General features: G+C 40.6%; 1 long non-coding RNA gene across 2 annotated transcripts; it reads left to right on the plus strand.

Moving 5' to 3' along the window:
* The first annotated feature begins 10145 nt into the window (after nt 1-10145).
* On the plus strand, nt 10146-71591 carry LOC118895916. 2 transcript variants are annotated; one of them, XR_005020052.1, is made up of 3 exons: nt 10146-10219; nt 62990-63127; nt 71466-71591. It is a non-coding gene; the product is annotated as an uncharacterized LOC118895916 (long non-coding RNA). The 2 variants fall into 2 exon arrangements; XR_005020051.1 differs by lacking the exon at nt 10146-10219 and adding an exon at nt 17263-17373.
* The last annotated feature ends 72588 nt before the right edge of the window (nt 71592-144179 follow it).

Below are 144179 nucleotides of genomic sequence, written 5' to 3' on the forward strand. Positions count from 1 at the left end.
CATTGCTGGCTTTGAAGTTGGAAGAGGGTCATGAGCCAAACTCTAGGGCAGCCTCTAAAAGCTAGAAAAGGCAAGAAAATGGATTCTCCCTTAGAGCCTCCAGAAAGGAATGCAGCCTTTGTCTGGTAAGACCTATTTCTGACTTCCAGAACTGTAAGATAATAGATTTGTGTTATTTTAAGCCACCAAGTTTGTTGTAATTTGTTACAGTAGCAATAGGAAACTAATATACAAAGTCTCATTCATGTCCCTGTAAGACCCTCCCACACAAAATTCTCATTCACATTCCTATAAGACCCACCACCAGACCTATCCAACTTTATCTGCCTCTCCTATAGCATTTCTGCTTTTCTGCTCCTTCTCACACCCTAGCTGTTAACCCATATGTGGGTTTTTATGATTGAGAAAGCATTTCTCCCTCTTGCTGGAATGAATCTGTGTGAACAGGGCTTATTCTTCCCATGAACTACTAGATCAACCTTGATGGCTCCGAATCTTCAGGTGCCCAGATGTTAAAAGATTTTAACCAAGATGAATTGCATTTTTGCCATGTGCCAGTACTGATGTCATGAAGATGAGGAAGATTAAAAAGCTTATTTTTACGGACACACATGTTGACTAGTTGAAGAGAGATACACAGAAGCATTTACAAAACAACATGGCATATTCTATAACTGAAATATGTTTAGAGTACTGAAAGAATGGAGGGAAAGGAATGACTGACTGCTTAATGGGATAGACACGAGGATCACAGATTGGATTTCGGTGAAACTTCTCAGATAAGGGATGTGTGTGGGCTCAGTCATGAACGATGAGGCAGCAAAAATATCCAAGGCCTCTGCTTCCTTTATGGAATAGGCATATTCCATAAACATCAGAAAAATTTTAAGATTATTTTGCTTTACCTTTGGAAATAATAGTTGGCAAGATGTAACAAAAGTACAGAATAAAGATGGCAACAGGACACACAGAGACAGATCTGGAGTCTGGTAATGCTCTCAGTGGTCACCAGTATAGACTGGCCAATACAGCAGTCCCTGAAACATTGTGTATGCAGGCAGATCAAGATTAGCGTGGGCAAATGAAGTGATTCCAACGACATTAACACACTGATAGCAGTTAAGTGCACTGCTTGTTCAACAATTCTTCAGTAGACTAAAAAATATTTGTTTAAAGTAATGGGAAACCGAAAACATTTTTTTTCATTGAAAATGATGTTTTATTTGAATAAAGCATAAAATAAATTTATACTATTATAATTTATGTCAATCCCTACATTATGCTTACGTTTTATTTATTTATTTATTTTTCTTTACTACAAACTTTTACTATGCTAATATGTGTTGTGAATGATCATAAGATACATTTAACATATAGCGTTTCCCATACGTAGTTTTCCCCAGGGCTCTTCCTTTGGGAAGCATCTCCTGGAAGTGTGGTTGCTCACAACACACTTTTGGAAGAGTGAAATTAATCTCACTGTCAGGGGAGGTGTTTCAATTGATTGTTTTTACCCAAATGAAGGCTGTAGATTTTCCCCTGATGAGGTTATTTGGTTAGCCTTTACCAGCCGGCCATAATGATTTTTTTTTATATGTATATATGTCAATCCCAATCTCCCAATTCATATCCCCCCCACCTTCCCCCCTTGGTGCCCATAGGTCTGTTCTCTACATCTGTGTCTCTATTTCTCCCTTGCAAACTGGTTCATTTGTACCATTTATCTAGATTCCACATATATGTGTTAAAATATGATATTTTTCTCTTTCTGACTTACTTCACTCTGTATGACAGTCTCTATGTCCATCCACATCTCTACAAATGACCCAGTTTCATTCCTTTTTATGGCTCAGTAATATTCCATTGTATATATGTACCACATCTTCTTTATCCATTCGTCTGTTGATGGGCATTTAGGTTGCTTCCATGACCTGGCTATTGTAAATAGTGCTGCAATGAACATTGGGGTGCATGTGTCTTTTTGAATTATGGTTTTCTCTGGGTATATGCCCAGTAGTGGGATTGCTGGGTCATATGGTAATTCTATTTTTAGTTTTTTAAGGATCCTCCATACTATTCTCCATAGTGGCTGTATCAGTTTACATGCCCACCAACAGTGCAAGAGGGTTCTCTTTTTTCCACACCCTCTCCAGCATTTGTTGTTTGTAGAGTTTCTGATGATGCCCATTCTAACTGGTGTGAGGTGATACCTCATTGTAGTTTTGATTTGCATTTCTCTAGTAATTAGTGATGTTGAGCAGCTTTTCATGTGCGTCTTGACCATCTGTATGTCTTCTTTGTAAAGATGTCTATTTAGGTCTTCTGCTCATTTTTTTTTTTTAACAAATTATTTGTACTGTTTTTTTGTTTGTTTTAAATTTATTTATTATTTATTTATTATTTATTTTTGGCTGTGTTGGGTCTTCGTTTCTGTGCGAGGGCTTTCTCTAGTTGCGGCAAGCGGGGGCCACTCTTCATCGCGATGCGCAGGCCTCTCACTGTCGTGGCCTCTCTTGTTGCGGAGCACAGGCTCCAGACGCGCAGGCTCAGTAATTGTGGCCTACGGGCCCAGTTGCTCCGCGGCATGTGGGATCCTCCCAGACCAGGGCTCGAACCTGTGTCCCCTGCACCGGCAGGCAAACTCTCAACCACTGCGCCACCAGGGAAGCCCTTCTGCTCATTTTTTGATTGGGTTGTTTGTTTTTTTAATATTGAGCTGCATGAGCTATTTATATATTTTGGAGATTAATCCTTTGTCAGTTGCTTCGTTTGCAAATATTTTCTCCCATTCTGAGGGTTGGCTTTTCGTCTTGTTTATAGTTTCCTTCTCTGTGCAAAAGCTTTTAGGTTTCATTAGGTCCCATTTGTTTATTTTTGTTTTTATTTCCATTTCTCTAGGAGGTGGGTCAAAAAAGATCTTGCTGTGATTTATGTCAAAGAGTGTCTTCTTCTGTTTTCCTCTAAGAATTTTATAGTGTGCGGTCTTACATTTAGGTCTTTAATCCATTTTGAGTTTATTTTTGTGTATGGAGTTAAGGAGTGTTCTAATTTCATTCTTTTACATGTAGCTGTCCAGTTTTCCCAGCACCACCTGTTGAAGAGACTGTCTTTTCTCCATTGTGTATCCTTGCCTCCTTTGTCTTAGATTAGTTGACAAAGGAGTGTGTGGGTTTATCTCTGGGCTTTCTAACCTGTTCCATTGATCTATATTTCTGTTTTTGTGACAGTACTATATTGTCTTGATTACTGTAGCTTTGAAGTATAGTCTGAAGTCAGGGAATCTGATTCCTCCAGCTCCGTTTTTTTCCCCTCAAGATTGCTTTGGTTATTCGGGGTCTTTTGTGTCTCCATACAAATTTTAAGATTCTTTGTTCTAGTTCTGTAAACAATGTCATTGGTAATTTGATGGAGATTGCATTGAATCTGTAGATTGCTTTGGGTAGTATAGTTATTCTCACATGATATATCTTCCAATCCAAGAACATGGTATATCTCTCCATCTGTGTGTGTCATCTTTGACTTCTTTCATCAGTGTCATACAGTTTTCTGAGTACAGGTCTTTTACCTCCTTAGGTAGGTTTATTTCCAGGTATTGTATTCTTTTTGTTGCAATTGTATATGGGAGTGTTTCCTTAATTTCCTTTTCAGATTTTTCATCTTTAGTGTATAGGAATGCAAGAGATTTCTGTGCATTAATTTTGTATCCTGCTACTTTGCCAAATTCACTGATTAGCTCTAGTAGTTTTCTGGTGGCATCTTTAGGATTATCTATGTATAGTATCATGTCACCTGTGAACAGTGCCAGTTTTACTTCTTCTTTTCCAATTTGTATTCCTTTTATTTCTTTTTCTTCTCTGATTGCATGGCTAGGACTTCCAAAACTATGTTGAATAATAGTCATGAGAGTGGACATCTTTGTCTTATTCCTGATCTTACAGGAAATGCTTTCACTTTTTTACCATTGAGAATGATGTTTGCTGTGGGTTTGTCATATATGGCCTTTATCATGTTAAGGCAGGTTCCCTCTGTGCCCACTTTCTGGAGAATTTTTATCATAAATTGGTGTTGAATTTTGTCAAAAGCTTTTTCTGCATCCATTGAGATGATCATATGGTTTTTATTGTTCAATTTGTTAATATGGTGTATCACATTGATTGATTTGCATTATTGAAGAATCCTTGCATCCCTGGGATAAATCCCACTTGATCATGGTGTATGATCCTTTTAATGTGCTGTTGGATTCTGTTTGCTAGTATTTTGTTGAGGACTTTTGCATCTATATTCATCAGTGATATTTGTCTGTAATTTTCTTTTTTTTTGTAGTATCTTTGCCTGGTTTGGTATCAGGGTGATGGTGGCCATGTAGAATGAGTTTCGGAGTGTTCCTTCCTCTGCAATTTTTTGGAAGAGTTTGAGAAGGATAGGTGTTAGTTCTTCTCTAAATGTTTGATAGACATCACCTGTGAAGCCATCTGGTTCTGGACTACTGTTTGTTGGAAGATTTTTAATCACAGTTTCAATTTCATTACTTGTGATTGATTGGTCTATTCATATTTTCTATTTCTTCCTGGTTCAGTCTTGGAAGGTAATACCTTTCTAAGAATTTGTCCATTTCTTCCAGGTTGTCCATTTTATTGGCATAGAGTTGCTTGCAGTAGTCTCTTATGAGGCTTTGTATTTCTGTGGTGTCTGTTGTAACTTCTCCTTTTTCATTTCTAACTTTACTGATTTGAGTCCTCTCCCTCTTTTTCTTGATGAGTCTGGCTAAAGGTTTATCAATTTTGTTTATCTTCTCAAAGAACCAGGTCTTAGTTTTATTGATCTTTGCTATTGTTTTCTTTGTTTCTATTTCATTTATTTCTGCTTTGACCTTTATGATTTCTTTCCTTCTACTAAATTTGGTTTTGTTTGTTCTTCTTTCTGTAATTCCTTTAGGTGTAAGGTTAGATTGTTTACTTTAGATTTTTCTTGTTTCTTGAGGTAGGATGGTATTGCTATAAACTTCCCTCTTAGAACTGCTTTTGCTGTATCCCATAGGTTTTGGATCATCGTGTTTTCATTGTCATTTGTCTCTAGGTATTTTTTTATTTCCTCTTTGATTTTTTCAGTGATCTCTTGGTTATTTAGTAACGTATTGTTTAGCCTCCATGTGTTTGTGTTTTTTACTTTTTTTTTCCCCCTGTAATTTATTTCTAACCTCATAGCATTGTGGTCGGAAAAGATGCTTGATATGATTTCAATTTTCTTAAATTTACCAAGGCTTGATTTGTGACCCAAGATGTGATCTATCCTGGAGAATGTTCTGTGTGCACTTGAGAAGAAAATGTAATCTGCTGTTACCGGATGGAATATCCTAAAAATATCAATTAAATCTATCTGGTCTATTGTGTCATTTAAAGCTTGTGTTTCCTTATTAATTTTCTTTCTGGATGATCTGTCCATTGGTGTAAGTGAGGTGTAGAAGTCCCCTACTATTATTATCTTACTGCTGATCTCTTCTTTTATAGCTGTTAGCATTTGCCTTATGTATTGAGGTGCTCCTATGTTGGGTGCATATATATTTATAATTGTTATATCTTCTTCTTGGATTGATCCCTTGATCATTATGTAGTGTCCTTCCTTGTCTCTTGTAACATTCTTTATTTTAAAGTCTATTTTGTCTGATATGGGTATTGCTACTCCAGCTTTCTTTTGATTTCTATTTGCATGGAATATCTTTTTCCATCCCCTCGCTTTCAGTCTTTATGTGTCCCTAGGTCTGAAGTGGGTCTCTTGTAGACAGCATATATATGGGTCTTGTGTTTGTATCCATTCAGCAAGCCTATGTCTTTTGGTTGGAGCATTTAATCCATTCACATTTAAGGTAATTATCGATATGTATGTTCCTATGACCATTTTCTTAATTGTTTTGGGTTTTTTTTTGTAGGTCCTTTTCTTCTCTTGTGTTTCCCACTTAGAGAAGTTCCTTTAGCATTTGTTGTAGAGCTGGTTTGGTGGTGCTGAATTCTCTTAGTTTTTGCTTGTCTGTAAAGCTTTTGATTTCTCCATCAAATCTGAATGAGATCCTTGTTGGGTAGAGTAATCTTGGTTGTAGGTTCTTCCCTTTCATCACTTTAAATATATCGTGGCACTCCCTTCTGGCTTGTAGAGTTTCTGCTGAGAAATCAGCTGTTAACCTTATGGGAGTTCCCTTGTATGTTATTTATCATTTTTCCCTTGTTACTTTTAATAATATTTCTTTGTCTTTAATTTTTGTCAGTTTGATTACTATGTGTCTTGGATTGTTTCTCCTTGGGTTTATCCTGTATGGGACTCTCTGTGCTTCCTGGACTTGGGTGGCTATTTCCTTTCCCATGTTAGGGAAGTTTTTGACTATAATCTCTTCAAATGTTTTCTCGGGTCCTTTCTCTCTTCTCCTTCTGGGACCCCTATAATGTGAATGTTGTTGGTTTAATGTTGTCCCAAAGGTGTCTTGGGCTGTCTTCATTTCTTTTCATTCTTTTTTCTTTATTCTGTTCCATGACAGTGAATTCCACCATTCTGTCTTCCAGGTCACTTATCTATTCTTCTGCCTCAGGTATTCTGCTATTGATCCCTTCTAGTGTATTTTTCATTTCAATTATTGTATTGTTCATCTCTGTTTGTTTGTTCTTTAATTCTTCTAGATCTTTGTTGAACATTTCTTGCATCATCTTGATCTTTCCCTCCCATTTTTTTCCCGAGGTCCTGGATCATCTTCACTATCATTATTCTGAATTCTTTTTCTGGAAGGTTGCCTATCTCCACTTTATTTAGTTGTTTTTCTAGGGTTTTATCTTGTTCCTTCATCTGGTACATAGTTCTCTGCCTTTTCATTTTGTCTATCTTTCTGTGAATGTGGTTTTCGTTCCACAGGCTGCAGGATTGTAGTTCTTCTTCTTTCTGCTGTCTGCCCTCTGGTGGATGAGGCTATCTAAGAGGGTTGTGCAAGCTTCCTGATGGGAGGGACTGGTGGTAGGTGGAGCTGGGTGTTGCTCTGGCAGGCAGAGTTCAGTAAAACTTTAATCTGCTTGTCTGATGATGGGTGGGACTGGGTTCCCTCCGTGTTGGTTGTTTGGCCTGAGGCGACCCAGCACTGGAGCCTACAGGCTCTTTGGTTGCACTAATGGCAGACTCCGTGAGGACTCACACTAAGGAGTACTTCCCAGAACTTCTACTGCCAGTCTCCTTGTCCCAGCAGTGAGCCACAGATGCCCGCCCCCCCTGCAGGAGAGCCTTCAACACTAGCAGGTAAGTCTGGTTCAGTCTCCTATGGGGTCACTGATCCTTTCCCTGGGTCCTGATGTGCACACTACTTTGTGTGTGCCCTCCAAGAGTGGAGTCTCTGTTTCCCCCCGTCCTGTTGAATTCCTGCAATCAAATCCCGCTAACCTTCAAAGTCTGATTCTCTGGGGATTCCTCCTCCCATTGCTGGATGCCCAGGTTGGGAAGCCTGACTTGGGGCTCAGAACCTTCACTCCAGTGGGTGGACTTCTGTGGTATAATTGTTCTCCAGTTTGTGAGTCACCCACCCAGTGGTTATGGGATTTGATTTTATTGTAATTGTGCCCCTCCTACCGTCTCATTGTGGCTTCTCCTTTGGCTTTGGATGTGGGGTATCTTTTTTGGTGAGCTCCAGTGTCTTCCTGTTGATGATTGTTCAGCAGTTATTTGTGATTCTGGGGCTCTCGCAAGAGGGAGTGAATGCACGTCCTTCTACTCTGCCATCTTCTCGAAAACATTTCTTATTCATATTATAAAAATATGTTTCTCGTGCCTTCAACTAATAGTTCTGTGTTTATGATTCTCAAATATATCTATCTCTAGTTATTAGTTCTCACTTTTACTCTAGTCCCTGATTGAAAACCCTTACAGGACATTTCTAATTAGAAGTTCTCTCATTACATCAGTGTTTACATATCTAAAACCAAATTAATATTATCCAAGAGCCCCAGTAATCTTTCCCCAAATCTCAATTTCTGTTATGGATATCACTAATATTATAGTCCCCAGGATTTTCTAAATCAAGAATAAGTTATAGCAGAAAAAATTCTGGAATAGTTGTTCAAGATTTGGGGGTTTAGTTTAGATTCTGCTGCTCACACATACATACTTTGGTTAATTCACATAACCTTCAGGATCTTTCCTCATGGGCAAAATGAAGGATCTGGGCTGGAAGCTAGGTGGTTCACTTATTTATTTAACAAACATATTTTCAACATCTACAATGTGTCGGTCAGTCATTAAGAGACTGGTGTGGGGGTATGACAGTAACAGAGCTGGGCCCAGATCCCGACATCACAGACCTATTCTCCAAAAAACTCTTGCATCAATCTTTCACTAAGTCCATTGATTCCATCCTCAGGGTATCTCTGGTTGGGCTCTTGCTTCTGTCTCCTGCTGCTGTCATTTTAGTCAAGGCAGGCCCTCTCTGCCTTGTGCTGGGGTGCCTTCCAGAGACTCCTCCATGTCTCTCTCCATTCTCCCCATACTAAGCCATGCTGCACAGTGCACTCTTAACAGGTGACTCTCCTCCTCAAGAATCTAATGCTTCCTATTGCCTCTTATAAACAATGTCTCATTTTTTAGACGATTGTCAAGGGTTTTCCTGTAGTTTGTCCTTACTTCACGTCTAACTTTATTGTCCAACATGAAACCCATCTTTTGTCAGGCCAGTGTCCTCATTCTTCCCCAGACAAGACTCAGATCTACATCTCTGCACTTGGTGAGTCTCCCTCCTGAGACACTTCCTTCTCCTATCTCACCTCCTGACTAACCACACTCCCTCAAGGCTCAGTGAAAGCTGCAAGTTGTCTCAGAAGCCTTCCCCAGAACCCACAGGCCACCATCCCCACTCTCTCATTTATTTTCCAAGACCCTTAGAGTATATTTTTTGTACTTTGGACATTTGGCTACAGAATATTATAGCATCCTTATTTGTTAAATGTGTAGGTCTTATAACTTGAATATGTTTGGGAGCTCTTTAAGCACAGGGACAGTCAGATGGTTTTTTTGTGGCCCAGCCCAGTTCAGGAACATAAGAGTCAAGGTTAAGATTGTGAACTCATAAATGTGGCTGCCTGAGTTCTTAACTTGGCTTCATGTTTTCCTGGCTGTGTGACCACAGGTGATTTACTTATCCTCTCTGAGCTTTCTGTTTTCTTATTTGCAAAATTGGGACAACCATATTACCTGCCCAAGTTACTCAGCAGTTAATGTGAGTAAAGGGTTTAGAACAGATCTTGGAATATATTGAATGCTCAAGAAGTGTTAGCTTAGTTTCATTGGATTTTTGTTAGAATGAAACAGAATAATTCATGTAAAATCCTTAGCATAGTGCCCGGCTTGTAGTAAATATTCAGTAAATATTAACTATTGTTATCATTATTCTACTTAGTGGGAGAGGAGGCTTTATGGAAAAAAAAAATGGCCAAAGTCATAATTGTTGTCAAATATTTAAAATTTATGAGGTAGCATGATAATGATCTCTGTTTTTTAAAGATGAGGAAACTGAGGTTTAGAGAGGTTAAGTAATTTGACGAGGTCACACACCTGGCAAGTGATGGAGCAGATTAAACAACCAGGAAGGCCAACTGCAGAATCTGCACCTTTTAAACCATTATTCTTATGCCTCTGATTCTGGACTAGGCAGCGTAGGGGAAATTTTGATCTGGTAGTGAAAATAAACATAGAATTTGGGTTTTCACAGTCCTGTTTCCCATCCTGGCTTTACCACTTACCTGGGCAAGATATTTAATCCTTCAGAGGTTATGTTTCCTTATCTGTAAGATGAGGACAGTAATACCTCCTTCATATGATTGTAGTGGGAATTAAAGAGGTAACATAAGTAAAGCTTCCAGCACAAGGCCTGGCCTTTAGTAGGTATTCAGTACATTTTGGACTCCTTTCTCTCCCTTTTGAAAATTTGAGCTAAAGGTTATACTATTTACTGCCTTTAATTAGTCTGCGATGTGAACTAAAATGCAGCATAGCAACCAGATACGCAGTCTGTAAGACTCAGCACTCTGTTGCCCTGACTTTGTGTTATAAATAACCAGACATGGCTGGTATTCATGACATGTGAACACCTGGCACAACTTATTCATGACCACTGTCCATGCAGCATTCCTAACTAGATGGAGTTCTTTCCACAAGTTGTGGCACGTTCCAGCAGGGAAAGCCTTTTGCCAAGCAGGTGGGGGTGAGTAAAGAATTTGAGATTGCAAATATATTCTGAGTTGGGAATGCTCGATTGTGCATGTGAAGAGCAGAGAATGCCGGGACTTTGAACAAGCATTTCAGTGAGTCTTTTGAAGGGCATATCCCTCTTTGATGAGTATGCCACGGGAATTTTCCAAGGATTGTTTTACTTTAGTCTTTGGACTCAGTTGGTGGTGACACAATCTGTGGTTGAAAATAGCATGAATAATTAGGTTAGAGAGAACATTAATGTCCCAAAATGTTAATAAAGCCAGCTACTAGGAATTCATAGGTAGGAATTCCCTTCCCAAACTTGATTCCTAAGTAGGCACAAGTTATATGATATGTTTCAACAGCCAGTAAGAGAAAACATCAGCCTCTTGCATATGTTGTAACCTTCAGGTAGGCAGTACAGAGGCTACACTTTCCTTTTCTTCCTTTTAAAAATTTAATGAAGACGTGTTATCTTACACAGTGTGGATGATCCCCTGTGACTTCACTGCTCCCTCTAAGGGACAACTGCTGGCTGGTACAGTCAGCAAAGACAATCAGCACCTTGGGTTTCCATGTGCTTTCCTGTTCTGTTTCCCATCTGAGCTCTCATTTTAAAGGTCCTTCATAATAGAAGTCTATCCCATTTCATGGGATTAATTTAGGCATTAAATTATTTCCTAAATATATCCTGCATAATAATTTGCATCAACATATTTGAAATATTTCACATCTGTGATAGAATGAAAGCAGTTGATCATTAAGAATAAAACACTCAAAATATCTACATACAAAAAATGTGGTGATTTTGTCAGAGAGACTAGCTTAAGCAAGTAGTGCTCTGAATGTAGATTGTCTGAGTTCAAATTCTGGCTCTGCCACTTATTAGTTGTGTTGTCTTAAGCAGGCACTTAACCTGTCTGAGCCTCATAGGGCTGTCATGAGGATAAAATGAGACAATATATGTAAAGCCGTAACACAGTGCCTCTCAATAAATGTCAGCTATTTTTGTTATTGTTAATATCAGTATTACAATGGTCTACAAGGTTGGACTCTCCAAGAGGGAAATGAGATGGTACTTAAGAAGCCCCTGGGACTTCCCTGGTGGCACAGTGGTTAAGAATCCGCCTGCCAATGCAGGGGACATGGGTTTGAGCCCTGGTTCGGGAAGATCCCACATGCTGCAGAGCAAATAAGCCTGTGCACCACAACTACTGAGCCTGCACTGTAGAGCCCGTGAGACACAACTACTGAGCCTGCACACCACAACTACTGAAGCCCACATGCCTAGAGCCCATGCTCTGCAGCAAGAGAAGCCACCGCAATGAGAAGCCTGCGCACCGCAACGAAGAGTAGCCCTCACTTGAATGAAGACCCAACGCAGCCAAAAATAAAATATAAGTAAATAAATAAATTTATTTTAAAAAAAAAAGCTCTATACTTGAAACTGACTAAGCATATCCTTCTGAAGAAACTTGCTTATCTGTAAAGAAAATGGTTGGATGAAGAAGACTGGGATTCTTTTTCTGCCCTTTGAATGGCTAGGAGAATGACAAGGGGGAAAAGGAGTAGAAGTTGGTTGATGGTATTGTCATCTCTATTAGTCTCTCAACTTATCCAGTAAAAAGATGACATCATAAAAGAGAAATTCAGGTTAGATTTGCTCAAGCACCTGCTTCTTCACAAAGTCTCTGAGGATTCCATCTATCTGTCCATCCATGCATGCATCCATCCATCTAAATATTTGTTGATCATCTACTATATTTCAGGGACCTAGCATTTTGCTGAGGCTACAAAGATAAACAGAACCAAGTTCCATCCCTTAAGACATTTACAGACTGGTAGGGGAGACAGATATGAAAACAAATGGTTTTAAGGCATTTACAGACTAATAGGGGAGAGGGATATGAAAACAGCAAATGACTTAAAAGAAAATAATAATAGAGGAACATACAAAATACCAAGGAAACTCAGAGGAAGGTATTGTCTTTATTTGGCTTTTACTGAATTCTAAGCAGTTTGCAAATGTGAGTGCATCATTGCAGTAATAACAATGTTTGAGAAAAAAAAAGAGATACTTCCACCTGAAATGTACATATCTATTGTATGACACATTCTGACTTCAGAAATAAGAATGGGGGCTTCCCTGGTGGCGCAGTGGTTAAGAATCCGCCTGCCAATGCAGGGGACACAGGTTCGAGCCCTGGTCTGGGAAGATCCCACATTCCGCGGAGCAACTAAGCCCGTGTGCCACAACTACTGAACCCGTGTGCCGCAACTACTGAAGCCCACGTGCCTAGAGCCTGTGCTCCACAACAAGAGAAGCCACCGCAATGAGAAGCCTGCACGCCGCAACAAAGAGTAGCCCCCGCTCTCCACAACCAGAGAAAAGTCTGCGCGCAGCAAAAAAGTCCCAACTCAGCCGAAAATAAAATTAAATAAATTTATTAAAAAAAAGAAAGAAGAATGGGTAAAAACTCTGCACCTTGCCCTTAAGAGAATACAGAAATTGGAAGACAGGATTCTTAAGGAGTCTCTCAGAGCACCCCTCCAATGTGCCTGTCTGTGGAGAGGTGTGTAAAGATTTAGGAACGGTCTTGCTGGGATTTAGCCTCCTGAAGTATCAAAGATGGCACCTCCTGATGGCTGAGGACTCAAAAGGTATCACAGAGGAGGGTGTAATTGAGCACAGAGCTGAGAGTAGGTAGAATCTTGAGTGATGGGCCGGAATTCTCCAACATTCCTAGCTGTAGTGAGTGTTCCATGCCAGAAGCTGAAAGGAGCAGCTTAGACCTCGTCGTAGGCCCTTCCCTCTCTTCTCCAAACAAGGGTCCCCCAACCCCAGTTCAGGAAGTTAGTGTCTCAGAAGGGATTAATTGATTTAGAGCCTTTCCTTGCGAAGAGGCTTGGAAGAGCCATGGGTCCAAAGTCTTTGAGATAAACCAACTGCTGGGCTCCTGCTAGGAGTTCATCGATGCCTGAAGGTCATGTCTGATTACTTTTGTAAAAACACATCCTTGTTGACTTCAAAATAAATAAAAATTTCAAAGGTGGTAATCCAACAGTTGTGTAGTTGGCTGTGTCCTTATGAACCGTGGACAGACACTGAAACAGGCAGGTGTCAGGCAACTTTCTGGACCACAGATTAAACCTATGAGTGTGCTGCTAATTTCAGTGTGATTATGGTACCAGTAAAAAGCTCTCAAGTCTTCTGAAGCATGAGAGGCACCATGACTTACTGGATAAAATAGGAGCTTTGCACAGCTACTGGCTAGTCTTTTATATAGACAAATTAACTTTCGGTAAATAAATTCTATGAGCCTATAAAAACAGTGAGAACATTTACTTTAGTGGTTGTTGTGAATATTAAACTATTTGATATGGCCCAGAATAATGCCTGGCCAAAAAAAAAAAAAAAAAGGATTTACTTTTAGATTTCCCTTGCTGGATGTGGCAGCCAGTCATTAAATAATTCTCCAGTGATTCATTCTCAAGGTATAACAATAGTGAATGTTTATTGAGTGTTTACCATGTGCCAGATATTATACTGGCTGCTTTACAATGTTATCTCATTCACTCCTTATTATAAGGCTTTTTGAGATAACAGTATTATCCCTATTTTATAGATAAGGAAACTGAGGCTTAGACAGGTTTAATAGTTTACCCAAGTTCACAGAGGTACCTAAGTATTAGAGCTAGGATTCTCTCCTAGGAGGTCTGACTCTGGAGCACATGTGCCTAGCCACAGTATTATGACATACATGGACTTGGTAAGTGAGGACACGTAGAGCTGTGGCATTCTCTCCTGCACTGTGAACACCACTGTGGTCTGTGATCAAGAGAGCCCTGAAAGGGGGCTTCCCTGGTGGCGCAGTGGTTGAGAATCTGCCTGCCAATGCAGGGGACACGGGTTCGAGCCCTGGTCTGGGAAGATCCCACATGTCGCGGAGCAACTAGGCCTGTGAGCCACAACTACTGAGCCTGTGCGTCTGGAGTCTGTGCTCCGCAACAAGAGAGGCTGCGATAGTGAAAGGCCCGCGCACCGCGATGAAGAGTGGTCCCCACTTGCCGCAACTAGAGAAAGCCCTCGCACAGAAACGACGATCCAACACAGCTAAAAATAAATAAATTAATTAATTAATTAAAAAAAAAAAAAAAAAAAAAAAGAGAGCCCTGAAGGAAACATGCTACCATTCTGGGGTCTGGTGGGTTACAGGTTTGTGAACATTAGGCCCAGAATCCTAGACAAAAACATAGGATTTCCATAGACTGGCAAGGAAGGGACTGTATTCTGTGGTTTGAAGTATAGAGTAAGGGTCATAGGAGGACTGTCCATGATCACACAAGTGGCAGCTACCCTGTAACTATAATAGAAAGGCTGGGGGAGGGTGGTGGCGTTGAGGTCCTTCACTATTTAAATCCATGAGGGAACGGGGAGATACTATCATCAACGATATCTCATGTGTACCCACAGGCTGATGAAATTTAGATTGTATGGTTTTTATTACTCTAATTGTTTTTAACAGTATGAAGGTTCTCTCCTTCTGGCTATATAGATGGACTGGTGAGAATGTTGGGTCTGGGAACTCAAGGAGGCTATTTCACTCTCTCTGTGTAGTCTCAAGTTGCCACAGTGGCCTCAAAGCGGTAGCTTTGGTTGAAACAACTTTCTCAAAATTTTCTTATGACTTTGTAGTCCTAGTCTTTAGTTTGAGAAAGAGACTCAGTTTGTTTCTTTTCCTGAACTAGAGGCTATTATAGCTGTGTTCAGTGATACCAAGGATGTACCTGATCAGACAGATATTAATATTGCCCAATATTGGGTAGGATATGAAGGAAGTGGGAGCCACAATCCTGTCCTCAAGGATATTTTAATTTTCATTAAAGGGAAAACCAGAACACCACTAGCAAAGATTAATTGCTGTTTTAAGGATTAAGATCGCAAAGTGGAGTTAGTTGAAATACTTTATGAGGAAACTCATGAAATTTTACTGGCAAAATTATTTCAACATTTACAGGTCTGAACACTTGACATTTGGTTGTGAGCCTAACTGAATGTTTATGAACAGAGAATGATGATTAATAACTATTTCTCCAAAGAGGTTGAAATGTTTGGGAGGGATGAAACAAGGGCTCTTTCAAAATTTAGCACATTTACTAATAGACTAGGTGAGGGAATAAATAATATTTACAAGTAGTAATTGAAACCCATTCATGATAATGAAGAGCAAATGGTGCTGGGTTGCCTCTGTGTCACTTCAGGGAAGTCATTTGGTATCTTTGGACTCAGGTAAGAAAATTTTTAAAAATTATTGAAAGATTATTATTTTCTATGCATTTGCTAAGAGATTTACATATGTCATGTCATTTGGTTCTTACTATAATCCTATGAGGTAGATACTATTATAATCTGCATTTTGAAATGAAAGTTCAGAGAGGTAAGAAAACTTGCCCAAGTTTGCACAGCTACTAATTGACAAACCCAGAGTTCAAACCCTTGAGTCTGTGACTCCAAAGCTATTTTTGACCGTTCCTCCCATATATTTTATGAGGATGTTGGTTGGGAGTAATATAGGATTATCGTATGCAGCAAACCTCAGTGATAGGGTTCCAAAATCATGAATATTGAGGATTTGATGTGACTTACCTGGAAGTGACTAAGCTGTCTCTCTGGTCATCATTAGCTCCCTTGCAAACAGTTCACAGGTGCAAGTGTTAAAGCTGATGCCCTGGGTTTAGCCAGATGTGGTGGACAGAGGAGACTCTCAGCTCCAAAAGTGGGATCCGGTGAGAGACTATGGCAGTGCAGTGATGGACTATTTAGCCAACCGTCTTTTCTCCTGTGTGCTGTGGTCTCTTCAACACAGATGGATTAACTCTTTGGCCAGAAGTACTTTTTAGCCTCTGGCATTTCTTAACTCAATAGAGTATTTCATGAGCTTCAGGGTTAGAGGCATAATCAACATGTCTCAAAATCAATTCCCTCCTTCAGAGGCTACGGACTGGTTTGTTTACTTCTGGATTCTGTGGATTAAGTACTGTAACAAATAATTCTAAAAACAAATTTGTTTTTTATTCTGTGCTTTTCTCTCTCTCTTTGCCCTTCTAATTCTTCTGTCATACCCTCTAATGTACTCCTTTCTCCTCCTTGTTCTGGCCTTCTTTCCTGGTGACCTCTGAGAAATGGTGTTGAGTGATTTTGTCAGCACCATCTCGTAACCCAGAGCCCTGTACTGAGCTGATTTCCTCACAGCTTCTTGAGTGGAGACGTGCTGGAAATGCTAAATATACTGTGCTGGTGTTTGACCAGGCTTCTGATCTACATACTTGAAACCAGCAGTCCCTGGGCACTTGTGGTTCACGCTGGTATTCAGGCCTGAATACAAATCAGACCTCCATGTTCTTCAAGAAGTGTCGGCATTCATGAAAGTTGAATATAAGTGAGCGACTCTTATTTTTATAATTCATTTAAATAATATAATTTATTATCATAAATTTACATGTTGCTCTACTGCAAATTAAGCCATACCAGGCTTAGCTCCAAGCACAAAGTATATCCCTTGTGACTATTATCCTTTTCATAGAGACTCTTAGGAGGGACATAGATTGTATTTTATATTTTAAGAAGTCATTTATTTTCAGAGAATTCAAGGACTCAACCACTGTGATTATTTGTCCAGTCTTCCCAAGATCCCACAAAGCAGGCAATGTTGGGCTGGATGGAATAATGCACTTCATTTATTTATTCACTGCATATTTATTGAATGCCTCCCTGTTCCAGACCCTGCTGTGTGTTAGAGCTGTGGGGAGAGTGGAAATGGACTGGGATTACTGCCTTGAATGTAGAATGTGTCACTTGACTCCACACCAGAGAACCCAGGTGGTCAGAAGTAAAACCGCTTAGCAGTGGACACAAGGGAAAACGTCTTCTCATAAAGTGGCTGATTTGACATCGAAGAGAGATTTATGACTGAAGCAAAACAGAGCCTGCTGACACTCCTGGCTGCTTTAGGGCTGCTTACGTAGGTTGCCTGCCCAGGGCAACCTCCTACCTCTTAGAACTGGGGGTTCTTTCAGGTACCACCACCTCCAGGGCCACAAGAGGGTGCTTTCCTCCTTTCAGGTTATGCCTTTTTGAAATGCAGCTCTTCAGACTTCTTAGAGGTAAGTTTCCTGGGTCTTGGGAAATTCAGTATATTCAGCTGTGGGTCAATAGACTTGATTCGAGGGGAGAGAAGTGTAGGTTTGGAAGTATATGTTTGTTTGTCTAATGTCTGTTTCCTCCATTGAGCTGTAAGCTCTGAGGACCGGGTCTTGTCTTTTTGCTCATCCCTCTTTTCCTGTGTCTGGCTTAAATTCTGGCACATACAAGGCCCTTAATAAATATTTGTGAGTTTAAAAACCTGATCTTCACTTCAAGTCCTAGCTCAAAGGTTCTTAACTTTTCTGCCTATTAGAATCACCCATGGTCAGCTGGCCCTGGGATTCTCATTCAGTAGTCCGGGGTAGGGCTGGGAATGTGATTCCAGAAAACTCTTGTGTTATTCTGATTTGAGGGCTGCTGTCCAGTTGTTCCTGCCCTGTACATAGCTATTTCATCTTCTTGCTCTGGACTTTGGGGCCTGTGGGTCCTCAGCTGCTTGAGTCTGGGCAACACATTCCTTTTTCTTGAGCATGCCGCCGAGACCCCTTCAATATGACCAAGCCTCCCTCTCACTCTCCTCTTCCTGTTCCTCTTCTCATGAGCATCTCTTGCTGTCATCCCATCCTATAGGAGAAGGAAATGTTCCCAGAGATGCCTTCATCTGCTTGTCCAGGGAGGACACCTGGGAAGACACAACATAACAAGATCTTGGTTACCACCCACAGGGGGTCAGTCTCTTCTGAAGTCTGGTGTTCAGGGCCATCATTGATGGATGCCACCTACTTCAGTTACACTTAAACGGATACTTACATACACACTGATGCTGGAATAGAGACCACTCTAAAGTTAATGAGAGCCCTTTGCTTAGAACAGAGGCTTCTAACATGGTCTCCTGAGAAAATCTGTTTTCTATGTTTTTGAGAAGGAAATACATATGTATCACGTCGACTTTGGAGGAGAATAACTTTTTTTTTTAAACTGGAAAAATTTATTTGAAAAATATATGGCAGAAAAACAATTAACCTTCTTAATATAAAATAAGAAATTATGCATCAATTAAAAAACCAATTTTTATACATATTTAATAATGTTGAACCTCATTCATAATTAATGAAACAGTTAAATGAGATGTTATTTTCACCCACTGGGTTGACGAAGATTAATAGTAATAATAATTGTAAAAAATTATGCTTCCTATGTCCTATTATGGAGGAAAATAACTTTTGATAAAGATGAGTCCTTTGGTCATATGGTTTGGCATTGCTAGAGTAGTACAGGTAGTACAAAGAGCTTGGGCCTTGGAGGCAGATGGCCCTGAACAAACCCCCTAACCTTAGTGTGTACCTCATTTGGTGTGTTTGTGACCAAATCAGTTAACCTCTCTGAGTCTTAATTTCCTCATCTACAAGGCTGGAGAGTAATGTTGACTTTGTAAGGGTTCAGAACAAGCATCCTCCGGGATTTCCCTGGTGGTCCAGTGATTAGGAATCCATCTTGCAATGCAGGGGATGCAGGTTCCATCCCTGCTCGGGGAACTAAGATCCCACATACCGCAGGGCAACTAAGCCTGCAGGCCACAACTAAAGAGCCCGAGTGCTGCAACTACAGAGCCCATGTGCTCTGAAGCCCGCGCACCACAACTAGAAAGAAGCCTGTGCACCGCAATGAAAGATCCCACGTGCTGCAACTAAGACCTGACACAGCCAATAAATAAATAAATAAATAAAAACAAGCCTCCCCCAAATGTTCCACTTTTGCATGAGGATTATTTTGAGTTAAGGGCAATTGAGGCTGTAGGTTCAAGAGAAACTACTGCCCCTCCCTTAACTACCTAGAAGAATTTAAATTGGGGATTTATCCCAGAAAAGAGTTATTACTGAATATAAATTTTTTCTAAGTGGACCCATCTATAGGCAGAACGAACATCTAATTACCAAATTCAGGCCCCTATCCCATTCTTTAGCTCAGGATGGCATGTATACCTCATTTAACCTTTCTGTCTCTGACCCTCTTATGTACATGGGATTCCTGTACATACAAAATTAAATTTGATTTTCTCCTGTTAATTGGTCTCTTGTCAATTTAATTATTAGACCAGCCAAAAGAACCTAGAAGGGTAGAGAAAAATTTTCTACTTTCCCAACAACTTCAGAGAGTTATGAAATAACACAGCTCTGTGCACACTTTCTTTTAGTTAGTTATAAAGTCCTCAGCTTATATTCAAATGTCACTATAAGAAATAGAGTTTGACACTTGTATTTGAAATTCTATTTTAAGGATGTTGTAGAGGAAGTTGTTTTGTCCATCATGCAGTGTTCCTCTCCATTGAAGAAATTCTCATTTGGTCTTAATACCAAGAACAGTTTCACTTCTCCTGCTGTGCTTTAATCTTATGGATTTGATGATTTGTTTAACTGAATGGTTTTGCTTCTTTGAACTAGCTGCTAGAAAGCCTAGAGCCAAGTGTGTGGTCCATCAGTTTCAAGTGTGGACACATCATTATGGTGTGCAGTTTTGGCCTCATACCTGGCTCCATTTTTACACTGTCATTGTTTCGTTCTGTTTTTCAGATTTGCTCTCACTTTTCATTTATGTTATTGTGTTGTTTTTGTTTTTTACTGTACTGCTCTTGAGAATGGTTTTATAGAAAATGCTTATTGACACAGCAATATATCCAAAATACATTAAGTACAAAAATCAAGTTTAACATGGTATATGAGATATGATACTTCTTAAAATGGAATTTAAATATATGTGTATTATATTCTGGAAGGATATTGGCATAATTTTAACAAGGGTTAGAGTTAAGGGAAGAATTATTAATGAGTTTTTTTCATTATGATTACCTATAATTTCTTTTTTTTTAACATCTTTATTGGAGTATAATTGCTTTACAATGGTGTGTTAGTTTCTGCTTTATAACAAAGTGACTCAGCTATACATATACATATATCCCCATATCTCCTCCCTCTTGCATCTCCCTCCCACCCTCCCTATCCCACCCCTCTAGGTGGTCACAAAGCACCAAGCTGATCTCCCTGTGCTATGCAGCTGTTTCCCACTAGTTATCTGTTTTACATTTGGTAGTGTATATATGTCCATGCCACTCTCTCACTTCATCCCCGCTTACCCTTCCCCCTCCCTGTTTCCTCAAGTCCATTCTCTACATCTGCGTCTTTATTCCTGTCCTGCCCCTAGGTTGTTCAGACGATTTTTTTTTTTTTTTTAGATTCCATATATATGTGTTAGCATATGGTATTTGTTTTTCTCTTTCTGACTTACTTCACTCTGTATGACAAACTCTAGGTCCATCCAGGTCACTACAAATAACTCAATTTCGTTTCTTCTTATGGCTGAGTAATATTCCATTGTATATATGTGCCACATCTTCTTTATCCATTCAACTGTCGATGGACACTTAGGTTGCTTCCATGTTCTGGCTATTGTAAATAGAGCTACAATGAACATTGTGGTACATGACTCTTTTTGAATTATGGTTTTCTCAGGGTATATGCCCAGTAGTGGGATTGCTGGGTCGTATGGTAGTTCTATTTTTAGTTTTTAAGGATCCTCCATACTGTTCTCCGTAATGGCTGTATCAGTTTCAACAGTGCAAGAGGGTTCCCTTTTCTCCACACCCTCTCCACCATTTATTGTTTGTAGATTTTTGATGATGGCCATTCTGACCGGTGTGAGGTGATACCTCATTGTAGTTTTGATTTGCATTTCTCTAATGATTAGTGATGTTGAACATCCTTTCATGTGTTTGTTGACAATCTGTATATCTTCTTTGGAGGAATGTCTATTTAGGTCTTCTGCACATTTTTGGATTGGGTTGTTTGTGTTTTTGATATTGAGCTGCATGAGCTGCTTGTAAATTTTGGAGATTAATCCTTTTTCAGTTGCTTCATTTGCAAATATTTTCTCCCATTCTGAGGGTTGTCTTTTCATCTTGTTTATGTTTTCCTTTGCTGTGCAAAAAGCTATTAAGTTTCATTAGGTCCCATTTGTTTATTTTTGTTTTTATTTCCATTTCTCTAGGAGGTGGGTCAAAACGGATCTTGCTGTGATTTATGTCATAGAGTGTTCTATGTCTAGAACATAGAACATAAAACCTATGTTTTCCTCTAAGAGTTTTATAGTGTCTGGCCTTATATTTAGGTATTTAATCCATTTGGAGTTTATTTTTTTGTATGGTATTAGGGAGTGTTCTAATTTTATTCTTTTACATGTAGCTGTCCAGTTTTCCCAGCACCATTTATTGAAGAGGCTGTCTTTTCTCCATTGTATATTCTTGCCTCCTTTATCAAAAATAAGGTGTCCGTATGTGCGTGGGTTTATCTCTGGGCTTTCTATCCTGTTCCATTGATTTGTATTTCTGTTTTTGTGCCAGTACCATAATGTCTTGATTACTGTAGCTTTATAGTGTAGTCTGAAGTCCGGGAGCCTGATTCCTCCAGCTCTGATTTTCTTTCTCAAGATTGCTTTGGCTATTTGGGGTCTTTTGTGTTTCCATACAAATTGTGAAAGTTTTTCTTCTGGTTCTGTGAAAAATGCCATTGGTAGCTTGATAGCGATTGCATTGAATCTGTAGATTGCTTTGGGTAGTATAGTCATTTTCACAATGTTGATTCTTCCAATCCAAGAACATGGTATATCTCTCCGTCGGTTTGTATCATCTTTAATTTCTTTCATAAGTGTCTAATAGTTTTCTGCATACAGATCTTTTGTCTCCTTAGGTAGGTTTATACCTAGGTATTTTATTCTTTTTGTTGCAGTGGTAAATGGGAGTGTTTCCTTAATTTCTCTTTCATATTTTTCATCATTAGTGTATAGGAATGCCAGAGATTTCTGTGCATTAATTTTGTATCCTGCTACTTTACCAAATTCATTGATTAGTAGTTTTCTGGTAGCATCTTTAGGATTCTCTATGTATAGTATCATGTCATCTGCAAACAGTGACAGATTTCCTTCTTCTTTTCCGATTTGGATTCCTTTTATTTCTTTTTCTTCTCTGATTGCTGTGGCTAAAACTTCCAAAACTATGTTGAATAATAGTGGTGAGAGTGGACAACCTTGTGTTGTTCCTGATCTTAGAGGAAATGGTTTCAGATTTTCACCATTGAGAATGATGTTGGCTGTGGGTTTGTCATATATGGCCTTTATTATGTTGAGGTAAGTTCCCTCTATGCCTACTTTCTGTAAGGTTTTTATCATAAATCAATGTTGAATTTTGTTGAAAGCTTTTTCCGCATCTATTGAGATGATCATATGGTTTTTCTCCTTCAATTTGTTAATATGATTTATCACATTGATTTGTGTATGTTGAAGAATTCTTGCATTCCTGGGATAAACTCCACTTGATCATGGTGTATGACCCTTTTAATGTGCTGTTGGATTCTGTTTGCTAGTATTTTGTTGGGGATTTTAGCATCTATGTTCATCAGTGATATTGACCTGTGGTTTTCTTTCTTTGTGACATCTTTGTCTGGTTTTGGTATCAGGGTGATGGTGGCCTCATAGAGTGAGTTTGGGAGTGTTCCTCCCTCTGCTATATTTTGGAAGACTTTGAGAAGGACAGGTTTTAGCTCTTCTCTAAATATTTGATAGAATTCGCCTGTGAAGTCATCTGGTCCTGGGCTTTTGTTTGTTGGAAGATATTTAATCACAGTCTCAATTTCAGTGTTTGTGACTGTTATGTGTGTATTTTCTATTTCTTCCTGGTTCAGTCTCAGAAGGTTATGCTTTTCTAAGAATTTGTCCATTTCTTCCAGGTTGTCCCTTTTATTGGCATATTGTTCCTTGTAGTAATCTCTCATGATCCTTTGTATTTCTGCAGTGTCAGTTGTAACTTCTCCTTTATCATTTCTAATTCTATTCATTTGAATCTTCTCCCTTTTTTTCTTGATGAGTCTGGCTGATGGTTTATCAATTTTGTTTATCTTCTCAAAGAACCAGCTTTTAGTTTTATTGATGTTTGCTGTTGTTTCCTTCATTTCTTTTTCATTTACTTCTGATCTGATCTTTATGATTTCTTTCCTTCTGCTAACTTTGGGGGTTTTTTGTTCTTCTTTCTCTAATTGCTTTAGGTATAAGGTTAGGTTGTTTTTTTGAGATGTTTCTTGTTTCTTGAGGTAGGATTGTATTACTGTAAACTTCCCTCTTAGAACTGCTTTTGCTGCATCCCATAGGTTTTGGGTCGTCGTGTTTTCATTGTCATTTGTTTCTAGGTATTTTTTGATTTCCTCTTTTATTTCCTCAGTGATCTCTTGGTTACTTAGCAGTGTATTGTTTAGCTTCCATGTGTTTGTATTTTTTACAGATTTTTTCCTGTAAGTGATATCTAGTCTCATAGTGTTGTGGTCAGAAAAGATACTTGATACAATTTCATTTTCTGAAATTTACCAAAGCTTGATTTGTGACCCAGGATATGATCTATCCTGGAGAATGTTCCATGAGCACTTGAGAAGAAAGTGTATTCTGTTGTTTTTGGATGGAATGTCCTATAAATATCAATTAAGTTCATCTTGTTTAATGCATCATTTAAAGCTTGTGTTTCCTTATTTATTTTCATTTTGGATGATCTGTCCATTGGTGAAAGTGGGGTGTTAAAGTCCCCTACTATTATTGTGTTACTGTCGATTTCCCCTTTTATGGCTGTTAGCATTTGCCTTATGTATTGAGGTGCTCCTGTGTTGGGTGCATAAGTATTTACAACTGTTATATCTTCTACTTGGATTGATCTCTTAATCATTATGCAGTGTCCTTCTTTGTGTCTTGTAATAGTCTTTATTTTAAAGTCTATTTTGTCTGATATGAGAATTGCTACTCCAGCTTTCTTTTGATTTCCATTTGCATGGAATATCTTTTTCCTTCCCCTCACTTTCAGTCTGTATGTGTCCCTAGGTCTGAAGTGGGTCCCTTGTAGACAGCATATATACAGATCTTGTTTTTGTATCCATTCAGCCAGTCTGTGTCTTTTGGTTGGAGCATTTAATCCATTTACATTTAAGGTAGTTATTGATATGTATGTTCCTATTTCCATTTTCTTAATTGTTTTGGGTTTGTTATTGTAGGTCTTTTCCTTCTCTTGTGTTTCCTGCCTAGAGAAGCTCCTTTAGCATTTGGTGTAAAGCTGGTTTGGTGGTGCTGAATGCTCTTAGCTTTTGCTTGTCTGTAAAGGTTTTAATTTCTCTGTTGAATCTGAATGAGATCCTTGCTGGGTACAGTAATCTTGGTTGTAGGTTTTTCCGTTTCATCAGTTTAAATATGTCCTGCCACTCCCTTCTGGCTTGCAGAGCTTCTGCTGAAAGATCAGCTGTTAACCTTATGGGGATTCCCTTGTATGTTATTTGTTGTTTTTCCCTTGCTGCTTTTAATATTTGTTCTTTGTATTTAGTTTTTGATAGTTTGATTAATATGTGTCTTGATGTGTTTCTCCTTGGATTTATCCTGTATGGGACTCTCTGTGCTACCTGGACTTGACTGACTATTTCCTTTCCCATATTATGGAAGTTTTCAACTATAATCTCTTCAGATATTTCCTCAGTCCCTTTCTTTTTCTCTTCTTCTTCTGGGACCCCTATAATTCGAATGTTGCTGCGTTTAATGTTGTCCCAGAGGTCTCTGAGACTGTCCTCAATTCTTTTCATTCTTTTTTCTTTATTCTGCTCTGTGGTAGTTATTTCCAATATTTTATCTTCCAGGTCACTTATCTGTTCTTCTGTCTCAGTTATTTTGCTATTGATTCCTTCTAGAGAATTTTAGATTTCATTTATTGTGTTGTTCATCATTGTTTGTTTGCTCTTTAGTTTTTCTAGGTCCTTGTTAAACGTCTCCTGTATATTCTCCATTGTATTTCCAAGATTTTTGGATCATCCTTACTATCATTACTCTGAATTCTTTTTCTGTAGACTGCCTATTTTGTCTTCATTTGTTTGGTCTGGTGGGTTTTAACCTTGCTCCTTCATCTGCTGTGTGTTTCTGTCTTCTCTTTGCTTAACTTACTGTGTTTGGGGTCTCCTTTTCGCAGGCTGCAGGTTTGTAGTTCCCGTTGTTTTTGGTGTCTGCCCCCAGTGGCTAAGCTTGGTTCAGTGTGTTGTGTAGGCTTCCTGGTGGAGGGGACTGGTGCCTGTGTTCTGGTGGATGAGGCTGGATCTTGTCTTTCTGGTGGGCAGGACTGCATCCAGTAGTGTGTTTTGGGATGTCTGTGACCTTATTATGATTTTAGGCAGCCTCTCTGCTAATGTGTGGGGTTGTGTTCCTGTCTTGGTAGTTGTTTGGCATAGGGTGTCCAGCACTGTAGCTTGCTGGTCGTTGAGTGGAGCTGGGTCTTAGCATTGAGATGGAGATCTCTGGAAGAGCTCTCACCATTTGATATTATTTGGAGCTGGGAGGTCTCTGGTGGACCAATGTCCTGAACTCGGCTTTCCCACCTCAGAGGCACAGGCTGACACCCGGCCAGAGCACCAAGACCCTGTCAACCACACAGCTCAGAAGAAAAGGGAGAAAAAAAAGAAAGAAAAAATAAAATAAAATAATTAAAATAAAAAATAAAAAATTATTAAAATAAAAATATTAAAAAGTAATAAAAAAGAAAGAAAGAAGAGAGCAACCAAACCAAAAGACAAATCCACCAATGATAACAAGTGCTGAAAACTATACTAAAAAAACAAAACAAAACAAAACAAAAACGGACAGACAGAACTCTAGGACAAATGGTAAAAGCAAAGCTATACAGACAAAATCACACAAAGAAGCATACCCATACACACTCACAAAAACAGAAAAAGGAAAAAAAAATATATCTATATATTAAAAAAAAAGGAAGAGAGCAACCAAATCAATAAACAAATCTACCAATGATAATAAACTCTAAATAGTAAACTAAGATAAACATAAAACCAGAAACAAATTAGATGCAGAAAGCAAACCCCGAGTCTACAGTTGCTCCCAAAGTCCACTGCCTCAATTTTGTGATGATTCGCTGTCTATTCAGGTATTCCAGAGATGCAGGGTACATCAAGTTGATTGTGGAGATTTAATCCACTGCTCCTGAGGCTGCTGGGAGAAATTTCCCTTTCTCTTCTTTGTTTGCACAGCTCCTGGGGTTCAGCTTTGGATTTGGCCCTGCCTCTGCGTGTAGGTTGCCTGAGGGCGTCTGTTCTTTGCTCAGAGAGGATGGGGTTAAAGGAGCAGCTGATTAGGGGGCTCTGGCTCACTCAGGCCAGGGGTAGGGAGGGATACGGATGTGGGGCGAGCCTGTGGCAGCAGAGGCCAGCATGATGTTGCAACAGCCTGAGGCGTGTGGTGTGTTCTCCTGGGAAAGTTGTCCCTGGATCACGGAACCCTGGCAGTGGTGGGCTGCACAGGCTCCCGGGAGGGGAGGTGTGGATGGTGACCTGTGCTTGCACCCAGGCTTCTTGGTGGCTGCAGCAGCAACTTTAATGTTTCATGCCCGTCTCTGGTGTCCACGCTGATAGCTGCAGCTCGCGCCTGTCTCTGGAGCTCGTTTAGGTGGTACTCTGAATCCCCTCTCCTTGCGCACCCAAAACAATGGTCTCTTGCCTCTTAGGCAGGTCCAGACTTTTTCCTGGACTCCCTCCTGGCTAGCTGTGGTGCACTAGCCCCCTTCAGGCTGTGTTCACACAGCCAACCCCAGTCCTCTTCCTGGGATCTGACCTCCGAAGCCCGAGCCTCAGCTCCCAGCCCCTGCCCGCCCTGGTGGTCAAGCAGACAAGACTCTCAGGCTGGTGAGTGCTGATCGGCACCTATCCTCTGTGTGGGAATCTCTCTGCTTTGCCCTCTGCACCCCTGTTGCTGTGCTCTCCTCCGTGGCTCCGAAGTTTCCCCCGCCCATCCCCTGTCTCTGCCAGTGAAGGGGCTTCCTAGTGTGTGGAAACTTTTCCTCTTTCACAGCTCCCTCCCAGAGGTGCAGGTCCCATCCCTATTCTTTTGTCTCTTTTTTTTCTTTTTTCTTTTGCCCTACCCAGGTACGTGGGGAGTTTCTTGCTTTTTGGTAAGTCCAAGGTCTTCTGCCAGCGTTCAGTAGGTGTTCTGTAGGAGTTGTTCCACATGTAGGTGTATTTCTGATGTATTTGTGGAGAGGAAGGTGATCTCCGCGTCTTACTCCTCCACCATCCTGAAGGCCTCGCCTGTTATTGTGTTCTAAGTACTCCTCTAAGCTGTTTTTTTAGCCTTTCTGAAATGAGACAGGATAAAAAAACATCGTCACTAAATAAAGAAGCAAACATATTTAAAGCAGTTTTCACAGTGCCTGGCCAATAGTAGGTACCTAACATAAAAGTTAGTTTTATATATCCTTGTATACAGTCTAATCATCCTTTGTGGATCCAAGTTGGTCACTTGTGGAATATATTAGAAAGGGCATGGAAAAGTGATTTTTACCATAGACAAGTTTCCCAAACTGGAAAGATGTTACTGCATTAGGTAGGAGTAGGTATAACTCTAAACCAAGCTGAGAGCCCAAATGGTCCAATCTCTGCATGGAATTCCCTATAAGTAAGCCCAGCCTAGACCAAAAATAATTTAAAAGTGATTTCAATCTTTACTTAGGTCTTTCAAAGGACATGAAAGGGAACTTGTTCTTATCTGTCAGCCACATATCATAAAATCTTGCTTCTTTTCCTTTCCAATTCTTTTTCACTTGCTACCTCTCAACATATCCACTGACAACTAGATTTGCCCCCTCTAACACTCACCTCCCAGCTCTTTATCATGTAGACTGACCAAGCCTCTCTGATTGGAGTTTCCCTTTTTTCTCATGCCTCTCTGGACTTTTCCCGCTACTCATTCTCTGATTCTATATCATAAAAGATTTATGAACTAGGCTGACAAAGACAATTCTTCTGCTTGCAGGTGGGTTGGGGAATTCTTACAGGTTAATAATTCTCCTCTGTCATCTAGGAAATAAAGGGTGATTAATGTGTGGTAGAAGAGGAGAGAACTTTGGAATGTGGCTGTAGCTCAGGAATATACTCAGGCATGTTGGGGCAAAGGTCAGGACTTGGTTCTTCTGGTCCTGCCTTTACCAAGGCTTCCCTTGCCCTATGACAAGGGACTTTATGACATCTGTAACTTGGGAGTAGAGTCATGATGCCCTTATGTTGAATGGAATGGAAGGTATTGGTGCAGAGTAAGGGGATAATGACAGTGGGCAAATGATCTGTCCTATTCTTGGTTTCCTGTGGACTGTGGGCTTGCCTCCCTCTCCGTGGAGTAAGCAGAAAGGACACAGTCTTAGATTCATTGTACCCAATTTGCTAATGGAAAATGGAGGCATCCATACACTAGTTGTCTTCTTGCTCTGATAAATCCAGTAAATAGTATGTCAATTTATTGTAAACCTATATGCTTATGTATCTGTTACGCCAACTTCAGGGTACCTAATCCAGACTCTGATGTAAGGATCACAGTAGAAGAGAACCAGAACGAGAGCTAGGCCAAGTCAGAAAATTGAGCCACAGAAATATTGACTCAGTACCATGGGGTTAATTAATTAATATGATCATTTTGAATTGAACTGATGTTTTTTCCCCTCACATTCTTTTCTTCAATGAATATTTATTGAATGCCAACTTGTCAATTCTTCTAAGTGCTGAGAACATTAAGATGATAGGGCACTGGCCCCTGCTCTCCAGGGGCTATAGTATAGATAGGGAGACTGATGTAAGAAGGATAATCAGAAACAAGGTGTTCAGTGCCATAATTGAGGTATAAACAGAATGTCTTGGGAACCCAGAAGAGGGAGAGACTAACTTGAGAGAGTCAGAGAGGAGGGAACACCAGAGTTGGGATTTAAGGATAAGGAGGCATTTGCTCATTTGCTGGGATTATATTTACCTGATTTTAGTTAATACCTTATTAATATTAGAAAACATTGTCTGGCCAAATATGGTCTTAGCATTTGGTCTTTTGGTTTTGCAGTTAGTGATAGACCGGAGTAGAATCCCTGGAATGTTCTTCTGAGCTAAAGAATTTAAAATATGTCATACATAGTCAGAGACAAACCACATCCTTGGGGCTTAGCAGATAAATGCTCTGGGACTTTGTTAATGACGATTATGGGAGACTTTCACTTGGGCCACCCAGTATTTACTTCCTGTGGCAGTAACACCGTGTAAAATATATGCTGACTGGGAAAGATGGCCATTTGGAAGCGTGAATGCGGAGCTCCAGGCCGGGGCCAAATGGACAGAAGTTGCTGTTTCCGGGGACGTTGGGAACGATGTGGCCTCAGCACATACAGTGGAGATTCCCTTCAAGCAGGAGTAAGGTTGTTGGATCCCAGCTTGAAACTGGAGGTCTTGGTGCTTGCTTCAGAATCAACACCAGGAAGGGCAGCACGTGGCCCTCTCTCTCTGTGGCCTTCCTTAGCACTGCAACACATTTCTTTCCATTCTTTAGAAATAAATTCTGACTTAGAGCTTTATATTTCTTTAGTGTTTGTTATAAAAGTGACCATTAAATACGGCGTTTTAGTGACTGAAACAGTTGGAGACCACAACCAGGCTGACAGCTTTAGGAGAGAGTTTATTTTCAATTTTTTTTTTTTTTTTCTCCAGCCTGGCTTTAGCTTTAAATTAGATTGTAATAATCATAACAAAGCTCCCCCCTGCCCTTACCTGAAAGCACACTGCAGATCTGATCTCTTTCTGGGACTTTATTTATGACAGAATCCCACACTATTTTAGAGCTTTCATCTTCCAGGTTGCACGGCATTTCATGGGTCTCCGTTTTCTATAGCATTTCAGAAACCAGTTCAAAACAATATGAATTCTCTAGGGTGCTAGAAAGATCTTTAGGAAAAGCGGCTTCCGCCCCCACCAACCACCACCCACATTGTCTGCGTTGATGTGGCTCTCATTGTGTTAATACTGGCATACACAGTAAAGTAGGTTAGTTAAGGTATTAGTTCTGGAGCCTTATTATCTGGGTATATTTCCCAGCGTAGCCATTTACTCGCTGAGTGACCTTAGACCCCATACTAAACATTTCAGTGCTGCAATTTTCACAGCTGTGAAGAGAGAACAGTGATAGTACCAACCTCAGAGGAAGGTTGGGAGGATTTATCGAGTTAGAGTACTTAAAGCACTTAGAACAGTTCTCTGCAGCAGCAAGTGCTTAACAAATGTTAGCTGTTGTCATTAGCTCAGAAGCTCATGAAGTTACCTATAATGGATGAAACCTAATGGTCTAGTGGTCATCAAATGATTCCACTTTGGTTGGTCTGTACATACGTGCTTGCTAATGAGATGGTTAGGAGATTTTGAACTCTAAACACTATACTCAATTGGTAGCTACTTAGAGTTATAATTTCCTAGGGACGGTAGGAGGCAGAGTGGCTTAGAGCATTGAGTTTGTTCAATTTGAGCTCTTAAGAGCATTGGGGTTGGAGTCAGACAGCCTAGTCAAATACCAGTTCTATTATTTATGTAGCCTTTTAGTGGCTTGGTTCCCTTATCTGTACCATGGAGATAACTTCTCACAAGACTGTAAGGACAATGAATATGAATGTTTGGGACACATACCAAATATTCACAACAGTTGTCGAGGGGGAGGAGAGGAGGGATTGATTGATTGTGGGTCAGGATTTTTATGATTGGTTCCCTGGTAACAAGTGATTGGAGACGGGGATTTGCTCAGGGCAGCAGGCATTCGACAGCGAAGGGGAAACGCTCAGCCCTTTTAAACTTCAAGAATGCTGAGAGAAATTACAAAACTCAGAAGGGCAAATGGCAATTTGTTGCTGTCAGTATTATGAGTGTGAGTGTGGACACTTTAGTTCAGATGAATCATTCTGGATGTGTCCCTGTCTCATCCAGGAATTCCACTTGCATAAGATGGGGTGACATCAGCAGAGAAAAGAAGGTAAAGGACCCAGTCTTTCTTCTTACTCCTGGAAATAGTGACGGTGGCTGTGCTGTCCTGGGGTTTATTCACTCTTACAAAATTCTCAAACTGTAGTGGGTGTAAAACTCAAATATGGAACTTGTTTAAAGGACATCTTCCAAAGTCTCACCCACAGAAATTCAGTAGGTTGTCAATGTAGCCCCGGAATCAGCTTATTTTGTTTCTCTAGGTGCTTCTGATGCAGGTGGTTAGACTAGACTTTGAGAAAGACGACTCTAGTGAGACTGGGCAGAGTAAACTCCCCTGCAGAAGGCAGCTGCCCTGTCCATTGACATTTTCCCCAGCATGATGGTTTGCTTTTGGAAAGGCAGAAACAAAAAAATCCAGTTTTGCTTTATTTTGATCCAAAGCACTATTTAATAACCTATGTTATTTGTTAATTGTTTCTCACAACACTGCATGGAAGACAATATTAATTGCATTTGACACAAGAGGAATCAAGGACACAAGGAAGATTTCTTTAGGGGTGCAATGTGGTTTGGTGCAAACATGAAGTATGGGCAAACATTACACAGGTCCTTCAATTTGTCCCCAGCCATCTGGGTATTGCTAAACACATCTGTTCCTTCTCCTGCAGAGGATGCTCCAGTGCTGCCACACGATTTAAATTATGTCAAGAGAGAGGGTTCCATTTGTCCACTTCTCTGGTGCACAGGGATGGCTCCCGGCAGCCTTGGTTCGCCGGGATTGGCGTTCGTTCAGCGCCTGGGTACTTAACTCTGAATTTTGATTTGGGCGTTTGCCAGGTACAATATTCTGCCAGGGCCTTCCCAGTCTGTTCTCTGCTGTTTTGCTCCTGAAGATTTACAGCTAATGACGGGATAAAGAAAGGTCACGGCAAGAGGCGGTAGCATGTGGCGGTGACTCATGGTCTGGGCCTGGTGAGGCGCCAGTTTGGGTGGAACGCTCTACTAGCTGCTGAGCTTGTTTTCACGTGGCTCTCTGCCACGGCCCTGCAGGAAGCAGTTTCTCGCCTGTTGCTGGTCAGAGGGAAGGCCTGGTCATTCTCCCCATCCCTGCTGTTATGGTCTCAGCTCGGGCCAATGAAGCCTGGTGGCCATTTGACAAAAAATCCCATGGAATAGGAGCTCAGTAGACAGTGGGATGGGCCAGGTCTTAGAGATCAGCCACAGACACCAGCTAGGGGCACACTGACAGAAGGGGCTGAAGGACGTCGGGAGATGCCTGTACTGGCAGGCAGCGTTTCTCAGCCTTGGCACTATTGACATTTTTGGACCAGATAATTCTCTGTTGCGGGCAGGAGAACTGTGCTGTGCGTTTTAAGACGATTAGCACCACCCCTGGCTTCTACCCACTAGATGTCAGCAGCACGCCCCATGCCTCCCCTTTGCTCCCAGTTAACGCAACCAATAAAGTCTCTAGACATTGCCAAGTGTCCCCTGGAGGCAAAATAACCCCGGATTGAGAACCACTGAAGTATGGCTGAATCCCAGGCATGTGGCCAGTTAAGAAGATCCGTCTTTCATCCTGTTTTCCTCAACCTTTTTCATCATCATCCCTAAAATGTATTGAGCACTTACCATGTGACTGGTACTCTGTTTTACATTCATTATCTCATTTAATCCACACAACATCCTAGGATGAAGAAACGCTTATTGTTCCCATTTTATGGATAAGAAAACTGAAGTTTATAAAAGTAACTTGCCCAAGGTCGCACAGCTGGTATTTGGGGCTCAAGCACAGGTGTAGATGCCTCTTCTTCACCCTGTTGCCATATGTAATGGTACCATAATATGGGAGTCTGTGAGAAATGCTGAGAGGCAGGGGAAAAGCTGGCATGCAGCATAATAAGAGGGCTGCTGGCTGGAGGCGGGGCCTCTACTTTGGGACTGGGAGTCAGGATTTTAACGATAAACTCTGTGGAGATAATTAAGGGCTTGGATAAACTTGAATACTAGGTAGGTGATTCAGATAGAGATCCAGCTACAGGCTTGATCACAGGTAAACCTCTACCCATGCCCAGCTGTTGTCTCCTCTCTGTTCATGACACCTGATTCCTGAGATATGACACCTGATGGGAGCCCAAATGTGCCTTTTTCATTTCAAATACTGTTCATTGGACTGTGGTCTCCCACCCCAACCCCCATTCCTTCCTTCGGGATCAGTACTTCTGCCTGAATCCCTGCTTCTTCTGCTTACCCCCAGCTGCCTTGTGCTGGGGGCATGTCTGTTGAAGTGACTGGACAACACAATGTTGTCTGTCACCTCTGGCCCACTAAAGATTCTGTGACATGGCAACTGAGGCTGGTGTGATCTCCGGTTTATGTAAAATACTTGTGGTTTGTGAGAACTGATGATTCTGAATTGAATGCCAGTAGTCAGAGCCAACCCTGGCAAGGTTTGTTGGGCAACAATTGTACTTTTAAAGGAAGGGTCAGGGCTTCTGGTGTTGTGGTTTCCTTAATATTAAGGGCATCAGGCGGAGGTGAGAAAGATGTTACTTGAAACCCGAGTGAGCCTCTCCAATGGTCCTGTTAAGTATATTTTACCATTAATGAAGCAGAAGAGATTTTGGAGTGCACAGCTGTCTTGTAGTCTGCTTGACACCTAGAACCAAATGGCCTTTGATATTATCAGACAGCTCCTGCTTCAGTTACATGGACTTCTCCTCTATCCACACCCAATTAATTAGCATGGAAACTCATGTGTGATGTGACAGCTGCAAGTACCTTTGCAGAGGGAAAATTCCAGCTGAGCTGCAGAGGGCTTACTTGGGACCAGCAGTAGTTTCGGGGCTTCTGCTGCTCATGTGCCTGGTGGTTACCAATGTCCTGCTGAGCTTCGTCCATGTATCAAAGTGTATCTTGCACAGTCACCACACAGGCTTCAGCATTCCTGTAAGACCGTGAAATCAACTCTGCGATTACCCTGTATTCTGAATTCCCTTTGCCCTTCCCTGGTGGTCTTGCCCTTTCTAGAGGGTACTGTAGTTGATACCTGCTGGTTCAATGAGGTGTCATTTGAGGGATCATCATAGTACAGCAAGGCTGCTCATTGGAAATTTTTTGCTTTTGCTCACTCTCTCGTTACCTTTGACATATATTTTAAATCTTAGAAAAATAATACAATTTTATTGACGACAAATTAGAAAATACAAATAAACAACAAAGAAAAGGAAAATAAAAATTAACTTATAATCTTATAACTCAGATACAGCCACTGTTAACATTTTGGTTATGCCCTTGTGTTTCTGTTTTGCTTTATACAAAAGGAGGAGTTCGAAGAAATTGCCATAAGACATGTGGCATATTCTTAGTAGAATATTCAAAATGATGCTTAAATAAATCTTTTGATTTCTTGGCAAATGGGTCCTGATAATCTTCGAAGATATACATGATTTTAGAAACCTAATAAGAAATGCCATATATTTTTCTCCTTGCTGATAAAGGGCATATCTACAAGAGACAATGTATGTGCACGTGCATGTGTATGTGTGCATGTGTGTGTGTGTATGTAAATGGAATGTCTATGGCTCCTGAAAAAGAAATTCTGTTGCTGGATTTGCTGACTCACTGCCAAGCCCTGCTGCAGGCAGGGAACAGATTCTGAGTTATTCAAGCCAAACATTTGGCCCTCGTGGATTATTGGCCACTGTGACAGACTTCTCCTCACACCTCACCTCCTCACGTCTTCCTCATTGGCACCTGGGCGTATCTGGCATTTTGTTCATTTTGCCTCCTTATCTCCTGCTATTTCTTTCAGTTACTCTTTAGCATTTCTCAAGTTCCTATCCGTACCACTCCAACTCCCTAATGCACAATGTTAGAAATACCCAGACACTTCCTTCCTGAGGTCACTGCAGGAATTCGCTGTCTCTCTTTCTAGGACCTTGTTTGTGCATGCTGTGTCTTTTCCGGGCTCCTAATGCAATGAGGGGAGGGTGACTTACCCTCATTTGTTCACAGTCTCTCACGGAGTGGCTCCCTGTTTCCTTTCCTAGCCCAAAGTAAGATCAGGGTGTTCAACTGAACTCAAGTTTTGTCACACCCTGAGGTGGACAGGCTTGGTGACATGAGGGAGAGGAACTCTACGACTTCATTGGATGATTCCGCGCCATACTGGGTAAAAGATAATTTTGTACAGACTGGCATGACCAGTAATGCTGTCGCTGAGAGGATGCATCCTAGGATCATAATTTTAAAAAGTTAAAAAAAGAAGTGTTTAGCTCTAGTTGGCAAAGGAACTAGACACAGAACGATACTGTAGCTTGCTTGCCTTAAAGGATCACAAGGTATTAAGGAGACTGGAATGGCAAGGGCTTTATATGAAGAACTTGTTTCCCAGCTCTGTGGTGTTTTCCCCCCTCCCACAGTCAGCTTTTTGGTTTGCTGTTTGATAAGTTTGGAAAGGATCCTCAGCTAAAATGAGGCTAACGATAATTGCTTTCTAAATCCCAATAGTTGTCATTCTAAACACTGATCATATACTCACTCATTTATACCTTACAAAACCTCCATGGAAGGATTAATCACCCCTCTTATACAGATGTGGAAACAGAGTATAGACTTTAAGAAACCTACCCAAGGTCACACAGCTGGTCAACCACAGAACCAGCATTCAGACCAGGAGTCTGGCTTCAGAGACTACACTCTGTTCTGCCTCCCTCTTGCAATAAATCAGGTGATAGGACTCTGAGTTCCAGTCAGAGCCTTGCTGTGTTATCTCAGGCAAGTCAGTCACCTCTCTGGGCCTCAGTTTCTTCATTTAGCTAAAAAATTCTGATACTATGGATAGATTTATGCCATTCCCCTCCCCACCCCTGCAATTCTTGGATGCAGCTAGAGAAAGAAATGCAATTCTCCTCAGAAGAAATCTGGACTTGGTTTTGCATCTAGCTCTTCTTTTGGTCTTGATTCCATTTCCCCTGTCGGAGAGAATTGCTGTTCTACAGGAGGGTCTCTGTTATAAGCAGAGACAGTTCCCTTGGGGCAGCTAATCTCATTGGGCCAATCCTACTTAGTTATAAAGAAAGGTTCATTATAACTTGCACAGGAAAAGATTTGAGAGAGGGCAATCCAGAGAAATGGAGACAGTTCTTCAATTAGGAAGTGCACTATTCCATGTTTCCAAGAAAATTTTTTAATCCACAGACCCAGGACAAGTTTAAAAGGAGAGACAAGATGGTTCAGAGGATGAAGCACGAAACTGGCTGAGGGAAATGCCTTTTTCCTGCTGATTTGTCACTTGTTCCCCGTAAAACATTTGGCCATTTTAGGCTTCTGTTTCTTTCGTGAGGTTGCTATGGTAAGGCCTGAAGAATCACCTGTACAGCTCTCTGCAAATACTGACTTCTGATGATCTCGTTCAGTCTCAGGAAGTGAGAGCATCCTGAGGAAGTTAGGAAGTTCTCAGCATCTCATCTGTCTGTAAGCCTGCCAGGGGTCCTGCAGCCCTGGCTCCTACTGGTTGAGCAGCACTTTCTGACCCATGTGGTAATCTGAGCTGATTCCAGCAGTGTGGGGGTCTGGGTGTGCAGAGAGCCTGCTCCAGGTCGGAAGGCTGCTGTTGACTGAAGCAACACAGATCCTCTACACGGTTCTTGTCCTGTCTGATGATGGGCTCAACTGAGATCGAGCTCTTTGTGACAATGGCGAAAGCAAACATGGCGAATGGGAAAAACCTGTTGACTTTGTGCTGACTCATCATAATCAATAAAATAGCTTACTTCGTGACATACCGCATGGGGGACTGTGCATATATTTGTAAAACTCGTTCTGCTTCAGCTGTTACAGTAAACTTGGGACCGACTCTCTAATTCTTTAACTCCCAGAACAAAATCCATCCTTCTTCCCCTTTTCCCATGAATAGGTAAACATTACCTATAGTCATGGTCTAGTCTTTAGAAAAAAAATATTTAAGTCTGAATTTCTTCTCTCATTCTTTTACAGTGTCTTTGTTTTCTAGCTTTTGTTCCATGCACCATGACCCACTCTTGTCTTTGCTTCTGACCTTTATGAGAATGTCTCAAGACTCAACTTCCATTAGGTGAGATCATCGTTCCAAAAATGTCTAGGCAATGTGCCTAGGAGGAGAGCACATCTTTGCCCTGACATCAGAGAAGCTGAGCACAGATATTATGCTGAGGTGGAGCATCAGGGGATTATGCCAGAAGGGAAGATTGGAGTCAGATTGAGCTAGATCCCCTATGTCACACTGAGGAGGTTAGATTTTAAGCTGTAAACAGCAGAACACTCACAAAAGCTTTAGACAGATAATACACACACACACACACATACACACATACACACACCCCACATGGATTCAAGACTTGTTTAATTAGGTTTAGTTTATAGTTCAGCACAAACATTTGGTAAGCACCAATTTTATGTTAGGCTCTGCAATAGGTGCTTGGGGTACAAAGATGGGGAAAACATCGTTCTTTCTTTCAGTGAGGAGTCAGAACTACATCATGACTTACAACTCTATAAGAGGAGTTCAGATTAAATGCATAGTCTTCATGCTAACAGAAGTTTTTTAGGCAGGAGAAGGACAATTTTTAAAATTTAAATAAAAATAGCTCTGATATTGGTATGGAGAGAGCATAGAACTGGCAAAGTATTAACTCTAAATTTCTATTCATTGTTGGTTGTCTTCATTGTTATGATATCTCCTGCCGATTTTGGTCCTTTTGACTTGTGAAACCTGGTATTCCACACTTTGGGAAATCCTACCCAATGGATTTCTTTCTAGGATTCAGTAGGTAACAATCACTTGGACAGAAAAAACAAAATGATGATACGAAGGGAAGAAGTCAATTGGTGCATGGCCAGATTTGCTTTATATACCACAAGTTCTTGCCTCTTTCCAAATGTTCTGGGTAGATGCAGACTACTTGGAGATGGTCCAGCTGAGACTTCTCATGAATAAAAAATGTTGCTATAATTAAAATCTTTCAGACCCAAGTTACCTTTTTCCAATAATTCACTTGTGATTTATGCTTAGAGACATACATAATATCAAATTACTTAAGTGGGGAGGAGGAGGGAGGGAAAGAAAACTAAGCTCTGTTGTAAGGATCAGTTGTCAGAATATTGCTGACTTCATAAACCACTCAGGCTTTTTTCCCAGGCAACACTTGATGTATTTATAGCCTTGTAATTTGGTTACCTATCACTTAGCTTATATATGAGTCACCCATGAAATATATGCACAGAGACCAGATGTACTAATTACAAAGGTAGAGTGCAGGTGGGAGAGCCCTGTTAAGACCACTGTTTAACAACAGTGGCAAATTGTGGGGAAAGGATCATTTATCATTAAATGACATTAAGACTCAATGGCAGAGCTGTTGAGTCTGGATTTAGAGAGCTATTCAGCTTTGCTGCTGTCAAACTGGGCTTTCTATCTTGGAGTCACAGTTTTCCAGTTTGATGTGGTACGCTTGCTATATGGAGTGGGGGCAGCAGGGAGAGGACAGTGGCGGGAGGATGGTAAGGGAGATTACAGGAGAGGGAATAAAGAGCTATTTGAGCAGAGTCGTTTGTGGTAACTCACTTTTGCTTCAGAAGTGACATTCTGACATAACTGTCAGAAATTACTTTTTATTTATTTATTTTTAAGCCTCCAGATTCTTCTTTTCCTGGAATGATTTTCCATTCCAGACTACCTGGTGAAATCTTATCCATCTCTCAAAATCCATTTCAAGAGTGACTTCCTCCATGGAAACGCAGGTCTTAACATTTTCTTTCAAGCATATACTAGCATATTACATTCAAACTGAAGGTATTATATTTAGGAGTAAGAAAAACTTGAAGTTGAAAGTGAACACCTTGACTGGTATCACACAAAGGTATATTTAAGGTTATTTCATTGATTATTTCTAAAGTTTTCTTCTCTGACTTGTAAAATTGTGGTTTCCACCTAGCATTAAGAGGAATGAATTAGTTACATTCAGGACAGATGGCGTACTTTCCTCTCCCTGTGCTTGTCCTTACACAGAAAGAAAAAGAGCCAGATGCTGGGGAATTTTCTTAAGCAAATGTATGTATTCAAGAGCCAGCTAGACCTGGAAAATTAATTCACCCTGCTCTGAATTTGTATGCAGTGTTTTATCTCTCGACCTAGCTGTCTGAATGGTCCATTTCAGCTGTGGAGACCTACCTTCAAAATGTTTTGGTAGCAGAGGAACTCAAAGCCAGATTAATTATTAAATTACAAACAGTGAGCCACAGTATTTAAAATCAAGTTCAACACAAAATAATGTATTCATGCTATTAAAAGACTCACTCCAAGCCTCCTTTTGAAGGTGGAGTTGCAGCTAAATACACCTAACAGGTACAGAGGGAAAATTTCCCCTCGGTGTTTGGATACTGTTGTGGAGCTAGAGTCATAACTGGGCGCGGGAGAGGTGAAGTCCCTGTAGCCAGTGCTGAGCGTGGTTACTGGCAAGTCTTGGTAGCAGTGATTCAAAGGCTGCTGGTGATCCCTAGGAGAGATCTGGAATTACGCCAATGCCCAATGCAGGGCCTTTGGATTGGAAAGATTCAGCTACATCCACTCAAACAAATCATCCATTGTACTCTAGCCCACCTGAATTCCTTCATTGTACACACAAAGACTTCATCTGAGACTTAATGGCTGAAACCTGAGATGTCATTCATTCATTCATTCATTCAAGAAAGAGTTGTTGAATGCATATTATATTCTGGGTACTGTGTGAGGTGGAAAGAAATAAATAGGATCTTTTCCTACCAACCTCCTATCCTATCCAGGCTGGTGTGGGATAAGTTGTTCTTGGTGAGCTCATAGGATGTCCTAGAGATTAGTAGCTTTTTCTAAACTACCCATGTATCATTTTAAAAACCGTTTTTAAAAAATGTAAGTAAACCATGAACATGGTTTAAGGTAAAAAATATTAAACAGTGTGGAAGAGTTAATACTGAGAAGTATCATTATTCCATCCCACTCCTCACTTCTCAGAAGTCCGCACCTTTAACTATTTCTACTTTATTTCGTTTTCTGTTACTCCCAAATCTCTAAAAGCACACTTACTACGTGTTTCTTGATTCATTTGCTGCAGGCATTTTATAATGACATCCTGCTATGGTAGGTGAGAACTTAGTTCATTCATCACCCCCATCTTTCTTCCTTTTTATGTTGTAATTATATCACTATTTTTAGTTCTTCTAAAGGTTACTTTTTTAACTCAAGATAATGTACTTAAATCTTTTTCTTGGTCAATCAACTACTGACTTAATTTCTTGACCATTTACTTTCTAAGATGAGGATATTGATATCCATACCTCCCTGCCTTTTTAAAAATACCTTCTTGGAACTTCCCTGGTGGTCCAGTGGCTAAGACTCTGCATTCCCAATGCAGGGGGCCTGGGTTCGATCCCTGGTCAGGGAACTAGATCCCCCATGCGTGCCGCAACTAAGAGTTTGCATGCTGCAACTAATGATCCCACATGCTGCAAGTAAAGATCCTGCGTGCCGCAACGAAGATCCCGCATGCGGCAACAAAGATCCCACATGCTGCAATTAAGACCCGGTGTAGCCAAATGAATAAATATTTAAAAAAATAAAAAATGAAAATACATCCTTTACCCCCTCACTCCTCTCAGCTGTAATTTTGCTTTCAGAGTGTCAAGGTTGATAATATTTACACTCTGTTCTATAACATAATTATTCTCAAAAGTCATTTAAAGTGATCCACTTAAGATTTTCTGAGGATTTATGTTAAGCTCAGTTGATCATTATTTCTGAAAAAGGCCCCTCTTTGAAAATTGGGACAGTATTCTGGCCTCCGTCCTACAAAATATGGTTCCTTAAAGGTTCTGAGCTCAAACCTAGAAGTCCTTTTACTATCTTTTATTACAATATGTCTAGCTTAGAGTTTTGAGTTAAAGTTAACTCTATGATTTTTCAATATCTCCTCACCCAATCTTCCTATTTCCTCCTGAAGTTTTTGTCTGGCCTTTCACACTTGAAGCCATCTTTAATGGGGACGAGACTACAGCCACCGGCTGTTAGCATCTTCTATCATCTGTTGACACTGCGGCATATTCCTGGGGCTAGGCCTTCCTTTCCTTATTCTTCTTGTCTAAACAGAACTGTAGCCATCCCTCATCCCACGCTGCAGTTCGTTCCTGATGAAAGTGAAGGCTCGGGCCAATTGTGTGCCAGTAATGAGAAACTTGGGTTACCTTACTGGATCCATAGTATGACAATAATAACACTATTTTAAAAAACACTTTTTGATATACAAAGTACTTTTCCTATATTATCTCATTTAAACCTCACACCAGGGACTTCCCTGGTGGTCCAGTGGGTAAGACTCCACGTTCCCAATGCAGGGGACCTGGGTTTGATCCCTGGTCAGGGCACTAGATTCCTCATGCATGCTGCAACTAAGAGTTCGCATGCCACAATTAAGAAGCCTGCATGCCGCAACTAAGCAGTCCTCATGCCGCAACTAAGCAGTCCTCATGCCGCAACTAAGAGTCTGCATCCCACAACTAAGAAGTCCTCATGCTGCAACTAAAGATTCTGCCTGCTGCAACTAAGACCCGGAGCAGCCAAAATAAATAAATAAGTAAATAAATAAATAAATAAATAAATAAACCTCACGCCAACTTGAATTCAGAGAGGTCCAATAGCTTGATTAAAGTCACAGCTAATATATGATAAAGACAACCCAGTTTCTCAGATCCAGGACCCTCTCCCTTCCACATGCACCACATGCTGCTGGTGCAAGTTCTCACCATTGGGAAATTTTTATAAGTAACCTAAATCCCTCTTGCTATAATATAAACCAATTTCTTCCCCCCCAAACCCTAGCTTTTTTGAGATATAATGGACAAATAATATTAAGTTTAAGGTGTACAACATGTTGGTTTGATACACTTATATACTGCAAACTGATTACCGCCATAGCATTAGCTATTAGCTAACACCTCCACCTCATCACATAATTACCACTTCTTTTATGTAGTGATAATATTTAAGATCTACTGTCTTAGCAACTTTCAGATACATAATACAATATTATTAGCTGTAATCACCATGCTGTACATTAGATCCCCAGAACTTGTTACTCTTATAACTGGAAGTTTGTACCCTTTGACTATTATCTCCCCATTTCCCCCACCACCCAGCGCTAGGAAACCACCTCTCTATTCTCTGATTCTCTGATGAACTGATTTCTTTTTATTCTAACCTCAACGAACTTATAAAAAGTGATACTCAATCACCCTTAAATTAAAAGTTAATATTCCATGATACCTGATTATTATACTGCATGACAGCTTCATACAGTATTAAAGTCACAGAGACCTGAGGGAAACATTGAAAGAGACTGACAGGTTTCAGACAAGGCTTAAATCACGTGATCACAGGTCTCATTTTAAAGCAGTGTGTGTGTGTGTGTGTGTGTGTGTGTCTGACATGATAGCCCCTTGCTTGTTCTTTCTTCTACTTCTATCCAATATGCTGAAACGTTTCCAACCTAAAATATAAAACTACAGTGATGGATGTAAAATTGCAAATCCAGGTGTTCACGGGTTTCATAAGCTCCTGGAGGAAATATCAAAATACTTTCTATTTCTGTTCTGCTCATGTATATCAACCACACGGCACCTTCTCTCAAGCCTGTCTTCGGCGACGTGTCTTTCCTGGGCTGAGGAATGAGGGTCAGGTCTGTGGCTCTAAAATGGACTGGGACTCTGGTCTGACTTAGATGAAGGTGCGGGATTCAGTACTGGAGTCGCGGTCAGGACTCAGGCTAAGTGGCTACAGAGGAAAGGCTGGCAGGTAGAAAGAGGCTAAGCCATGTCCTAGAACAGGTAGGCTTGGGAAGCAAGGAGATCCTCAGCCTGAAGGTAGAAGAAAAGTCCTGATCTAATAGTTTCAAAAACTGACTGAAATAAATCAGTCCCTTTTTATCAGGAGTCAGCCTAAATTTACACCTATAATGTCATCCCTAAAGAAGACCATTTTTGCTCCTGAAGGGCTGGGGTTTTTAGTTGATTTGTTTATGCAGGAAGAGAGATGGCTCTTTTATGCAGACTTCTTTGACATCTCAGCTATTGTGCCTCCTTTTCGAGTTCGGTTTTACATTCCACCTTAACTTGGAGCAAATAGATTACTCAGTATCCTCGTGCTTCTTTTCACTGTAGTTTCCTCAGGGATTTTGCGTCCCTGGGCTGGAATGGAATTGGGCAGAGCCCCAAGGCTTGTCTTTAACAAGCTTGAATCTTCTCCACAGAGGAAAATATGACCTCCCTTGATGCTCATTTTTTGAGGGGCCTGAATCAACATGTTTTAAGTTGTAACTGGCTTTGTGGGCTGCAGAAATAAGACTTGACCTGTTTTATTGAAAATTAGAATGTTTTTCAGATAACGTCTGATGAAGAAAACATTCAAAATATGCATACTCATGTAGAAATTACTTCAGACCAAATGTTAATTGATGGATTCATTCATTCCATTCAACTAATATTTACTGAATGCCTAATACTAGGCACTGAGACAATAAGAAAGAATAAGATATTGTCTTTCTCAAAGAGCAAGCCCGTAGCAGCTGTGGAGGCAGTGAATTACCTATAGAAAGTGTGATTAGTACTATAGCCATTTTGCTTTGCATTAGAGAGTTTCAGCATAGCTCTGCAGCCAAAGGTCTTTATATCCAATATTGTCCTCTAAATAGGAGTCTAAAAGAATGACCAATCTGATATGTTTGCTAAGTGTAGGTTTGTTCATTTAGGTGGACCATTTCACAGCATGTGATTATTTTGATCTATCACTAAGTGTCCTACATCTCAAAAGAGACTACAACGGGTTGGCCTGTGTTTCCCACACTGGTAGCTTAGAAGTACTACAGATATTGTACATTGTTAAATTTGAAGTGTCAAAGAGAAATTTTTCAGTTTGGAATTTAATCAACCAGTCTTTATTTCTGCTGGAAGAGCTAAGTATATATTATACTGTATACTTTTAGATCCCCCCTTTCTGAAAACAAAACTAAACTAAACCCTGCTTTTTCTTAATTAGCATGATAATCTTTCCAAAGGTGAACAGGAAATTGTTTTAGATTAGTTGCTATTTAATGTAGTTTTCTGAATGAATATTTATTTTGCAATGTGAGATCTGCCTGGTTCTTATTATTAATAGAAATCCAAGTGAGAATTTAAAGTGTGTGTGTGTGTGTGTGTGTGAGATGGTGATGGTGAGGGCACCCATTACTTTGCAATACATCAGTGTAACTCCTTATTCTTATTCATTATTACTCACTTGGTTCCTCTTACAGTATGAATAGAAGGAAGAAACATTTATAGATCACTTAAAACATTTTACTAGAAGAAAGGGAACAAATAAGCCTACTTCAATCACCAGCTTTGCAGAGGGGAATGAGCAGAAGATATATTTAATCTTTCATCAAAGACTTCTTTTGAAATTACTAATATATAGTTCCACTCAGAACAGTGCTAAATGAGTTATTAGGACATTTAAACAAGATCATCATTGTTTTTATTAGCAGCATTATTCCTTATTCCTTTTGTTAGAAAAACACCCTGCAGTGTGTGCAGATCTGTTTAATTGCAATGCTTTTACATTTTTCCTCAAATGTATTTGAATTATTTTATAAATATTTCAAGTACGTAATTGCTATTTTGCTTTAACAAAAATCACAAATGTATTTAGATAATCTAAGGGGTTAGAATCCATTTGCTCCCGTGTCAAGTTTATAGGACAGGTAAGTATGATTTGTTGACTTTATGGTCTACGACCCTGAAGGAAGGTCTCTCACCCCTGTGACCCTCTGTTGTACGTTTTCAGAATGAACACCTAAGGAATGTAGTGAAAACTGTGGCATCAGATAGACTTGGGCTCCAAGCTCAGTTCTTGTACTTAATAATTGGATGACCTTGGGCAAGTCCTTTAACTTTTTTCAGGCTCTGGAATGTTTTGTAGAAATTACTGAATATAATAATACCAAGCTTGCCAGACTAATATGCAGATAAATAGATAGTATTAGGCACCTAACCGAGGGCCAGGCAAATAGTAAATACTCAATACAAGTAAATTGCTTTCCCTGTTGGCTGTTTTTGATTGATAGAAGAGGCTTGCTAAGGAGAGTCTTGAGGTTCTGATCCCAATCAGCAGAGATTCATCTGCCTTTTTAAAATTATTGGGGCTAAGAACCTCTGATTTAACCCAGGACCATCCCTTCCCTTCTGTATGCTGTGCAGAGAAGTGTATCTTTATCCTCATCCATCCTCATCATTGTGGTTCAACAATGATCACAATAGCAAATGTGAAGATATAGTGGTCATCTGGAATGGGGAAAAGTGGAGCAAATATAGAATCCAGGGGCTTAGCTAAGGGTCCTGGGAAGTTTGGATGAGGTGGACCATCTGGGAATCCAGAAAAGCAGATGTCTTTGCAAGGATGTGCCAGTTGGGGATGGAGGGGACAGAGGCAGGGAGGCAAGCAGAGGTATGGTCCTTCTTATTGGGGCAGAGGCAGATATGTGCACCTGCAAAGAATCCATCCGTCAGCCAGTGACTGTTATTTGCTCCTAGAAAATATCTGGGAAATTATCCGTGTTCTTGTCACTTAACCTTGTAGCTCTGTGTCCACACAATGCTCACTGACACTTTGAAATGAAACTGGTTGCTTCAGTGAATGACATAGTCAAGTGACTTCCCATACAGACACATCTTTCTTAAGGCCTTGTGCTGGAGAAGATAAGCTGCAGACACGAGTTCATGTGGTTTTCATGTGCTGCTATCCCGCTTCAGGCACAGGAGTAGCCGTGCCTTGAATGCACAGCCTTGAAAATGTGGGATGTACAGTGCTTTCTCTGGTATTGTTGCCCATAGAATGAGTAAGTTTACTCTACTTTGTTGTTATTTGTCCCATATACTACTTCCCTGGGCCAATTTTCAATGCACCCTAGAGGTGTGATGGAAACTGAAGCACCGAGGCCAAATCTCCACTGACCACCAGTCATTTGGAGACCTGGAGAGACCAAAGGCTGACCTGGGGATTTCTACCCACTGTGGACTTAGCTTATAGGATCACCAGACCTTCCTGGGAGTGGAAACCTTTTCTGCACCTCTCACAGAGCCCCGGGCAACATCTTAACCACAAAATTATTGCTCAATAAATACTTTTTGGAATAAAAGTTTCTTTGAGACAGGATCTTTTCATATTTGCCACTTACACTTGTCAGCTATGCTTTTCATTTGTCATCATTGCCAATATCATCCTTGTAATCAGTAAGAAATATCTATCAAATACTATGCAAGGTATGTTGGAAAGGAAAATCTAATGCACAATCTAAGCAGAATTTTGGGGGAGCAGGGATCGAGTCTTAACTGACTTTTCATCCCTAGAGCCTAGCACAATGCCTGTCACAAGTAGAGGCATGGCAGGTTGTTGAATGCTACCTGGAAGAGTGAATGTGTAATGAGAACAGACTGGTGAAAAGGCTGTGATAGCTGAAGAGTAAGCTTTTCCATTCCTAGTTTTCTTTCTTTTTATCAAACCACCTCCCTAGCACCTCCCACCCCACACCTGAAAGAACTCTGTTTTCATTTAGTTTGGGAAAGGAGTGCATATTGTATCTCAGTGCTGTTACTTGGATCTGTTAAGGTGAGCACAGAATGTAGTGCTGCTGTAACGTTAGGATCTTGGCTGCCTTGAAATTTACAGAGAGAAGAATTTTTTTGAATACTAGAAATAGATCGATATCCTGCTCCTGTTCTTTCTGTGTGCCCAGAACACCCACTGAAGTCAGGAGGAGCTGGAGATGTGTGGGGGAACCGTGGAATGGGGGCTTTTGTCTGTTAATTTGAGCTTCATTCTGTCATTTCAATCTGTAAGGTGATTCTGAAAAATGAATGCATTTATAAGGCTATTAATAACCATATTTCTCCCCTAATCATTATGATTAAGTCGCTGGTACTGCCAGGTGCCTGCAGCTTCCATCACAAAGCCCTGAACAATTTTGCTTTACCATTTGACTTCACTGAGATCCTCTGACTGACTATGCCAGAGGAGTTGCTGCTGATTTTTCTTCCTTCTTCTGTCGGTCGATTTAAATTCATACTGAAAACAGAGTAAAGTTTAAAATAATATTCTAAATCATGAAACTCATTCTTCAGTTATGGAACAATAAGTCAGCTTTCCTTTTATTAGACTATTCCCAAAGAACGTTTTATGGTCAAAATGTCACAGCTGGTTTTTTCCACATTTTCTCTTCTTCCAGCCTGAGTGTCTCATGATCCAATCATTCAGTGCAGCCTGCAATTCCTGACACTTTATTCCCCCCATTGTATTTACTGCAACAATGTCCCACATCGCCACAGATTAACTGCCCCCCACCCCCCAACAATATTCTGGTGTACACTTGGCAGTACCACAGAGCAGATCAGAGTACAGGCCCTGGAGAAAGACTGCCTAGTTTTGAGGCCCAGCCCTACCATTTACTAGCTCTGTGACATTGGCAAATGAAAAACCTCACCAAGCCTTTCTTTCTTCGTCTGAAAATTAGAATTATACCTACCTCCTGGATTGGTGATGAAGATGAAAACTTTCCTGGCACATTAAAAGCACTCATTGGAAGGTAGTTTTATTATGATGTGAAAGAGAAAAGCAGTCCTCAACTTCCAGGGGACAGACACTGAGTCTTGGTGCTTTCCTGTTGAACGTAAACAATTTCACAAAACATCAACAGCAGACAAGGCCACTCTGTGACCATGGAAGATTAAGGAGACAAACAAACAAACAAACGAGACCACTGTGTAACCATGTTTGAACACAGACAAAATATGGACATTGTCCAATTCACAAGCATGACAAAACATTTCCTTATTCTGGCTGATACGAGTGACTGTGGATTCTTTAGCAATTACAGCCTTAGCCTGGCTCTAGTCTTCCCTCTTTCTAGATAAGATTTATTATGATAGTCATAGAAGTACCCCCACTTTCTGATAGCATCCAATCCAGAGCAAAGCCTGCTTCCTTAATCCCTCCCCCAGATCATCTAACAGAGCCCAAATTCTATAATAAGTCCTTTTTAACACTTTCTTATGAGACGCCCTGTGGTTCCTCACCGTGTGTGTTTTTCCTTGCTGCAGCATGCCATAATCCCAACATAATCAACTATAACTGCATTTCTGGTGGTCTCTGGCTGAAGGGCATTGACATTATTCCTTTTGATAACCACAAGTCACAGGATTTAAGCACGTACAGCATAAAGCAATGAAAAGGACACTTAGAGACCTTGTACAAGTTATTTAATAGCACTGTTAGTTTTCTCATTTGTTAAAATTTGGGGATTGGGCTCATGAATTCTACAGTCCTTTTCAGCACCAGCATGCTATGGGATCTATGTCAGATACTTACCAGCATTAGGAGTGCCATGGAACAAAAATAATTAACATGGGAATATTCTCAAACTTCCTGTCTTTCCTAGGCTGCCAAAGAGAATCCTGTAATTACCCACCTAATTTCTCCCCTCCTCCCACCTCTTTATGAAAAAGCTCTGTCTTTAGGGGAGATACGCTAATATGCTAAGAGTAGGGGGAGGAGAAAATGGAAAGAAAACCACACAGGCTGGGGGTGGAGGAGGAGGTTTTCTGGGGATCACAGAGGGTGGTGGAGAGAATTAAACATCAGAAGGAAGTAGGTGAGAGAAAGCATGGAAAAAAGGGAAGTACTGTGCAGATCACATATGTGGATACTCTTTATTGCCTTTAAAAATGAAGCAAGTAAATAATATAATGGATTATTAAATAATTTGGGTTGTTGTATTGTGCTTTCTGAAGGGAGTGCTCATCAAAAACTTAACCATGTGGGCCTCTGAGTTTTTTAGGATTTCAGTAACACATTTCTTACATAGTCAGAGAACTGACCACCAAAGACGAGGCCTCTTTCTCCTGGAGGGCTTGCCATTTTATAGTTAGTAAAGGAAAGAATAAGCTTTTTTTCCTAAACATTTCCAGCAGGTCCCAGGATTTAGCCACACACCAGCTGCTCCTTTATCTCCAATTGGAAGGACTCATAGAGGCCTGCTCTCGCATGGGTGATGGTGAGAATAGGCTTAAATGGAGCTGGTCGGAAGGGGCAGAAATCAGTGTCATTGGTTGAAAGTGAGGCAATTAGTTATCTCCCTGGCAAGGGGTTCATGAGGCTTAGTTAATTAGAGCTTTTAATTTGCATGGAAACCCAAAGAAGCTAATCTTTGTCAGATCCAAGTAGTAGGGTAACCAGCCATTCTGGTTTGCCCATGAATGTGGGGATGTGGAACTTCCAGTGCGAAAATCAGGACATCCCTTGGCAAACTGTGATCACCCTAGTTAGTATTCCTCTTCCTTCATAGCCTCAACTTTTCTTCCTCTCTTCATTCTGTTGTAGGATGAATGCGTCTTTCTAACATGTTCCTTGTATACCAGATCTCTGCCAAATAATGGAGTCCCAGAACTGGAAGGGGTCCTCAGATGTCATGAAGTCATCCTTTGCCTCCCAGCAGATTTCATTCAGATGGTCCGTTGAGTCTGTCTTTTCCCAGTGACAGGCTGTGCAGGGGCATCCACAGATAATGAACAATGCTATTCCTATCCCTTTATAATCCTTACTATTTGCTATGTGAATTTCTTACATCTTATCCAGTTTTGTTTTTTTTTCCCTCTTAAAAGTTATTATGGGATTGGAAGAGAGGTGTGGCTGCCCAGGTTTATGCAGGGGAATTGTGAGGGTGTCCTAGAGTTTAGAATTGCAGAACTCTTATTATTTAGCATCAACCATGATTTGGGGGAAATTACTGCTTTGTATTGAGACATTTAAATAAAAATTTCCAAGAAGAGAGGCCTAAACTGAGAGTTCAGTGTTTAGGGGATTCCTCCAAATTGCTGTTAGAACTAAAAGGAGACTGGCTTGCCTAGTCTTCAACGAGAAAGTTGCTGACATTTCAAATCCTGCTGGTTTTACTTAGATGTGGCTGAATTTCAGTCTTTGGCTGGTTAATTCTTTATACTGGGTTTTCTCTTATATCTTATCAGATATATGTATAAGTCTCAATAACTCAAGTTTCAGGAAGTGGAGTCCATTTTATTTTGTAAATATACTGCCCTCTTCTATCTCATCCAGAGTAGACAACCTGTCTAATCTCAGTTGTTCAGACCGCTATCAAGTTCCAGTCAGCTTGGGTAAACTTTAGAGGACTGTTTCAAATACTCTATAGAGAACTCTATTTGTCAAATTCTAGATCCCAAACTTTGGCTCAGTTTACGACTTTATATATATATATATATATAAAATATATAGTTGTTGTTATTGGTATATAAATTATTTTGTCCCGAAGTTATAACCAGTACGTGTTCACTATAGTAAAATTTGTAAAATATAGAAAAATAATAGGAAAAAGAGAAAAATTACCCTGATTCTACCCAGAGACAATGACTGATTTGGGGAGTATTTCCTTCTATTCTTTCTTTCTTACAAAGCTTTGCTTGTTTCACATATTACAATATTGCACCCTACTTTTTTTCATGTGAATTATAACATAAGCATTTTTCCATTTTACCATGAACTCTTTTTAATAACATTTTTGATGGTTGCATAACATTCCATGGAGTGCAATGGCATTTCAGAAAGGACATAACTTGGTGGAGGAGACTGCAACATACACAGAGAGTCAGCTTTGATTACGTTCCCCAGTTAGTAAGGCAGGGATGTAAAATCTTAGGGATATCAAGTTGTCCTCAGAGGGTGGGAGCAGTTGTAGCATATCTCAGGATAGCTTTTCTTGCTCTACACCGAACCAGACGAGGCACATGACTTCAGCAGATACTGTCCATAGTAGGTCTCTGGATCTGGAAGGCTTCACAACCCTTTCACCACTCTTTTGTATTCTTGGAAGAATTTACACCAACAAACTATACACTTTTGTTGAAGATAATTATTATAACACTGAACCTTCCTGGAACCCAACTCAGCAAGCATAAGGGATGTTCCTGCCTTGGAAGATGTGTCAGTTATCAGTTTATTGCCTCACAGTTACAAATTTGCCTTTCATTGCCTGCTCTGAGAGAATGGATATGGGCCCTTTAAGTATTTTTTCTTTGCCAGATGGTGCCATGTTAAGCTTTGTTGGTAGGCAGTGCTTGAGAGACATTACAGGGGGAAAGAATTTTGCTTTCTAGTCTGGCCTCTGCCCCCTAGGCAGGCTCCTGGAGCGCACGTGGCTTTTCCAGCACCTGGCTCTGACCAGCACCTACCACGCATGGTAACCAGCCATACCCAGTGACCAGCAGGTTACTCTTTCATCTCTTCTTGGGTGGTTTTGTAGTGGAATGCCTCTAGTGAGACATCTCCCTATGAACAGCTTTCCCAGTACCCTAGAGAATGGATTACCAGAAAGTTCCAGAAAGCAGATTTCCAGCATGTTTGGTCAGCATGGCACCATAACTATTTCTCTGCCATTCATTGTGTGTCTGTGCTCTCTCCAGTGAAGTCCGGATTTCAGTCCCGTTTGAGGAGAGGCTGGGGTCATTCCTTGGGTACTGTATCTCATCCCTGGGGGTAGTAGCTGCTCCTTAATTCCATATCCTTTACAGTTTCCTTTAGTTCTTAGTAGCCAATTCCTTTTTACTCCAATCTCCTGATATAGTTAGTAGTCCTTTATATTAAACATTCCTGTTCAAATCACTATGTGTCTTCTCTCTCCTTATTAGACCCAGACTGATAAAGGGGAGGAAGCAGAGTGAGAGCCCAGGTGTCTCCGTCTCTACCTTTCTAGAATGATGGAAAGGCCATTTCCCTCATTAGTCTACTCCTTGACTCTTAGCCTTCCTGAGCCCCAGATTCCTCATCTGTAAAATAGTGTTAATAATAGTACCTGTCTCATAGGGATTTCATGAGGGTTAAAAGAGATAATACATATAAATTATTTGAAACATTGCCTGGCATGTAGTAAGCGCTCAGTATATGTAATTTGTCGTTATAGTTTAATCTGGGTAAATCTGTCATTGAGTTTGACTGGAGGACAACAAGTACAAACTCAATTACTGACAAAAGCATATACCACAGTTTACTTAACCGTTCCCATATGGTAGACATTTGGTTGTTTTTACTATTTTACTATAATAAACAATGCCATCATGAACATCTTTGTGTATAAAACCCATTTACCCTGGGATTTTCTTTCTTTATGAGGGGCCTGGACCAATAAAGGAAGTAGAATTAGAAAGTATAGAAATCATCATGTTGAGGATCTCAGTGACTCTGAGATATCAGCAACTTCTCAAGAACCTCTTTCTGATTCTGCTCCTTAACATGTGACAAAACTAAGATTTTCTTTTTGAGGAAATACCAATATCTAATACACAATAAGTCATCTTATCATAGTTCTTAAAATGTTTTTTGGTTCTAAGTTAGGTACCTTGGAGGTGCCCATTCTCAGTCAATCAAATTAATGAATATTTATTAAAATGCCAAATGGTTTAAAAATTAAACAATTTGGGGATAGAATTTCAGGAATGACTTAATATTATGTGACCCTGGGCAATTTATTTTAACCTTTATGAGTTCTAGAAAAACTTTTTTGGCTTTTCTGAGATACAGTTTCCTCACAAGTAAAACGGAGATAATCTCATATTAATCCGTTAATTAATTCAGTTATTCAACAATTATCTATTGAGTTTTTTCTATGTGCCAGATACTCTACTAGGTCCTTGGGGTGCATCAGTAAAAAATAAATCCCTGCCCGAAAGGACTTTATGATATAGTGAGGATGGTGAGAAGGAGGGGGACAGATAATAAACGATAAACATAATGCTTAAGTAAATTCTACAGCATGTTGAAAGATGGTTAATGCAACGGAAAATATAGAGTTGGAAAATAAAGGAAAAGGAGGATCAAATGTGCTTGGAAGAAATGGCTTTTTTAAAGGATAGTTAGGGTGGACCTCATTGAGGTAATATTAGAGCAAAGACTTGAAGGAGATAAGCAGTTAGCCACACAGCTATATGGGGAAAATTATTCTAGGTAGAGAGGAGAGCAAGAACAAAGGCTGTTAGGTATGAGCATGTCGGGCATGTTTGAGGAACAGCAAGGACACTGTTGCTGAAGCAGAGTGAGTGAGAAGGAAAATGGTAGGAGGTAAAGTCAAAGAAGTAAAGTCCCAGATCATGTTGGACCTTCTAGGCCATTGTCAGAGCTTTGGTTTTCACTCTGAATGAAATGGAGAGTCACAGAGGGTATTGTGTACAGAATGGACATGATTAGACTTATATTTTCTCAGAATCACTCTGGCTTTTGAGTGAGAATAAACTTTGAGGGTCAAGGGTGCTATTGCAACCCTGTCTCCATCCTTTTCCCTTCCACATGGAGGAGGCAGCATGACAGTTGAAAACGTGGGGCAGAGAGGGGGCTTGGAGAACCATGCAGAGGCAAGGGCTGGGGTTGGGGAGGTACAGGCTGGTGGGCCAGCAGCTGAGAATATTGCAGAGAGGGAGTGGTGTGTAGGTGGTAGGCAGAAGAGATGGCCGGCACGGTGGGGGTGGGTCGATTATATTGAGCAAATTAGTAAATTAATTGTGCATGTAAGTGAATATAATGAGGATAATGGAAGCTGAGTTTCTCACTGCTGGAGAAGGAATTAATGAAAACAGAAAGGGGAAAGGCTAGAAAGAACTCTAAAATGTTGGTCTCTCTCTCAGTATTGATATGTAAGTGTGTGTGTCCATGAATACACGTATACATATCTCCTAGCTCTGTCAACTGAGAGGGCTTAGAAGCAATGGCATCCTAGAAACAATGAATATGACGAGCATCCAGATATTGGTTTCTAAATACCATTCTGCACTAAAAGAAGCTAGGGGTCGTTGGAGAAATGGCCAATGGCTGATTCCAAGGTGGGGGCATGGCCTGGAACATCTTCTTATGTTAGAAAATAAGGAAATACTCAGTGAGTGATGGGGACATTTCAAAAGGACACAGGGGCTCCCACTGGCCAAATCAGAGACAATCTTAGCATTAAAAAAAGAAGAATGGATTACAACTCATTGAATAAATCGTGAATCCATGAATCCATATATCTAAATAAATAAAAGGGAAAGCTTGTCTTTCCTGTAGAATGCCAACTAATCAATGTAGCATGAATAATGTAAACAGAGACTTGCCATTTGGCAGCCTGCACAGATGTGGTTGATTTTGGCTAAAATGGGCAATCAGCTAAGGCTGAAGGGTGAAGATTCACAAGGAACAGGGTATTTTGATATAATGTAGGAATAGCTCTCCATAAAATATTAATCAATTACAAAGGGGAAAAATGGTGAATTTAAGTGGAGAAACCTGGCAGATATCAACATGACTATGTGACCAAGGTTAACATCACCAGTGTTGTATGGATTGATGTTATGTATCTTTTAATGTGATACACTGAGAAGAGCGTGGCATTGTTTCTGTGGAATTCTTTCTAAGAATGAACTTCCGGAGCCAGATCATGAGGAAACATCAGCTGTTCCATGTTGGAGGTTGCTATGGTCTGAATGTTTGTGTTCCTCCAAAATTCACATGCTGGAGTCTCAACGCCCAATGTGATATTGTTAGGAGGTGGGACCTTTGGGAGGTGCTCATGTCATAAAGGTGAAATCCTCCTGAATGGGATTAGTGCCTTAAAAGAGAGGCTCCAGAGAGATTCCCTAGCACCCTTCCTCCATGAGGACACAGTGAGAAGGTGCGAACTATGAACAAGGAGAGGGCCCTCACCAAAACATGACCATCCTGGTGCCTTGACCTTGGACTTCCCAGCCTCCAGAACTGTGAGAAATAAATGTTTGCTGTTTTTAAGGTACCCAGTCGGTGGTATTTTGTTATAGCAGCCCGAATGGACTAAGACAGAGGTCATCCTCCAAAATGCAACACATCTTACAGAGTGTCTAGTACATGAAAAATGGGGAAAGACTGAGGAATTTTTCCAGATCAAAGAATCTAAAGAGTCATAACAGCTAAACACAACATGTATTCTTTTTTTAAAAATATTTATTTATTTACTTATTTATTTTTGGCTGCCTTGGGTCTTCGTTGCTGCACCTGAACTATCTCTAGCTGCGGCGAGCGGGGGCTATTCTTCGTTGCGGTGCGCGGGCTTCTCATTCCGGTGGCTTCTCTTGCTGTGGAGCATGGGCTCTAGGCACATGGGCTTCAGTAGTTGTGGCACGCAGGCTCAGTAGTTGTGGCTTGCGGACTCTAGAGAGGAGGCTCAGAGGTTGTGGCACGTGGGCTTAGTTGCTCCGCGGCATGTGGCATCTTCCCCAACCAGGGCTCAAACCCGTGTCCCCTGCATTGGCGGGCGGGTTCTTAACCACTGTGCCACCAGGGATGTCCCAACATGTATTCTTGAGAGGATCCCACTTTGGATATATTGAGTTTGAGATACTTGTAAGACTTCCTAATGAAGATGTCAAAAAGGCAGTTAGACACAGAATCTGGAGTTCAAGAAGAGATCTAGGCTGGAGATATAAATTTGGGAGTTGGTGGCAAGCATATAGCATTTAAAATCAGTAAGGGATGAAATCATCAAGGGAAGGAATGTAGATTGAGTAGAAAGAGGACATTCTCAGGACTGCTTGGCAGGGATTTTTCAGCCTAGGTAATCTCACTGAAAAATGGCTCAAAAATTTCCAACTACAATCTGCCTTCAGTATTTGAGAGTTCCACATTCATAGATTCACATATTTGAAAAAAAATTCTAGAAAGTTCCAAAAAGCAAAACTTGAATTTGCTGCACACTGGCAACTATTTACATAGCATTTACATTGTATTTACAACTATTTACATAGCATTTACATTGTATTAGGTATTATAAGTATTCTAGAGAAAGTATACAGGAGGATGTGCATAGGTTATATGTGTGCCATTTTATATAAGGGACTTGAGCATCTGTGGATTTTGGTACCTGGGGGATTGGTTTACTAAGGGACAACTGTATGTAAAAATCCATGCCCCAAATCCCAACATTCTTTGCCCTCAAAGAGCTAACAGTTTGACACATGAAAATAGGATGAATAACATAAAAAACAGTTAATACTATAAGCATTATGTTTACACTGTATTTACTGTGTGTCAGGCACAATGCTAAGTGCTTTATATGGATTATCACATTTAATCTTCACATTAACCATATAAGGGAGGTAATATCATTCTTTTTTTTCATATGAGGAAACTGAGTCTTAGAGGATTTAGATAATTTGTTCAAGACCTCACAGCTAGTAAAGAGTGAGGCTGAGGTTCACACCCTAGTGCTCTATCTGCATCGCCTTTCGTTTTAGTGGCTGTGCTATCCTGCCTAAAGTCCAGGACAAGGGCAAAAAAGCCTATAATGGTGCTCTAGATTCCTCTTGACAGGCTAAAACAGCCAAACCAATACACACACACACACACACACACACACACACACACACACGCACTCACACACACACACACACACAATTTGTAGCTGAAGATTTAAAGGATTGGAGAAAATTTTATTCCTCAGAATGACTGCCCCTCACTTCCTGGGGGTGCCACCCTTCGGAGAGGGGTCCCAGAAACTCTGGTGTGATGGAGGGTGTGCTACAGGGCAGTAAACCCAAGTTTCCAAGGACCACAGTCCAACAATAGGCAGTGGAGAGGATATTCTGGCTCCAAAGAGAACCAGCTGCTCCTGGATTCTGAAACCAACCCTGTTTTTAAGAATATATCTTTCCTGAAATTTCCTTCTTTTGGCTTGCTGTTATTTGCAACTTTTACAAGCTACTGAACCACATCACTGGTGTGAACAGTTTCAAAGCTTACATATTTCTTCTTGTAATCACTTTAGTCGATCTTGTAACTATAAAGAGTGAGATGGTAAATCCTGAGTTCCCATTCTGAGTCAGAATTTATGACAAGTACAACGTGCTTGTGCCCAAACAGAACCATGCATGTATGGTAATATGGCACTTGAAATTTATGTACTTCCTTTTATCCAAGGAACAGAAAATGCTTCGATAAAATGCATTAAGAGCCAACTGTCTTCAGCAGGCGATGAGAACAGTTCAAAATAGGACTGCTGAGGGAATCATTTAATTTCTGCAAGGCCAGGGTTCATGCTAAACAAGCATGTTTCCCAATGTTTTATGGAAGTGGTTCTAGGAGACCACTGCCATTTCAACCCCTGCTCGGCAGTGATGAATTTAATTGCATCTTTGCCCACCAGTTGTGTAACTGGAGACATTCCTTCATCACTGCTGTTTGGTGCTGGTTGCCATACAGGACTAGCTCCTGGTATTTGCTGAGGAGATTACTAGCAGAATGGATATTAGTCATTCCTTTCTACCGACTAGTTAGTTCTTCTCCTTAGCAAGGGCAACTCTCTGATTTTCTTTGCTCGTTTTAAAAAGTAGTCCTGTAAATAAGGCCCCTTTAATTTACAACCCCACTATATATAAAAAAAAAAAAAGGCTTCTACATATTGCATACTTTAAAATGGCCATGGTGCAATAGGTCCTTGTATCCGTTACCTATTGCTGCAGCCTGACAAATTACCCAAAATGGAGTGCCTTAAAACATTCGTTATCTCCCAGTTTCTGTGGATCAGGAGTCCTGGTGTGGCTCGACTGGGTCCTCAGCTTTAGGGTCTCTCACAAAGCTGAAGTCAAGGTGTTACCCAGGGCTGTGGTCAAATCAAGGCTTGACGAGGGGAGGATTACTTTCATTCGTGTGGTTTTTGGCAGGATTCAGTGCCTCGTGGGCTGTTGGACTAAGGCCTTAGTTCCCCACAAGCTCTTGGTCGAAGGTTTACCTCAGCCCCTCTACACATGAGCGTCTCACAGGCGAGGGGGTGAGGACGGTGACAGCAAGAGAGAGAGTGCTAGGAAGATGGGATTCGGCCCTTTGTAACCTAATCACAGAAGTGACGTCCCATCACCTCTTCTTCTAGTAGTTCTGTTAAACCACCAATTCATGCTTAAGGGTGGGGGATTACACAGGGCATTAAAACCTGGGGGGTGAGAGTCACTGCAAGCTGTTTGAGAAGGCTGAGTGCCGCAGTCCTTCACATACCTTGTCTCACTTTATCCTCATAATAATTCTCCAGTGCATTGCTGGTCCCCCCGTTTTTATAGAAGAGGCATCAAGTTCTCAGTCTCTCCTGCTTGCACCTACTGACATTGAAATTCATCTTTAGTGACTCATAGTGTTTACTCATTTATGTATTCATTTCATGAATATGTAGAATTAAAAGATATTAGGTGTGCTACTGTGCTAGGTGCTGGTACGTTTGTATTCTTGGTAGAATATAGGTGTGTACGAGCATTCTAATAGTTCTTAAACAACTGTTCCTTAAGGAGAGGAACTGTTCATAGTGTATATCATAGTGCCTAATATATTGAGTTATAGCAGTAGTAGATATTCTAAAGAATTATTAATCTATTAAAAGTTTTTTTCAAATATATAACTGGGAGCACTTTTCTGGTTTTTGAGTGTCTAGGACCCAATCATTCCCATTTCAGAGTTGAAACACAGATGAGTAGTGGTTATGATACGAACAACGCCCCAGAAACTGAAATGGAGAATTTCATTCCAGGGCTTATTTATAGCCAACCTCAAGGTACAAACTACATGGGAAAAACTGGCATGTAACTTGAGTTAGCTCCACATTAAATGCGTGAGTATCCACCCCAAGGCTCGTCACTGTATCGCTGGTGAGATAAAGTACAGAAATAATTTTATAAATTGAAAAATGCCTATAAACATAAGAGATGAATCTTTAAAATTGTTAGTGCTGCTGCTACCTTAACTCAGGGAGCCTACAATGTGCCAAGCACTGTGTGAATTGCTTCTTAGAATGTTACTCATTTAATCCTCGTCACCACTACTGTGAAAAGCAAAGTCAGAGCTGGCGGTCACTGGTGGTCCAAAAGGGGTTCGGCTCTGGAGTGTGTGAGTCTTTGGTGACCCGAGAGGAAGAGCTACAAGTGAAACCATCCATATTGACATAGTGAAATCCTAGAGTTTATGGAAGTGGGGTTGAGCCCCATCACCTTGCCCCACACAGAAACAGATCAGTGCAAGCATGCTTTTCCTTTTTAGAAAGATACAATGCCTTCTGAGACAACGGAAGATACTCTGGGATTTGAAAGTCAGTGAGAGGAACTACTGGTGTAGAGTATTCCTTGACTAACAAAAAGGTAGGAGTTCTTCGGGGAGCTATCATTTGGCAGACTAGATGTAGCCTAGAGACAGTGATATGGTCATCTCCAATCTATGTAGTTACTCTGAGGCTAAAAGGAAAGACAAGCCCGGTTTAATAAAACTCAACAGCAGGCATCTACAGAATCAATAAACGTTGGTTGATGCCCACAGGGCAACTTGAAAGCAAAGTTATGCCAACTGGAAGACCTTTTGTAGATAGCTATTTTTGAACAACAATCTAAGATGTGTAAAAGCAGAAATAGAAATGACTGATGGCAGGAACCCTGACTTGTGCCTTGAAATCATTAGTATGCTGTGGTTGATTTGCAGCTTTTTATGGTGCGGTCAAGAGGTCGCCATGATTCAGTACCTCTTTTTCCTACCACCTGCCTCTCTTAGAAAAAAACAATGCTAAAATATTCTGTAGAACCAGTATTCTGAGTAGCAGCCTCTATAGCAACAGAGCAGGTAGGAGGTAGCTGCTATAGTTTCTTTTACTTTTTTCCTCCGAATATCCAGATTTCTAAGTGTCAAAAAAAACACAAACACCAAAAACTTCATTAGAGTTTTGGATTAAAGAAAGCTATCTGTCTTGTCTCATTTTTGATATGCTAGTTGATAATCGGGCTACAGCTGAGTCTAAAAATAACATACAGTACATTAAAATATTATTCTTTGACTATATTTCCAAAGTGGTATTCTGGGACTTCTGTGCATTAATCCTGTAACAATAACAGGATTTACGCTCTTAACTCCCCTGGTGTGGCTTTGAAAATCTAGCCTAAAGCAGCTAATGTTGCTGTTTAAATCATCCTCTCACTATCCTTAGGGAAATGTGGAGGTTAAAAAAATGACAACCCAACTGCTCAAATGACCTATACATGGGAGGGTAAGAGAAACAACGTATTTCTTCTCAGGAACTGGACTGATAATTCCAAGGTGGACATATGACGTTTCCCACTGGCAAGAGAGACGGTGTGGTCACTGAATAACTGGAATTGAACTGGGGTGCAAGTGTGTGAGCCTGTGTGTGTGTGTGTGTGTGTGTAGGGAAGGAAGGGGAAGGAAGCTGTCATTACTGTGTATGTTTCTGGTAAACATTCTTTTTTCCCTACAGAAATTTGGGCGTATCCCATAAATTAGGTACTGTTAATCGTGTCAGGTAAAAAAAAAAAATGCATATCCTAAAATTTGCACACAGCTCTAAATTGAAGCTCTAACTGGCTCTAAATTGAAGTGGCAGGAGTTTTTCAATGATACCATTAATCACATTTTATTAATTGAGAAAAAGAGCTTTTGTGTAGCCATGGTTGTATGGGCTAGATTTAATCAGTGTAGGTACCACTAATAGGCTGGCACTGCTTCTGGCCTGCAATGCCTTTGAAATTCTAAAATGGAAAAGGAGGCCAACACACTGAGCAATTATTTCAGAACAGATTGCCCGTTAACATTTCATAATATCACTGAAATACATCCTTTCTGGGACAGAGACTTGCTTTGGCTATGAACATCCAAGAGGTGGCAGCACCCCATGCGCTGTTGGCCGTTGCATCCCTCCAGACAGAGCTCACCGCAGAGGTCTCATGATTGCGTCACCTGAAAGCCAGTTTGCAGGGTTGGGGTGAGGGGAGGATGGAGGGGATATATAGCATTTTGCGTCTCAGTTCTTCCGGAGGGTTGAGGAAACAGCTGCACGGATTGTTTTAAATGGATTTGAAAACGTTTTCCTTTTCTTTTTTTTTTTTTCCTGAAATCTTCGGCCCTATGTGATATCTTTCTATGAAGACCACATGGGTGCACTTAGGGGTTTCCTGGTTTGCTCCCTGAAGGAGGAAGAGTTTCAATTGTCAGGGATCCCCTGAGACCTCATTTTCAATTGCCTGTACTTGTCTTCATAAACACAGGAAGGTGGGATTAAGACGGATCATCAACAATCATTTTTTGGAGCATGTGTTTGTGCACGGCACTTAACACAGCATTGAGAATGTGACACTGTCCCTGGCTAGAACACTTCTCTTCTTCCCCACCCGTTCTCCCAGCCAGCTCCCTCATCTCATGCTAAAAATACTCCACGGAACAAATAGCTATTGAGATAGCGTGAAAACCTGCACAAATGAGTAACAATATAGCCTGACATGCTAAGTGTCAAATGCCTGGGATGAAAAGCATCAGGTGACATGGGTAAGAGAGCATCAGGGCTGGTCTAGACTGACCAATGTCCAGGTATCTGTAGAACCTGGCCCTCTGCATGTGCGTTAGTTTGAGGGCAAGAGCTGGGATGCACTGGGGGCACTTTGCTGATGGGATTTGTTGGCAGGATACAGGAGACAGGGCTCTCATGGGAAACTAGTCTTCAGGAGTCCACAGGGGAGATGAAACTGGGGAGTCCAGCACAGCTCAGCCATGGGAGTTCCTATCCCTACTCTTTCTTTTTTTTTTTTTTTTTTTTTTTAAATTTATTACTTATTTATAAATTTATTTATTTTATTTATTTATTTTTTGGCTGTGTTGGGTCTTCGTTGCTGGGCACAGGCTTTCTCTAGTTGCGGCGAGCAGGGGCTACTCTCCGTTGCAGTGCATGGGCTTCTCTTGCAGTGGCTTCTCTTGTTGCGGAGCATGGGCTCTAGGCACGCGGGCTTCAGTAGTTGTGGTACGTGGGCTCAGTAGTTGTGGCTCGCGGGCTCTAGAGCGCAGGCTCAGTAGTTGTGGCTCACGGGCCTAGTTGCTCCGCGGCGTGTGGGATCTTCCCGGACCAGGGCTTGAACCCGTGTCCCCTGCATTGGCAGGAGGATTCCCAACCACTGCGCCACCAAGGAAGCCCATCCCTACTCTTTCTATCATAGGGACTTGGCTTCTGTGTTCACCACAACTGGAGCCACCGACTTGGCCTAGCTTTCAGCTCTGTACATCTTTTCAGTAGCTCATTCCTTAGTTTAGTCTCAATTTTGGCACTCTCATACCCTCTGTCCCATAACTTTCCTACATGGCATGCGTTCTCCGTATACATCTTTTCAGCTTCTGTTCCCACCGACAACTCAATGACCATCTTCCCTGTATTTCCCAATCATTTCCAAAAGGAGAAAGGTAGGGAGGGAGAGAGGGAGGGAGGGAGGGAGAGAGAAGGAGGGAGAGAGAGAAGGAGGGAGAAAGAGAGTCTCATTGGCTTAATTCCATAATTCCATAGTCCCTGTCTGGATTGAGCTTTGGAGGCCTAGCCACCTCCCAGCAAATGAGCCAGACTGTGACAGGCAGTCCTTGAGTCACCTTTATTAGAGACTTAAAGACGTGCTCAGGGTGCTTCCCAGCCTGGACCGTGGGCACAGGTGTTCCTTGCAGGAGGGCTGTGCATGTGAAAGGCGCTGACTGATATTTTGCCCCTTTCTCCACACGAAGAAAGGGGCAGCATTGTTCACTCAGGCTCAGTAGCGCTGGATGTCCTGGGGTCAGGGTACCGCTGCCCTGGTGGGTTGCTCAAACTCTGGTAAAAGGTGAACTCTTCACCTCTTTTCTTCTTTGCAGGAATTCAGTCATGCAGCTTGAAGAATGATCTTAAGGGTGGTACTTTTACACTCAACCTTCAATGATTTCAGAGACTTGGAGAAAGGGGAACAGGACCTATATTTGAACCATGATGTTATGCAGTTATGTACAGCACAGGTTTGTTTGGGCCAGGCGCGGGGGAGGGGAGTGATTGGATGAGGTACCAGTCTCCTTGTTATAATCAAGTTTTCCTTAATAAGGTCTGACATATTTTAATCCAAAGACCTCAAGTGCCACCTCTAGGTGCCATAACATATGCAGCAATGAGCAACTTACTTGTTGCCCAGTGAGCTGGCAGCACCCCTGGTTGTTACAGCCAAGCCATCTGGAGCAGGGGTGAGGGGTGGGCACACAGGATATGATGGCCAGATAGCTGCTGCAGTTTACTGGCCTCTAGTCCTTCACTGTTACACTGAGGGCATGAGCCAAAACGAGGCAGGCCTCATGAGGCAGCTTGTCTGCTTTTGGTTACTTCCGTTTGAGCCACCGAGAACTTGAGGAGCTCTTTCTTCCTCTGCTGTGTGCCTTGAGAGCCTCGACATCCCCTCCGTCTCTCCCAGTTGTAGTCAGTCTCAGCTATAAGTACTGATGGGAGTATATTAACTATATCACTAATTAGGTTGAAGTTCCTTGAAAGAAAGAAGGGACCTCCATACTTGTAAAAGCATCTCCTGCAATGTCAAACATAGTCTTATACAAGGAGTGGGCACTTAATAGATACTCGTTAAGTTGTTTTGACTCAATCTCAATTCCATGTTCAGCTCAGGAGATTTCTTATTAGGTTCCAAGGAGTCTAGATCCTTTCCAGTTATTCGTTTGGAAACCTGAAGGTACAGATTCATTTTGACCAACGTTCCAACTTCCACTTTCTCTTGATCATTTCAGGAAGAAGAGCACCCTAGATACTGAGTTTTCCAGCACGCAGAGTCCTAGGCCTCCAATGGGGTTAAAAATGTCCAGGAGTCTTCAGCTTTTGACTTATTCCTTTTTCATTTTCCTCTTAGTTAACTTCCTCTTTCACCGAACAATTCTCCTCTCCTAGTAGGATAGGTGAAGTTATGCTGCGGTAAGGATAGCTTCCAAAACTCAGGAAAGATTCTGCCTGTCAGAGTGACTCTGGGAACTAATGGCAGATAGTCTGTCATCCCAGACTGTCTGCTGGAGAATCACTGCAGCAGGGGGAGCGAGTATGGGTAACTGTGCACTAGCTCTTAACTAAGTCTCCCACCCAAAGGTGACACACTTTACACCTGATCATATTTCCTTGGCCAAAGTATGTCGCATGGCCATGCTTATCTTCAAGGGGATGGAGAAGTGCAGTCCTTCCTTGTCCCCGCAAGAGAAGAGAGCCAGAAATACTGGCGACCTCCACAATGACCTCCACACCTCTTCAGAGAGCTTGCAAGTTACCGCCTTCCGGTTCATTCTTTAGCGAGGCATGGAACCCTTGAGAATAAGTAGAAACGCTTTGTTTTTTGGGTTTCACAGGAATTAAAAATCAAAATAAACCCATAAGAAAGGTGATTTATATCAATGATTTTTAAAAATTTATTATGTAAGTATCAGGATTTTTTGGGGGGTCAAATCAGTGATCAGAAGTAATCAGTGCAATCCCTTTCGAATGCCATCTGTAAATAGAGGTTTGAGGTATGCAATCCTATGTGTTTATAGTTGCCAGGCCTATTTTTGTTTCTGATGCTTCTATACCTCACAATCACTTGAAGGCCCAACAGCTCAAAGACTCCTCCACAGAGCACAGTCACTTTGAACTCATGGGCTGTGAAGATCCACTCTTTAGTTCTGCCCTGTGCCTGATTCGACTCTGCTGGTTGCAAAGCAAGACCCCAGGTTTTTCAAAAGCAGGCAGGGAGCTGACCTACTCACTTAGTTGTCCGATGTTCCCCACTCACTCAATAACTCCCCTCCCTCCAAAGAATTAATTCTAACTGTAAGTACAATAAGTTTATTCACCAATGTAATGATTTTGGTATTCAGCTCTCTTTTAATCCAAGTCAATGGACTATTACTATGACGTGCCAGATAAAAGCCAACCATGGTGTGATTGAAAGAGTCTTTGTATTAGAGTCTGAAGATTGTCAGTCCCGGTTCTGTCACGTTCTAGCTGTCTTACCTTGGAAAAGTCACTTTGCCTCTCTGAACCTTCATTGGTGAGATTAGGGTAGTTATATTTACCTTCCAGGATGGAGTTTCCTCTTTATAAAATGTAAATTATATCTACCTCTCAGAGTTGTGGGGATTTAAATTATTTTGACAAAGATAATTTCTGGGAAATATATATGTATAAGTATGTATATCCCGAGCTGGAAACTTCTTCCCTCCTTTTCTGCTTGCTAATTAAGAGTCATAAATAAAATGCTGACGAGCTGCAGGCTGCCGTCTGTGCTGTAGCTGCAGGGCTGTTTTGACTTTGCCTGACAAATGGCTAACCAGCCGCTCCCACCATGCCCAACTCAAGTGTTCAGCACTGAGAAATCCAGCTACTGCCAAAAGCATCTTATAAACTTGTCACTGTTTACTTACTTGGTGACAGTGTTTTTGTTCACTGATCATCCCTGAGATTTCACCCATCAGGGTGTGTCTGTTTCCCTCAAAATGCCATTTAAACACAATCATTTCCCAAACCACATGAAAATAGTGAAGATCCCTAAATGAGACTTGGTGCCTTTGCAATTCATCCCCATTGCGATGCACTTGGGGTGGGATGTTGTCTTCACAAAGCAGTAGCCGGATATGCATGGGACTTTATTAAATGGGCAGAAACTTCAAAGCTGCTTCAGTATACTACTAGCCAAGACTTCCAGGTAACCAGTTGAGTGGTAAGCTTCTACCAGCTTGGGAGAACTGATTGTTAAATTTTCAGGGATTTTGCAAGGTGGTTGATGTCATGTTGGTAAATTGAAAGCAGCCGTGGTGGGAGTGTTTACACCACGAAAATTGGCAAACACTTACAAAATCAGGCTTTTTCTCCCAGAGAGCTGGTCGCTAAACATTTACAAGCTCAGTATACAGTATAACCAAGTCTTTGTGCACCTGGGTCAAACCCAGATGTAACCAAGGATGGGAAAAGGGACATGGCAAATCCGAAGTATGAATGAAACCGTGGTGCTGAGGTAAGGGAGAAAGGGAGCTAACTTTCATTGAGCCCATGCTGTGTGCCAGGGTCTACTGTAACCTAGATTGGGATGGATACATATCAGGAGGCGTTTAGCACATTAAAGAGGTGGACCTGCCAAAAGTGTGTTCAGATGAAGAATAGAGAGACTTCCAGAGCCTGACTCAAACCTGGTTGTGAGAGAGGAGGGACAATGTGAGGTATAGCATTGTGCTTTTCACTCGGGTTTCTATCCAGGCCCAGGCTGAGACTGGTGGAGGCTGGGTCGGGGAAAGACTTGAAGTAAAATCTGAAAAGGCTGCTTCAGCAATACTCTGTAGTAGCAGGCAGCATGTTTGGATTTGCCATCTTGTTTGTTCCAGGACCTCACCTGCAGCAGTGTGGAGACAGCAGAGGCTTAGCTGACCCCCTGGAGCTTAGTGAGGTGGGCTCACTTGTGAGCACTTTTTCAAGAGGACTTTGCAGAGTGCCATGGTGCTATATGAGCAGATAGGGAGGGGCAAGGGCCAGTAGAATTTATTTATGTGACCCCCGTATGTACCTTAGCTGATAAGGCAAGGGGGAAACTGGTGGCACATATATTTTCTCCAAGTGTTCTCACAACAACCGTATGAGAAAGGCATTATTATATGCATCTTATAGATGAAGAAACTAAGGATCAGAGAGCTTGAGCAACTTGCCTGATATGATGCAGAAAGTAAGTGGAAGAGCTGAGATCCAAACATGGGATTGTCTGACTTCAAACACTCCTGGGGCCTCTATGACCTCATTTTACCCTGTGTCTCTGCATATTCTTCTGTCCTTTCCTTCTTTCTGGTCTTGGGGAAAGAATTGTCTCTCCTCTCTCTAAGGTCAGCCTTTTCACTTGTGTCCACGAATTCTGTACCCTCCCAGTTCCTGCTCCAGAGTCTTTATAAAGCACCCCCTTGCTCTGTGATGCATCTTTGATCTGCCCCTCGCCACAAACTTCTTTCCATCTATCACCTGAAGTGAGTGGCTGTATGGATTCCTTTCTCAGTCTTCTCTCCCTTAGACTTTCAGCAGCATTGAACACAGTTCAGATTCTTCTTTATTCTTGAAACTCTCCACATGCAGCTTCTATGACTTATTTGTCCCTTGCTGGTTACTCCTCTGGCCACTTTTGGCTCTTCTCCCTTTTTTCTAATCCTTGAACTGTAGGCCTTACTCCAAGAGTCTGGTGCTGGTTCTCTTCTTCTTCTTCAGTCTTTCCCCTTTGAGGTTCCCTTTGGCCTCAGCTCTCTATGCAGACAATCCCAAATCAATAATGCACAGGTCTGATTGGGAAACGAATAGAATTAACTTGACTGGGTCTCTAGGGCCAAGAGCAGTCTCTGGCATAGAGTGAGCACTCAATAAACAAATGGATTTCAGATGAAGAGAACATTGTGAACAGGGCTCGAGCATATGTGTATTGATTTATTTGAAGGTTACCTCCTTTAGGCTCTGAATTCATCAAAGTCAGGAACTGTGCCTTTTCCCCATTTTTGATTCCCTGATCCAGCATAATACATAATAGCTGTTCAATAAATGTCTGTTGAATGAATGAATGAGTCCAAGCTTGCTGATAACTCAGTGCAGAACTGTGGCAGTTCTTATACAGGAATTTAGACTTTATTCTGTGTGCAGTGGGCTTGGAGCCATCCAAGGGTTTTTCTCGTTTGAGTAACTCATTCGGAGCCGAGCTCCAGGATGACATCTGGCTGCCGTCCGTGTTCAAAACCTTGCACCATCTTCTTCCCTTGCCTATTCCCTTCCCTAGTCTATCTCTAATCAGTGGTCCAATCTTGTTGATTTTACTTCAAAATATGGCTTTATGGCTTGTATCTGTGTTTTTGTTTCTACACTTAGCCACCTCCCAAGGTCAGCCCTAATTACCTCTTGTCTGGGCATCAGTGCTGGTGTCTCTCCCACTCCAATCACTGCTCTGTATGCCATAGGCTTCCGCTATGCTACTAATGGCTGGCTTCGTGTTTGAAAAAAAAGAAAAAAGAACAAAGACAAATTGGTTCTGGAAAAGCAAGGATAAAGAGGGCTAATATAACTCTCCATTTTCTGCCTTTAATCCTGTAGGCCCTTTAAATCTGCTTGCTGCTTTGGGTTTTACCCTTGAGTTGCCTGAGTGGGTTTATCCCTTCATTGTTTCTTATAACAAAGCCTGGGATCCCATCCCCACGATAGAACCAAGTTGTAGGAGAAAGAGAGTAGACCATTCGCAAGGTTGTGCTTAACTGTGATGTGGAAGAGAGCAAAGGAAATGGAAGAACAATCCTTTAGGAAAGGGAGGACAAGGGAAGGGGAAAAGTAGGAGATGGGGAGAAGATCTTTGAGTTAATATTTCTAGATGAAGGGAAGAAAAAAGAGGGAGAGAAGACAAGAGCTGAGCTTCTGCCATTTTTTTCATAGCTAATTTTGGGGAAACAGGCCCTTTCTGAAGATGCGTTTTTAGAACCTTGTGGGTCCAGAATTTATCCTGATAAAATAGTGAGCTAATGGACTTTAGGGGACCTCTTTGGGGACACCTACACTTAAAAAATTTAGGTCAGCGTTATGCAAAGTGTGACCTGCCTTCTGCAAGGAGTTAAGTACAAAAATGCCAAGTAAGTACTTAGAAACTTTTTAGTCATTGTGCGTTGCCACCGTGATGGGCTGGAGGTGGGTGACACCGGCTGGGGAGAGACGATTGTGGGCGTTTCTTCTCATCTCTGTGGCTCAGTGACTTCAAGTCGGTAGCTTGAAATCAGTCATGGCAGGAGGTATTTTTATCTTGCAAATGGGAAAATGGTACAAATCAGGACTCCTCCTACATCCCACCCCACCACCTTGGGTGCTGCTTATTGCCAGCACACCACTGCCTAGCTGCCATATCCACACACCTGATCAGGGGACACTGTTGAATAGAATATTGTTAAATTTACACAGTGAGTTGCTTGTGGCTGCTACTGCCTACTCAGCAAGCACAGTAAGATGGTGTATCTGTCAGCCAAGGAATGGGGGGATGGTGGTTCTTCACCATAGGGAATTTGAAATGCACTGCCTTAGATCATCCTTAGCTTGTTCAAGCATTCCAACACAGGTCTTAACCAAATGGAAGAGCCCACAGGTTTGGAAACCTGCTACTCCAGGTTTCAAGCCCTCTAAGATAGTTAGGATCCAAAGTAGCGTAGGGGAGGTGTGGCAGATCCTGCCAGGGCAGAGAAGTTATACGTGAAATAGATGAAGGTGTGTGTAATTAGTCTACTAGGGCCGCCAGAACAAAATACCACAGCCTGGGTGGCTTAAACAACAGAAATGTATTCTCTCACAGTTCTGGAGGCTGGAAGTCCAAGATAAAAGTGTTGGCAGGTTTGGTTTCTCCTGAGGCCTCTCTCCTTGGCTTGCAGATTGCTGCCTTTTTGTCATGTCCTCACATGGTCTTTCCTCTGTGCTTGAGCATCTCTGGTGTCTCTTTCTTATAAGGACATTGGATTAAGGTCCCACCCATATGACCTCATTTAACCTGAATTACTTCTTTTAAGGCCCTACCTCTAAATATACTGACACTGGAGGTTAGAGGTTCAGCTCATGAATTTCAGGGGACACACTTCAGTCTATAATAGTGTGTCACCGTTGACTGTGGGCTCATGCTGCATTCCAGTCAAGCACCGTGTAAATGGCACAGGACTGTGGAGACCTCGTACCCACTCCAGGGGTACCTTCTCACTTCTCCTGGATGCCGCTTCCACTTTCCAGCAATCTCCAACCTCACCAAGTGCTACCCCTCTCTCAGTTCCCACCTCCAGTCCCATGCCTCCAATCTAGTCTTCTCTGCCTCCTGCTTGGAGAGAAGTCTCCCTCACCTGACTCACCCTAGCACTTTTGCTCTGCATTGTTAAGTTGGTAATGAATCTCATCAAGATTTGCAATGCCTTTCCTGGTATCATTACATGTATCATTACATGCAATCAATACATTGCACATATTTAGGGCTTGTCTACCCAGCTGGATTGTAGGTACCTTGAGAAACGGACATCTTACTCTTCTTGAGACCCAGCCTCCTCCATTTAGTGATTAATTAGCTGCGTGCCTTGTATAGAGTAAGAAGTCAATAAATGTCACAGAGTTGACGTACCTTTTCCTGAAACAGTTAAGGTCATTACATGCTCAGAGGTGTACGTGGAATCAAACTCATAGTGGTGAGTACTGAGGCTTTTTTCCCTTTATTGTGGATGGCAAGCCAGAATTTTCTAGTAAATGCCCATTTGTGGATGCTATTGTTCCAGTGAGTTATTATGACTTTTCACTCTGACTCTGGTATAAAAGAGACCTGGATTTGAGTTCTGGTTTTCCCAGTTACTGCTGTCTGGCCTTGAGGAAGTTATCTAAACTCTGTAAGGCTCAGTTTCTTCATCTGAAAAATAGGAGTAATAATAATACCTTATTTCACAGAGTGGTGGCACAGGATTAAAATAGGAATAGTAGCACTAAATGGGTAGTAGATGTTCAGCACTAATATTACTCCGATACACAGAGATTAAAAAAAAGAAAAACAAAAAACGTAGAACTCTTAACCATACATATCAGTCTCCACTCCTCAGAACCAGGAGTAACTTGAAAAGAAAAGCACTTGCACACCATCAGAGGATCAGCCGTGCAAATAGCCCATTTAGTGCCGATGCCAAGTGCTCCTGGATTAAGAATATTGTGAAGAATCCAGAAGGAACACTTTCCTATCTGTGATGAGATGACTTCTAAACAACCCTCGGCCTCACATTGTCACCAACCCCCTTCCCAAGTCCCACTTCTCTTTGTAAAGCATAAAACATTTTTACCTGTAAAACCCTGTATGTGTATGGAGTTTTGTCATTCTGGAGGCGGTCAGGTTGCATGGGAAGTACAACATCGTTAACTGGAAATAAATCAGCATAGCATTTGTCCTGAAGTTAAGGATAAAATAAAGTTAAACCATATTCAGTGTTTTCTCAGAGATACTCAAGAAAAACAACTTCAGTGGAAGAAGAGAAAAACTATTCAGGGACACACACACAAAAAAAACCCATAGTCTCACTAGAACTTCTAAATGCTCCAGAGCAAGCTTAGGTGGAGATGCTCCTGTAGGGAGAGCGAGAGGGCGGTGAGTGGGAAGCAGTGCAATCCTGTGCTTCTCTAGGGCTGCCGGTGTGAAGCAGAGGTCTCCAAAAAGGCTCAAAGTGGCTCGTCAGCTTTTCAGTATGTCTAACAAATTAGACATACATCCCAAAATGTATACTGTGATACTAAAGCCCATTTATATACGCTATAAAGTTTCCCCTGTGTGTCCTGCAGGCACATGCGTGGCTGGGAAGTGTCTATGGGTTGATTCCTTTGTGAATTATATGGAGCTGACGCGGCTGAAACCCACAGTGACCCAGACGAGGACAGAAGCTGGTCCTGAAAGAGTGGCTTCCGCCCCTATGTGTAAGTAATTAAGATTAATCCCCACTGAGCAGAGTGGTGCAAAATTATTAAGGCTGCTTCCTGAAGAAACTTCTAATGCAGTGTGTAATGAAAACGTCAGGTGCAATGAGTTATTAGGTGCTGCCCCGCTGTTCTGAAGTGCCAGGTATCTCTCTACCTGTTATCCAAGCAGCTGGGTCTTGTGGGGAAGGCAGTTCCAGCCTGAGGAGAGCATCAGCAGTTATTTGAGCTGAGAGGATCATAAAGTGAGTGACGACAATGAAGCCAGGAGGAAGTGCCTGAGGAAACGGTGGGATGTCTGTGGTGGAGGTGACGCGAAGAGGGGAGTGTGGTGAAGGAGGACCCTGCCTGGTGTATGACTCGGAGTAATGTCATGACCAAAATCATCTGGCCCTGTGGATTTAAAAATTGTTCTCAGGGCAGCTCAGGAATTCAGATGGGATCATTGCAGAAAGAAATATGTTTCTGGTTATTTCTGTAGTCATTCTAGAAATGCAAGCTCAGTGTTTGGCATTTATTTACGTTTATTATTTATTTTGGACCTCATAGACGTTTGCGTCTCTCCGACCTGTGTGATGCTTATCTCAGCCAGATTCTTGGAGTCTCTCTGGCTTCTCCTCTTCCCTCAGTCATGTCCAGTCATTGTCAAATGGCTCTGAGCAAGTTAAATCTTTCTTAGTCTCCATTTCCTTGGGTTCTACCTTTGTTGTGTCCCTCATAGTCTGTCCCATTTTCTCTTTGCAACTCTCCTTGCCTGTACTTTGTCTTGTCTGGGCTCTCTACCTCCTGCCTGGACCTCTCTGGCCTCCCTCCTCCCATCTCTTCCCCTTTGATCTTCCTACCCAGAGCACAGCAGGAGGACAGCTAACACCATTTGCTAGGTGCTTTTTCTGTGCCAAGCCCTGGGGTGTGGATGTTATGTATGTTATTTCTAATGTTTCAGTAACCCTGGCGATGGTATTATTACTTCCGTTGTTCAGCTTGAGAGGCTCCAGAAAGGTCCTAATGTGCTCACACCAGCTCTGAGGGATAGCTAGAATTATAACCTAGGGCTGATGGCCCCCACGGTTCATGCTATACCCAACTCGTGCTGCTTTCTCTGCTCAGAAATCTTCAGTGGCTCCCATTGCCTAATTAGTAAATCAAGTCCAGGCTCTCTCTCTCTCTTTTTTTTTTTTATCTTTCAAAGTCCAGGCTCTTTTATCTCAGCATTCAAGGCTCTCTAAAATCTAGTTTACTATGTTTCTCGGCTGTCCCGTCAACTCCTGTCACACACTCTACAATTTAGCCAAAAAAACCGAACAGCCAAAGAAACAAAAAGCCTATTTTTATTTACACCCATACTTTCTTTCCTAAGTGCTTTTATACATGCTTTTTCTTCTGCCTGCTGCAGAGACTCTGTCATTCATTCCTTCCTCTGTATAAGTAAATGTTGCCCAAGAAAACATTGAACAGAGTTGGGCCAGAGATCCATTTATTTTCTGGTTCACAAAGGGTATGTTGGATCTTTATTAAATAGTCTAAAATGTTCTTTCAATAATGTTTTTCTTTAATATCTTTTTAAAAGACATTTAAAGTGAATCAGAAAGCAATTAAATGATTAATTGCTGCAGCCGGATTCTGCTGCCCTCAGCCTCTGTGGATGCTATCTGACCGATTAACCTCTGTTTCTGAGCTCTGTCTGATTGAAGAAGGCAATGACGGAAAATGCTTGGCCTATCACATGACTGATCTTTGCTGTCATGAGCCATCGTTTTCTAACTGCAAGCTTTCATTTTCAAAGTCCTGGCATGATTTCAGGAGCTGTAAACCCTCATGTGAGTAAGTGAGCAGTGAGAACTGGCAGTTTTTCAATCTCAAGTCTCTTCAGCTTTAAACCTACATTTAGCTGTGATTTTTTTTTTTTTCCACCTTAAGTTGGGCATTCTTTTTGGTGTGTACTTTTTTGATAAATAAAATAGGGTGGAGGTGAATTCAACTAAAACAAATATGAGTTGGTCCAATTAGGGCTGACCCTAGAAAAAAGTCACAGGTGCCCCAACATTAATTCCATAGTCAGAGCAGGAGGTGAGAGCAGAATAGTGAGTATATGGGGTTCCCAGTTTCTCTTCTACAACGACGGACACAGGGTAGAGAGCACTGAAAATGAACCTGAAAATTATGAACCCATTGGTGGAGATGGCCCACATGCCAGTTTGAACAGGTGTTGCTTTTGATGTCTTGGGGAAGGTCAAGGAGTATCTTCTCCAAGGTCTAACTCTGAATGGAAGAGCTTTGTGAGATATCAGGGAAGGATATATCATTGGAAAGATTTCTTTCCTAGTTACAATGTTTAAGTAATTGGGGTTCAATTTAATGCAGAATTAATTGTCCTTAGTGCATTCTTAGCTGGACAATTCGATTAATATTATTTACATTAATTTAAGGGATGGGTAATCTGAAAACAAAAATGTGTATATACTGTGAAGGACTTCCTCAAAGATTTGTTCCTGCCTGATGGTTTTATTTTGAAATTTGTACATCAAGTCTTTTGTTATCCTCTTTTTATTTTATTTCTTAGCTTTTAAAACAAATTAGCAAGAGGAGGAAAGAGGAGGGGGAGAAACTGTGCAAAACACAAGAATGTTACAGTCGGCAATGTGATGAAAGCTTGTAATTTCATTATGAGGTTTTGATTGTGCATCTATTTTTTGTTGTTGCTGTTTTCTTCTCCTTTATCTTCATACCTAGCAAATAATTATTGACCAGCAAATGTGCTTATGGTACCATCTTAGGAAATTTGATATAAGGAATTCTATAAGGAAAAAAAATTACCAGTATATGGAGCTCATTTAGAAGACAGTTGCAGACAGCCACAGAAGTAATAGTAGCTTACATTTACGGAGCACTCACAATTTGCCAAGCACTCTTCTAAGTGCTTCATGTGGTATTAGCTCATTTAACCCTCTCAACAACTGTGTGAGATCGGTACTATTATCCCTATTTTATAAATGAGAAAACTGAGGCACAAGGAGATTAAATTATTCATCTACAGTCACATAGGTGACCGGAGCCATAATTTGAACCCAGCCAGTGTGAATCCAGAATAAAAAAGTAAAACAAGTATGACCAGAATGAAACTAATATTGTTCTTTTTAGATTCCCTAAACTTACTATCACCACCAGTGAAGTCTGCGTGCTGATTAATATTGAACTTGTAAGAATAGAAGAGGAATTGTTTAGTGTAGAGAGATGGTGAAAGAGAGTGAAAAAATGAAGATGCTGGCAAAAGCACCTGCAGTGGGTTCCGAGATAAGGATTCTAGGAGGTAGGCATGGCAATACCTTCTGTTGTGTGCTCAGCTGGGCCTCAGCCTAGACTGGTGGGCAGTGATGCACAGCTGATTTTTGTCACTCACTGCACTGCTTTCCTGCTCCTCAAGCTGAGATAGATGATACCGACAGCTCACTTTGAGTTCCCATCCATCTGAAGCACTTCTAGATTTGCAGTTCACGTTACCTTCTGCAGAGCCAGAATGTGTCCGCTTTTCTTTCAGATCTCTTACCACCTCAGAACATTTAGGACAGGCCCACCATCTTTTATCTAAACACAAGGGACCAGGTATGTTTAGAAATTCAAAATTTTATAGATTTTAGAAAGGTAAAATGGTATATATCTCATACGTTGTATAATATTTCCAGTGGGGTCTGGATCAGCACCCCATAAACAAATATTATCATATTTCCACCACAAAAATGTACGTATCATCACGCTAAGTGAGACAAAGAATGACTGTCCTCGGCTACATGTTAAGAAGGTCAGATTTTGCCACCAAACGAATTTTTTGTGCCAAATTTATGGGAAAAACTTTTGGTTGCAGGGCTTTTTGGATTTTGGAATTGAGGATGGGGAATGTGAACTGTACCATCACCAACTCCTTCCACTCTAATCAGAGGGATGTGTGTGAAGGTGCTGACAAAGCTATTCCTACATTTTCTCCCCTGGCCAGGAAGGGGTCTGACGTGGGCTGAGCCTGAAGAACCTCAGTCTCGTGCCAGGTTTTAGTTGGGAAAGCAGGCAGTCAGGAAATAGAGTCGATCCCTACACATTCCACATTCCCTGCGGGTCTGGTGGACAAAAAGTAATAAAGAAAATACAAACTCAGGAAAGACAAGATTCAGTTCTTTTTTTTTTTTTTTTTTTTTCATTTGAAAGACTTATTTACACTACTTAGAAAAACCTCTCCCCTTCTCTTGGGAGTCACTTAGCTTAGCTTGGAGGACCACAGATTAAAGTACAATGTAGTGAGTATTATTAAAAACAACCTGTAAAAATGCATTATCCTGAAGATTTAGCAGCTAATTTTCTGTTGCCTTTACTTCTTACATCATTTTTTTTTTTCTCTCAGTGTATAACCTCCTTTAAGTTTTATGTCCTGTTCTCAAATTCCTCCTGGGTTTAATGACTAATCTCTATTTGTGTTGCTCTGGTGAAGCCAATATAAGGAAAATCATAAATTAATGGCATATGTTTGTAGCTATAAACAGGGGACAGATTCAGAAATATACAAACGTGCCAAGTACCCTATTTCCTATATCTGCAATGCTCAACACCCAATTAACCTTAGATTTACAAGTCTAATCAAATGGCCCAGTCTGTTTCCGTTCAAAAGCTGTGCACTGTGTGTAACCTTTCACCTGACCTAAATCTCTAGTAAACCCTGGGAAGCAAACTCCTTTGTGGAGCTAGTCACTCTGTTGGATGAAGCCAGTGTCCCCTTTTAAGGCCCTGAGTTACCATTTCCTGCATTGCAAGGCGTAGTTTGCAAAGGGACAGCCTGTGGTTCTTTATGTAGGGGGACAGTCCTGACTGCTGACACAGGCTGTGTTCTGTGACAGGAGGGCTGTGCTGAGTCACTTACACTTTGCCCCCAGGTCTTCTTTACAAATACAGTATGACTTTGGAAGATAATAATACCAAATATTTATTTACCACCTCTCTGGGTCAGCCAGGCATTCTTCTAAGCTCTCTCCACCTATGAACTCATTTAATCCTTTTCACAAGCAAAGAGTCAGGAACCATTATGATGATCTTTGTCTTATGACGAGAAAGTGGAGGTATAGAGAGGTTAAGTCAGTTGCCCAAAGAGCCTCAGCTAGTGGCGGAGGGACTGGGGCTCTGGACCCTGGCAGTCTTTCTCCAGAGTTGGCCCACATGACCACTGTCATGCTGCTTTCACGGATACTGCAGGGCCCGTGGCAAAACCTGGAACAAAGGTGTGGAGTTTACCACTTGAGCTTCATTAGAATGTGCCCTAACCCAGTGTTTTTTCAACCTTGAGGCTCTGCAGAGCCCGCAGGGGTGATGGGACTGAGAGGCAAAGGGGGCTCAGGATTTCACACCCACATCAGCCAGAGCAAGTCAGTTTTAAATGTTACTTTCTAGCACTAAGATTTTATTTGAATAAGGGGTTCTGTAGCTCATAAAAACTTGAAAGGCAGCTCTAAACAGTTGAGCCAGTTAGCTCACATGGGGGTGATGCCAATGGCAAAAAGAACTGGGATGTAGAAACCGGGATCCCAGTGCTGTATGATGCTGTGTAATACTCTTTCTGACTACAGTCGGCCCTCCGTATCTGCGGGTACTGCATCCATGGATTCAATCAACCATGGCTCGTAAATATTCGGAAAAAAAAAAAACCCTAGAAAGTTCCAAAAAGCAAAACTTGAATTTGCTGTGTACCAGCAACTATTTACATAGCTTTTACATTGTATTTACAACAATTTACATAGCATTGACATTGTATTAGGTATTATAAGTAACCTAGAGATTATTTAAAGTACACGGGAGGATGTGCGTAGGTTATATGCAAATACTATGCCATTTTTATATGAGGAACTTGAACCTCCAGGATTTTAGTATCTGTGAGGGCCCTGGAACTGACCCTGGTGGATACCAAGGGACCACTGTATTGACAAAGGATATATTTAGCTGCAAATACATGTGGACTTTGGAGATTACATTTCAGGGTGAACTAGAGGCTGCTGCCTGGCCAAGACTAGATGAAACGCTGATAAAGAGGAAGGCGGGGGCTTCCCTGGTGGCGCAGTGGTTGAGAATCTGCCTGCCAATGCAGGGGACACGGGTTCGAGCCCTGGTCTGGGAAGATCCCACATGCCACGGAGCAACTGGGCCCATGAGCCACAACTACTGAGCCTGCGCGTCTGGAGCCTGTGCTCCGCAACAAGAGAGGCCGCGACAGTGAGAGGCCCGCGCACCGCGATGAAGAGTGGCCTCTGCTCGCTGCAACTAGAGAAAGCCCTCGCACAGTAACGAAGACCCAACACAGCCAAAAATAAATAAATAAATAAATTAAAAAAAAAAAAAAGAGGAAGGCGGAAAATACCATCCTGGTCTAGGGTAGAGGAAGGAGTGATGAGAAACGAAAGCTTGGTGTGGAAGAAAAGGCTTGTGATTAAGGAAAGTGGTGAACAGAGCTTAGGGCAGGTGCTGAGATGAGCAGTCACACCCTGTGAATTAGATTGCTGAAAGTAGGGCTGAGGAAAGTAGAAAAGAAACCATTGAGTGAGGCAAGATCAGAGAACCAGAATGGAAACTTTCCATGGAAAATGGCCAGAGCTCAGAGGACCCAGGAAGACACTCTTGAGGCTTCATGTGGATAAAGTCCAGAGGAACAAAAAGCTAGTATGTATTTGTTAAAAATAAAGTTTATGAGGTTAGTAGACCTGAGAAAAACAAAGGATTATGACAAAGCATTTTATCAGGTACTTCACTGTGCCCTCAACTAGGTGGATTCAAAACTGGTTGAGTGACCTTTCTCCAGAGGTGCTGCCTAGTGGATTACTGTCAGCCTGGAGGGCAGGCGTGACCCTGTTCTTTATTTTATAAAGCAAATGCTCTGACAAGTCTCTGACACTATATGCCACTAAATGATGTGTGATCTCTTTTATCCTGTGTGTCCATTTCATCATTATTTAATTGGTTGTTAACGTGGGATTCCTGAGTGAGCCTAAGAGGGTCCATGAATCCTCTAAAATTATTGTAATACTTACATTTCTGTCTCCCTTGCTAGACTATGAGCAACCTGAGGAGACAGGGCAAGTTGTAACTGGAAAAAGAAAAGCAGTGTATGTATTAATCTATAATTGAGCTATAGTTAACTCATTCATTCATTCACCCTTTTCTTGAGTATCTCTAACATGCTTGCAGTTGACTACTGGGCACGCAGGAAAGAGGGATTCAAATAAATTAACAAAGAGCAAAATAATAATCTTTTTCATGTGGTGTTTGATGTGGCCTGGAGACTTGGGATTATCTTCCTAGAGAGGAAACTTTACTGCAGCTGTTTTTGTAAGGATACATGGGAATCAGTTGGGTTGGTAGTCCAGCAGGAGATAAGGCGAAGGGCATTCTAGGAAGAGAGGTGAGAAATAGCATGCCGTATGTGGCAAAATGCAAGTTGTTTGGGATGGCAGTGGCAAAGGGCACATGTAGAGGCTGAGATAGACAGGGCTGGGTGGTGACAGAACTTTTATACCATGCTAAGAATTTATATTTTATCCCCAAGGTCATGGGAGACATTAGAAGATTGAAAGGGCATGATATGATTGACTTTTTACTTTGGAAAAATTATATTAGTGGTAATGTGAAGGATGTAATAAGGGGCAAGATTGAGGCTAGGGAAAAGTTTTAGAAAGCTACTACAATAATTAAAGTTAACAACACTGCCATGCTGTTACTTACTGCTCTTATTACTACCACTGCCATTGGTGCTGTTTCTCTACCTACTGCTATTACCACTGCCGCTACTCCCACAGGAATAGTAAGGATGATGGGGAGAAGGTGTGAGAAGCTGAAGAAGAGTCTGATGCTGTGATGTATAATAAGAGATATATATTCTGTGTTTGTCCTGTTTCTGACTCAGAGCTCCTAAAACCCTTGGAATTTCCTAAGTGATGAGAGCAATAAAAGTGTCTTGTTATGTTAATAAGTGACTTTTAGAAAGTTCCTGGGTAACCTGAGGAGGGGGTGCTGCTTGCTAGGAGAACAAATCATGTGATTAGAGGGTTGGAACTTTCAGTCCCACCTCCAACCACTCAGCCTCCAAGGAGGAGAGAGGGGGTCGAAGATTGAGTTCAGTCACCAATGACCAATGATTTAATCAATCATGCCTCTGTAATGAAAGCTCCATGAAACCCCAAAAGGATTGGGTTGGAAGAGCTGCAGGTTAATGAACATCTGGAGGTTCAGGGAGAGTGGTGCTCTCAGAGAACCAGGAAGCTCCCTGTCCTTTCCCCATACCTTGCCATATGGGTCTCTTTTGTCTGACATTCTTGAGTTATACCCTTTTATAATAAACTGATAATCTAGTAAGTAAAATGTTTCTCTGAGTTCGGTGAGCCTTTCTAGCAAATTAATTGAACCCAAGGAGGGGGATGTTGGAACATCTGATCTGTAGCTGATGGGTAAGAAGCACAGGTGACAACTTGGACTTGTGATTGGCCTCTGAAGTTTGGAGCAGGGGGCAGTCTTACTGTAGGACTGAGTCCTTAACTTGTGGGATCTGAGGCTACATCCAGGTAGATAGTTCAGAATTGAGTTGAATTGTAAGACACCCAGCTGGTGTCACAGAGTTGCATGGTGTGGGGAAAAAAACCACACATTGGGGTTGGGTGCAGAATCAGAGTAAGGAAGGTAGAGGAAAATCAGGAGATGAGGACCTCCTAGAAACCAAGGAGAGGATGGTGAGAACTAACAGCTGATGGGGAGAGGTGAAGGAAGAAAAGAACTCAAAATGTGTTTGTATTGAGAATGAAGTAGTTTGCTTTCCAAATGCCTCATTAACTTACTGTGAGTTTTTTTAATTAATTAATTAATTTATTTATTTATTTTTGGCTGCTTTGGGTCTTCATTGCTGCATGCCAGCTTTCTCTAGTTGCAGCAAGTTGGGGCTACTCTTTGCTGCAGTTCGCGGGCTTCTCACTGCAGTGGCCTCTCTTGTTGTGGAGCATGGGCTCTAGGTGCACAGGCTTCAGTAGTTGCAGCACACGGGCTTAGTAGTTGTGGTGCACAGGCTTAGTTGCTCTGCGGCATGTGGGATCTTCCCAGACCAGGGCTTGAACCCGTGTCCCCTGCATTGGCAGGCGGACTCCCAACCACTGCACCACCAGGGAACTCCCTTACTGTGATTTAATTAAGTTACACTAGTAGAAGGCAGAGGGTGAAAGGGATTATACCTGCGCCTGAGACTTATTTCAGTTCTTTGAGTGTTTGAGAAGTACCAATACTTCAACTCTTGGCCAGTGACATGGGTCAATGACGGGTGCCTGTTGTTGAGAATGATGCCCTTGGAGACTTCACCACAGAGGAAAACTGGCTTGTTTAAATCTGTTCTCAGATAATAAAACACAAGCAAAGATACAACTTGCAGAAATACTACATCATGATCAAAATGTGTACTAATTCACATCTGATAGTCTCAGATAGCCCTTGTATTTTCAAGTTAGGAGAAATGAGGAAGTAAAAACAAAACTTGCCTTTTAGTTCTCCCCATGCATTTTTAAAACTGTATCCCCTGGTGCTTCCCTGGTGGCGCAGTGGTTGAGAATATGCCTGCTAATGCAGGGGACACAGGTTCAAGCCCTGGTCTGGGAAGATCCCACATGCCACGGAGCAACTAGGCCCGTGAGCCACAACTACTGAGACTGCACGTCTGGAGCCTGTGCTCCACAACAAGAGAGGCCGCGACAGTGATAGGCCCGCGCACCGCGATGAAGAGTGACCCCCGATTGCCACAACTAGAGAAAACCCTCGCACAGAAACGAAGACCCAACACAGCCAAAAATAAATTAATTAATTAAAAAAAAAATTGTATCCTCTTTGGTTCCTCTACAACAGCCCAGCAGTCCAGTTGTGTATGTTCAGTGGCAGGTGAGGTGACCCACTTATCTCAGGATTGGCTGCCCCCTACCCTTCTATATTTTCCAGGTGTACATGGGGAGAGATGCAGCGCTGGCACTCCAACCTCTCGCCTGATTTGAATTGTCAAAGCATTTTAGAAATCAGGTCTCGGTGTTAAAAACTCTCAAGTGAACTCTGATGGGTTTTAATGGCAGTCAGTACCTTAGAATGCTGATGAGGAACAACCACTTGGCCCCCCCATGGTAAAAACCTTCTTTAAACCCACGAGCAGAACTATTTTGAATTATAAATAAGAAGATTAGGGAAAAATTAGTTTTTGCTATGTGCCTATTATTTGTTAGAGACACAAGGATTTGTACTTATCTTTTTAGCCTCTCCCTATCTTCTTGCAGCTATTTAAAGTATTTTATTATATTTTTAATTTAATTTTTTTTAAAGTTTTTATTTATTTATTGGCTTCATCGGGTCTTAGTTGCAGCACGCAAGATCTTTTGTTGCAGTGTGCAGGCTTCTCTCTAGTTGTGGCGCGAGGGCTCAATTGCCCCACGGCATGTGGATCTTAGTTCCCTGACCAGGGATTGAACCAGCGTCCCCTGCATTGCAAGATGGATTCTTAACCACTGGACTACCAGGGAAATGCCTATTTGAAGTATTTTACAAAGGAGAAGTACCAAGGAGGAGCTGTGCCAAAGGGTATGCACAAAATTCAGATATCTCTTACTGTAAAGTCCAGGGACTCTCCTGGCATTTACAAAGACCTAGATAACAAATGTGTTCTCCTTGTTTCCTGTAACGGTTATCAAGAAAACAATCCCAGCATCAGTGGAATCTTCCTCAATGACATCTGAAGGGTCATTTGTCAGTTGAGAGTAAGGCACATGCTTAAAGAAGTCTCAAGTAATTCTTGTTTGCACTACTTATCTTTAGTAAATCTGGGATTGACCCTAGATGAAGATAGGACTGTGCTGGCTGAGCTCCCAGCTGACATAGCAACTTGCCAGCCATGTGAGTGAGCCAACTCAGAGATGGGTCCTCGGGCCCAGGAGAGTCACCCCAGCTGACAGCTGACACCACTGGAGCAGAGATGACGGGTCCCCACTGAGCCCTGCCCAAATTGCAGATTCTGAGCAAATTAAATGATTGTTGTTTGGTTAAGCCATGAAGTTTTGGGGTGGTTTTTATGCAGCAATAGGCAATTGGAACATTTGATTTCCAGGATACCATACTCCTGGTTTTCTTCCTGCCTCACTGTCACTTTTTCTTGGTCTCCTTTGATAATTCCTCCTCATCTCTCTACCATTATTTTCATGTTTTGTCATGGAAAATTTTAGTCATACAAAATATAGCAATGTATAATGAACCTCCATGTGCCCATTATGCAGCTTCATAATTTATCTACTCAGGTCTAATTTTCTTCCATCTATGTTCCTACCCACCTTCCTCCATCCCACCCCATTTTATTTTTAACCAAATTCTCAGACCATCTTTTTGATATCATATTCTCTTGGTGATCTCACCTGGACTCATAGCTTTAAATTTCCTTCATATGCTGAAGACTCAAATTTATTACCTGAACTATATCGTTGTGGCTCAAAGCATGGGTTGTGATACTTATGTGCCTGGATTAAAATCATGGCTCTTCCACAAATTACCTTTGTGACCTCAGTTACTTAATTGCTGTGTGCCTCAGTTATCCAGTCCGTGAAATAAGAGATGATGGAACCGAGCAGAACCCTGCAGGCTCCTCCATTTCCCCTGCCTCTTGTTTGTAGAAAAGCTGAAGTCTCCCAGGCTTCCCTGAGTCACGAAAGAGCAGGCTCAAGCAGCTAAGGATTAGAACAATAGAATCACATTCAGAATGTGTCTGATGCACATTCCTGAGTTGCTTTACAGATACTATAACTGCCACCAGAGGGAAAAAGCTAATGCATGATGACAGGAGTGCAGCCATGACACAAGCTGCAACATCTTGAGCAGTACTAAACCTATGGCTAGCACAATTCCAAGAACTGGCCTTAAGAGAATGGGATTAACACTGTAGCTCATAATCATCTATATCTGCAGGCATCAGAATAATTGTAGCTTGTTCTGCCCATATATGTAAACGGGAGCAACTGTCAGCAAAGAGATGCCACAGACCCATGTCAACATCTTCCACTCTAAGAATATGGCACTCTATGTCAGCATGAAGAAGTTATAGAAGGCGGACCTTCACCCATGATCCCATAGAAGTGGAATGATGTTCTGAGAAGTGGGGATTTGTAAGCAGCTTTCGGCAGGAAAGAGCTCTCTGCAGGAGGCCCCTTTTGTCTTGTCACTAACCTTAAACCAGACACCTCCATGCTCTACTCATCTCTGGCCCTGCACACATTTCAAATCTTTTGATCACACAATACCTTGCCAACCTATTGATTCTTTCCATAGATCAAAGTAGAAATGAAGAATAAATAATTAACAGATGACCAGATCTCTTCCCTAGCTTCCCCTTCAATAATCTCTGGAACAAACTGTGTGAACAAGATAGCAACTAAGGAAAGATCACAAGGAGTCGACAAACCTGCGTGCAGTGGGGGATGGCAATGACTCTGACCTCGTATCTCAGTGATTAACTGAGATTACTTCCCTTTAAAAACTTTCATGGCTGAGCAGAATCTTTGGAGGTGGTTTTGGGGGCACAGTGAGTCCACCATCTCCCCAGATTGCTGGCATTCTGATTAAAAGTAACTTTCCTTTCTACCAACAACTGTGTCTCAGGTATTGATTTTTGAGTGGTGAGCAGCCAGACCTGAGTTCAGTAACAAGGATAATATTTCCTGCTACCTCTTGGGGTTGTTGTGAGGATTAAATGAGTTACCAAATGTAAAATGCTTATAACAGTGTGTGTACATATACACCTATTGGCTTTATTATTGTATCTCCAGACCAGACCTCTTACCTGAACTCCAGGCTTATACCTCCAGTTGCTTACTTGGCATCCTCACTTAGATGTCAAATAGACATCACAAGTTTATTATTCTAAAACCAAATTCCCGAACTACCCCCCCAAACATCACACAACCCCTCCCTCAGTCTTCCTCATCTCAGTTAATGGCATCTCGATCCTTCCATTTGCTTAGCCTCAAATGCCATGATCGCATCCTTGACTACTCTCTTGCTTCCATATCTTATATCATATCCTGTTGGCTCTGCTTTCAAAATATATCTGGTGCCTTTCACCATTATTACTCGTGTAGAAACCTCCATCCTCTCTCACCTGCCATATTACAATAGCTTTCTAACTGGTCTTCCTGCTTCCACTCTTCCCGCCCCAACCCTCACCCAACAGTCTACTCTCAATACAACAACCAGAGTGATCTTTTAAAAAACTTAAGTCAGGAGCTACAATTCTGCAGCCTGTGGAAGGAAAACCACATTCACAAAAAGATAGACAAAATAAAAAGTCAGAGGACTTTGTACCAGATGAAGGAACAAGATAAAACCCCAGAAAAACAATGAAATGAAGTGAAGATAGGAAACCTTCCAGAAAAAGAATTCAGAATAATGATAGTGAAGATGATCCAGGACCTCAGAAAAAGAATGGAGGCAAAGATCGAGAAGGTGCAAGAAATGTTTAACAAAGACTTTGAAGAATTAAAGAACAAACACCTAGAAGAATTAAAGAACAAACAAACAGAGATGAACAATACAATAAATGAAATGAAAAATACACTAGAAGGAATCAATAGCAGAATAACTGAGGCAGAAGAATGGATAAGTGATCTGGAAGACAGAATGGTGGGATTCACTGCTGCGGAACAGAATAAAGAAAGCAGAATGAAAAGAAATGAAGACAGCCCAAGACACCTTTGGGACAACATTAAACGCAACAACATTCGCATTATAGGGGTCCCAGAAGGAGAAGAGAGAGAGAAAGGGCCAGAGAAAATATTTGAAGAGATTATAGTCAACAACTTCCCTAACATGGGAAAGGAAATAACCACCCAAGTCCAGGAACTGCAGAGTCCCAGGCAGGATAAACCCAAGGAGAAACACACTGAGACACATAGTAATCAAACTGACAAAAATTAAAGACAAAGAAAAATTATTGAAAGCAGCAAGGAAAAAGCGAAAAAAAAAAATACAAGGGAACTCCCGAAAGGTTAACAGCTGATTTCTCAGCAGAAACTCTACAAGTCAGAAGGAAGTGGCACGATATATTTAAAGTGATGAAAGGGAAGAACCTACAACCAAGATTACGCTACACGGCAAAGATCTCATTCAGATTCAATGGAGAAATCAAAAGCTTTACAGACAAGCAAAAGCTACGAGAATTCAGCACCACCACACCAGCACTACAACAAATGCTAAAGGAACGTCTGTACGTGGGAAACACAAGAGAAGAAAAGGCCCTACAAAAACAAACCCAAAACAATTAAGAAAATGGTCATAGGAACATACATATCGCTAATTACCTTAAACGTGAATGGATTAAATGCTCCAACCAAAAGACATAGGCTCGCTGAATGGATATAAAAACAAGACCCATATATGTGCTGTCTACAAGAGACCCACTTCAAACCTAGGGACACATACAGACTGAAAGCGAGGGGATGGAAAAAGATATTCCATGCAAATGGAAATCAAAAGAAAGTTGGAGTAGCAATTCTCATATCAGACAAAATAGACTTTAAAATAAAGAATGTTACAAGAGACAAGGAAGGACACTACATAATGATCAAGGGATCAATCCAAGAAGAAGATATAACAATTATAAATATATATGAACCCAGCATAGGAGCACCTCAATACATAAGGCAAATGCTAACAGCTATAAAAGAAGAAATCAAACATAACACAGTAATAGTAGGGGACTTTAACACCTCAATTACACCAATGGACGGATCATCCAGACAGAAAACTAATATGGAAAACAAGCTTTAAATGACACAATAGACCAGATAGATTTAATTGATATTTATAGGACATTCCATCCGATAACAGCAGATTACACTTTCTTCTCAAGTGCGCATGGAACATTCTCCAGGATAGATCACATCTTGGGTCAGAAATCAAGCCTTGGTAAATTTAAGTAAAATTGAAATCATATCAAGCATCTTTTCTGACCACAGCACTATGAGATTAGAAATCAATTACAGGGAAAAAAACGTAAAAAACAAAAACACATGGAGGCTAAACAGTAAGTTACTAAATAACCAAGAGATCACTGAAGAAATCAAAGAGGAGATCAAAAAATACCTAGAGACAAATTACAACGAAAACACAATGATCCAAAACCTATGGGATGCAGCAAAAGCAGTTCTAAGAGGGAAGTTTATAGCAATACAATCCTACCTCAAGAAACAAGAAAAATCTCAAGTAAACAATCTAACCTTACACCTAAAGGAACTAGAGAAAGAAGAACAAACAAAACCCAAAGTTAGCAGAAGGAAAGTACCATAAAGATCAGAGCAGAAATAAATGAAATAGAAACAAAGAAAACAATAGTATAGATCAATAAAACTAAAAGCTGGTTCTTTGATAAGATAAACAAAATTGATAAACCTTTAGCCAGACTCATCAAGAAAAAGAGGCAGAGGATTCAGATCAGTGAAATTAGACATGAAAAAGGAGAAGTTACAACGGACACCGCAGAAATACAAAGCATCATAAGAGACTACTACAAGCAACTCTATGCCAATAAAATGGACAACCTGGAAGAAATGGACAAATTCATAGAAAGGTATGAGCTTCCAAGACTGAACCAGGAAGAAATAGAAAATATGAACAGACCAACCACAAATAATGAAATTGAAACTGTGATTAAAAATCTTCCAACAAATAAAAGTCCAGGATCAGATGGCTTCACAGGTGAATTCTATCAATCATTTAGAGAAAAGCTAACATCCATCCTTCTCAACCTCTTCCAAAAAATTGCAGAGGAAAGAATGCTCCCAAACTCATTCTTTGAGACCACCATCACCCTGATACCAAAACCAGACAAAGATACTACAAAAAAAGAAAATTACAGACCAATATCACTGATGAATATAGATGTAAAAGTCCTCAACAAAATACTAGCAAACAGAATCCAACAACACATTAAAAGGATCATAATACCATGATCAGGTGGGATTTATCCAAGGGATGCAAGGATTCTTCAATATACACAAATCAATCAATGTGATTCACCATATTAACAAACTGAAGGAGAAAAACCATATGATCATCTCAATGGATGCAGAAAAAGCTTTTGACAAAATTCAACACCCATTTATGATAAAAACTCTACAGAAAGTGGGCATAGAGGGAAACTACCTCAACATAATAAAGGCCATATATGACAAACCCACAGCAAACATCATTCTCAATGGTGAAAAACTGAAAGCATTTCCTCTAAGATCAGGAACAAGACAAGGATGTCCACTCTCACCACTATTATTCAACATAGTTTAGGAAGTCCTAGCCACGGCAGTCAGAGAAGGAAAATAAATAAAAGGAATCCAAATTGGAAAAGAAGAAGTAAAAGTGTCACTGTTTGCAGATGACTTGATACTATACATAGAGAATCTTAAAGATGCTACCAGAAAACTACTAGAGCTAATCAATGAATTTGGTAAAGTTGCAGGATACAAAGTTAATGCACAGAAATCTCTTGCATTCCTATACACTAACAACAAAAGATCAGAAAGAGAAATTAAGGAAACAATCCTATTCACCATTGCAACAAAAAGAATACAATACCCAGGAATAAACCTACATAAGGAGGTAAAAGACCTGTACTCAGAAAACTATAAGACACTGATGAAAGAAATCAAAGGTGACACAAACAGATGGAGAGATATACCATGTTCTTTGATTGGAAGAATCAATATTGTGAAGATGACTATACTACCCAAAGCAATCTACAGATTCAGCGCAATCCCTTTCAAATTACCAGTGGCATTTTTTACAGAAATAGAACAAAAAATCTTTAAATTTGTATGGAGACACAAAGGACCCCATATAGCCAAAGCAGTCTTGAGGGAAAAAAATGGAGCCAAAGGAATCAGACTCCCTGACTTCATACTATACTACAAAGCTACAGTAATCAAGACAACATGGTACTGGCACAAAAACAGAAATATAGATCAATGGAACAGGATAGAAAACCCAGAGGTAAACCCACACACCTATAGTCAACTACTGTATGACAAAGAAGGCAAGGATATACAATGGAGAAAAGACAGTCTCTTCAATAAGTGGTGCTGGGAAAACTGGACAGCTACATGTAAAAGAATGAAATTAGAACACTCCCTAACTCCATACACAAAAATAAACTCAAAATGGATTAGAGACCTAAATGTAAGACTGGACACTATAAAAGTCTTAGAGGAAAACATAGGAAGAACACTCTTTGACATAAATCACAACAAGATCTTTTTTGGTCCACCTCCTAGAGTAATGGAAATAAAAAGAAAAATAAACAAATGGGACCTAATGAAACTTAAAAGCTTTTGCAAAGCAAAGGAAACTACAAACAAGATGAAAAGACAACCCTCAGTATGGGAGAAAATATTTGCAAACAAATCAACAGACAAAGCATTAATCTCCAAAATATATAAACAGCTCATGCAGCTCAATATTACAAAAACAAACAACCCAATCAAAAAATGGCAGAAGACCTAAATAGATATTTCTCCAAAGAAGATATACAGATGGCCAAGAGGCACATGAAAAGCTGCTCAACATCACTAATTATTAGAGAAATGCAAATCAAAACTACAATGAGATATCACCTCACACCAGTTAGAATGTGCATCATCAGAAACTACAAACAACAAATGCTGGAGAGGGTGTGGAGAAAAGGGAACCCTCTTGCACTGGTAGTGGGAATGTAAAGTGATACAGCCACTATGGAGAACACTGTGGAGGTTCCTTAAAAACCTAAAAATAGAATTACCATATGACCCAGCAATCCCACTACTGGGCATATACCCAGAGAAAACCATAATTCAAAAAGACACATGCACCCGAATGTTCATTGCAGCACTATTTACAATAACCAGGTCATGGAAGTGACCTAAATGCCCACTGACAGACAAATGGATAAAGAAGATGTGGTACATATATACAATGGACTATTACTCAACCATAAAAAGGAACGAAATTGGGTCATCTGTAGATACGTGGATGGATCTAGAGACTGTCATACAGAGTGAAGTAAGTCAGAAAGAGAAAAACAAATATCGTATATTAATGTATATATGTGGAACCTAGAAATATGGTACAGATGAACTGGTTTGCAGGGCAGAAATAGAGACACAGATGTAGAGAACAAATGTATGGACACCAAGGGGGAAAAGTTGGAGGTGGTGGTGGTGGTGGTGGGATGAATTGGGAGATGGGAACTGACATGTATACACTAATATGTATAAAATAGATAACTAATAAGAACCTGTTGTATAAAAAATAAAATTTAAAAAAATTAAAAAATAAAAATAATAAAGTTGCTATAAACATTATAAGAAAACTTAAGTCAGATCATGTCATTCTTTTGCTCAAAGGTCTCCAGTGCCTTCTGATATGATTCTAATTGAAAGCCGAAATCCTTACTACCCTCTCTGATCCCATCTCTGTCTATACTCACTCATTTTTCTCCATACTCACTGGCCTCTTTTCTGTTCCTTGAGCATGCCAGGAGGGCTCCCACCATAGGTCTTTACAATTCAGCTGTCCCTCTTCTTGAAATTCTCTTTGCTTGGATCTTCACAGCTAACTCCCTCACCTTCTTCAGTACTGGTTTAAATGTTACCTTCTCATTTTATGAACATCCTTCTCAATTGTCTTGAGTCCTGGCCAACCATCCCACTCCCACCTTCAACACTCTCAGTCGCTCTTACTCTGCTCTACTTTTTCTTTTTTCTTTGGTATTTGTCACCTTCTAAAATACTTTATAACATACTCATTATTGTGTTTATCATTTATGCTTTGTCTCCCTCTGTGAAAATGTACACATCATGAGGTCTTCTGTATTTGTTCGCTGTTGAATCCCAAACACTTAGGACAGTGCCTGCCACAAAGTAGACACCAGATAGATAGATAAGATACATAGGTAGATAGGTAGGTAGATAGATAGATCTGTGTTTTATTTTATTTTATTTTTGATTTTTTTGTAAAAAATATTTATTTACTTATTTTGGCTGTGCCAGGTCTTAGTTGGGGCAGATGGGATCATTTAGTTTCAGCATGTGGGCTTCTTAGTTGTGACATGTGGACTTCTTAGTTGCAGCATGCAGACTCTTAGTTGTGGCATGCATGCAGGATCTAGTTCCCCAACCAGGGATTGAACTTGGGCCCCCTGAATTGGGAGCACAGAGTCTTACCCACTGGACCACCAGGGAAGTCCCAGATCTATGTTTTAGAAAGAACACTCAGGAAGCAATATGAAGGATAGTTCCAAGGCAAGAAAGAAAGGAAACTCTTAAGATCCATGCAATAATCCTTGCAAGAAATGTTGATGAGAAACTGAGCTAGAAAAGAGGCAAGAAGGGAGATGAGTAAGTATTTGTTGGTAGAACCAATAGAAAGGGATGGCAGTCTTTTATGGGGGCAGAGAGAGAGCAACAGTGGTGAGTGGTGACTTTCAGATAATTTTCCCTTTACCGTTCATTATTTTTGACTGAGACCTCGCTGTAATAAAAGACAGATTAACAAGAGAAAACCAAACAGAAGTTTAATAACATGTATACCTCATGTATACATGGGAGATGCCCAGGAAAACCGAGTAAAACTGTCTGAAATGGTCCAGGTCACCACCTGATATACCATTTTCAGCTAAAGACAAAAAAAAACTGTTAGGGGGTGGGGAGGTCAGTTATGGGAGGTTATCAGGAAAAGTAAGATAAACAAGGGTAAGGTTGTTATACAGAGTCAAGTGTCCTTCTCCATTGATAAGTGTTTCTTGTGACCTAGAGTCATCCTTTTCTTCCTGGTACAGAGAGGGAGATAACCTTACAAATGTAAATTTCCCTTACAAAAGAGTAAATTTTACTCCATGTTCAGAAATTCTCCTGTGTACACTTTTTCTAAAAACTAATCAGCTCAAGATAATCCTTAAGCCAAAGAGGAATATTTGGGGGTGGCATATTCTGCTACATTTCAATTGCCACCTCATTTTTTATTCTTTTTTTTCTGCTACCTGCAATTGTGAACTAATAGCAGGACTTTGACAAATAGTTGCCATTGGCTGACAGGCTGAAACATATTTTAAAAATGAAGAAAGTAGGAATTCCCTGGTGGTCCAATGGTTAGGACTTGGTGCTTTCACTGCCAAGGCCCGGGTTCCATCCCTGCTTGGGGAACTAAGATTCCACAAGCCATGCTGCAAGGCCAAAAATAAATAAATAAATGAAAATGAAAATGAAAAAGTTTAGCTGATCACCTCACCCCCCAGTGTTTGCGAGAATTACAGCTATTGTTACCGAATCCAAGCTCAGTCTACTTGCTGCAGGACAGGCCAGTAATCCAGAGGTGAGGTGTTGAGGCAAGGAATAGCAACTTTATTTGGAAAGCCAGGCATTTGAGAAGCCGGTGGACTAATGTCCCAGAGTACCATCTTATCAGGGTCTGGAAGCCAGTTTCTTTTATAGAACAGAGAGGGGGAGGAGGTGAGGAAGTAAAGTAAAAAGGCCGTAAGTCTTGCAAAATATCTCCTGGCTTGGCCAGCATCGGGGAGGGAGTGTGTTAATTTCTTCTTTTCTGCAGCCATTCACAGGTGGGGAGGGTCAGATTGTCTTCATGTGAGCTGAACAAAGGCACTTTAGTTTAACAGTCAGGCAGAGGGGCAGGGTTCCCTGAGGCAGGCTATTATGTATGCTTACAGCTATTATAATCCTTTTAGTTATTATAATAACAAAAGCAATGAAAAGCAAAGGTTAAAGTAAAAGAAACAGATCCAACATGGAGTCAGATTTTGCTCTTCCCTGTTCCACTATGACACACTGCTAGATGGCCCCCTTCTTCAGAGTGATAGAGTTTTAGCTGGATACATGGTCACTTATCTAGAAACTATATTTCCTAGGTACCCTTGCAGTTGGCTGAGACCAAGTCACTGAAGTCAGGCCAAGTGATGAGAGTGGAAATGATGTGTGCCATTTCCAGAACTTGGCCTTAAAATAGTAAGCCAGTGCTCCCATTTGGTCTGGCCCCTGGCCCCTGAAGTGAAACAGGACTATTTTATGACTCAGATTTGACCATGCAGATTAAGTAAAATGCCCTATACAGGTGGAGAAATTTTCCCTTCTTCCCTTCTAGGTTCTTTGGTTCTAGGTTCTGGTCTAATAATTAAATAGATATAAGACAGATTAATAGGAGAAGAACAAAAAATAAGGTTTGAGAACATGTATACTTCCTGTAAACACGGGAGGTGACCAGGAAAACTGAGTAAGCCTCTGAAGTGGTTGAAGTCATCACCTTAAATACCATCTCTTTAGTTAAAGACAAAAGAAGATTTGGGGAGTGGGAAATCAGTTATGGGAGGTTACTAGGACAAGCACAGTGAAAAAACAAAGGTAAGGTCATTATGCAGATTTAAGTCCTTGCCTTCTCTATTGATAAGAGTTTCTTATGATTAGAATCATCCTTCTCTTCCTGGTACAGAGAGGCAGACACTCTTACAAATGGAGATTTCCCTTGTAAATGTAAATGTTTTTTTACAAAAGGCCAGCATCTACTCAATTTTCAGAGCTTCTCTCTGTGGCTTTTTAAAAATAACCAGCTTAAAATAATCAATATGCCAAGGAGTCATATTTTGGAGTGGCAAAATCTGCTCTCCTTCAGCCCTATAAGATGGTGGAGAAATAAGACAAAAGGAACCTGAGTCCTTAAATGACCTGGTGGAGCAGAGATGCTCTGCCAGTTACTTGGGAGAGAAATAAATGTCTATCTTCTTTAAACTTCTGTATTTTGGGAGCTCTTTGTTACAAAAACTTAGCCTTAATCCTGACTAATACAGTAGGTAAACTAAGTTGATGTCTTTGTTCCTTAGTGTCCCCCATTATTCAAAGGAAAGATGGGTACGTAGAATTGAGAAGTCCTTGAAACATTAGTAAAATAATTCTCCCAATTCTGCTCCTCGTGTTGGTGAATGCTTGTTATCTGAATGTGATAAAGAATTATAGAATCATAAAATGGAAGCAGAGTTAGAATCAGGGCACTCAAGGTGGCTTAATACTTTGGTAAATACTATGGTATTCATAGTGGGTTAGTAATGTGGCACATCAACAGATATTCTTAATTTTTTCCCATAGTATCTAGTTCTTTTCTTACAGTTTCAATTCATTTTTCTTTTTAGTCTTTTTAGACATTCTTTTTAAAATAGGCTATTCCAGATTATTTTACTACCTCAACTATTTGGGGGTGCTAATCCTCCATAACTTTTGTGTGTGTTCACTCTCTCTCAAGGTAGATTGTTTCTGTATATGCTTTGTATATGCTTTGTGAGCTCATCTTCAGTTGGAATGGTTTTTTCTATAAGGTCTTATGTGTCACAGAGGATGGTTTAGATTTGCTTTTGCCACATGCCAGTCTGGGACCAGTTTTTATGTTCATTTTCTCAATGTAAATGAGAACTCCTAAACTAGACATGGCACAGAACTGTGTTTTTTATTTTTCATCCAAATACTCTGGGAAGAGACACCCTCCCTTGTGTCTTTGTCACTTCCCTTTCACTCTGGGCATTAAACTTTGTGAGTACCAGCTTTATTTAAGGATTTTGAAACTGTGCATCTCATATTGGGACTTGAACCCATGTCCCAGGACTCGAACCCAGCCTAAACCCAGATTGGGACTTGAACCCATGCGTCCGGGACTCAAACCTGGCCAAAACCCTGATTGGGACTTGAACCCACGTGCCCAGGACTCAAAACCAGCCAAAACCCACAGTCTTCCAACTGAGATCACACACGTGGTTTCAGGACTTATGAAGCTCAGGTTCTTGATGTGTCATCGCAGAAAGAATTCAGTGTGAGACAAAGTGATAGGTAAGAAGTGGATTTATTTAGAGAGAAAAACACTCCACAGGCAGAGTGTGGGCCATCCCAGAAGGCGAGAGCAGCCTTGAGAGAAACATACTCCACAGACAGAGTGTGGGCCATCTCAGAAGGTGAGAAAGGCACCAGGGTATGGGGTTGTCAGTTTTTATAGGGGTGGGTAATTTTATAGGCTAATGAGTGGGAGGAGTATTCCAGCTATTTCAGGAAGGGGCAGGGATTTCCAGGAATTGGGCCATTGCCCACTTTCTGATCCTTATGGTCGGTCTTGGAACTGTCATGGCGCCTGTGGTTGTATCATTTAGCTTGCTGATGTGTTACAGTGAGCATATACTGAGGCTCAAGGTCTGGTGGAAGTTGACTTCTCCGCCATCTTGGACCCATTTGGTTCTAATCAGTTTATGTCATGTCCTTGGGCTATGTCATTCTTTCAAAGGTTGTGCCCTGCCCCCTTCCCTCCTGTTTCAATTTCAGTCCTAGCTTCCTGTCTCATATGAGCCCAAGGCCATATCTCTTGACACCCATCACAACTAATACCATAGCACTTAGTGGACTAAGGTCTCTCGTTTTTAGTCCAGTCCTCTCCCTGGGCCACTGTTACTACTTCAATTTTATGTTTCTTTTTCATTTATGTTGCCTGGGGTATCCTTTCTTTGAATCTCAACTATGTTAAAAACATTGCTTGTTAAATTATGTCAGTCATTTTTAGTCTGTAAGATAAAGGGGTTCTGTATTAGTTTAGTTGGCCACATGCTGGCATGAGATGCCTTTAAGTAATTTTTAGTATTTATTTAGCAGAAAGGCTGAGGTCTTTTTGTTTGTCATTTTGTTCACTGGTTTATCCCCAGCACCACAAACAGAACACAGCATATAGGGATCACCCAACATACCTGTATTGAATGAATGAATGCTGAATGACAGGATTCAGCCTCTCCTGGACATTCTAGCTCTGGATCCAAATATGCAAACCCCACCTTACAAAACAAGAGTCTGGTAGTCATCCCAATCTCATCTCGTTAGAACACAACTGAGGGCTTGTCAGCCATGACTTTGTCATAGCCCTTGTGAGTTTCTTTCTCTCACCCCAAGCAGCATTTAAGGCATTCTTTTCAACCACATTCAGTATATTCCCTGAAAGGAGGCCTGGTAACTATAATTTTCAATACTCTTGGGTTATATTTTCAGTGGAATTTGAGCTCCCAGTCCTGTTATAGTTCCTGGTAAAGGGCCTCACCTGGCTGTCCTGTTGCTTGTTCATCTCATAATGGAAGAGGCCAAAGTCCTTCTATACCTTTGTCCATACAGTTTCAGGAAAAGAGGATTAACTTGTGGTCAGCAGGGTTAGTACTTTCACTGTGACTGTGAGAGCTGAATCAAAAAACTTTCCACCAGGCAATTAGGGGCTTTCTGAAAGCCTTGAAATGAAAAATGGATCAGACTGGTCCCTAAGACTTCCTGCAACTAGAGAGTGTTGCAACCACCCAGGTGCTGAAGGTGTCATAGTTCTCTTACTCCCTCCTATATGAGGGCCTTTCACCTCTAATGATCCAAAGTACTATGTAAAATATTTAAGCCAACAAGAAGAACATGTTTTATTGTGTTTTACATTTTATAAAGCTTTCTGTACCATTAACAGTGAGGCAATCTTAGATTTGTATTGGCTCTGCCAATTACTAGCTTTATGCCTTTGGCAAGTCAACCTCTTGGAATCTGTTTTTTCATCACAAAGTGAGGTTAACAATACTCATTTTATGAGGGTAGTTATGAAGATTAAATAACATAATGATTGTGAAACACTTAGCACAGTGCCTTGCACAAATAGACACTCAATACATTTTTAAACATATATTTATTTATTTTTGGCTGCATTGGGTCCTCTTTGTTGCTGTGCGCGGGCTTTCTCTAGTTGCGGCGAGCGGGGACTATTCTTCGTTGCGGTGTGCGGGCTTCTCGTTGTGGTGGCTTCTCTTGTTGCGGAGCACGGGTGCTAGGCGCATGGGCTTCAGTAGTTGTGGCTTGCGGGTTCTAGAGCACAGGCTCAGTAGTTGTGGCGCACAGGCTTAGTTGCTCCACGGCTTGTGGGATCTTCCCGGACCAGGGCTCGAACCCATGTCCCCTGCTTTGGCAGGCGGATTCTTAACCACTGTGCCACCAGGGAAGCCCAATACATTTTAGGTACCTTTATTCCTGTCTCCTTTCCTATCCAGGCTCAATATAGAGACAAATACTGCATAGAACTCCTTTTTAAACCTGTGAACCTCACTTCTCAAGAACCACAGACTTGAACGTGAAAGTTGCCTGTACACTGAAGTGTTATAAATCAAATCCTATTTTAAGTATACAGAGGAGCTTTTTGACAGAGTCTCTATTCCCTAAAAGTTACTGTGGGTTTGGCATCCTGTTTAATGTGACTGGGGCCAGAGGAACTGAACTACGATGACATGCAGGTGCATCACTGTTCTATGGAAATAGTGTCTGACTCCGGATGGGGTTAAGGAGAAAGGCGTGATAGTTCCTGTTGGGAGGGATGGGAATGCTGATCCGCTGAGCTTGCTGGTGAGGAGGGAGAGTAAGAGATAAGGAGGTTAGTAACAGAGATAAGGAGGTTAGTAACAGAGATAAGGAGGTCAAGGGGAAGAAGCTCTGGATCAACTGAGAACCTACTGGAAGAACATTAAAAACAGACAGGGGAAAAAAAAAAAAAAACAGACAAGAGAAAGAAAAGAGAAAACACCCAGGATAATAGCTGTCATCATGAAAGCTCCCATTTCTCAAGCACCTGTTATGTGACATGCCCAGGCCTGGATGCTTTATCAACATTTAACTTAACCTCCCACTCTCCAATGAATTGGGCATTTGTATCCCCATTATTGATGGGAAAACAAGCTTCAGAATATTGCAGTCACTTGGCTGTTAAGTGGTGGGGTCAGAATTGGGATCCAGACACCAGTACCCATTTTCTTTCCATGAGGTCTAGGTGCCCAGGACCATGAGAGAGCCTTGCCATAGGGTACCAGAATGCTGGTGAATGGTTTTTACATAAGGCTGAGAAAGGAAGAATTAAAGTTGTGGAGAAATAACAATGGGCACCCTTCCTCAAACAGGGTGCAAAGATTGGTAGCCGACTTGCATCAGACTCTTGGATGTGATCTTAAATGTGGAGTTTGGCAGAGAGAGGAGACTGGGAATGGTTCGCTCTTTGAAAGAGAAATAAAACCCTTCTCTTTGATCCCTCCAAATGTTGACAGAAGAAAATTACCCAAAGTGCACAGTAGCAGGAACCCACCTGAGAGTTGTCATTTTATCACAGGGGCTTACTATAAAGGAATCCTGTGCTGAATCTTGAAGAAAATGTAAATAACATCCTTTCTCCAATTTATCTTTTCTATAAATCTGACTTTTCATATCTTAGATTTTTTGACAGTAAATTGAAACCATAAAGAATGGATTTTAAAATATTTACCAAATGTCCTATTTATTTTGAACAATATTCAACACCATGAAACTATAGTGTTGGGAAGATCTTTGGACACCTCCTCAACGTTTGTCATAATGACTTGATTTGTAACTGAAAATAAAGTCTTAATTAAAAAACAGGGCTTCCCTGGTGGCGCAGTGGGCTTCCCTGGTGGCGCAGTGGTTGAGAATCTGCCTGCCAATCCAGGGGACACGGGTTCGAGCTCTGGTCTGGGAAGATCCCACATGCCACGGAGCAACTAGGCCCGTGAGCCACAACTACTGAGCCTGCGCATCTGCAGCCTGTGCTCCGCAACAAGAGAGGCCGTGATAGTGAGAGGCCCGCGCACCGCGATGAAGAGTGGCCCCCACTTGCCACAACTAGAGAAAGCCCTCGCACAGAAACGAAGACCCAACACAGCCAAAAATAAAATAAATTAATTAATTAAAAAAAAACAAAACAATTTTTTTGGAACATCACTTTTATTTTCAAAACTTAAAGTAAATTGCCAATCTGAATTCAGCAGTTTTTACCCTAGCAGGCCTGGAAACAATGTGATATATATTTAATCACAAAGAATGCCACCCAGTGGTAACAGTGGTGCTGGGTTTATGATTATGGTTTCATTCGTTTTGTGCTGAAGGGCACGACCATTTACAGAGCTGTCCTATAAAACATGTCGTGTACTAGTCACCTCATGTTATCAGCATTCTCCTGGAGGAATAGTGGATTTTTTTCCAGTTCATGCTGTGCAATCTCTTCCTCATGCGTGTGAACTTTGCAGGATGTCAAGTGCCCCATTAAAAATGAATGGAGTATTTGAGGGGCTCCTGCAAACCCTCTAATGATCTTCCCCTTTGAACAGACAGCATTTTATTGTGTAACTTACAAAACAACACAGAGCCTGGCATAAAGAAAGCGGAAACCTGGCATTAAACCAAGAAAAAACATGGACCTCAGTCTAAGACCTTGGGAACCATTTAAGTGTTGCAACAGAATTGTTTCTTTGAGTTACATGGGAACACTGACAGACTAGGAAATCCTTTATAATGTGGAGTTTGGTGCTAAGTCTTATTCTCAGGTGGAACCCAAGCGAAGATCATTGTACTCACTGTTGGGCCATATCCTCTGTTTCCTCCATAGCACTGTGAACCCCTCTGGTCAGTCACAGTGTGGGAAAACCCCTCCTTCAGCAGCTGCTGTTATCCCCAGTGTTACTGATATCACCACTACTTGACATTGTTGTGTTTGTTTCTTTTCAGCTGAGCTTTCATAGTTCTCCAAAAAGGAGAGACTCAGCCTTAGAAGGTTCCCTAGAGAGCTTAAACCTGTTTTCTTTTTCTTTTTCTTTTTTTCAGCTTCACAGGTGTACAACTGACAAATAAAATTATAAGCTATGTAAAGTGCACGTCATGATGATTTGATATACATAGACCTCGTGAAGGGATTCCCACCATTGAGTTAATTAGCACATCCATCACCTTACATATTCATCTTTTTTTTTTTTTTTTTTGGTGAGAACATTTAAGTTTACTTTCTTAGCAAATAGAATACAGTATATTAGCAACTTTAATCACCACGTTTTATATTAGATCCTCAGAACTTATTCATCTTATAGCTGAAAGTTTATACGCTTTTGCCAACCTCTCCCTGTTTCAAACACACCCACCCACCTAGCCACTTTTCCGGCAACCACTTTTATACTCTCTGTTTCTATGAGTTTGACTTTTTTTTTCTTATGTTATGCATAAGTGATACCAGGCAGTATTTGCCTTTTTCTGCCTGACTTATTTCAGTTAGTATAAGTGAAAGCATATTTCACTTTTCACCTCAAAGTCCATCCATGTTGTCACAAATGGCAGTTTTTCTTCTTTCTCATGGCTGAATCATATTCCATTGTATATATATACCACATCTTCTTTATGGATTTATCCATTGATGGCCACATAGATTGTTTCCATGTCTTGGCTATTGTGAATAATGCTGCCGTCAACATAGGGGTGCATATAGCTTTTCAAATTAGTGTTTTTATTTTCTTTGGCTATATACTCAGAAGTAGGGTTGCTGGATTGTGTGGTAGTTCTATTTTTAATTTTTAGAGAAACCTTTGTACTGTTTTCCATAGTGGCTGCACCCATTTACTTTCCCACCAAGAGTGCACAACTGTTCCCTTTCTCCACATCCTTGCCAATATTTGGCATTTCATTTCATTTCTTGTCTTTTTGTTAATAGCCATTCTAACAGATTTGAAGTGATACCCCTCATTGTAGCTTTGACTTGCATTGCCCTGATGATTAGTGATGTTGAATACTCTTCATGTACTTGTTTGCCATTTTTATGTCTTCTATGGAAAAATGTGTATTCAGATCCTCTGCTCATTTTAAAATTGGACTTTTTTTTTTCTATTGGGTTGTATGAGTTCTTTATATATTTTGGATATTAACCCCTTATCAGGTAAGTGATTTGCAAATATTTTCTCCCTTTCAGCAGGTTGCCCTTTAGTTTTATTGATTTCCTTTGCTGTGCAGAAGCTTTTTAATTTGATGTAGTCCTTCTTGTTTATTTTTGCTTTTGTTGCCCTTAATTTTGGTGTCAAATCCACAAAATCATTGCCGAGACCCATGTGAAGGAGTTAAAACCCCTTTCGATAGCCCTCTTCCAGTTGCCTGTGCTGACAGCAGCCTCAACCTACACCTGAGTGAATTTGTCTTCGTTGCCTCTTCTGGCTTTTCTGAGGCTATGAAAGGGGCAGGACCATCTATGATTAGCATAGAGATGTTAGTGATTTATTAAACATCTGATTCTTAGATGGTATCCCCAGGGTAAAGATAGCCTGGGGCTTATTGATTTTCATGGCTTTCTGGTTATTTGGAAGAGGGCCTTTTTTGACGTTATATGGGTTTTGTAATTTCTATTTAAGGGTGTATCTTACATCTGGGTATATTATTGTTGTTGTTTTCACTTTAGACAGCAAGTAATATGAGCAAACAACATGGCTTTCATGCTGTAAAATTGTTAGTTTATTAAAACTATCATCTGACACTTAGCTTTGAATTATTTATATTTTTTCATAAAGTGCTGACAATTATAACAGGACCAGGACCACAGTCTGGTTCAGGAAGGTGATTGACTCTTCTGCTTTTCTTGCCCTTAGGGAAAGTTGCAGACAGCATTACCTCTATCATGACTTGTCACTTTCTATATACTGACTACTTACAGGTGCATTACAACTACGGGAGGGAGAAAGGGAAGCAATACACCTCTTTCCTTGTGCCTTGGGATCAAAGTGTGCCTAAATTCTGATAAAGGCTTACCTGTCAGAAGAGGCAGAATGTCAAGGGCCCATCCCAAAATATTGAGTCATTCCATGGCTCCTTGATGGGATCAAGAGACCAGTCCCCAAACTTCACAATGTAACTGATTATACTTGGTCCACATCAGACTCAACTTGTATCTTGGCTTATCAATCTCGTGTTCCTCATTCAATCACTGGTACCTTCAGGTTATTTTCTGGCTCCTCCCTTGTCTGTCACATTTTAGCTTGACATCACAGGTACTCTGTTCCTACTCTGCTTCATCCACCCAGCCTCAGGACCACCTGTTACCTTCCTGGACCACTGACTTTCTCCTGAAAGAGGGGACACAAGTGACCCCTGATCCTTCTTGTTCTCCACATATTGTCACCCCCAAACTTGATCCAAGCTGAGTGCTTGGACACTGCTTGAAATGAATGGCCCCTAACCAGAAGGGAGATTTAGAAACAAATACAACTCTCCAGTGGAAGTTGAGGAATGGCATTGTATTTGGGGCCCACCTACCTTTTTGACTCCTCCATCATTGTGATCCAGAAGTCTGCTTCTGCCAGCCCTGCTTCAGCCTCCTTCACAATTGCAAGGAAAAAAAATCTATGGAGGTGAAAGAACATCCCAGCTATGGGACATAGCCTGAAGATAGGAATAGAAGTGAAACCAAGAAGGTATGTTTGGTGAACTGGCTTGACCAGAGTTCACATTTCAAGTTGGAGAGTTTCAAGTAGGAGGAAGATAAGTGAGGTAAGAATATTAAAGACCATTATTAAAGAATTTGGAATTTGATAGTTAAAAATCATTAGCAATATTTTTATGATATTACGGATTTTTAGGATAATCATTTACTGAGTAAAAGGGTGTAAAAAGCTCCCACTATGCTGGTAGAGTGTTTACTTCCCTTGAAGTTCTCTCAATTATTGCTTTATTCATTTTGAGACTGTGTTATTCATTGCAATACAACTTGAGAACTGTTCTTTCTTGTAAGTTGACTTTTATCATTATATAGTGATCTCTTACCTGAAATGATGAATTTTAAATGATGAATTTAAATCTACTTTGTATGATATGAATACTGTAACACCAATTTTTTCTTTCTTTGTTTTTTTTTTTTGGTTAGTGTTTGCCCCAGAGTAAAATATTCTCTTTGCTTTTGGAATATCTTAGAGTTTTTTCTCCTGCTTTTCCAACCTATCTTCACTGTGTCTTTCTCTTTTTCCTTTTTTTCCCCCCTCCTCCTCCTGATTACACTGAAACCCAGGCCTTGTGTGTTTGTGTACCTGGGTGCACATGCTAACATGTATGTGCTGCTACTTACTTTTATTGTAGGAGAGTTTATCTCATGGCTTTAGCTGTGACCCTGTCTTTGAAGCTAGATTTCACACCTTCTCTCCAGTCTCATATTTCTAACTGCCTTTCAGCCTATCGCCATTCTCTTCCCTTCAAAAATCAAACTCTTGCCTGTATCATCTACCCCATTCTCTTTTTTCTTGGGCTTGGAGCCTTGGAATCATCTTCTTTTCTCCTTCATTCTCTATATTATGCTGTCATAAATCCCTTGACCCTGGCTGGAACGCTAACAGAATCTCAACAGTAAGTTCACTGGGAAGGAGCAAAGCCAGAATTCGGGCGGATGGGTAACTAATAGCAGCCACCTTACAGATTATCTTCTGTAATTCTCTCTCTTACTCTCAATTTTTACTCCTTTGAAGCTCTGGATTACAATAACTATCCTGGAAAGTTTTCCAGTGCAAGATTCCAAAATTCTTAATCAGGGTCTTTTTGGTGAAAGTGACATTCAGTGAAAATCTCTGGCAACATTTTCCCTGATTGGAAAAGGAATTGAGAATCAGATGAAGATTCTGGGAAGCCATGACTTCAAAATGTGTAAAGCATGTGTTGATAGCTTGTGAAAAGGGATGGTAGGAAGTGCCTGTCCCAGTGAGGATAACTTTTTTCCTAATTAGAATATGTTTCCAAGTTCTCCCTGAACCCCACGATGAACTTTAAAAAAGAAAAATTCTTCCTAGAAGATTTTCCATTATTTTTCTCTTTTCTGTATGAGCAGCATGGATGAAAGAGTTCTGTGATTGAGTTGAGGTTCACATCTAACTATTGTGCCATGACAGCAGGTATTGAACATCACTATTGGTTGCCATATAAGGAAGTCAGTGGGGTTTGCAGTTTTAAACGTTATTGTTTTTCTCTATAGTAATATCCCTGCAATCCCCTTGGTTATCTCTCTCAAGTGATATAAAATGCCCTGACTTGCGTGAGAAGTCTCTAACCTTTAGAAATCCTCACCTAGCTTTCTTTTGCTGGAGAACTGGTTTTCATTCTGAGAAAATGCTCCTTCCTTTTACTCAACAGTGAACTGAGAGCCCTTAAATAGAATGAAGGGAGATGGGAGGGGGGCAGGTTGAATTTGCCACTCTGTCCCCCCAGGAGAATGAGGAATCTAGTTCTCTGGAATCTAGAGTTTCGAGGGTCTGTTTGAAAGGAAAAAAGGCATTCCTTGGTTATTGTGACCTATTTAAACATTCTGTGGAAGTTGCAATCATTTGAGGTTTTCTAAGAAAGGAAAAAGAAAGTCTAAATATAATCCTAAAAGGCAGTTCACCTGATAAGAAAGCACACCCAGTTGCAGAGATTTTCTCTGGAAATTGGCAAAATAGGCAAAAATCTTCCCTGGCTATTACTGACTGTACCTGCTGCTACACTTTATTTCATGCTCTCTCTTCCTGGCAACACTATTGGTCTTCTTCCACGTGGGCTCCCCCAAACTTCATGCTCAGGGGCACACACGTCCTACTCCTCCCATCTGGAAAGCTCCGCTCACTTCTCCCCAAGCTCTCCTCCCACCTGCCCTCAAAAAGCAGCTTGAGATACCCTGAATGCCGGCTCTTCCATTATGCCCTTAGTTCTTTTTCCCAGCCTCCCAACTCTTTTTTTTTTTTAAAGAAATTCCCGTTCTTTTATTTATTTATTTATTTATTTATGACTGTGTTGAGTCTTCGTTTCTGTGCGAGGACTTTCTCTAGTTGCGGCAAGCGGGGACCACTCTTCATCGCGGTGCGCGGGCCTCTCACCATCGCGGCCTCTCTTGTTGCGGAGCACAGGCTCCAGACGCGCAGGCTCAGTAGTTGTGGCTCACGGGCCCAGCTGCTCCGCGGCACGTGGGATCTTCCCAGACCAGGGTTCGAACCCGCGTCCCCTGCATTGGCAGGCAGACTCTCAACCACTGCGCCACCAGGGAAGCCCGCCTCCCAACCCTTAAAGCCTGTTAGCAGTGTTTCGCATCCATTGTGCTCTAATGTGGGACGGCAGAGAATGCAGGGCCAGGCTCTCTGACCAGTGGTAGGGGATGGATTTCTCCTGGTCCACCCACACTCTGCCATTCAGTCTGCCAGCAGGGGCTGGTGGTGCAGGCCAAGCGTGGAACTACATGAGGCTCATCTCAGCCCAGCTGAACAGATGCAACCTGCAGCAAGCAACGCACTGTGTCGTACTTTCCTGTCCTTGATCTTTACGAACACTTGACTTCACCTTTTCTCCCTGGTGGCAGGTGTTTCCATAGACTTTGTGCTTGCACGTACTAAAGAATGTTGCTTAGTTGAAAGAAGATAATAAGTGCAGCTAACAATTATTGAGAGCTTACAGTGTTGTAGACATTCTTATAAGCATTCATTTAATGTATATTAAACTCATTAACTCATTTAATCCTCCCAACAATACTATGAGGTAGGTATTATCCCATTTTATGGTTGAGTAAATTAAAACACAGAGAGATTAGGTTACTTTCCTAGGGTCACACAGCTCATAAATGCCAAAGCTCAAGCTCCTAACCCTGAGACTATGGTCACTCTAGGCTTTGGGGTCATACAAGATATGCAGGGCTTAATGAACATTGACTGCACTTATGAAGCAGTTCAGTCATCTCATATCTTCATTACACTTGATTTGAAGCAGTGGTTCAGAGAGAAAGTTTAGAGAACTTAGAAATTTAGCTCTAGGTGAGACCTTAGAGGTCATGTTGTCAGGGAACCTGAGGCCCTGGAGCAGTTCGATGAGGGTCCTGTGTACTTCATCTCATCTGACCTGGATCTTCCTGTCAAGGCTGCCGACAAGAATGAACAGGGAGCACTGCGTAGTTTGTATTGTGTATTCACAATGTTCCAGGTGCCAAACAGAATTCTCAGGAAGTGGAAGTTTTGCCCCTCTGGGGTTTTCTATACTAGGATATGGCTGTGGTTTTAATGTTTTGGTTATTCAAATCATGAGAAGGTAAATATGTACAATAATTAAAAACTTCTTTATTTTGTATAAAAGGGAAACTTTGAAAACTTAGATTTAGCAGCTAACTTTTATTTAGAACTGCCATTGCATCTAACATAAAGTTTGTTCACAATCTAAATCTGAAACTTTCAGGATTGTTTTAATAAAATCTGAAAAAGTAATTTGTCATACTGATCTATAAAAGTGTGAATTACCCTGGGGATTAGCAGGTAAGTTTCTGTAGTAATTAGGTGTGCCAGAAATAATTCCCTCCCTCTCTCCCCCTCTTCCTCCCTCCTTTTCTTCATTTATTTGCATTGCATCCTGGCCTCTCATGTCATTCTTCTGGGATTGTCTAATGTAATGAATTTCTCTTCCTCTACCCTGGAAAGTACCACTATTTCCATTATCTCATGGAGCTATATGTGTGTGCGTTTTGTTGATCTTGTGGTATTTCAAAGAACTATAAAAATCTCAAATCAGGAATGATCAGGGAAAGGGAATTTTATTTTTTTTGTTAGTTATCTATTTTATACATATTAGTGTATACATGTCAATCCCAATCTCCCAATTCATCACCCCCCCAACCCCCCACCTTCCCCTCTTGGTGTCCATAACCTTGTTCTCTACATTTGTGTCTCTATTTCTGTCTTGCAAGCCAGTCCATCTGTACCATTTTTCTAGATTCCACATATATGTGTTAATATACAATACTTGAGGAATTTTTTTTTTTATAAATTTATTTATTTATTTTTGGCTGTGTTGGGTCTTCGTTTCTGTGCGAGGGCTTTCTTCATTTCTGTGCGAGGGCTTTCTCTAGTTGTGGCAAGCGGGGGTCACTCTTCATCACGGTGCGCGGGCCTCTCACTATCGTGGCCTCTCTTGTTGCGGAGCACAGGCTCCAGACGCGCAGGCTCAGTAATTGTGGCTCACGGGCCCAGCCGCTCCGTGGCATGTGGGATCCTCCCAGACCAGGGCTCGAACCCGTGTCCCCTGCATTGGCAGGCAGACTCTCAACCACTGCGCCACCAGGGAAGCCCCTATTTGAGGAATTTTAATGGAACAATTTTTTCTCTTGAACTGAGGGTTAATCAGGATCCTTCTCTCCATAATTTTTCAATTTCTTGGTTGCAGTTTTTTTCCTAATCCATGAGTGCACTCTCTGGACTTTGATGAAATGAGAGGCCATCTGGTGAAAAATGCAAATTGACCAGCGTTCATAAGCCCTGTATTCAAGTCTCTGTTTTTTCACTTGCCAGCTCTCTGGTCCTGGCGAGTTATGAATTTTCACTAAGCCATCTGTAAAATGGAGACCTTAACACTTGCCCTACCTACCTCATTAGGGCTGTAGAGTGTATCAAATTAGATAAAGAGAGTGGAAAATCTTTTAACAAGTCTTAGGTTTTATTTTGAAGAAGGTGAAAACTACCAAGTTTTGGGTGCCAGGGGCCATGTGCGCTGTACACATTATTGTTATTTCTGCAACAAACCTAAAATGTATATACATATATATATATGTATATATATATATATTTTAATGAAACTCTCTAGGAGTTAAGCCAGCATTTTATTTATTTATTTATTTTTGGCTGTGTTGGGTCTTCATTTCTGTGCGAGGGCTTTCTCTAGTTGTGGCAAGCGGGGGCCACTCTTCATCGCCGTGCGCGGGCCTCTCACTATCGCGGCCTCTCCTGTTGCGGAGCACAGGCTCCAGACGCGCAAGCTCAGTAATTGTGGCTCACGGGCCCAGTTGCTCCGCGGCATATGGGATCCTCCCAGACCAGGGCGCGAACCCGCGTCCCCTGCATTGGCAGGCAGACTCTCAACCACTGCACCACCAGGGAAGCCCCAATATATTTTTTTTATAGATGAGAAAAGTTGTCACTTCTCCTTAGTCTTCCCTAATCTGTGACATATCTTCAGTCTTATTTTTTGTCTTTCATGGCCTCAACACTTTTGAAGACAACTGGTCAGTTACTTATAGAATGTTCCCTAATTTGTAATGGTCCTTGTTTTTTCGTTATTTCATTGAGATTATGTCTTTTTGTCAAGGATACCACTGAAGTGATATTAACACATCATATCAGGGGCCACATGTGCCGATATGATTCATTAGTGTTGATGTTAGCCTTTATCACTTGGCTAAGATGATGTCTGTCAGATTTCTCAACTGTGAGACATTATTTTTCCCTTTGCAATCAGTAAGTATCTTCTGGGGAGATACTTGGAGACTATGCATATACCCCATTTCATGTCATACTTTTGCCCACTAATTTTAGCATCAATGGATGGTTCTTGCCTGCAACATTTATCACTGGGTGTTTGTCTACTGGTGATCTTTCTATTTCCCATAATTTCTTTTAAATTTATTAATCGACATCCATTGCAAGAAAGAGCTGTCCCTTCTCTCCGGTTTATTTATTTAATTTTTGCTTTATATTAGTATGGACACAGGGATCATAATTTGATACCATCATTATTTATTTTGTTGCTTAAATTGAACCACCTTTGGTCTTTGGGAGCTCTTTCAAGTTGCTTCTCTGCCCTTTCAACATGCCCCCAATTTTATTTTTGAGCATGTTCTTACTTGGAAGAATAGGTGATTCCAGACCATCTTCAATTTTCCTTACCCTATCCCTGGACTCAACCATTTTTCTGGGGTTAATTCAATAGCCCTGATTCCTTTTGTTAAGAAATGGTAATTTGAACCAAGATCTGGGCACCAGGTATGCTTATTGCTACAGGATGTCATTGTTTCTATAGAACAATAGAAACTCAGTCAATAGAACTAAGAAATTTATATATTCATATTTATTTCTACATCTGTTCATATGTATACATATTAAAAACCATGTGTTCTTACCTTACTCAGTACCACAAGTTTCATTCTAGCTTTTCTCCTCTCCTTATTTGTAGCTTTTTTTGTTGTTTACAGCAAGAAACCTAGCTCTTATTATCCACAATATATTTACTTAATTTTAAAAATCTTAGTATACATATAAAGTAGTTTCAGAATTATCAACCCATACTAACACAGAGTATAGAATTTTGTGTACAGTTTTTTTTTTTAGGCTTACAGTGTCCAGTCAAAATACTCTTTTCCAAAAATACTCAGTTTATTCTTTGCCACCCCCTTGAGTTTGGTTTTTAGTCATTTGTAATACAGTTAGGTTCATTTGTTACTATTTGTATTCCATTTGAGGTCCCCATCACATTCTGGTTGATATGTATGTATGTATGTATGTATGTATTTATTTATTTATTTGATGTGAAATATTACCATGTGTATTAATCAGTGTTCTCCAGAGAAACAGAGCCAATAGGAGATTGTGTGTGTGTGTGTGTGTATGTATAATGAGGAATTGGCTCACACTATTATGGAGGCTGAGAAGTCCCATGATCTGCTACCTGCAAGCTGGAGACCCAGGGAAGCCAGTGGTATAATTCAGTCCATGTCCAAAGCCTGAGAATCAGGAGAGCTGATGGTTTAAATCCCAGCTGGAGGGCAGAAAAAGATGACACGTGATGTCCCAGCTTAGTGTTAAAGAAGGAAAACAGGGGTGAGTTTCTCCTTCCTCTGCCTTTTGTTCTATTCAGGCTCTCAGTGAATTGGATGATACCCACCCACATTGGGGAGGGCAATCTACTTTACTGAGTCCACTGCTTCAAACGTTAATGTCATCTGGAAACATCCTCACTCAGAAATGTTTAATCTAGAGACACTGTGGGCAGTCAAGTTGACACATAAAATTAACCATCATACTATGGTTCTAAGAATCAGAACAATGCAAAGAAGCATGGCTTACTCAAAGAAGTTTGGCTTCCTCACTCATCCCCATTTTTATTCTCCATTCTATCCATTCTGTTCTCACCTACCTCTGCTAGGTAACCAATCTCAATTAGCTTCTGGTTAATCTTCCTATATATCGTTTACATGTGCACAAATGAGCAGATACATGTGTATTTTCTCATATTTCTTCTTTTTTACATGTGAAGTGGTACTATAGATACTCTTGTACTTTGCTTTTTTCAAAAAATAAATTTATTTATTTATTTATTTTTGGCTGCGTTGGGTCTTTGTTGCTGTGCGTGGGCTTTCTCTAGTTGCGGCGAGTGGGGGCTACTCTTCACTGCGGTGGTGTCTATTGTTGCGGAGCACGGGCTCCAGGCGTGCAGGCTTCAGTAGTTGTGGCTCATGGGCCCTAGAGCGCAGGCTCAGTAGTTGTGGCGCACAGGCTTAGTTGCGCCACAGCATGTGGGATCTTCCCAGACCAGGGCTCGAACCTGTGTCCCCTGCATTGGCAGGTGGATTCTTAACCACTGCGCCACCAGGGAAGCCCTGTACTTTGCTTTTTAAAAATCTGTTACTAGCATATGTTAGAAATCCTAGAGATCTCACTTTTTTTTTTTACTGCTGCATAGTGCTCCATTATATGAATGTACCATAGTTTATTCAACTGTTCCCCTATATATGAGAACTTCTGTTGTTTCCAACTTTTTTGTTTGTTTGTTTTGCATATTTTTAAATGGAAGTATAATTGCTTTACAATGTTTCAGGTGTACAGAAAAGTGATTCAATTATACATATACAGTAAATCCCCTACATACGAACGAGTTCCGTTCCAAGAGCATGTTCGTAAGTCCAATTTGTAAGTCCAACAAAGTTAGCTTAGGTACCCAACTAACACAATCGCCTATATAGTACTGTATAGGTTTATACTACTTTTCACACAAATAATACATAAAAAACAAACAAACACAGTACAGTAAAGTACACAAAACACAACTACTTGCAGAGGATGCAAGCACATGACGACGTACACCAGACATGTGAATTAACTTATGTGATGGGACATGCAAACGCACGTTCGCATCTTTGAAAGTTCACAACTTGTAGGTTCGTATGTAGGGGACTTACTGTATATATATTCTATATATATTCTTTTTCATATTCTTTCCATTATAGGTTATTACAAAGTATTGAATATAGTTCTCTGTGCTATACAGTAGGTCCTTGTTGTTTATCTATTTTATATATAGCAGTTTGTATCTGCTAATCCCAAACTCCTAATTTATCCCCCCCCCACCCCCTTTCCCCTTCGGTAACCATAAGTTTGTTTTCTATGTCTGTGAGTCTACGTCTGTTTTGTAAATAAGTTCATTTGTATCATTTTTTAGATTCCACGTACAAACAATATCATATGATATTTGTCTTTCTCTGTATGACTTACTTCACTTAGTATGATAATCTCTAGGTCCATCCATGTTGCTGCAAATGGCATTATTTCATTCTTTTTTTATGGCTGAGTAGTATTCCATATATATATATATATCACATCTTCTTTATCCAGTCATCTGTTGATGGACATTTGGGTTGCTTCCATGTCTTGGCTATTGTAAATAGTGCTGCTATGAATATTGGGGTGCATGTATCTTTTCAAATTAGAGTTTTCATCTTTTTTGGATATATGCCCAGGAGTGGGATTGCTGGGTCATATGGTAATTCTATTTTTAGTTTTTAAGGAACCTTCATACTGTTCTCCACAGTAGCTGTATCAATTTACATTCCCACCAACAGTGCAAGAGGGTTCCCTTTTCTCCACACCCTCTCCAGCATTTATTATTTGTAGACTTTTTGGTGATGGCCATCTGACCAGTGTGAGGTGACATGTCATTGTAGTTTTGATTTGCATTTCTCTAATAATTAGAGAAGTTGAGCGTCTTTTCATGTGTTTGTTGGTCATCTGCATGTCTTCTTTGGAGAAATGTCTATTAAGGTCTTTTGCCCATTTTTTGATTGGGTTGTTTGTTTTTTGATATTGAGCTGTATAAGCTGCTTGTATATTTTGGAAATTAATCCCTTGTCGGTCTCATTGTTTGAAAATATTTTCTCCTACTCCATAGGTTGTCTTTTCATTTTGTTTATGGTTTCCTTTGCTGTGCAAAAGCTTTTAAGTTTAATTAGGTCCCATTTGTTTATTTTTGCTTTTGTTTCCATTACTCTAGGAGATGGATCCAAAAAGATATTGCTGCTGTTTATTTCAAAGAGTGTTCCACCTATGTTTTCCTCTATGAATTTCATAGTATCCGGTCTCACATTTAGGTCTTTAATCCATTTTGAGCTTATTTTTGTATATGGTGCTAGAGAATGTTCTAATTTCATTCTTTTACATGTAGCTGTCCAGTTTTCCCAGCACCACTTATTGAAGAGACTATCTTTTCTCTATTGTATATTCTTGCCTCCCTTTTCATAGATTAATTGACCATAAGTGTGTGGGTTTATTTCTGGGTTGCCTATCTTGTTCCATTGATCTATGTGTGTGTATTTGTGCCAGTCCCATACTGTTTTGATGGCTGTAGCTTTGTAGTACAGCCTGAAGTGAGGAAGCATGATTCCTCCAGTTCCATTTTTCTTTCTCAAGATTGTGTTGGCTATTCAGAGTCTTTTGTGTTTCTATACAAATTTTAAAATTTTTTGTTCTGTGAAAAATGCCGTTGGTAATTTGATAGGGATTGAATTGAGTCTGTAGATTGCCTTGGGTAGTATGGTCATTTTAACAATATTGATTCTTCCAATCCAAGATCATGGTATATCTTTCCATCTGTTTTTGTGGTCTTTGATTTCTTTCATCAACATATTATAGTTTTTGGAGTACAGGTCTTTTGTACCTCCTTAGGTAGGTTTATTCCTAGGTATTTTATTCTTTTTGATGCAATGGTAAAAGGGATTGTTTCCTTAATTTCTCTTTCTGTGTTTCCAACTTTTTGTAATTACAAACAATGCTGCAAATGACTAACCTTGGGCATACATTTTTTTCTGACTGTTATTGGAAGTGTATCTGCAGAGTAGATTTCTAGAAGTGAGATTACTGGGTTAAAAGGTAAGTGCATATGTAGTTTTGTTAGTTATTGTCAAACTTTCCTCCAGAACACTGCACCAGTTTGCATTACCACCAGCATTGCATGAAAGTGTCTTCTCCTGATAGGCTCACCAACAGATTGTGTTCTCATACTTTTTAATTTTTTCTAATCTAAGATGTACAACATGGTATCATAGTATTATCTTAAGAGTATTTCTCTAATTAGGAGCGAATTTGAAGATTTTTTTAATATCTACTCTTGGTGAATTGTTTGTTCATGTATGTTTCCCATTTTTCTATGGGGTTTTGTTCCTTTTTCCCTCATTTATTTAAAAGAGTTTGTCATATGTTAGGGTTATTAGTATTTGGTTGTATATGTTGCAAATATTTTCTCCCAGTTTGTCAGTTGCCCTTTGACTTTATTTATAGTGCCACTTTGTAATGCAATTTAAAATGTTTTTTATGGGACTTCCCTGGTGGCACAGTGGTTAAGAATCCACCTGCCAATGCAGGGGACAGAAGTTTGATCCCTCATCCGGGAAGATCCCACATGCCGCGGAGCAACTAAGCCCATGTGCCACAACTGCCAAGCCTGTGCTCTCGAGCCCATGAGCCACAACTCCTGAGTCCGTGTGCCACAACTACATGCCCATGCACCTAGAGCCCATGTTCCGCAACAAGAGAAGCCACTGCAATGAGAAGCCTATGCACCGCAATGAAGAGTAGCCCCTGCTCGCCACAACTAGAGAAAGCCCACGTGCAGCAATGAAGAACCAATGCAGCCAAAAATAAAATAAAATAAATAAATAAAATATTTTTTAAAATAAAAAATAAATAAATAAAATGTTTTTTATGTGGTCAAATTTGTCAATCTTTTATTGCTTCTGGATTTTGAGTCATAGAGTCTTTCCCATACCAAGGGCTGAAGAGGAATTCCCCATGCTTTCTTCCAGTACTTGTATGGTTTCATTTTTCTCCATTTAGATTTCTGGTCCATTTGAATATTTTTGTGTGTATGGTGTAAGTTATAGATCTAATTTACCTTTTTCTCAATGAATGTCCAGTTGTTTGAGCACCATTTATTATAAAATCCACATCTGTAACAATGATATGAGATGCCACGTTTATAACATATTAAAATTCCATATGAATTTGTGTCTACTGTTGAGCTTTCTATTCTAGTCCATTGATCTATTTGTCTACTCTTGTGCTAGTTTCACACTGTTTTAATCATAGAGGCTTCAGAATATGTTTAATGTGGTAGGACTACACTCCTTTTCCCTCCATTCATTGTTTGTGTTTTGTTTCTTGGGTTTTTTTTGGCCACTCCAGGTGGCTTGCGGGATCTTAGTTCCCCAACCAGATATTGAACCTGGGCCACAACAGGGAAAGCACTGAGTCCTAACCACTGGACCACCAGTGAATTCCCCATTTTTTTGGTGTTTTCGTGACTATCATTTCATGTTTTTTAGTATAAATTTTAATATCAACTTGTCTAAATTCATGAAGACATTTGTTGGTATTTTCATCAAGATTGCCATAAATATATAAATGAACTTAGGAGGAACTGATGTGTTCACGATGTTGAGCTGTCCTTTCCAAGAACAGAAGATGTCTTTCCATTTGTTCAAGTCAACTCTTACGTCTTTCAGAAATATTTTTGTGTATTCTTGACATTTTATTTTTCCATATGCATTAGAATTAACTTACCAAATTCTATTTAAAACCCTGTTGACTGGAATTGCATTCAATTTATAGCTTAATTTGAGGATAACTGAGATATTTATGATTTTGAATTTTCCAACCCATGAATAAATATATATCTCCATTTATTTAGTTTTTTATTTTAGTCTGTCAGTACATACTTATAATTTTTTTCTTCATAAAGTCTTACACATTTTGTTAAATTTATTCCCAGGTCTTTTTTTTTTCCTTTTTGTTGTTCCTGTTGTAAATGGAATCTATCTTAAAATTACATTTTTCTAGTTGTGGCTGATGTATAAGAATGCTATTTATGTATATATATGTTGATATTTTAATCCATCAGCCTTGCTGAAGTCCCTTACATCATCTACAAATAATTATAGTTCTGTTTCTTCCTTCCCAATCCTTTACTCATTTTATTTCTTGTCTTATTGTGCTGTTTATATCCTCCAGAACAAAATTAACTAGAAGTGATTATAATGGGTATTCTTCTTTTGCTTGGCATTTAAACAAGAGTGTTTCTGAATTTCATCATTAAGTATAATATTTTCTGTATATTTTTGATAAGTACTTTTTATCAGGTTAAGGAAGTTAGCTATCAGTTTAATCATGAAAAGATGATTGAATTCTGTAAAATATTTTTTGCATGTATTGAAATGTATATATATTTTTCTTTTTTAATATATAATTGTGAAGATTTAAAAAGTAATAAAATATTAATATATATTCATATATATTTAAATGCATTGCTGAAATCCATTTGGTAATATTTTATTTAGAATTTTTGGGTCTTTGCTCAGAAATGCAATTGACTTTTCAGTTTTGTGTCTGGTTTTGGGATCAAGTTATATCTGCCTCACGAAATAAATATAGTTGCTTGTAGATTCCTTTCTTTTCTTTTCTTTTCTATTTTCTGGATGATTCTGGAATTGTCTATTCCTTGAAAGTATGGTAGAACCGCCCTTGAAAATTATTTGGGCCTATGTTTTTAAATTTTGTTCTGGGTACATTTTAATTACTGATTCAGTTTCTTCAGTTGTTCAGTGGTTTATTCAGATTTCCTTTTTTAAGGGAGGTGGTGGGGGGAGTCAGTTTTGGTTTTACATTTGTTTCAAAAAACTGTCTTTTTCACGTATTTTCTAATTAATTTGTAATATAGTTGTTCAAAACATTCTTTTATGATTATTAAGTATCAACCATATTTTAAACTATGTCTCCTTTTGTTCATGAAATCTTTTATTCTTATTCTCTCTTTTATTCAGTCTTGTTAGAAGTTTGTTTTCCAATCAGTTTTGGGTTTTGTAACTCTATTGTTTCATTGCTTTTAGTTCATTAATTTTCAGTCTTATGTTTATCATTTTCTTTACACTAGTCAATTTGTCTTTTTAAAAAATTTAGTGAGTTGTTTATTTAGCTCATTAATTTTCAGTCTTTTGTGTCAACACATGTATTTAGGCAATAAATTTCCCTCTAAGTATAGCTTTAGCTGCTCCTCACATATTTTTATAGAGCTTTAATTATAACTCAGTACCAAGTATTTTCTAATTCCCAGTGTTATTTATTTCTTCTTTGATCCATAACGTACATAAAGGCATTTCAAAAACATCCTGTCATAAAGGTATTCAGACAGTTTCTTCCGGATAATAGGCTGAAACTAGAAGTTGATTAAGAATTTGCCTAGAGGAAAAGCATGTTTTATTTATTTTATTTATTTATTTTTTATTGAAGTATAGTTGATTTACAATGTTGTGTTAATTACTGCTGTACAGCAAAGTGGTTCAGTTATACACATATACACATTCTTTTTTTTAATATATTCTTTTCCATTATGGTTTGTCACAGGATATGTATAGAATATAGTTCTCTGTGCTATACAATAGGACTTTGTTGTTTATCCATTCTACATATAAAAGCTTACATCTGCTAACCCCAACCTCCCACTCCATCCCTCCCCCAGCCCCCTCCCCCTTGGCAACTACCAGTCTGTTCTATATGTCTGTGACTCTCTGTTTCATAGATCGGTTCATTTGTGTCATAATTTAGATTCCACATACAAGTGATATCATGTGGTATTTGTCTTTCTCTTTCTGACTTACTTCACTTAGTATGATAATCCCTAGTTGCATCCATGTTGCTGCAAATGGCATTATTTTGTTCTTTTTTATGGCTGATTAGCATTTCATTGTATATATGTACCACATCATCTTTATCCATTCATCTGTCGATGGACATTTAGGTTGTTTCCATGTCTTCACTATTGTGAATATTGAAGCTATGAACATAGGGGTGCATGTATCTTTTTGAATTATAGTTTGTGTGGATATATGCCCAGGAGTGGGATTGCTGGATCATATGGTAATTCTGTTTTTAGTTTTATGAGGAACCTCCATACTGTTCTCCATAGTGGCTGCACCAATTTACATTGCCACCAACAGTGTTTGAGGGTTCCATTTTCTCCACACCCCCTCCAGCATTTGTTATTTGTAGACTTTTTAATTATGGCCATTCTGACTGCTATGAGGTGGTAGCTCATTGTAGTTTTGATTTGCATTTCTCTAATAATTAGTGATGTTGAGCATCTTTTCATGTGCCTATTGGCCATGTGTATGTTTTCTTTGGAGAAATGTCTATTTGGGTCTTCTGTCCATTTATTGATTGATTGATTGATTGATATTGAGTTGTATATTTTGGAAATAAAGCCCTTGTTGGTTACATCATTTGGAAATATTTTCTCCCATTCTGTAGGTTGTCTTTTTGTTTTGTTTATTGTTTCCTTTGCTATGCAGAAGCTTGTAAGTTTAATTAGGTCCCATTTATTTATTTTTGTTTTTATTTCTATTGCCTTGGGAGACTGACCTAAGAAAACATTGATACAATTTATGTCAGAGAATGTTTTGCCTATGTTCTCTTCTAGGAGTTTTATGGTGTCATGCCATATGTTTAAATCTTTAAGCCACTTTGAGTGTATTTTTGTGTATGGTGAGAGGGTGTGTTCTAACTTCATTGATTTACATGCAGCTGTTCAACTTCCCCAACACCACTTGCTGAAGAGACTGTCTTTTTCCTATTGTATATTCTTGCCTCTTTTGTCAAAGATTAATTGACTGTAGGTGTGTGGGTTTATTTCTGGGCTCTCTATTCTGTTCCATTGATCCATATGTCTGTTTTTGTACCAATACCATGCTGTTTTGATTACCGTAGCTTTGTAGTATTGTCTGAAGTCTGGGAAGGTTATGCCTCCTGCTTTGTTATTTTTCTTCAGGATTGCTTTGGTAATTCTGGGTTTTTATGGTTCCATTTGAATTTTAGGATTATTTGTTCTAGTTCTGTGAAAAATGTCATGGGTAATTTGATAGGGATTGCATTAAATCTATAGATTGCTTTGGGTAGTATGGCCATTTTAACAATATTAATTCTTCCAATCCAAGAGCATGGGATATCTTTCCATTTCTTTGAATCATCTTCAGTTTCCTTTATTAATGTTTTATAGTTCTCAGTGTATAAGTCTTTCATCTCCTTTGTGAGGTTTATTCCTAAGTATTTTATTTTGGGGTTTCTGATTTTAAATGGTATTTTTTTTTACATTCCCTTTCTGATATTTCATTGTTGGTGTAAAGAAATGTAACTGATTTCTGTATTTTAATCTTGTATCCTGCTACCTTGGTGAATTCATTTATCAGTTCTAGTAGTTTTTGTGTGGAATCTTTAGGGTTTTCTATATATAGTATCATATTATCTGCATATAATGGCAATTTTACCTCTTCCCTTCTAATTTGGATACCTTTTATTTCTTTTTTTTGTCTGATTGCTGTGGTTGGGACTTTCAATACTATGTTGAATAGAAGAGGTGAGAGTGGGCGAAATGCATGTTTTAAAATCGCCAAATATGTGGAGTTCTTTTTGCTTTATTTGATTTATATCATTGATTTATAACTTAATTGAATTTTGGTTAAAGAGCTTGGTATATATGATATTAATTCTTTGCTGTATGTTGAGATGTGCTTTGTTCCCTAAAATGTGGCCAGTTTCTGCAAATGTATAATGTGCACCTAAGCATAATGTGACTTTTTTTGTTAGGTAGAAAAATCTATATATATCAATTTATATCAGTGATTTCAATCCTTTTAATGCCATGACACATACAGAAAATTATAATATTTGTATAGCACAGTAGCATACGATGGAATTGATTTGAAAATTTTTATAGGGTTTAGCAAAATGTTTATTAAACATCCTTTATTCTATATAATTATAAAAAATATGAAACATTAGATAAGACATTAACTATTACATTTTATAAGCCTAGTTAAAGCATTTTCAAAATTTTATATGAGAAACTTGTTTTCTTTCATAAACATAACCTTCTTATATCAAGTTTTATATTAGAAATGACTATATACCCTTTCTGATCAAGACTTATTAATAATGATCCCTTCTAATCTCTCCAAATTTGTGGTTTAAAAAAAAACAGTGAAAAACTTTGCCCAAATAAATGACAAAAAATATTTAAGACATTTAAGAAACAATTCAGTTGAAATTACTTTGAAAGCATCTAAAGCTCTTTATTACATGGACCAATGTAATGTTGAAATTTCTTATTCTAGCTCATGCTGGTGGGTTCTAACTTGACTTTGCTGTTCGTCATTTATACCTATTTTGTCTACTTTGTGGGCTTCATATCCACCATTAGATAAAAAAAATAACAGCCTTATAGAGACTGCTTAGCTACCCTTGTATAAGGTCAAACCTATAACAAATCTATCATCTATGTATATATGTATGTGTGTATCTGTCTATCAATAAATTTATCCAGCTATCTATTTATCTATCCAGCTAGCTAGGTAGCTGATCTCCTAGTGGTTCTGCTTCAAGGATTGAACCCTGACTTAGACAAAAGACAAATCCAAACAAACGTTCACATAGTGAGTGGTTTAAAATTCATTATGCAAATGAATTGGTAGAGCAGTTACTTACCTCTAGCTTGGCGTTCACTCAAGTGCGCCTTAGTCACAAACAGACAAAGGCATTGGTAGTGGATTAAAGATTGCTATGAATTCTTTGACACTCTTCCCATTGAGAGGTGGGGTCTATTTCTCCTTTCATTGAATATGGGCTGGCCTGTGACTTCTTCAACCAGTTGAGTAGGGAAGAGTTATGCTATACCATTTCCAGGCCTGTTCTCTAAAAGGACTTGGCAGGTTCTGCTTTGGCCTCCTGACATCTGTGCTATCATGTAACAGGCTAAGGGATGGGCGAAAAAGGGAGATGCTGGTCAAAGTGTACAAGCCTTCAGTTATAAGATGAATAAGTTCTGAGGATCTAATTTACATAGTGTTGACTATAGTTAATAATACTGTATTGTATACTTGAAATTTGCTAAGAGAGTAGATCTTAAGGATTCTGAGAGGAAAGGCAGCTGATTAGCACAATAATGACTAACTTAAGGTTTCAAAAGAATAGAATTAAATATGTAATAAAGGACAAAAGATGGGAAAGGGGTGATCAAGCAAATAAAAAGTTAGTAAGAATTTAGAAAATTTAAGCAACACAATTAAGAAGCTTGCCTTAATTCAAAGCTGCTAACAAATGTGCCAGGTATGCTGGAATGCCAAGCATCAGTTACAGATATTGATCCCCTTGGTCCTCAGGACAGCCTGGCAGGGCCTGACTGGAGGCCCAGGCTGCTAGAAGCCACAGCCAAGATTCCTTGGAAGGAGGCTCGAGCAGGACAAGGTTTGACAGGGAGCCCCACGGTCTCTGGAGGAGCTGAGCACAATAAGCAACATGGAGCAGTGACTGCTCTGCCATATGCACTTTGCATGGCCAACATGCTGTCCTACCTAGAGGTGTACTTAAGCAGGTACAGCAGGGCAAGTCCCTGCCCACTGGGTATAAGGGGCCAGTGGAGCTTCAGGAGAGTTGGTGTTCTAGGTGCCCAAGGAGCAAAGGATTGCTGGATCATATGGTAACTCTATTTTTAGTTTTTTAAGGAACCACCATATTGTTTTCCATAGTGGCTGCACCAATTTACATTCCCACCAACAATGTAGGAGGGTTCCCTTTTCTCCATTGTGATAGTTAATTTTATGTGCCCAACTTGACTGGGCTACAGGATGCCCAGATAGCTGATAAAACATTATTTCTGGGTGTGTCTGTGGGGTTGTCTCTGGAAGAGATTATCATTTCAATCAGTTAGACTGAGTAAAAGATCATCCTCACAATGTGTGTGGGTATCATCCAATCCACTGAGGGCCTGACTAGAATAAAAAGGTGAAAGAAACATAAATTCTCTCTTTATGCTTGAGCTGAGACATGGATCTTCTTTTGCCCTCAGACATCAGTGGTCCTGGTTTTTGGGCCTTCGGACTCTGACCAGGACTTTATACTGTCAATCTCCCACTCTCAGGTCTTCGAACTTTGAATTATACCACTGGCTTTCCTGGTTCTCCAGCTTGCAGATGGCAGATCATGAGACTTCTGTAATAAATTTCTTCTTCTGTCTCTCTCTCTGTATATATCCCATTGGTTCTGTTTCTCTGGAGAACTCTGACTAATACGTGTTTGTTTTTTTTGGGGGGGGGGCTGTGCCCTCTGGGATCTTCTTAGTTCCCTGACCAGGGATTGAACCCAGGCCCTGACAGTGAAAGCACTGAGTCCTTACCACTGGACCACCAGGGAATTCCCAATACATGTTTGTTTAAATTTACCCACATTTATTAATTACTCTGAGCACCCTTGCTCTTTGCATTCCACTTTACTTTTTTGGTTAAAATTTTCTTCTTTGTGAGTATATCTTTAGTATTTCTTTCAATAATCGTCCGTGTTTTGGAAAACCTACAGATTTAGAATTTTAAAGTGTGCCTTTTTGTCATTTATTTAAGATCTTTATGTAGGAAGAAATGAAAAGACTGGCAACCAGAGGCCAGAACTACATATCACAACTCATTTCTTTGTACATACATTTTGTAAGTTCTCTTTTAAATGTGAATGCAAGGTTCCTCTCCACCCCCTTGCAAACATGTACCCCTTCCAAGAATTACTTTAGGATCCACAAGGAAGGGAGGGCTAGTACTCACAAATAAACAAATTTCAAAAGAGAATCAACTATACATTTTCAAAACAAGAAGGCTGAAAGATTTCAAATATATATACATAAAGAGATTCAAATATGCCTTTTAAAAGAAGGGGGTTCTTTGTTCTGAAAAAATAGAGGAATATAGCATTGAAGGTCTATAAAGGGGTCATGATTGTTGTTCAAGGAGTAGAACATTAGAATATTTTTTTCAGTTCAATTTTTAACTTTTAGAAATCATAGCATAAAGCTTGGTCAGTTATGGAGGTGCTAATTTCATCATCTGTGAGCAGTAAACTTTCTTGGTCTTTAAAAAAAAAAAATATATATATATATATATATATATATATATATAGATATATATTTGTTTATTTATTTATTTATTATTATTTTTAAATGAGGACACCCCTGACCAAACTGAGGTATCTCATCACTTTTTTTTTTTTAATTTCTTTTTTTTTTTTGGCTGCATTCGGTCTTTGTTGCTGTGCGCGGGCTTTCTTTTTTTTTAGTTGTGTTGAGCGGGGGCTACTCTTTGTCGCAGTGCTTGGGCTTCTCATTGCAGTGGCTTCTCTTTGCTGCGGAGCATGGGCTGTAGTCGTGTGGCTTCAGTAGTTGTGGCTCTTAGGCTCTAGAGCACAGGCTCAGTAGTTGTGGTGCACGGGCTTAGTTGCTCTGCGGTATGTGGGATCTTCCCGGACCAGGGCTCGAACCCATGTCCCCTGCATTGGCTGGAGGATTCTCAACCACTGTGCCACCAGGGAATCCCCCCAAAAATATATGTTTATTTTACCTTCACTTTTTAATGAGAGTTTAGCTGGGCATTGAATTCTACGTTCATGATTATTTTTGCATGGCACTTTGAGATCTCTTCTTTGTCTTTGAATTGCTAAAGTTTTATTATGTTATGACAAGCTCTGGGTTTAGTTTAATTTATTCTTTTCAGAACTTTTTATTATTATTGAACTTCAGGATTCAAGTCTTTTAGTCATTTATGTAAAAATTCAGCCATTATCTTAAAAAAATTTTTAAAGTGTCCTATTTTCTCTATTTTCCACTTTTGGAATTAAATATATGTTATACTTCCTCATTCCATCTTCCATGTCTCTTAATCTTTCATATTTTCCAGACTTTTATGTGCTTGTGACTTCTGGATAATTTCCTCAAATCTGTTTTCCAGTTTATGACTTTTCTTGCTGTATCGAATTGCTCTGTAACCCATCCATTTACATTTTTAATTTCCTTGATATCTGCCTACACTAATGGATGGATTTTTACTTAGCCCCTTCACATAGGGTGCAGTCCTTTAAGGGTTGTAACTTTTATGCAGTGTCCTCAGTTCCATCTCTGTACATATGGGCCAATGCCCACCTTATGTCCCCACATGAGCATGAAATTCCAAGCACTTAGGTGAATAGATCAATAATAAACTCTCCATCACTATAATGCAGCTATATCATGAGCAGACACTTTGAAACTTTGTTCTGTTTTCAATTACCTCTCTGTTTCTGGTGCCTGAGGATTTCTCTTTCTTTCTTGAGAGCTTGGCTATGAATTTAAAACATTTAAAACATATTTTATCCAGCATTTCTAGGTTTTTATAGTGAGATTTATCTTAGTCTGCATTTTGCTAGAACAGAAAGTCTTGAGTAATACTTTAATAATGAGGGGAAAAAAATTCCCATTATTTGTTTTAAAAAGAGAATGACAATCTGTGTTGATCGGGGACCAGGACAAATTACTCACAGAGCACAAGCCAGAAAAGTTGGCTATGTCCGTGTTTTGAGGTATGATGACCAATAGATCCCAAAGCTATCCTACATCTGCATCTTAGTGGCCACATAATTTCTATCAGAGAGTGTGAGCAATTACATGATGGGTTTACTAAGTAAGTCCTTGTGAAGTAACTTGTAATAGTGAGTATCAGAATTTTGAGTTCTAGTCATTGGCTCTACCACCGACTGAAAAGTTCAGGATAGTCAGGACCTAATTATTTATTCAGTAATTTATAATCTTAATTAATTAGATTTTATTAATACAACAAGAAAAGAATTGTGAAGCACCTACTAAGTCAAATCCTGGAGATATGGAAGAGAAGCAGATAAAAGTTGCTGCTCTCAGGGAACTTACAGTTCAGTAGTAGGAGACGGGCTTGGAATCAGTTATTATATGCTTTCATGGACTATTGTCAAGGTACAAAGGACAGAGTGGAGAGTTGAATCTTGATGGTGGGGTGATAATCAAAAAAGAAATGAGAGTAAGAAAGGAGAGAGTTGGAGGCATACGATCTTGCGATCAGAGATTTGTAGAAGGATATTTGAGGAGTGCACACTCCTCAATGAGTGTCCTCAATGCCTTTGGTGGAATGGGTACAAATGTACAGACTTCCTATATCCTTTCCTGGGTATCAGGAGGCTCAGAGAGATATCTGCAGAATGTTTGAGACTGCTGAAGAGCTGCCCTACAGGACCCATGGGGTCTTGCCCTTCTAACCATTCAATAAATAGCACTCAGTGGAGATTCTGGCTGAGGATACTTGTTTTCAAAACAACAGCTCTGAGCCAACCGACTTAAGTAGTTCCATATGTTTCTATGGAGAGTTTATGGATTGTGGCCTTTGGAATTCTTTTGTTTATCACTGGGAATCCAAGTCCTGAAGCTGCTAACCAACCATGAGGTTTGCTGGTTATACAAGCTGTTGGATCTCTTAAGGACTTTGCCATAAAGACCACTTTTTGTGGAATAAGAATTAGTGGTTTAAAAAGAGTGCACTTAACAGTATCATGTAAGTATCAGTTTCTGTGTGCCATTACTGGCCAGGCTTTTTTTTTTTTTTTTTTTAAACTGGTCTGTGCTGGCTTGTGTTGCATTTAAGGCCCTTTAAAGGGAAATCTGAGCAGAACCTTCAAAGACTTATAATCAGAGAGGTCTTTTTTTGAAAATGAACGACTATCTTCAGCAGACCTAAAACTGAGACCGAAAGATGGGTCCTTCCCTACTTGAGGTCCCAAGGTACAGCCCCTGAAGACACTGAGGACCCATCCTTTCTCTGGGCAACTTTTCCTCTTTTGCCTGCCCCACCCCCATCAATACCCAGCTTGCAATGATATTCTTCTACCCTTTACCCATCTAATACCAAACACATGGGGATCTATCCTGTTTCCAGGAAAGAGGTTTCCATGGATTGCCCCATCAGCCTTAATAATAGCTGCTATTTGAGCACTTTGTGCAAAGCACTGTACTCTTTTTATACTTTATCCCCTTTAATCCTCACAATAGCCCAATGAGATGGGTACTGTAATTATTCCTCATTTTACAGATAAGGAAATCGAAGCTCAGGGAGTCTGAGCAATTTGCTTAAAGTTACTTAATAGCTACATTATCCTCCTACTTATAATTCCACTATGAGTGGCAGAGATGGGACATGAATTCAGGATGCCTGACTCAAAGCTCTTATCCACTATGCTCTATATCCTCCCACCCTCTTAGGAAAGTACTTTTAGCTTGATCTCTAAGCCTCCCTTCCAGCTTGGAAATGCTATTGTTCTTCTCAAATGTCAGTTGTGTTGGCTATCCATGCTGGGTTTTTTCATATAAAGCAATGCAGGAAAGAGGCTGGTCATCTCCCTTCACAAAACAGTCCCTCACACATTTGAAAACCATCCGTGGCTTATTATAGAAGCTTCTTCACAGAGTGAACTGTCATGGCTGGTGCTGGAGGGTAACACCCTAGAAAGGCAGATCCAAGACCTTGCAGCTCTGCCTGGTACATATTTCTTAGGGATGACAAGTGAGTCAGCAGAGTGGACAGATAATACCATGTTTGGTTTTAACATGATGAGTCAGCCCTGAAATCTGGCCAGCTTTAGTGTAGCCCCCTGAAATTTTAACAGAATATTAATTACCCTGTCACTTCCCGTTCCACACAGCTGGGTGGGATTGCTACCAGCCTCACTGTTGAGAAGTTACACATTTCAGCCCATCCCAGAAAGGTTTCCTATGGTGGGTGAAATGACAACATGCACAAAGGTCAAACTCCAGATGTGGGAATCTGACTTTTTCTCCTCTTGGGGAAAACATTGCCTCGTTACAATCTCAGAAGATATTCAGTACAGGTTTATGGCCAAAGTCTACTGAAAGATCCAAGTTCCTCTAACCCAGAAGATGCCTGTTTCATGTAAATTTATCTAAGTCTTTGAGACCACCTATTTAGATTCCTGAACCAAAGGATCAGAGGGAGAGTGTTTAGGCATTTCTGAATGAGGGGTCCTGGACCTAAAAGTTACTGCTTGCTGCAAGGCAGTTCAAGAGGAAGAATGGGTTATTTCCGGACTAATAACTTGACTGGATAGAAATGCCAGGAGGTGTTGGTAAGAGTACACAGCAGTATGGTGGGAAGTTTACCATTCATTTGTTCATTAATCTATTTATTTATTCCACAAAAATTCCTATCAGGTTTGTAAAATTAGCTCATATTATATTGAAAGAGGAAAAGAACATGTAACTTGTTAATTTTTCTTTATTAACTGAAATAATGTTCCTCCAAGTTTCCATCACTGGGTTCCAAGGTGGGAATTAAATTTTAGTCCAATTTGGTAAGCTTAGTCCAATATAATGATCTAGGTAAACACTCAGTTTCATTTCTTCCTCCATATTTCTTCTCCCTACCTCTGCTCCTATGCAAGTTGATCTCTGGGTATACAGCTGGCAATGTATGGAATCCCTGGCTCATAGGTTTTGTGGCACTGTCATCAGGATAAGGGGCCTTTTGGATCCTCACTTGTCACTCACTGTGGCAGAGAGGTCGATGTGATCTGTTCCCTGGACTGGGAACCATTGAAGAAGGTGACATTCTTTGATGTACTGGCATTCATCCTTGGAGCCTTGGTGGTGAAGTTCAGCCCTGTGGTGGTGAGGAGGGGCTGGTTTTGTTCTGACCCTGAGCCCCTGCTGCTTCACCAGCACTCTCTAATGGGGGAGTAGAGAAAGGAATTAGCTTTCAGATGAGAAGTTGTGTCAGTGAACTTTTGCTTCAGTGATGCATTGTAACAAAATACCGTTGAGCCCCAGGGGCATATAGCAATAAACATTCACTTATTTCAGGGGGTAGCAATCTTTTTCCTTAAGGGGCGAGAAAGTAAATATTTTAGGCTTCTCAGGCCATGTCACAAACACTCAGCTCTGCCTTTGTAGTGCAAAGGCAGCCATAGACAATATATAAACAAATGAATGTGTCTATGTTCCAATAAAACTTTAATAGAACTGAAATTTGAATTTCATATAATTTTTGTTATAAAATATTATTTCATGTGTTATGAAATGTTATTTTTATTTTTTTCAACCGTGAAATTGAATGGCCTGTGATTACTTTTCTCCATGGGCTATGTAAAAACAGGTGGTGGGCCAGATTTGGCCCATGGGCCATAGTAGGCTGACCCCTGATTTAGCTCATGACTCTGCTCTGCATTGGGCTTGGTTTCTCTGGGCTGCACTTGTTTATGAATCTATAATCAGCTGTGAGTTGGCTTGGTAGCTCTGCTGATGTAGGTTGGGTTCATTTACTTGTCTGAGGATTGGTGAGCTGCTCTAGGATAGCCTTGGCTGTGTGCCAACTATGGCAACTTGGTTCTGCTACATCAGGAGTCCCCAATCCCCCTGTGTGTTAGGAACCGGGCTGCACAGCAGGAGGTGAGCGGCAGGTGAGCGAGCAAGTGAAGCTTCATCTGCCGCTCCCCATCGTCCCCCATCCCTCGCATTGCCACCTGAACCATCCCATCTGCGCCCCCTTCCTCGTCCATGGAAAAATTGTCTTCCATGAAACCGGTCCCTGGTGCAACAAAGGTTGGGGACCACTGTGCTACATAACTAGCCAGCAGGTTCGCCTGAACATGTTCTCACAGAAATGGTAGAGGCACATGAGTACAAGTGGAAATGTGCAAGCACTTTTACAGCCTCTGCTTGAATTGTTTGCTAACACCCCTTTGGCTGAAGCAAGTCCCCTCTCTGAACCCAGAGTCAGGGGTGGGGCAGAATACTCAACCCAGTGCATGAGGGCACTGCCACATACATGGCACAAGTGAGGAACTGGGGCCATGAATACAGTCAGCCGACCAAAGGACCTAAACTGGGAGGAATTTTAAAAATATTCTACTTGTGACCTCTTCCTTTAGGTGTGATGAAAGACCAGGATATGAATGTGAAAGATATGAATGGGAGACACAGGCATGCAAAACAAATAAGTGTGATAAGAGAGGGTAGAATGTGTACAAAGGTGTAGAAGCATGAAAGAACTATCTATCTATCTATCAGAGATTCCTTCCTTCCTTCCTTCCTTCCCTCCTTCCTTCTTTTCTTCCTTCCTTTCTTAAAAAATATTTGAACTGGGTAAAAGGGGAAAGTGGTGCCCCATATACTACAAACTCTGACTAGTGTCCTTGGCATCATGGGAAATTCCTTGACTTGTTTTGTGAAGGTTGGCTGCACCCCAAGATTCCACTGTTTCAAAGTAGAGATGTGTATATGGCTTAGGTTTTGTGTAAGGACTCTGGGGGATTTGGTTATAAAATACAATGTGTAGTCTGCCTAGGTTCCCAGTAGCAAAATAGAAAACTAGGTCTATTTGTCAAAGAACTTTAAGCTTTAGTTTTCTTCTTGTAATTACAGATGTACCTTTGAAGCTTATTGCAGTAAATATGAGACCTTACAATTTAAAATGAAAGTCAAATATATTTGGAATGAAGCATCCTAGGTTTCAGAATGAAATATTTTAAAAGTGTAAAAACCAAAAAGGTTCTGTATTTATGTTACCTAAATGTTAATGGTTTGCCCTTTTCCTTATCTCCTAAGTCCTGCTGTCCCAGAGCCCTTGATTCTTTGGTTAGAATCAATGATGTCATTAAAAAGGAATGTTTGGAGGCTCTTTCCTACCTCCACCCCAAGTCTTTCACATGGCATTACCAGGAAAACAGGCTTGAAACCAAGTTAGAGAAGAATGATTATTTGTGTTTTGCTTTTACATTTTGCTGCTTTTCCCTCTTGATTATCTTGTTTAAAAGGAACTTTCATCATCCTTGCAGTTTCATGTTGATCAGACATTTTGTCCCTATAATTTCCCCTCATTTTTTCACATTACATTAACAAAGGCAACACACATGGGTCTGAAATAAATCTTGCTATGAGCTAGCAGGATGCTGGGGCGCTCTCCATTAACCCCAGAGCTAGTTATCTCTGCAGAAGATGCTACTGATGGGAGGCTGCTCTGCCGAGGTGGTCTCATCCAGGCCCAGAACTTTACGCACCATGAATGTGCTGATGACCCCTGAGTCACTATCTCTAGCCCTATTTTTGCTCATACCTTTAGATCTGTATATCCAACTATTGCTTAACATCATGAGACCCTTGGATGTCTAACAGTCAACTTCAAATGCAACATGGCTAAAAGATACTCTTGATTCCACATCCACCCCATTCGGTTGCTCCTCTCTCAACCTCCCCATGTCAGTAAGTAGTACCACTATTGACTCAATTGCTTAGCCAAAATGCTAGGAGACACCCATCCATCACTTGATTTCATACCTCACCTGTCATCCATCATCAGGTCCTGCAGCTGCACGCAGTATCCAAAGCTGACCACTTCTCAACACCTCCACTGCTACAGCCCAACCAAGCAACTGCAACTAGCAGCCACTAGCCTCCTAACTGGTCTCTCCGCTTCCTCCCCATAGCCATTCTTTAAACAGCAGCTGGAGAGGTCTTCTTAATGGGTAAAGATCAATCTACTCTCACACTGAAATTTATTTTATGGTTTCTTTTCACTTTGAAATAGAATGTAAGCTCCTCACCAAGGGTTACAAGGACCCACCCACATCTCAACCTTCCTCTACCCATTCTCCCTCTCAGCCTCTGTCTCTATCTACACATTCTGTCCCTCAACATTCCCAAGGCACCCATGTCTATGGGCCTTTGCTCTTCCTGGCTGGAATGTTCTTCTCCCAGAAGTTCCCCTGGCTGCTTTCTTCTCAACATTCAGGTCTCAGATCAAATATGTGGTCCTCACTGAGACCTTCTTGGACTACCTAGCAGAAGCAATAGCACTGCTCTTCCCCCATCACTTTGTCCTGTTTTAATGATTATTTTATTTTCTTCTTAGCTCTTAAAACTCTCCAAAATACCTGTGTGTTTATTGTCTGTCTTCCCTAATAGAATGTAAACTTCATGAGAACATGGATTTTGTCTTTTCATTTTGGTATGCCTGACACCTAGACGGTGCTTAGTACAATGTGGGTACGCAATAAACATTTGCCAAATTAATGAATAAAACACTAATGACGGAGGATTTATCTTGATGATCTAGTTTTTTTAAAGTCTGCAATGGGTGTTGAGTTCTACCAGGTGCAGATGCCTTTCTCTTATTTTTAGCTCTTAAGTACCAGGTCCACTGGGACTTTCCTGGTGGCGCAGTGGTTAAGACTCCACGCTCCCAGTACAGGGGGCCTGGGTTCGATCCCTGCTTGGGGAACTAGATCCCACATGCGTGCCGCAACTAAGAGTTCACATGCCTCAACTAAGGAGCCAGTGAGTCGCAACTAAGGAGCCTGCCTGCTGCAATTAAGGCGCACACATTCCACAACTAAGAGCCCGCCTGTCGCAACTAAGGCCTGGCGCAACCAAATAAATAAAATAAATTTTAAAATAAAATAAATTTAAAAAAAGAACCAGGTCCACGTTGCTGGGCCCTGGTTCCTTCTAACTCATGCTCTCATCTTCTCTTCGTCAGCATTACAACCACCAAACATTTATCTAGCTCCTATTTATATGCTGGGCACTCTTCTAGGCCCTGGGGAGGTAGACCTGAATAAAGCACACACGAACACCTGATATCATGGAGCTTATGTCCTATGTGTCTGGCCCATGTATACCTTTGTCCACTCCCCTATATGACACAAATATGAGGGAATCAGGTCTGTACCAGGGTAGCCTCAATGGGTATTATCCAGTCATTGCACAAGTTTCCCCTATTTGTCAGAAATGTAAGGGATTCCCAACGGGGATTGCTTGGTTGACCCATAAAGGAGAAGGTGAGATAGAGCCTGGGCCAGGGTAGTACCAGGATAGCCTTAAGAATGGGGTACAAGCAGCAGAACAACAGGTCTGCTTGGCACAGACGCACGGCCTCACCCTGCTGGCAGCTGCAGCAGCCCTGTTTAAGAAGTCTAGGTGAACTTAATTAGAGCTCAGGAGCACAGAACAACCCAAGTGTGCCAGCAACTATTTCCCACATGGAGGAGGAGGGCCTCAGCGGGCCAAAGTTGTCCTTGGTTTGTCTTTGCTGTCTGTGGACAAAGCTGTATGTTAGACCTGAAATTACAGGGAGTTCACTAGTAACACTCTTAGAGACCATTTTTGATTAGAAAACGCCTGTGCAGTCCAAGTAAACTAAATTATGAGGATAAAGCTTTTGTCTAAAAGAACTGCTAAATACCAGGCTAGCATCTAACTTAAAAAAAAAAAAAAAAAATCACCATATTTAGAATCATTTCATTGTCCTAAAGAGTCAAGCTCTTTTCTTTACGAAAAACTACCAACACAAAGAGAGTCCTTCACTTGACAATACCCTTTGAGGCTACCATTCTAGGGAGCATGAATGACAGGGTGGTGGAGTCCTCAGAGGTCACAAAGACAGGACATTCCAAAGCCTAGACTTGCCAGCACTCCCTTTTCTTGTGCACAGACCAACTATTATCACCTCCTCCACCTCCCTCCCTCCCTCTCCTTGTAACTTCACTTCCTGGCAAGTTAAACTTGATCTTAAGGACCAAGTGAAGTGATGTTCTGGAATTTAGGGCGGATTAGATGTGTATTCCCAGATGGGCTGCTTTTTGTAAGTGACCAAGCCTCTTGATATTCTAAGTATTTGCCATCTCTCTTGAGACTGAGCAGATTAATGATGAAAGGTGGGGTGATTTTTTTCCCTCTCTCCTCAGCCATTGAACTTCCTGCTGCGACAGAGTTCTTCCTCCATATTTGTTATATCACAGTCACTTGCGCATAGAAGGCATTTGTTTCCCAAGGCCCAGGGACAACACTCTTTCATTTTACCTGCTAAGGCTGACACACACGTCCCCTTAAGTGTAGAGCTGTCCTAAGTATTAATACCATTGTGCCCTTCTGAACCTTAGGTATGAGATATTGGTGCCTGCAAGTAAGCTTTCACCTTGTAATTTGGTAGGTTACCTCTGAATAGTCCATTATAAATACAACAAAAAGAGCAATATATGCGATAATACTAGTTTTAGAAGAAGGACAGGTTCATGGCTTACAGCTGGAGATGCTAAATTTTCCTTAAGTTTGTTGTGCTTTTTAAGTAACTGCTGAGATGTCTCAGAGTCTAAAGTCAGTTTATTGAGTGCCTAAGAATCTGGCTACAGGGCATTATTTTAAAATCATAGCCATGTATAATTTTGCTTATTTCATTATATCCACGTAAGAGTCTCCTTTCGTCTTTGTAGATGTTCTTTAAGGTCTTTTTCAGTTCTAAATATTTTGATTCCAAATAGTTTGCATTTGGAGTTTGTTTGGATCGTTTTTAGTCTGTGGAAATCCTGAGGCATAAGAATGGCTATTTCTTTGTTCATCTTTTTTTTAATATATAAATTTATTTATTCTTGGCTGGGTTGGGTCTTCGTTGCTGCCCGCGGGCTTTCTCTAGTTGCAGCGAGCGGGGGCTACTCTTCATCGCAGTGCGTGGGCTTCTCATTGCAGTGGCTTCTCTTGTTGCTGAGCACGGGCTCTAGGCGCGCAGGCTTCAGTAGTTGTGGCTCTTAGGCTCTAGAGTGCAGGCTCAGTAGTTGTGGCGCACAGGCTTAGTTGCTCTGCGGCATGTGGGATCTTCCCGGACCAGGCATCGAACCCATATCCCTTGCATTGGCAGGTGGATTCTTAAACCACTGCACCACCAGGGAAGTCCCTCTTTGTTCATCTTTAAGGTGGTTTGCTTATGGGTGTTTTTCCACCTCCTTAGGAGTGATAATTGAGGTATCTGTGTGTTATTTAAGGCCACTCATCTTAAGGGTAGTCCTTTTTGCAGGTGATTATTCAAAATCTGTCAGCTGCCACCAACATACAATAAACTCTCACACTTGACTTCAGAGTAGGGGTCTGCTCAATTGCTTCTTGTCAAAATTTCTAAGAGCTGAGTTTTTTCCCAGTTATTTCTTGAGCTTATAAATCCAAGTTTTTATTTAATCAGAGGAACTTCATGGGAAAATAGCAGTATGTGAAATATTCATTCACAACAGTGATAGTGTGATTGAGGAATAGCAGCAGCTGCCCTAAGTCCATGGCTGTGAGAACACAATTAAAATTTTAACACATTTTGTGAAACAATTTTCTCTAGCACTCAGCTTTCAAAGTAATGGGGAAATGTATATGGTGCTTAAGTATAAACTCCTACTTGAAGTCCTTTTGTAAGTTTAATGATGAGAAAATATCTTTTTTCTTTGACAAATTCAAACACATTGACCTAATGGAGTTTGATAGTTGCTGAAATTCCCAGGCTTAGTCTCAATGTAAATCTTCAGAATATTGAATGCAAAGATTCTCAAAGTTTTGTGTGCATAAGAATCAGCTGGTGTACTTGTTAAAAATGCAGATTTGGCTCAATTGCTGATGAATTAGGTAGTATCACGTTTTTGACTATTATGAACAGCTGTGAACATTTTAGGTTGTGTCATTGTGGTGAACATATGTATGTATTTCTGTGGGGCATATAGCTAGGAGTGGAATTTCTGCATCATCAATTAGCCACATATTCAGTGTTAGTAGAATACTGCCAAAAAGTGTTCCAAAGTGGTTGTACCAATTTATAGTCCCTCGCTCAGTATGTAAGAGTTTCTGTTGTTCCACATCCTCACCAACACTTATTATATTCTGTTTTAATTTTAGCCATTCTGGTGGTTATACAGCAGTATTTCATTATCATTTAAATTTAGATTGAATGTACAAGTAAATTTTGGTATAATCACACAGTGGAATACCATTCAACCAAAGAGAATGAACAAACTACAACAACATGCAACAATATGGATGAATCTCACAAATATAATCGATAAAAGAAGCCAGACAAAGGAATGCATACTGTATGGGCATCCCTGGTGGCGCAGTGGTTGAGAATCTGCCTGCCAATGCAGGGGACACGGGTTCGAGCCCTGGTCTGGGAGGATCCCACATGCCGCGGAGCAACTGGGCCCATGAGCCACAATTACTGAGCCTGCGCGTCTGGAGCCTGTGCTCTGCAACAAGAGAGGCCGCGATAGTGAGAGACCTGCGCACCGCGATGAAGAGTGGCCCCAGCTTGCCGCAACTAGAAAAAGCCCTCGCACAGAAACGAAGACCCAACACAGCCATAAATAAATAAATAAATAAATAAAATTTAAAAAAAAAAGAATGCATACTGTATGATTCCATTTATAGACTTCAAAAAAAAGAAAATCAAGACCTCAGATGAAACTAATCTATGGCCTTAGAAGTTAAGATAATGGTTAACCCTGGGGTGGGGAACTAGGTTGTGAATGAAAGGGAGCAGAAGGGAGCCCTCTGGGATATCAGTGACATTCTGGTTCTTGATGTGAGTGCTGGTCTTTCAGACAAGTTTAGTTGTGAAACTTCAGCAAGGTGTCCATTTATGGTGTGTGTACTCTTCTGTATGTATATTATACTTCTGATTAAAACTTTTTTTTAAAGTACAGATTTTTAGGCCCTTACCATGAAAAGTTTGGTCCTTTGATGGGACCTGGGACTTTGCATGTTTAACGAGCATGTGGGTGATTGGGATGCAGGTGGCCCCAAAGTGCACTTTGAGAAACATTGGTGAAGGGGTTCAGAACAAGTCTCTCCCAGATGTGCCACTTTGTCATGTGGACTGTTTTGAGCTGAAGGCAATCCAGACCCAGCAGATTAAAAAAGGCTTTTACCTTTCCCTTAACTGCCTGAAAGAATTTAGGTAGAGGGCCTGGTCCAGGAAGAGATCACCATAGATAACTACAAAGAATATGGGCTAAGTGTAGTAAGTTGGGGGAGAGCGTGGCTGGGCCTGGAGATCCAATTCCTCCTTGTGTCTCATTGTCTTTACATGGCACAGGGTGCAAACGTTTGTTACCAAATATTTGCTCTTCCCATCTTCCAGTGAATTGTTTTTTTCCCCTTCGAAGTGCCAGATCCCTACCCCCTTCTCCTTAGCTCAGAATGGCATATAAGCCTCAATTGCCTAACTACTTGTCTCATATTCTTATGTGGCCCCTGTACATAAGTAATTAAATTTGTTTTTCTCCTGTTAATACATCCTATGTTAATTTGATTATTAGACCAACCAAAGAACCAAGAAGAATAGAGGAAAAAATCTTATTCACCTACATTGGTAATTACATTCAGGGTAGAGATTTTTAAAGCATTCTTCAGCCCTTCAAAATAATTTGATCAGCTGCTTTGTACATTGCAGTTATTTTAGGTAATTTCAGAGCCCCCCATCTTTCACCTTCTGAGAGTAAATCACTCCTGGAAAATGAAAACACCGAGTGAGCTCCACATGGGAAAGAGCTGCAGCTTATACTTGATGTGGAAAGGACAATCAATTGAGAAATAAATCCATTAGGTGGGAAGGAAAAAAACCCCATCAACTGCTGGAATCATAGAAACTCTCTCTGGGAGGAAGACTGATCATTTCTGATGAAAGCCCATTTCATTTATTTAGCCAAGAGTGATAAAGTGTGTCTGTGTCTGAGGCATTTGGTGGAGGTTCTGTAAAAACTAGGTTAAGAACTGAATCAAAATCTCTTCCAATTACATGAAGGAGGAAGCTTAGAATGCAAATAACTATAAGGCTGTTGCTTTTTGTGACTAAAAGTCCCCCACATGGTAAGGCCTGAATCAGTTTTCATTTCATCACTAAGGGGGAAGAACAGAGCTACCAGACACAATTACAGGCAAGTTTTTAAGGGGAACAAAAAGAGTGGGAAAAAAAAAATCACTCAGTGCTTGTTTAGAGCTTGCCCTATCCACCAAGTCCGGAGAAAGTGTTCTCAAATGTCAAGGGGGAAGTGGTTCTTAACTAATGAAAAAATCCTCAGCCTTTAAAAGGGCCATTATTCTCCATGGAGGTACAGGGGTATAGGCAATATTACCTGATTTACCTATAGGCAGGCTGCTATTAAGCTGATATTCACTGATGTGCCTGGACCAATTGTTAAAAAAAATTGAAATAGTTTCATACCTGTTGGAAAATAGCCACAATCCAGGGTTGCCTGAGAGCCCCTCTCCACTGTCCACACTTCCCGGTTCCTCTAGACCTCTGGACAATACAGCAACTAAAGAGTTAATGTCAGACAGTCCTGGGGCTGCCAACCCTCTTTAGCCATAAGCTACTTCAGAGGTCTTTGCTCTGTGGGTGTACCTGTGAAGGGGGAGAAGTAGCCTTGTTTGGGAGGGTAGGCAGAGGGTCCTTATCCATGGTCCTCTCCTCCTCTCTATCTTTTCACTGACCCCCCTCCCCCAGTGCTACTTCCCTTGTAATTTCTCATTCTTTGGCAACTTCTCATTAAAGTTATATTCTTAGGCAATGAAGGGTCAGTAATTAAATGTAGATGTTTTGTCATTAGATTAACCTTTGACTCAGTCAGTCCTAAATATCCAACGGCTTACTGCTGCTATCTGATTCACTCACTCACTCAGTGTCTCACTCACTCAGCAAACATCTATGGAATGTCTGCTACATGCCAGGCATTGTGCTTACCACTAAGACTCCATCCGCAGCTTAAAATAAAGCTCGCAGTCTGGTGGGGGTGACCAACCCATAGATGGATAATTTTGGTACAGTGATAGAGCTATGCAACAGTATGACGGGAACATAAACAGTAGGATGGAGCTACCAACAAAGGTAGCCTGAGTAGGTCAAGGATGACTTCCTGGAAGAGGGGGTTTAAGCCTGGTCTTAATGGAAGAATAGAAGTTAGCTGGATGGGGATACGGAATGGAGGACATCTTGGGCAAAGAGGGACTGTATGAACAAGGTGAGAAGTAGATGGTATGTGCAGGCAACAGAGTGTAAAGTGTGAGACTGAGGTTGGTAGGAAGTGAGACCTGAGAGGAAGGTAGGGCCGAGAACGCTGCTAAGGAGCTGAGATTTGATTCTGTAGGTCATAGGCGTTTTGACTCACCAGGTGTAACCAAATAATGTTACTAATAATAAAGTGTTGGGTTTGTGATGGCTTTACTCCTTAAAAAACTTAAATTAGAGCCAATTCAAGGTTATCCCCATAACATTGTGACTCTCCCCCACTGGCATTCCACATGCTTTCTTGAGACAGAGAGAGAGGAAGGGATAGAGCTTGGGCTAGGAGCCAGGGCTTGAGAATAACTCCCTGCTCACCTCATCCAAGCATCAAGCTAGCAGCATGGCATTAACAGATTGCCTCTGCACTTTACCTTCTTACCAAGACTTGGGGGTTTCATCAAATGTGAGTACACCCAGAGGACAGTACACCTCCGTGTGTGTATATTACCCGTCTCGTTGGTCCTGAGAGGACTGTGGCCACGAAGAATGCAAAGCCGGGGAAGGGTTTCCATGCTGTGGGCTCACGTGCATTTTACGGCGATTCCTCTGGCTTCGTAGAGCAGTGATTAGGCATCCCGTGGGCAAGGAAATCTCAACCACATACTCCCAACGTAGTTATTTTTCAAATAAATTACATATGTTTATTGCTGCACTAATATACTGTGCCTGTTTAAAAACATCCTCCAAAATGGAAATTGTAAAAGGATAAGATAAATATGAGATTAAAACATTTAAAATAAGTTTTATTTACTTATTAAAAAAACCTCATGATTTTGTCTAATTATTTTGTAAAATCTTGGTTTATTCTTGTGATGCTATGATTTGCAGGTCTTGCTCTAAGTTTATTTCAGTTTTGGTTTTAATGGCTGATGTAGTGGATAAGGCCTCATAAAGTGATATCCCCCCCAATGGAAACGCACTTCCTGAGTCAAGAGATTCAGTTCAAGTTCTATCTAGCAATTATGTAATTGTTTTGTTGAAATTCAAGTCAGTAAGTTTCCTTTATCCCTGGTATCAATCAGTTGTTCTTGTAAGCTAATTGGCAGGGGTACATGTTTTTCATAGTGTTGACAAATGTTTCAATTTTTAAACCTCGGTTTAAAAATTTTAAAAACAGGTCAGTAAATTCTACATCTATCCCAAGTCCTTAAACTGTTCTAATACAAATGTTTGTATACGTGATGCCTTTATATCATTTTTGGCAGTAAAACCACAAAAATGATGGAAACATTTCCAAACTTCTATTTTCAAATATCTCTTCAGTAGGGGTTTCTTTTGAAAAGTAGTTACTTTCTCACTCGTTTGTCAAAATGTTATCTTTACTTTGAAGGGACTGAGTATGTGGTTTTTTGTTTATTTGCTTTTGTTTTTGTTTTCAGAAACAACTGGGAGGTAGTGTACTAACACCATCAAGAAAAGGGCAGCAAATGTAGGCTATTTGTCTTTTTGTGAAAGAAAAGGTATGCCTCTTATTTAAGTTTGGCAATTTGAAAATTGCCAAAATTGGCCTGATTGGTTGTTGGAATGGGTGAGAGAACGGAGTCCAGAATGAATTCTGAGCTTTCCAGCGAGGACAGCTGCCTGAATGTGATGTCACCAAATGAGGTAGATGGAGGAGAGGATGGGGGCCAGTTTAGGAAGATAATGAGAGACCAAGTGGAGCTTTAGACTTGCTGAGTTCACATGCCTACAGGACTTCCTGCTCTTACTTCATGCCCAACACATTAAAAACCAAGCTCATCCTTGGCTTTATGCCCCAAACTTCCTTTTCCTCTGTTCTCCTGTCTGTGTCGGTGGCACCACCATCTCCTAGTCACTTAAAACTAAAAACTTTGGAGCCATATGTGACACATTCTTTCATTCTCACCTGTATCTAATGTGTAACTAAGACCTTTCCTCTGTCATTTGTTCATGCTACATATATTTATTGAGCACTTGCTAAGCGCTAGGTACTGAGTTAAGCCCTGAGGATATGTGTGAAGAAAACAGACAAGGTCCTTGCTCTCATGGAGCTTATGTTCTGTCTGGGAAAGATAGATAATAAACAAGTATATAAACATATAAATCAGAAAATTATTGGTAAGTGCTAAGAAGAGAATTAAAGCAAGTGATATAATACTGCCTGGGTGGCTGCTATAGAATTATCAGGAGGTGCCGTTTAGGGTGAGGTCTGAAAAGTCCATGCACTCGTAGTAGGGGAATGAGCTTTCCAGGCAGAAGGGCCCAAGCCCTGGATGAGCTTGGTGAGTTCTAGGAACAGAAGGAGGCTAGCGTGGCTCTAGGGCTTGGTGGCAGAGGCAGTGGGGTAATCCTGATAGTCGTGACTTTTCTTTAACATCTGCGGCTTGGTTCCTGTGCTCCATCACCCCATACACGGCCCATTGTATGATGCCCTTTAATTTCTCCCCACTTTCACTCTCTCCTCCAAAGTGTTTTACGCATGAATGTCTAATTAGCCTGAAATTTTCACATCATTCTGCCATGGTAAAAAGCCTTCAATAGTTGAGTAGTAGCAGGCTGACCTTTGGGGGCCAAAAAGACAGGCAGCTCTTCTCCTCGGATGTTTGCTCCCTGTGAGATTTCCAAGAGGCCTTGGGAGGAAACATCTCTTGATAGCCTCTAATGTTTAACCACCTGTGTATTAGTTTTCTATTGCTGCTTTAACAAATTACCACAAACCTAGTGGTTTAAAACAACACAGATTTATCCTTTTATAATTCTGGGGGTCAGAGGTCCTAAATGGGTCTCACTGGGGTTAAATCAATATGCTGGCAGGGCTGTGTTCCTTTCTGGAGGCTCTGGGGAGAACCCATTTCCTTCTCTTTTTTCAGCTTCTAGTGGTCCCCCAGATCTCTTAGCTTGTGACCTCTTCCTGCATCTTCAAAACTATCAGGGTAGCTTCTTCCAATCTCTCTCTGACTCCGACCTTCACTTTCTTACTTCTACTTCCACTTCTAAGGACCCTGTGATTACATTGTGCCTACCTGGATAATCCAGGATAGGATAATCTCCCCATCTCAAGGTTAACTCATTGATAACCTTACTTGTCCCTTATTGTGTCATATAATGTATTCACAAGTATCAGCGACTAGGGCATGGACATCTTTGAGGGGGTCATTATTTTGCCTACCACACCAAGCTTCTTTTACGTATTAGGATTTATTAGAAATCTGTGGCTCATGGGGACTTCCTACAAATGGAAAACCCACTAAGACTAAGAGAAGGCCTGTCATGGGAATCTGATTGCTTTGGTTCTATAAACATGGTGAAGCTATGCCCATCAATGGAGCAGGATTATTACTTTTTCCTGCAAGGGCAACTGAATGTGGGATGATGTGAATAGAAGACTTTGCTGTTAATAAAGATCATTGACCTTTAAGGTACCTCTTAACCCTGAGAGTTTATGATCTTCCTGTTTGATGAGATGACACCCAAGTGAGAATGCACTGCGGGCAAGGGGGGTTGTGGAAATAGAGGGAATCATATTAGATAACACAAGTTCTAAACTCTCAGAAGAATTATTATTAAGCTTTATTTAGTGGACACATCTGTTTCCCCCACACTTGGAGATTTATAGGTGAAGAGATACCAGAATGTTCCTCAGTGAGACCTTCTTTTGCTGTCTTCAACCTCTAAGTTATATCTATATGCTAAAGAAACTATTCTTTGACAGGAAATCCAAGTAAACTCCCATTATATTGATCTCCATTGGAAAATGACCATATGTCCTGAATTTATGGAAGAGTTGTCATTTCATATAATTTTATTCTCCTCAATAAAGAATTAATTAAATGCATAATTAAGTGCAATTTAATTTTTACCTTGTAAGACTTTTCATATAAATAACTTCACAAATCAGAATAAGATCCTCTGTCTTAATCCATCTTAATTTCAGTTTGAGCAAGTGTAGTCAAATATGTCTTCCTAGTGGTGGAATTTTTTTTTTTAAGTGTTTTTATTTTTTAATTATTTATTTTTAATTAATTTATTTTTGGCTGCGTTGTGTCCTCCTTGCTGCACACGGGCTTTCTCTAGTTGCAGCGAGTGGGGGCTACTCTTCCTTGCAGCACATAGGCTTCTTATTGCTGTGGCTTCTCTCGTTGCAGAGCACGGGCTCTAGGCGTGTGGGCTTCCGTAGTCGTGGCACGTGGGCTTAGTAGTTGTGGCTCACGGGCTCTAGAGTGCAGGCTCAGTAGTTGTGGTACATGGGCTTAGTTGCTCCGCGGCATGTGGGATCTTCCCAGACCAGGGCTCGAACCCATGTCCCCTGCATTGGCAGGTGGATTCTTAACTGCTGAGCCACCAGGGAAGCCCGCTAGTGGTGGAGTTTTTTGCCTAAATAATTATATCTACAAAACATTCCTAGTCAGTATAGCTAGAGACAAACAAAACTTATTTCCAGGCTCTTTGTATAAGCAGCAAATTGGTGTCTGGTAATACATTTGAAACTTTGAAAAACAGGTAAAAGGAAGAAATGTTAAGAATAATGATATCTAATGTATATTAAACACCTGCCATAATTTATACACCGTGCTAAGAGCTTTACATGTACAGTTTGGTTTCAGTCTTAAAAATGATGTATCTTCTCCTCGCCTTTATTATAGATGTGGAAGAAGATAAGGCACTTAGAGCAATGTGTCCTAATAATGTATAAAGCTAGAAGGGGGAGAATTGATATTTGGATTCATTCACTGCCTCCTAATACTGCTTCAACCCCAAGCCTTTCTTCCTCTCAGCTGCTCAAGGAGGAGGAGAGCCTTTGGAATTTAGGTGGGTTTTAAGAGGGGAGGTGGTTGGGTAACTAAAGTGGGAAGGCCAACAGAGCTGAGGTGGGATTATAATGGTGTCCTAAAAGGGTAGGACCTGAACTGCAGAGAGAACCAATGAGAGTCTCTCACCAGATCAGGAACCAGGGACCTCTATGTCTGGGCTCAGAGTTCTTGCTTTGGCATCTTCTGTGATGAAGACCTGCTCTGTCACTCCAGGCTGCCCCATTCCAGAAAATAGCTCACCATTCTCCCAGCCACTCAAACCTAAGCTAGGAGTCATCTGTACTTCCTCTGTTTTCTTCCCTCCTCAAATCCTACTCATCAGCAAGTTCTGATTGTCCTACTTTAAAATACATCTAGAATCTGGACTCTTCTGTCCATCCCAATAGCCACCACCTTCCTTGGTCCAAAGGTTCATCTACTCTCTCTCTCCTGAACTAACATAATAGCCACCCTGCTTTCACTCCCACTTTCCTAAAATCCCACCCTAAAGTCAGCTTTTAAAAACATAAATCAGATTATGTCTTCTCTCCTCCTAATCTTCATTGACATCTTCCTACTGCATTTAGAATAAAATCCCAGTCCCTTAAAAGGGCACACAAGGCCCTTGGTGAACTGGATCTTGTCCACTTCTCTAAACTCCTTTTGTATCATAAGTCCTTTCCCATCTCGGGGCCAACTTTGCACCTGGGTTCCCTCTGCTGGGATCACCTCCTTCCTTAGGTATTTAATGTTATCTCTTCAAAGAGGCCTCAAGTAAGTACACCTTCACATGCATTTCTCAAATACTCTATAACATCACCCTTTCAATTTTTTATGCAGCAATCATTCCAATCTATTATTATTTTATTTGCAAGCTGGTTGTTCTTTCATCTCTTCCATTGGAGGGCTAGACCTCATCTGTCTAAGTCCTCAGTGTCTGACAAATTATGGGTTCATTATGTATCTGATAAAGAAATGCATCATAATGACTTTTTAAAGTATTATTATGTTTTTAAGCTTAGGTGCTTATGGGGGACACATTTTGGAATGTCTGCTCAGCTCATAATTACCCTCTTAATTGGGTTTCCCAATTCGGAGAAAATTCCCCATTTGGTTGAACATGCCCCTGATCTCCTGCAGCAGTGGATTGGATAGCTGACCCAAGCTGGGCGAACCAAAATTGCAACCTTTGCAATTTGGAATTAGTACTGAGAGTAATATGGTTGGACTGTACTGTGTATCCTCAGGAGACCTGAGCAGTCATGAGTTCTGCTCTGGGGATCAGAGAAGGTTGGTGAGCAAAGAGAGAGAAGACTGAGTAGATGGGCAGAGAGAAACTGTGACATGAGACACAGGGAGAGAGTCTGGATGACTTTCCAGGTTCTGATTCCAGTATCTTCCTGCTGCCCAGCTGAACTCCTGCCCTTGGGATCAGGGAAATATCAGCTGCCTACCCTTCAAATGCCAACCCATATGTGAAGTCAGTGTGGTGAGGATATCTCAGTCAATTTAACACTTTGTGAAAACAAATTTGCCATTGTCATGTTGGTTCTGCTTTAGCGCATGAGGCCCTGTGCCATTTTCACCTCATATGATGATAGATGACTTGCTTTTCAACTAGGAACTGTGTGTAAGTGAGAAGATTTCTAGAAGAAGCAAATGGAGAAAAAGCAGTGAGAGCCCAACATCTCTGTGGCATCCCTGGCAAGGAGAGAGTAAGGCAAGGTCTGAAAAGGGGAGGTGTGAGTAATGAAAAAGCAAGTGCTGAAGCAAATAGCAGGGAGCTGTGTGGGCCCAATCTCAGTGACCAGGGCTGCTGAGAACTAGGGGAATTATAGAATATAAAATGTCTGGTTGCAAGACACGAGTTTAGAAGCAGCAGAGTGAATCTCCTCAGGTGATGGATCATTAAGATGAAATCAATCTTCACAAGGGAAGGCAAATTCAGCAAAAATGAAATATTCCCTTGGAACCAGGGGCTTAAAGTATAGTAGGCCACTCCACCGTTGGTAACAATCAATGCCAACTCAGTTTAACAGCACACAATCCCCTCTTTGCCCGACCTCATTACACCTGATACTAATGAGGGACTAAAGTCCAGTGGTCATGGCTGGGAGTTTAATATTGCTACAATCACACCAATTCAAAAGCCCTTTATCAGCAAAGGTGGGGGAGAAAAACGTTGAGTTCTCAGCAATGCAACCAGCTGTAAAGTATCTCTCAATGAGTTCACCAAGGTGTGAGCTTAAAAGCCCAGCAGGAGCTATTTATATCTGAAGATTATTAGGCATTCGCTGAGGAGAGGAATTGCCTCTGAAAATGGTGCCCTTAACTAGGTACTTCTGCTGTAAACCCCAGAACACTGAGCTCTTCAGAGTAATTTTCATTCTTATGAGAGTGTGCGTCTCGGCTTGGAGTGTTGTTTCTCCTGCCGTGTGTATCTGGACAGGATGGGGAGGGAAAGTGGACTCCAAGGACATGGGACAGTTGAATGTCAGTTACTTTAGTACAGATCAACAGACCACCTGCTGCTTCCATGACTAGCACTTTTTAAACCCAAGGTAAGATCGATATGCACAGTTTATGTCTGCTTATAAGGACACGTGCAAAAATATCCTGGGACACTTCAACCCAGGGAAAGCTCTGCATCTGTAGCTGCATCCTGGCCCTGCTGGAATAAATGGCCATGAGACTTAGCTGGAGGAAGTCTCTTTGCCAAAAAAGAGAGGTTATAAGACCTGGAGCAGTGTTTCCCTAACTGAACTCAACAGGGTTTTAGTATGTGTGAGGAGATAAGAGGATTACATGGGCAATGTTTTTGAGATACTGAATTAAACAAGTTAAATTAAGATTTAGAATGTATGCATGAAACATTCATGCATAACAAAAAAATCTATATAAAAACATATATAAGGTGTAAATAGCAATAAAAACCCATCTTTAATAAATACAACATTACCAATCCCATCAATCCACCTGGATGCCCCTTTCTGATTGTGTCCTTCTCTCTCCCCCAGGTAACCAGTTTTCTGAATTTTGTGTGTGAGTTTTGCTCTTCATAATGGTTCAACTCTGTATGTATATATCCTTAAATAATGTAGTTTAAATTTTTATATTCTTTTGA

The sequence above is a fragment of the Balaenoptera musculus genome, chromosome 5 (assembly GCF_009873245.2).
Source record: "Balaenoptera musculus isolate JJ_BM4_2016_0621 chromosome 5, mBalMus1.pri.v3, whole genome shotgun sequence".
In the NCBI taxonomy this organism is placed as follows: domain Eukaryota; kingdom Metazoa; phylum Chordata; class Mammalia; order Artiodactyla; family Balaenopteridae; genus Balaenoptera; species Balaenoptera musculus.